This window comes from Pelodiscus sinensis, chromosome 6, assembly GCF_052426305.1.
Source record: "Pelodiscus sinensis isolate ZL-2025 chromosome 6, ASM5242630v1, whole genome shotgun sequence".
Classification (NCBI taxonomy): Eukaryota; Metazoa; Chordata; order Testudines; family Trionychidae; genus Pelodiscus; species Pelodiscus sinensis.
The window spans coordinates 32,769,991-32,914,169 of record NC_143057.1 but is presented as its reverse complement, the minus strand read 5'-3'; the positions used below and the strand labels follow the sequence as shown (position 1 = coordinate 32,914,169).

Sequence of the window (144,179 nt, the reverse complement as noted above, 5' to 3'; positions counted from 1 at the left end):
GAAGTCACTTAATCCAGTATATACCTGCCTAAAAGTCTTTTTGATACATCTAACATAGGAAGGTATTCTATAAATTCATGTGCTCCCAGAACAGCTTTAACAAGCACATGCAAAAGGTTAGGCCAAAAACTGCACATGAAAAATTATTACAGGTACAAAAGATATACATGGGGGGTGGGGAGGAGGGAGGGTAAGGAAGGCTGGTTTTTTTTTTTTGTCTCTCAAATTTCTACAGAAAAGTTTTGCATCTGTAGTAACTTCTTTTTTTCCCCTTTGAAAAGTCTCCCTTCATATGCTAAAGTAATTAGTATTCCTGTTATGAAAGGTTATTACATTTTATAACTGTTACCACCTTGGTGTGTGTAACCCTACTGTCAAAACAATCCTCAGGAGCGCAATGAGCTCACGTACCATTTTCGTTTTACTTTTCTATAGAATGAACAACAAGAAGCTGCCTGTTGTTATGCAAATGCACAATTGGTATTCCATTTTGAAACGCTGTATGTATCACCACAAAATGACAATGCATAATTTCATCACCTCTCCTTCTCTGCACAATACATGAAACCTGCATGATCTCTGGCGGGCTCTGGACTAAGGAAACAACTAGCATCATCAGTTGAATAGTTTCACCCCAAAACAGGTCTGTATTGTTATGAAAACAGTTCCATTCATTTGCCTTTTTATTCTTAATATGAGTGCTTTGGCTGTACTTTCTGGTATTAGCTGGGAAGCAGATGTACCGAAATAGCATGAAAAAAGGTCTTGCTGCCTTTCCAGTGCTTGACAGGAAGTGCTGGCAGTCTCCCAATCCTAAACTCATTTCGATTCCCTAGTCAAAACAATGTAGATAAAAAAAAACATTCAAACTTCTGGATTCGATTTGGGTTGAATGCATCCAAAGTCAGATTTCAAACACTTTTGACAGATGAAAGGAGACATGACAAAGTCAGTCCATCAGTGGTGTCTAGGACAGTATGGGAAAAGAGCCAGATGTGCGAGTGGCCGACCTTCCCGCAGTGGCTACAGATTCATTCACCAGATGGAGGCTGGAGCATGTTCTGCTTCCTGGCTTGCCTGGGGGCCTCGTGTGGGATCTCATGGCTCGCCACGGTGACTACTCCTGTCTTAACTAAACTAAGTGATTGTGGGCAGGATTTTCCCAGTTGTCAATGAGAATGCTGACTTTTTTGAGGTTTGTTTCACCTTGTTGCGGTATCAGTGACTTGGCCTTCCTCATGGGTGGTTCATAAGCTGGCCACATAACACAGTCTGCATGGAGTGGCCAGTTCTCTCAAGGATCTCATTATTGGTGATCAAGTAATTCCAAATATTTTTCTAGGATGCTACAGATGGAAACTGTTCAACCTCCACTCCTCTTGGAGTACGTGACCCAGCTTTCACGGACATAAAGGAGGGTACAAAGGACACAAGCCTGATAGATGGACACTTGTGTACAGGGTTAGCAACTTGTTGTTCCAAACACATGAGGTAAGTTTTTGCCAAAAGGGACTGAAGCGTTGTCGATTCTAGCATCAAGTTCTCTATCACTGGTAAGTGAGCTGGTAAGAATTGAGCCAAGATAGTAGCAGTGATCCACATTATGCAGAGCTTCATTCCTGACATAGACTTTAGGTGAAATGTTAGCATCTTATGGCATAACTGTTTCCTTGATACTGATTCCCATGTCAAACCAAGTGCCTGTGTCAGAGAACCTATTCCTCATGCCAAAGGCCAACTCCTCAAGGTGTAAAGAAGTTAGCCAAAGATTTAGAGCCTGTGAAAGCAACAGGCAACTATCAGATTTCTCCACAGGTCCTAACGGTGGAGAGAGAGGGAAGGAAAGAAAGCTTGCAAGGGGCATCTATGCACTTCTCTGCACCTGTTGGGAAGAAAGCCACGAAGCCCAGGCAGGATCTGAAAGAGGCCAAGATAATTCCTCTATACAAAATAAAGGATGCAGCAGACTACAACTATTGAGCGATATCTTTGCTCAGCCTAGTTGGCTAGGTACTTGCAAGGGTCCTCCAAGTCCTTGCTGAGAAAATGTACTGAGAGACCTGGTGTGGATTCAGAGCTGGATGCTCCATGACTACCTGGCCTTCACATTGCGCTCGTTGCAAGAAAACAAGCTGTGAACAACCAGGACGAGTATTAAAATGGTCAGTCATAGAATAGAATCCCTGTGAAGGAGGATTGTTTCCTAATTCACTTAAGTTAATAGTTGGTATGTCCCCTCAAGCATGAAGGAGTCTATTCATTATTTTATTTTTTATTCTAGCTGATCACATTGTTCGTATAAATGCTTTTGAAAATCCTGATAAGCTTTTAAAGTCTACAGCATGTTATGGCAATGAGCTCAACAGGTTAATTACACATTGTGCTAAAAAATACTCCTATCAGTTTGAAAGTTGTTGACTTTCGTTATCCTTGAAAGTCCCTTGGCTTTTTATTAATTATCATTCTGATTATGAGATAGAGTAAACAGGAACACCAAATTTTCCTCTTTTATTTCTGTTGGTGTTTTGTGGGAGGGCAGGTGTGTATTCTCTCTGTACTAAATCATCCCAAACTTTTCCAGCTGTTCTTAAACTGAAATCTCTCCAAGCCTCTGATCATTTCTCACTCATCTTTGACTCCTTCTACTTTTGCTACATCCTTCTGGAGATGGAGTGACCAAACTAAACCCAGTATTCCCAGTGAGGGCAAGCTGCTGATTTTAACAGTCACATTGCAACAGTTTTTGCATTATTTTCTGTTCCATTCCTTAGTCATCCTACTGTCTCCACTGGGCTGTGGTCAGAGACTGTCCTGATGTGTACAACCCGCACAGCACCCAGCCCTCTTGTTCCAAAAAGTATTAAAATAAATAGTCTGAACAAGAACCCAGAAATTTTATCAGAGAACTTGATGTATTGTATTTCTTATAGCCTATTGAATAGCTATTGCATAAGGCAGAGCAATTTCAAGAGTCCCCAAAAATCTTTCCCTTAGTGCAATGTTTTATGTAAGAACACACAATCATGTCTCAGGCCTCAAAGTAAAAAAAAAAAGAGTTCTAATTAGAAACCTTGAGGCAGGAAAACATGTTCTTGTCAATCATCCTCAAAATATTCATCCCCATCTAGCAGTCTTGCAAACACTAGAAACTATAAAAAGGATCATCTGAGGAGGAACATCTCTACTCCAAAAAAGCAAACCCCTAAAAATATCAATGTTGCATTTGAAGTCCATGAAAATACATCAGACTGGTGCTGGAAGTACAAGCTGCTTTTGAAGTTGGCTGAGTGGGAAAATGCTTGGCACTTGGCTAAAATATTGGGAATGGCTCTCATACATAGGTACAATTAGCAAGTATCAGGCACACATTTTAGTTTTTAATTGCGAATCTATCGCTATATATGTGTGTGTGTGTGTGTGTGTGTCACACATGCACATTACACACATGATATATATACACACATATACACTGAAAGGAATGTGAAGAATAGTGTTGGACTATGTTAATAGAAATGTGTGTGTGAATGGTGTGGTAATGTAGTGACCATTAGATGGTGCTATTGCCATACTCTTATTTCTCATTGTATCATTGGCCAATGAAGGTATTCCAGGCTCTTAGTGCTCCAGACTGCGGTATCCCAAAAGGAAGCGTTATGCTATGTTTACATCCTTGTGACCCTCCCCCCATCATTGTTAACTTGCTGCTTAGAGAAGTTACCAAGTTTCTCCAGAGATCCACTTGGTATTTCCTTGTGTTTTGCTCTTATTGTAATGGAGGTCTCCTCTCCATCTACCTGGATTGCAAGTGGGTGTGAAATGAAAGAGGCAGTAAAATGCCTGAGTCCACATTCACTTGCAATCCAGCTGGTGGAATAACAGCACAGGAGGAAGAAACCTGGCCCCCTCACCCTTTGGGAACATGATCCTGCCTCTGGCCCCTCTAGGAGATGCCGGAAGTGCTACTTGATGAGGTTCTATTTGCCAATGTGGTCTGTCAAGAGCTGTTCCCTACTCTGCCACTTCAAGTGCAGAAAGTGGGGGCCTGCAAGAGACCTTAAAAATACCTTGCTTCTACAGGCTTCTGCTTTAAAAAAGTCCCCCAGGATACAGATTCCCTGACTCTGGGAGAGAGACTGCCACCAACAAGTAAAAAACAAAACAAAACAAAAAACAAACTTTTATTGACCCCAGGAAGAAATCACTTGGGAACTTCTTCCAGAAGGGTATCCCAAGCTTTTTTAATCACAAGAGAGCTTGAAAAAAAGAAAACCTCTCAGTCTTAGGCACGCATACACAGACTTCCTATTACACAAGAATCAAATCCTACCCTTAAAAAAGGTGATTTTTATTAACCAAAAAAAATAAAAATAAAGATATACTTGGTAAAGCATAGTTGGTTTTGATATGTTTTAAAGCATCCGTGAAAAGAACAAATTAAAACACTGAGAATGTAATCCCTGGAACTCAGTTTAAAAGTACAGGGTCTGAGAAGGGGGCACATACATGGATTTAGCACAGAGAAGTTTAACCAAACAACAAGGCTATGTCTACACTGGCACCCTTTTCCGGAAATGCTTAAAACGGAACAGTTTTCCATTATAAGTATTTCCGGAAAAAGCGCTTCTACATTGGCAGGATGCTTTTCCGGAAAACCACATTTTCCGGAAAAGCGTCCGTGGCCAATGTAGACGCGCTTTTCCGGAAAAAAGCCCCGATCGTCATTTTCGCCATCGGGGCTTTTTTGCGGAAAAGACTACTGTGCTGTCTACACTGGCCCTTTTCCGGAACAGTTTTTCCAGAAAAGGACTTTTGCCCGAATGGGAGCAGCATAGTTTTTCCAGAAAAACACTGACAATTTTACGGTAGATCATTGCTTTTCCGGAAAAGCAAGCGTCCAGTGTAGACAGCTCGCAGCTTATTCTGGAAAAGCGGCTGCTTTTCCCGTATAAGTGGCCCAGTGTAGACACAGCCCAAAAGAAAATAACCTGATTGTGTTTAAATAGACATTCCCTATCTATTCACATGTGTGTGCTTCAAGGTCCAGTCCATTTCCATACCCAGTATACTTTGTAGACTTGCAAAAGCGACGAGGAGTCCTGTGGCACCTTATAGACTAACTGAAGTGTAGGAGCATAAGCTTTCGTGGGCAAAGACCCACTTCGTCAGATGCATGCCGACATGGAAATGTAAGGGGAAATATAAAGGAAATAGCTCAAGTATAATGGTTTATTGTGTTATTTCCCAGGCTCCCATATAAAGCTATCCCACTATAAAACCAGGAAGAGTTGTCAGATGTGGACAAGATCATAGAGTTCTCTAAATCTTCCGAGAGCTTTGAGTTCAGGTCAGGGTGAAGGCACGAATGCATTCCTCAGGAATACTCATGCAAATACTGAGTTCACATAACACTTTCTAATAAACACTCATCCAAAAACACCACGTAGGCAGCTGGATAAATATCCTCTGACTCTGGATATTGGCTGACTATGATTTGCAAAAGACAGATGTTAGCTTGATCAGGGTTCTCTCCCCCCCCCCCCTTGCTAGCTCATAGTAGGACCATAGCTCATGTTCACACTTGTCAGGGAAGCGAGATAAGATTGGGCCCAAACTCATACTCTGGATTTAAATTCTGTACCTTGGTCCCATTTTACCCAGCTGTAAGTAGAATGGTTCTAATCCCAGTGTGAATAGGGCCTTATATGTCCCTGTATAGGTATCTGTGAGGGTTCTGATTGAGTAGAAAGGCAAACATTAAGTGACTTGTCATTTTGGGTGGCTCACTTTTTGAGTGCTAAATGTGAGACAGCTTAAAGCGCCCCAACCTAGCATCCACCCTTTGAAAACCAGGCTTCTTTAAAGCATCCCTGTCACAGTTATGGGACAAACCGCACCTTAGACCCCTTTCAGTGTCTCCTGAGTGCACCCCTCAGGTGACTGGCCTGTTTTTCTGCATCTTATTCTGGGTAGAATTATGCAATCCCAACACTCTGAGGGTATGTCTACACTGGTGGGGGAAAGGGGAGGTAATTGTAGCACATGTGCAGTATTATTCGCTTTACTTTAGCTAACAATAGTAATGCCATAGCTGTGCATGCTCTATTGTGGTGTGTACGTGCCACTCTGCGTAATTACTTGGATAGCTAGCATGCACTGAAAGCCATGCTGCTATCACCACCTGAGCTAGTTAGGTTAGAGCTAGATTGGGTATGAGCTTGTTGTAAGTAGATCCCTAAGCGTGCATGGCTGTACAACAGCTCTTTGGTTCACAACCATGATAATTCAACAGGCCCTACGTGGTCTGGCCCCTGGACACCGTCTCACTCCAGGAACCTGTGACCAGTGCTAGTTAAAGCCAGTCAAAAGCCAGGTCTTCAAAATAAAGCAAACGTACATAGCACCCATAGCAAAGGGTAGAAACCATAAAAAAAATACATTTCCCATAATCTTTCTTTGCAAGCTTTTATATATTTTAGACATTTCTGCTTTGTCAGAAGCTGGCTGCCTGGGTTACAATTTCTGTCTCTCTGTCTGTGCATCTTAGCCAGTCTGACAGCTTTCACTGACAAACACTGGGGCAGCTTCTCTTAGCTCACCTAAGCTTAATTTTCCTTTTTTTAGGCCAGAGGTCCCTGAAATGGTTTATTCTCAGCCTTGGCAAAACAGCTGCGTGTTAGCTTTGGGTTGAGGAGTCTCCTCTTTGTACCTATCAATCTGTCTATTCTTATTGTATTTATTGGGATGCTCCTTATCTAGCCCCTAGTTTTACCTTCCTTGCTTGGTTCCTCTAACAAGCCTTTTTGATCCCACCATGTAGCAAGTAGCTCAACTACATGGGGACATGCCTGTCATAATAAAAATAAAACCGATCGTTCCTAGTTGCCACAGTCCAAGGTTGGGTGCCCAAATCCAAACACGTTTGCAAATTTAAGCCAACAAGTCTGGCTACACTTAGGAACTGCTGTTACCTGTGTAACACTGAGAACAACTAAATTACTTTGTAAACTGAAATCTATATTAACTAAACCAGTTACTTTGCTTGTGGAGTACGGCCAGCTTCACAGGAGTGACATCAAACCAGACACATATCAGGAAGTATGAGTTAACCAAGCTCTAATATTTAACTTTATTATTTCAAATCTATTGGGAAACAGCGTTTTAATATTAAACCTTCTCGTATAGCCAGACAATTAGTTGAGAACCTTTTAGGTTATGTCAGCATAAGATCTTCTGGCAGTTCTCAAAGGACACTTTAATTGACTTCAGATAGCATGGGCCAAATCCTGGGGCCTGATCATGCTGCCATTGTAGTCAATAGCAAAATTCTCAAATAATTCAGTGGAAGCAGGATGGGGCACTTTGTGTTCTTACTCAGCCAAAAAAACAGAACAAAACAGCTGCTGTTTTGCCCCAGTGAAAATTGGATAAGCACATAAAGTGCACGTCACCCTCATCTAAGAGTGGCTGCATGAAGCCTACACGTCACTTACATCCCATTAAAGCCCTGTTTTTGAGGACTTAATCAATGCTTTGTGCTGACCCCTGCACAGGGACAGATTTCACTCTAAAAATCTATAAATAGGAAAAGAAACCTAACATGTGGGGACAAAGATTTTCAATGGAAACTAAGTGACTGGATTTTGAAAAGACAGATTTCTTTTGTTAAGTTGACAAACAAATTTTTACAAAAAAAAAGTTATACGCACCACTTTTTCTCCCCGAGGTGTTTTATAACGTTGTTAAACAATGTAATTGCCTAACTGTACACAATAACAACACAGTCTAATAATTAGGTGATTACATATCATTACTTGATTAGATGGAAATGCACAAAATGATTTAGGTGCACAATGCTGGGCTACAAAGGTAGTTGCAAGATTCCCATTTACAAGCTGATAATATATATTTAAAAATCAGACTCAAAACAAAGTTTACTAATACTTTTCACACAATAGATGCCATAAACGTATTTATATGTGCTAAACAACAGCACATAGTTTCTTATTCAGAGTACAGGGGAAACAATTGTATTCTTTTGTGTGCCAACTATTGGCAAAGTGCCTTTTTAAAATGGCAATGACCCTAATACCCAGGTAGTTACATGAGAAGGGCTCTCTCATATCAACACTATTTCATCCATCATTAACACTTTTTGTGCCTTGGCAAAACAGTGCCTTGCATAGTACTTCTGCTGCTACCCTTTTATGTCGCACTGTCTACAAGTAATTCAGATTTCCTCTTTTTCTGCACAAGCCTCAACTGGGTGAGGTTTGGGGCAGTAAAGCTTTTGGCTCTCATTAAACAAACTTTTTTTGTTTTACTTTTTGTTCGGGGGTTTTCACCTTAATTCAATCCAGTGTCTATCAAGAGAAATGTAGTAGATGTATTTTTATAAGTCACTTCCCCTCAAGGAAGTGGAAGCACATGCAATGCAAACCATAAAGCAGGGGTGGGGAACCTCAGGCCTGGGGGCTGGATGCAGCCCCCGGCTTACCTGGATCTGAACCCCGAGAATCAGAAGCCCCCTGCATTGGGAAGCCTGTGCTGGCACCCCCCCCCCCGCTATCCCACCATGGAGCTGGAGCACATAAAATCTAGTAGCCTGGGCTCCCCTAGGCTCTGGTGTACAAGGGAAATGTGGACTGTGTCTTTCTCCTTCTCAGTTGGGGTGCCACGTCAATGGGGGGGGTATTTGTTTTCTTTTCACTTATACGTGGCCCCTGACTGATTTTTCCATGGGTCATCTGCCCCTGACCCAAAAAAGCACTTCTCCAACCCCTACCATAAAGATTCTTGTTTGAAAGTCGTTCTTGCTCTTTTTCTAAGTACTCCCAGCGCTAAAATAGCATAAATATAGGTGTGATATTAAGCAATATAGGTGTGATATTAAGAAAAAACACACAGAGAAAGAACTATAAAACCACAAGCCACAAGGCCAGATTCATCACCTTTACTCACATTGGACATGTCTACACAGCAGCATTATTTCGGAATAACGGATGTTATACCGAAATAACATAGTGTATGTCTACACTACAAGCCTTTATTTCGAAATAATGTCGAGCTGGGGGACTTCTTACTCCGATGCATGGTAACCCTCATTTCATGAGGAGTAAGGGAAGTTGAAGGAAGAGTGTTCTTCCTTCGACTTCCTGCAGCGTAGACAGAGCCAAAAGCTAAAATAAACTATTTTGACTTCAGCTATGCAACTGACGTAGCTTAAGTTGTGTCGCTTATTCCAACTTTAGCCCTGCTGTGTAGATGTACCCATTGAGTACCTTATTCTGCAACTAGTGCCACTGAGATTAATGGCACTACTCAATGAGAGCATGTATGGCAAAATATAAATTTATATTTTTAGTTTTTATATGGTAACCTAGATCTGCATTGCCAAGTCTTGTGACTCATGATATTCGGTGTTTTTAAAGTATCAGCTTCTGGAAACAGGTCACAAGAGTTGGGAACACAGGCTTAGATTAACACATAAAAACAAAAAAATATAAATCCATATATGTGGGAAGTGTAGCTTTCATTTTTTTAAGGAAGCTTCTGGCCTTCAATATTTGTGGGGAATAGCAGCTAGATCTTATAATGTCACTATGTCTTAATAGAGATGAAATATTCCAGTTTCAATATACAGCACTTACCTTACTGAACACCACACATTAACTAGGTTTCACTGAATGGTATCCAACTTACTTGTGAAATATGTACCTGGTTTTAATATTATTTGCATACACAAGAGCCCACATTTGCTGCTGCAGTTGTACAAAAGGAGCAGACATTGCTTCATGCGCTTACTTTGTTACTACTAAACCAATCCATAGAGGAGGGGGGAGGAAGCAATACACACAATGGACTTTTAAATAAGCCACAAATTGTGCAATGATTGCAACTGTCAAATTATCCAGTAGAACATTCTGTTAAACACTCCACTGCCAACTTCCTAAAGTGAAGTGCTTTTTGAGCTTTTGTCATGCTGCCATTTGACCCTGGATCCAAGCCAGTACCATTCTGCAACACAGTATTAGCTTTTCTATTTCCCACCTGAGCCTCATTAGGACTAACTTTCTTCCTGTTTTGTAGCTCAGAAAAGTAGCCTGATCATCCAGCATGTAAATGCAAGCTGCACTGTTCAGCTTGAGGCATTGCCAGTGAGATGGGTCACTGAAAAAAGGAGGGAGGAAGAAGATAGAGGGGAGGTTAGCATTAAAAAAAGAAAACCACCTCCCTCCAAACATCTGAAAGGAATTAAAAATCAGACTCATGGAAACAACTTTAAATCCCATAGCTATGCCAGCCCTTCAGTTTTTCTTCTTCTCTTCAGACCTACTTTGTAAGATGCACTACTTTTGAATCATGGGCTCCCCCCCCCCCGAGACCTCAGGTATGAAGACACAAAAACTTTCACAATTTAGCAATGTGAAAGCCTGCAAATGTGAACCAATGGAAAAAGAAGTTCACAGGAGCAATGTTTCCTTCTCAAGACCTCTTGGCTTCCTGCTGCATTGCCATGTAATTTGCTAGTCTCCTGAGGCCGACTGCTATTCTGCAGGGGTGAATCCCTGACACCACATGCCTTCTAAGGTGAACAGGAAGGGAAACCTGTTCAGGTTCACAGATGTGGACTCATCTTCTCCTTGGGAGAACAGGAGCATCTGAAGGAACTGAGGGTGCCTTCTGCTCTTTCTGGTTTTGCAAAGGAGACAAAGCAACAGGTGAGAGAGTAGAAAGAGGGTGTAATGATGTCTAGAGTGGCTCATGACCATGAACGTCAATAGCAGGGCAGACACCCCCAAACTGGTAGTATGTTCCATAATAGGCTTCACCCACACAGTTCCAAATGTGAACTCCCAAAGTTCTATGGCAGTCTTATAATGGAGTCACAGATCAGACATTTCAGTCTATCTTGCCACCCAGTCAAGCTGGACTGTGTGATAAATGGTCACTTATTTTAAAAAAATCACAATATATTCAGTTCCAAGAAACCAGTCACTCACCCAGGTCAGTTTGCATCCTAGATCTCACACCAAAGACAACACTGGTAGCCAATTCTTTAATAAACTAACTAAAGGTTTAGTAGCTAAAAAAAAGGAATAAGAGTTATTGAGAGATTCAGTCAGGTAAAAATATACATGCACAGGTGACTCCCAGTTTATAATTTCAACAGGTAGCAGAAATGTATTCATCCTCTGAGAAGCTCTGGCTTCTTGGTTGATTATTCTGTCCTATCAGAATCCAAACAGTCTAGAGATGAACATTTTTACCTCGCGTCCATCTTTATGGCTTCATCTCACAGAAAGACAGGTTGACTGCTTGTCTACTCACCTGGGCTCTTTCTTTGATGACAGAGAGAGGGGAATGCTTTCTTCTCCTTCGATTGGTCCCCGTGGGTGCTCCACTCTGGGTGCTGGTGCGTCCTCGCGCCGGTGACCGGAGACTTTTTCTAGCAGTTTCTGCCGCGCCGTGCAGGCACCGTAGCACCCTCTAGTGCCGTTGAACTGTAGGGCGCCTACGCGGCGCGGCTCCTCAGTTCCTTCTCTACCGTCCTCGGCAGCAGACGGAGTCAACGGTTCTCCTATATTCCTGTTTAAAAATAGATAAAACAACCTCGTTATCCCATAATTTCCTCATACTCCAAGTTTTTTAGCCTTCCTCTCCTTCCCTGTCAGTTAAAAAAAAAAATTTTTTCCTCGTTGCGCTTGCCACTTTTCCCCAACCCCTCATGCCCGGTTCCCCGGGCTTCAAGAGGTGTGAGTCATGTCGGGATGCCATGCTCGCCTCGGACGGGCATTCCAAATGCATTAAGTGCTTAGAAGAGGCACATCAAACTCAAAAGTGCCCCCACTGCTCAAAATTAACGGCGCGGGCACGTCGAGACCGAGCAAACAGATTGAAGACCTTGCTCTAAGAGAAGTCTCTCTGCCCATCTCTGCAGGACTCTCCTACAACCTCGACATCAGCTCATCAGAGCAAGGGTATGGAGAAAAATCCTCCCTCTACCCATTCTGGGCCCACGACCTCAAAAACGAGCCTAACCCCGAGCCCAGTATGGCCCTCGGTGCTGTTGGCTGCACGGGCTACTACTGAGTCCAGGCCGGGAACCTCAGGAAAAGCGCTGCCTAAACCATTGGCACCGTGCAAGAGAACGCACTCCGAGCCGGCACCGATATCTGCGGAACTGATGGGTCCGGCACCGGAGACTCCCTCAGTGCCGACCGCACCAACGAGTGGCCTCAAAGATCGGCCAAAACACTGTGCCAAGTCTGTACCGGGCTCGGTGCCGAAGAAGCGCCGCACCGACATGCCACCAGTGGGCACTTAGGCGCCTGACAAGCCCTCGGCACCGTCACCCTCACCATTGTCGGGGGCAACCCTGGCACCGCCTACTCCGCACCACGCGGCACCGACTGCAAGTCACAAACGGCACCATTCTCTGACCCAGAGCCGCACATCCTCGGCACCGCCTTCTCCTGCTTCTTCTGTCCATTCACAGAGATCCCGTCACTCTTCAGTCGTCTCTCGATCCCCCAGCGAGATCGGCACCGATTCAAGGAACAGATTCTCCTCCCAGCATTCTAGCCCAGAGAACAGACCCCCCCCTTCTTGGCAGCCAGTGGTGGTTCAGTATGCATACCCTCCCCCTCCACACCCATGGTATGCCCAACAATACACCTACCCACCATTACCATATGCCAACCCATGGCAACCGTGGGAGCAACGTTCAAAAAAGGGCCACCATCGAGCGCCTTCCACCATTTCTAGACCTCCACCTCCCGATACTCCTTCCACCACCGAGGTGCTTTCAGATGAAGCAGTCACACCTGAAGCTCCGCCATCTGGGGATGCCATTAGAAAATTCCAAGACCTTTTTAAAAGGGTGGCCGTAGCTCAACAACGAGATCTCCAGGAAGTGCAGGAGAAACAATATTTCCTTCTCCGCACACTACAACCCACAACTACCTCCAGATTAGCTCTCCCCATGGATAAGGCTATTATGGATCCGGCTGATAACATCTGGCAAACTCCAGCATCCATCACCCCAACAAACAAAAGGGTAGATCGCAAATATTTCAATGCTCCAAAAAATATGGACTTTCTCTTTACGCACCCACCCTCGAATTCCCTGGTGGTGGATTCGGTTCAACACAAGGGCAAACAATCCAATCTCAGGTCCACCCCACAGGATAAGGACCACAAAAAAGTGGACATTATGGGGTGCAAAGTCTATTCTTCAGCCACGTTACTCTTGAGAGTTGCAAATTACACAGCCATGCTAGCAGACTACGATCACACCAACTACTCGAAGTTACAGGATCTGCTTCAACACTTACCAGAGCATAAAAGACCAACCTTGCTTAACATCATGCAAGAGGGTCATAACATTGCTCGTACAGCCCTACAGTCCTCCATGGACGTAGCGGACACGGCAGCTCGTGTGACAGCTTCTGCGGTGGTCCTCCACAGAGCATCCTGGCTGCAGGCATCGGGCGTACCCAGAGATCTGCAGCAAAAGGTTGAGGATCTACCTTTCAATCGAGCCAACCTTTTTGCTGCAAAGACGGATGAAGTACTCCATTCAATGAAGGACTCTCACACAACTCTTAGAACGCTGGGAATGTATACTCCCCCGTTCAAGAGAACGAGATACCAACCATACCAACGCCAGAGAGACACCTTCAGGCAGCAACCCAGAACTGAATTTTGTCTGAGACAAAGACCGCAGAGGCGTAGACCCCAAAGGCAACAACAGCAACACATCACAACCCGCCCGCCAACAACCAAACAGCAGGTTTGAAGGTCAGGTCAAGAGCCGCATAGCCAATCCACCTTTATCACCAGCAGATACGGTTCAGTTCCATCAACCCCTCCGGACCTTTTTCCACCAATGGTCTCTCATCACTTTAGACAAGTGGGTTTTGGAACTAATCCAGTATGGTTATTCGATCCCATTTATCTCCATCCCTCCTAACCACCCTCCTACCCTGTCCCTTTTCAGGGACCCATCTCACGAAGCAGTTCTCCAACAGGAGGTGTCACGTCTTCTCCAACTCGGCGCAGTAGAACAAGTACCTCCTCAATTCTACGGCCGGGGCTTCTATTCGACCTACTTCTTAACCTAGAAGAAGACAGGAGGATGGCAACCCATCTTAGACCTCAGATGCCTCAACAAGCACGTGGCATACCACTGCTTCAAGATGGTAACTCTAGCAACGATCATCCCCGCTCTTGATCAAGGAGATTGGCTATCGGCTCTCGACCTCCAGGATGCCTACTTTCACATTATGATTATCCTGCCCACAGACGTTTCCTACGGTTTATAGTAGGCGACCAACACTACCAATACTGGGTACTTCCGTTCACCCTATCAACTGCCCCCAGAGCTTTTTCAAAGACCTTGGCAGTGGTAATGGCATCACTGCACCGACAAGGGACCATAATATTCCCGTACCTGGACGACTGCCTTATAAAAGGCGCGTCTTTCCACGAAACCAGAACCATGACAGACAACACAGTAGCCCTTCTACTCAGCCTCGGGTTTCACATAAACTATACAAAATCCACCTTACTCCCGACTCAGAGGCTAGAGTTTATAGGTGCTCTCATCGACACAAATATGGCGAGAGCTACCCTTCCCAACCACAGGTTTGCCACCATTCAGGAACTGATCTAATCAGTGCACTCAACTCCAACCGTGACGGTCAGACACTGTCTCAAGATCCTCGGGCACATGGCCTCCACGACCTATGTCGTCTTCTTGGCCAGGCTCCACATGAGAGCGCTCCAGTTGTGGCTCGCTACGGTCTACAAGCCCTCCAGAGACCAACTCTCCAAGCTTGTTGCTATCCCACCACGTATCCTCAGTTCCTTGCTTTGGTGGACAATCCCACACAACATGCTGCAGGGCGTTCCTTTTCAGCGTCCTCCTCCCACACTCACAGTTGTAACAGACGCCTCGCTTATGGGTTGGGGGGCCCATTTAGGAAACATCACAGGCCAAGGGAAATGGTCTTTCACGGAGCAAACCTTCCATATCAACCTCCTCGAATTACGTGCGGTCAGATACGCATGCCAACACTTCAAACAGTATATAATGCACAAGTCTATTACCATCATGACAGACAACACTACTTGCATGTACTATATAAACCGACAAGGGGGGGCCCGATCCCCGTCTCTCTGTTCCGAGGCAGTGAAGTTTTGGAATTGGTGTCTCATACACCAAGTCACTCCGTTGGCCGTTTACCTCCCGGGCATCCTCAACGTTACAGCGGACGCTCTAAGTCGCTCATTCCAAGATCAACACGAGTGGGAGCTCGACAGGCACGCCCTGATTCCACTATTCTTCTGGTGGGGCCAACCAGATGTAGACCTCTTCGCCACAAGGAACAACAGGAAATGTCATCAATACTGCTCCAGAGGAGCCCAGGGAAAACATTCCCTCGGAGACGCATTTTCTATCACATGGAACGCCCCTCTCCTCTATGCGTTTCCTCCCTTCCCGCTCCTGCACAGAGTCCTGAACAAAATCAGGTCAGACCAGTCGCGGGTCATATTAGTGGCTCCTGCATGGCCCAGACAGACATGGTACCCTTACCTTCTCAAGATGATGCTGACAGACCCGTATCCCTTTCCTCTCCACCACGATCTCCTGTCCCAGAATTACGGCTGGACTTTCCACCCGGACCTTCACAAACTTCACCTCCACATTTGGCTCCTTCATGGCTCCAGGATGCCGAGATTACCTGTTCGGAACAGGTGAAGGACATACTGATTAACAGTAGGAGGCATTCTACCAGGAGGGCTTACTCATACAAGTGGAAGCGATTTTCCCACTGGTATAGTCAACTACATGCAACCCCTCCACAGTCGGCCTCTATACCTACCTTGTTGGACTATCTGTTAACCCTTAAGCAATCTGGCCTCGCACTCAGCAATGTCAAGGTCCACGCTGCCGCTATAGCGGCTTTCCACCATCCTACGGACGGCAGGTCCTTCCTCGCTAATCCACTGACCAAGCGCTTCTTTAAAGGCTTACAGAACACATTCCCGCCGGTCCGCCTCCTGGTTCCTGTCTGGGACTTGAATCACGTTCTTAAAAAGTCTGACAAAGCCACCATTCGAGCCGATGGCTACCTGTTCCTGGTCTCTCTTATCCATGAAAGTATCCTTCCTCGTCGCAGTTACCTCCAGTAGGAGAGTGAGTGAATTGACAGCCTTGATGGCAGACCCACCATATACCGTATTCACAAAGGACAGAGTAATACTTCAACCCCACCCGAAGTACCTTCACCCTTTCATGTGAATGAACCCATTCACTTAACCACCTTCTTTCCTAAGCCTCATGCTGACCTGACCCAGGCAGCATGGCACACTTTAGATGTTCGACGCGCTCTGGCGTTTTACGTCGATCGCACAAAGCCATAGAGGGCCTCACCTAGACTTTTAATCTCCTACGCTAATAAATCGAAGGGACAAGCAATCTCATCTCAGAGAATCTCAAACTGGATTACTTCTTGCATCTGCACTTGTTATACCTTGCACAATAAACACTTACCAGACAACATCACAGCTCACTACCAGAGCCGTGGCTTCCACAACAGCTTTCCTTTGGAACATTCCACTCCAAGATATCTGTAATGCCGCCACTTGGTCATCTGACCACACTTTTGCACGACACTATGCACTCTCTTTTTCTATAGCTTCGTCCACGGCGGTGGGACATGCAGTCTTGTCCACAGTGACTACTACACAGATCCAAACCCACTTCCGCGAGCCGACAACTGCTCTGTAGTCACCCAGAGTGGAGCACCCATGGGGACCACTCGAAGGAGAAGAAAGAGTTACTCAGCTTGGTGCAGTAACGGTGCTTCTTCGAGATGGGTCCCCGTGGGTGCTCCACAACCCTCTCTCCTTTCCCTGCTTTGGAGCCTTATACTCTAGCGGGTAGAGAAGGAACGGAGGAGCCGCGCCGCGCAGGCGCCCTACAGTTCCAGTGGCACTAGAGGGCGCTATGGCGCCTGCGCAGCATGGCAGAAACTACTAGAAAAAGTCTCCGGTCGCCGGCGCGAGGACGCACCAGCACCCAGAGTGGAGCACCCACAGGACCCATCTCGAAGAAGAACCGTTACTGCACCAAGGTGAGTAACTCTTTCATCTCTGATCATCACACACAATGCCCACTTGCTTTGAAATGCATGGGAATTAGCACCTTCCTATAATGGTCCTCCATTTGCATCACACAAGGCTTCTTTCTTTTTGATGAATCTAGACTAGGAAGAGATTTCAAAATAACTCCCCTTATTTCAAAATAACAAGCAGAGCATCCACACTACCGAGTCTGTTATTTCAAATAAGGGGCTGGTTATTTTGAAATAGCAACTCTTGCATTCCATGAAGAATAACACTTTTTTCAAAATAGTTATTCAAAATAGCTTTAATGTGGACGCTTCACTGCCGTTGTTTCAAAATAACTACTCCCCAGAACTATTCAAAGTAATTATTCTCCAGTGCTTCCTGGGGTTCTAAGTCAAGGTAGTGCATACCCATTAAGGGGGCCTGCCTCAAACTAATTTTGAGGTTTCCCTGTAGTGTGCACACTCTATTTCAAAATAGTTATTTTGGGAGTTATTATTTCAAAATAAGTTATTTCAAAATAACTTCCCAGTGTAGACACGCCCTTGGATATAGGGGATATACAATCCACAGTTTGCTGCTATGTCTAACAGCATACAGGTAAATAAAAACAATGCATGCTGCCTCTCATCAGTTTTCATGATGTTTAAACACCAAACACATTGATCAGCCCCTTTGACCTATACTCATACACAAGTGAATTGGCCTGGCTCCCAGCTGTGAGTTTGTCAGTTTTTAGCAAATGCTTACAGCTTCGGCCAGACGTGGCACCAGCATCACAGATGGCTCCTGCTTTGCATTGCACTAAGGCAGTGGCCTCCAACCTTTTTAAGCACAAGATGACTTTTTGAATTTAAGTACAATCCAAAAGCTACCTCAAACCCAAACATCCTTGCCCCCCCCCTCCTTCCCGCCTCTTCTCCCTCCTTCTCCCCTTCCTCCCTCACTTCCACCAGGATGGGGCAGAGGGCTGGAGGATCTGGAGTGTGAGAGGGGCTCTGAGCCAAACTTGGGGAAGTCCATTGGGATGCCAGAGCGGGTTCTAGGGGCAGGCTCTGGAAGGGTATTTGGATGCAGGGATGCTTGGGTTGCAGGGGGGCTTCATGCCTTGCATACGGGTTTGGGATGTGGGCAGGGGCGGATGAGAGTGCTGTGGGGCCCAGGGCAGTGCCGCGGGGCCCCAGGCAGCAAAATTTCACAGGGCCCCCCTTTTGACACAGCGCATGCACCGTGGTGCCAAGGCGCATGCGCGGGGCCTCGGGAAGCTCGGGGCCCGGGGCAGCTGCCCCGCTCACCCTGCCCTAAATCTGCCACTGGATGTGGGCTCCAGCTGGCACTGCTTACCTCAGGTGGCTCCTGGGTGGTGGTGCAGTGGGGCCCTGGCCCTGCCCCACTCCCAAAAGCAGCTTACAAATTTGCTCTCTCTCTACTCCTGTTGTGCCCCCTCCCTGCTCTGTGGAGATAGGATACAGGGTGGGAGAAGGGGGCACCTTGACATCAGCAGCCTCCTCTCCTCCCCCTGCACAGCAAGCAGGAGGCTCCTGGGGGAACAGCTCCAAGTCAAAGTACAGGAGATGCTCAGCAGTGAGAGAGGAGGGGCAGCTGAAGTGCCAGCACTTGATAGAGGCCAATCCAGTCAGGATCACTTGTCAGAGGCGCCAAGATCTACCAATAGATCCCGATCTACTGGTCGGTGACCACTGCACTAAGGAGACCTAGAGGTGAGGTGCTTCCCCTCCCCACTGTCGATACTTCCCTGCGCCACCTGTCAGGGGAGCTTTTAAAAGCTCAGCAGCCTCCCAGTATGTTCTGCATGGCCGATGGGAACTTCCCAGTGTCCCCTGAACCATACTGCTGTTCCATTTGCAGCATCTAATAACATTGTATATTGGACTGTGAGCTTCCCATATTGGGGTTTGTGCATGATAGCGCAGACAGATGAATCTAATACGCCTCATTATTCTTCTCTCGTGTCGTTCCTTAGGATGTTACAACCATAAATAAATACATACGAATTAGAAGAACTTGATGGCTTTCTTTTCAGAGGGGTAGAGCACTTAACTCCTTCTTCCCCAGATTTAGACTTCGGAGAGACCTCCTGTATGTGAGCAGCAATTCTGAAAAATAAGAAATCCGGCCATTATTTTAATTGTCATTCTTAAATGGCAGATGCAATTCACCACCACTCTAATTAAGAGACCCCTTTCTGAAAGCTAAAGTGGAAAGGACACTTTCAAAGGCTTTGAGGAGACTAAGGGAAGGTAAAATCATTAAGTGAAATTCCATTCACACTGCCCTATTTTCCTGTACACAGCATCAGTCTCCTTAAGCAACGTGGGATGCTTCGAACAAACAAAATATGATCAACCTTTTTTACTGGCAGCATCAAAGAAACAACACCACTGTGTATTTATAATAATTAACTTATGTTCTATCCCCAGAGATAAACATTTCTATTTAGTCTTATCAAGCATGTCAGTAAGTTCAAGATGCTGGCACCCTTAAATTATTGCAGCAAATATTGTATGCAATTAGAAGGACAACTAGTTCGGTAGATGATCTGAATTACAGTAATTAACTTAGTGATAGATAGAGGTCATGGACTATTCAGTAGGTCTATTTATTTATGTGCATTATCTGAAAGATCAGTACACTGTGAGCAACCTGCAGGAATTATTTAGCAAAGTAAAAAGGGCATACAAATAAAAGGAGTGCAAATTGGAAACAGAAACGTTTGGGCTGAGTATCAGGAAAAGCTTGTCGGGTGTGTGGTGAGGAAGCAGGGAATTAGGGAAGCACCACTACTGGAATATTTTAAATTGGACACAACTTTTGGTAAAGGTACAAAAAAGAACAATCCTGCACTAGCATGAAACTGAACTACTCAGTGGAATAAATTTTTAGACTATGTAAAAATGTAGGTTAATAGAGCAATAGTAGCATTTTCCAGTCCTGAATGTCACATGGTTTACTGGTTCAGGGTCTCCTGTGGTCACTCAGGTTAGGACAGCTTCATCAGGGTGTTCTGAAGGTCCTGATTGCCTCACTGATCTCCACTTTCATCCTCAGGGTATTCCATCCATCCTGCTGACACTATCTGCAGCCATAATATGGGCCAGCGCATCCACTTGGTGCACAGTTCACCATGTGTCCTGTATCAGAACTGCTCTAACTATTTTACTGCATTGCCTCAGCATGCTCAACTTTTGCTCCACCCTAGCAACCAGCCCAGAAGCCACAACAAATACGCATTTACATACAGCTTAAAGTACAAAGGAGATGTGTGCAAATCTCACGTTTGCTCTTTCTTGTATTTTCCTTGAAGAATCAATTGCTCCACAGCGAGGAAATTCTCGTTGCTTTTGTTCACCAGCAATAAAAAGGTGGAAGTTTTTCAATATGAGTCTCATCAAGGAGCTACAGAGAAAGGGAAGGAGGCACATTTTATGATGCCATTGGGATCTCAACACTTGTTTCTTGGCTGTGCTGGGGTTGGAGTGAGGAGCACGATAATTAAAAAGTAGACTCTGGGGCTCAAGCGATGCCCCATGCAGCTATGGGCTAGATTCACAAGGGGGGCTCTGAGATGTGCCGCATTAAGACACTGCCGACATTCACAAAACCATCAGTCAGCTGCTACCTAACCCTATAGAGACCTTCCTTTCCACAGGTGAAGTGCCCTACAGTTCCATTGGTGTTCATACACAAAAATCTCCTAGGCCCTGACACTGCAGAGCTGCTCAATGTCGTTACACACCTAAGAGCCAGTGGGATTCATAAACAAAGTGTTTCTGCCCATCTTATCTGGAAGCTCTGAATATACTTATCCCCCTCACCACCAACCAAAGATGGCAGCAGAACTCCCCTCCCGCATCTACCAAATGCCTAGTGCTTAGCACTCCCACCCAGCACGTAGAGACCCAGGTTTAAATCCCTGTTCTGCAGAAAGGACGTGGTTATAGGGTCTCCCACCTCCCATGTGAGTGCCACTAACTACTGTGCTTGGCCATAGGGACATGCTTGTTTTGCCTTTCTGTGGCTTAATACACAGTAGAAGTTGAGATACATACAGCAACACCAAGTTCTCCCATCATTAAGGCATTCACCTAGGCATTAGGAAACCCAGTGTCCTCCCTCCTCTGAGGCAGGCAGAGTGGGGATTTGAACATGGGCCTCCCACCAGAGCGCTGCAGCTGTCCAGCTATTAGGGGAGCACCCACCACTACCACCTCCTTGGTGTTTCACAAGAAAGGAGTGACCTGCATTAAGCACCTAAATCCAGCAGAGGATTCCTGGTGAAGACTCCTCAGTGGAGAGCAGTGTCTCCCTCCAGCCCAGAATTCGGCAGCTTGCACTCTGAGAGGGAGGAGCTTATGCCTCAACCCCACTCCTCAGCATTTCCGACTGGCTCATTTTGCTAACTTCTTGGAATCCCATTTTCAGGTGCCTGGCTTCCAGTTTGGGGCAGTGCTGTGTTTGGAGTGAGGTCTAGCCATAGGTCTAGACAGAAATGAGGGGGAAAAATGGTTTCTACACCGTCAAGGCCCTACACTATTTAGCTCTGTCCTGCAACACTAATCCTCATTTTCACTCTTCTGAGGTTGGCATCATTTACCAATCATCAATCCTCACCTCCCTGAAATGCCTCTACAACATTTCCAAATGTCCCTTGAAAATTCCAGAAAAGCCACTACCATATCCACCTTAACACTCACCTCCGCCAGGATGTCAAGGAAGCCGTCAATGATGAGGCAGTGAGCTGAGGGTTCCTGCTTATTGTTTGAGAACTTGCTGGCTTTACTATTACCTCATCTTCACAGCTTTGTGTCTTCAGACTGTGAGCCTTGAGGGGGGAGGAGGAACTATTCTTTTACTAGGTATCTGTACAGTGCCAAGTACAAAGGGGTCCTCTTACTAACTGGTGCTCCTAAAGCAGAACATTTCACCGCAGTCCTCTCTTCGGTGAGGCATGGCCTCACACTAGGGTACGAAGGCCCAGATTCTGAAATGTAGTCAGGTGTTGAGGATCAGTCTTTCAAGGCCGATGTGACATAGATAGTGAAGACCCATTTTCCAAAGTGGCTTTGGCACGTAGGAGCAAAATTTTAATTGAAAATTTTAAAATCTAGGCTGTTATACCTAGGAACTACAGAAGGAGAGCGGATTGAAATCTGATGCCAGGACACAAACTTTAGAACTGATTAACACCACACTTAACCAGAGCAATGAGTTCAATGTTACTACATATGATAAATGATTCAGGAGATGACATGTTATTTTTGTGATATTTATATTACCACTTATACACACTGAAAACCTCTATCAGTGATCTCAGCTTTGCCCCACCTGCCATAAACAGAAGGTGAGGTCCCACTGAAAAAGGGACTTCTCCTCCTGCTTCATTTAATAGGCTGCATTGCTTATGTATTTGTTTTATTCTGTGTCGTCAATGTTGCTAACACGTGTGATACACTTGAATTATTTCTCTTGTGTTTCTCTACCTTGTGTAAGAGCAGCCTCATGACAGAATAATACTTGAGTTGTTTTAGTGTAGAATCTCCATCTCTGGAGATATTTAAGAGCAGGTTAGAAAGACATCTACCAAGGATGGTCTAGATCAGGGCTACTCAACATGCGGCCCGCAGGTGGGAGCCAAACCAAAAAAGTAGTCAATAGAATGGTCTTCTGTTGATATGTGTTTTAGTAGTTAAATTCCAGGACTGTCATTGCTCATTAACAGTCTTATGTGGTGGAAATTGGGTAAATGTTACATTTTATTAATATCAACAGAACTGACTTAAATGGGGCCTGTGTGTTGTATAGTCTTGCCTTAATCTTTGTATTCATGCCCATCAGTGTGAAAGAAGCTATTTACATATATTTGCATATATATTTGCATGTATATGCAACCACACTTAAGGTGCAACCCTTGGCATGTGCTGTGAATATCATCGTGGCCCCCGCGGCTTCCAAAGTTGAGTAGCCCTGGTCTAGATAGTACCAGGTCCTGCCGTGAGGGCAGGGGACTACACTCAATGACCTCTCAAGGTCCCTTCCAGTTCTGGTGTTCTTTGCATCTATGCTCTGTATCCTCAGTGCCATTGTACTAACTTGTGCGGTCTGCTGTGGATGCATCCCATCATTCTTAGCAGCGTAGTAAACTGAGCCATGCTATGAATTCTTTTGCAGTGTATCATGGGAGCATTTTTCTGTCCTTTCTGTGCACCTGGGCAAAACTGGTGTTAGCCTGGCAACTCGACAAAATCAGTTCTGGTTTGGCATCAGTTTCACAATATTTTCCCCAACTGGTAGCAGGGTGAAGAGCCAAACAGGAGGAGAAACCTACACCAAACACAGGTTCCACTGCAACTCATTCTGGCAACAGGAAACAGATACGGGGCAGGGGATGCAGTAGCAGGCATTTCAGCAGTGGCTGAACATCATGGGAGAGAGGTGGCATGCTTTGTTAAGAGCACAGAAGCTGCATGCACAGCAGGAGGAATGGTGATTACTGATGCAGTTTTTTGTGGGTGATGAAGCTCCTGTTACAAGTTCTGGAGCAGGGCCACAAGCACACAGCAGTGGAACTGGGGCGGTCAGCAGTGGAGCCAGAAATACAATTGTTACTGTTTCATCTATGGGCAAGAAAGGTGACTTCCAGTCTCAGTGGAAGGAATAAGAGGAGAGCAAAAAAACATGACAGTGGGGAATTGTGGGATGGCATTGGAGGACTGGCAGCACTTGAGTGGCTCTAGGCTGCATACATGTTCCTGGGTGATTATGTAAGCAGGCCAGTCGTGCCAACCAACTTAAGTTTGATAGTGCCACTGCACTTGTGTGGGGTTGTGGTGTGCGGATAGGAGTTGAGTTAGCAGGCAGGTTTGCGTTATAACACGAGTTCACTTTACAGTAAAGACTGGTCCAAACAGCTCTTTATGTGAGTGCTTTGCTCTGCTAAGATGGGCTTTCACCTCTTTTTGCTGTTTGGTGCAAACCAAAAGGTGACCAACCTCAAAACACAGAGGCTACGTGTACACTGGCAGCTTCTTGCGTAAGAACTGTTTTGTGGAAGAGTTCTTGCGCCAAAGTCTTCCACAAGAGCACGTCTACATTGGCATGTGCTTTTGCGCAAGAGCGTCTATGGCAGTGTGGATGCTTTCTTGCGCAAGAAAGCTTTGATGGCCATTTTAGCCATAGAGGTTTCTTGTGCAAGAAATTCATGTTGCCTGTCTACACTACCCTCTTGCACAAGAGCTCTTGCGCAAGAAGGCTTATTCCTTGTGGGGAGACGAATAACTCTTCCGGAAAAAGCCCTGTTTTCCAACGCTGTACTGTAAATTTACTTGCGCAAGAATGTGCGTGCAGTGTAGACACCCAGCAAGTTTTTGCACAAGAACAATTGTTCTTGCACAAGAAGCCGCCAGTGTAGATGTAGCCAGTGAGTGGGGTCAGAGGATGTTCTCCCCAGCCTGGCTAACATGCTTTTATGACCATTATATACTGGGTCAATGGTGCTCAGGGGCTGTAGTGTAAGAATGAATCCCTCTCAGACTCAAGGCCAGAAGAGATCCATAGGATCATCTAGTGTGACCACCTGCATAACACAAGCCCTAGTATTTCACCCAATCATTCCTGCATGGAGACCAATGGTGGCTGAAAGAAAGCCTGTCTTTTAGAATGACATTCCGTTTTGATTAAAGATGCCAACTGGGTAAGAGATTACTATAACTCTTGGTACTGCATGGTTAAATCCCCCCACTGAAAGACAAAGTGGCATAATTAAGCAAATAGAGTTCTGATTATGGAGTTTATTTTGCCATGTTAAATACTAGCTGGTAGGCTCTTTGGGACAGGGCCAATGAGCCACATTTTCAGCAGTATTGGGGGGCCTACATAGGCAGACGGGTGCCCAGTGGCATTTTCTTAAGCACCTGAGTGATTTCAATGGGAGTTAGGGGCCAGGAGCTTTTGAAAAGCCCACAAGGTGCCTATCTGCAACTTTCTGCACCTAAATACCTTTACAAAGTGGCCCCCACGTCTATAACTGGTGCTGGGAGAAAGATGACAGAGTAAAGAAAAAAAAATAGTCAACATGGAGCTGAATTTGTGAAAGGGAAGAACCACCAAACGTCCACCACATTAGATTGTTTTGTTGGATTTGTGTGATTTGTATTGATCATTGATGTTCCTGGTGCAGAAACTAGAACATGAGCTGTAAGAAATGCCACGATCCTTTAAGACACTGCTGGAAAGAGTGACAGAAAGAGTACATAATCAGTAGATGCACATTTTTTCTTAAAGCTTTTAACAGAGAATTAGGAACAACAGTTATTTTTTAAAAAAAAGATGCCTACAGAGCTGGAAAGCACTGCCCCAAGCTGGTGAGATTGGTGGTTTCTATTCAAACCCAAACCCTAATGTTTAACTCCTTGAGAAGCATAGTACGCAACAATGGGTTTTCAACGATTATACTGGCAAAGAAATGACACAGGAAGAATTTGTTTTCCTTGCGTACTATTATAATTATAAATTAATCCCTAAAGATATGGTGACTTCAATGAGTTAATGAGTATCGTATAACTGCCTGCTTCTCTTAATTGTCCAAAGGCCAGCTGATCCTGGAGTGCATAAAACCTTGACGAATGCAGACAGGAAGCACAGCTGAGAAAGTTTGAGCGTGAGAGACAACGAACTAGATGCTGTGCTTAACCATGAAGATGCCAAAAGCATTTTTCTCTCTTTTTCGTATTGTTGTGCTCTTAACTGGCTTTTCTATTATTTGCTTGGGAGCCTTTTGCATTTCTACTGGCTCCTCTTTGTGCCAGTGTGGGAATAATCTCTTCCTTGCTTATTCTCTGCTATCTTTGGGGTTCTTACTCCTTGTGACTGGGATTTTCTGGAACATGTACCATGAAGTCAGCAAAAGCAAGAACCTGTTCTACATTTTTCACAGAAATCCTAGCCCTAGAGAAACACATATCAACACCATAGACAGGTACGTATTGCGATGTGTGTGGGCAAACTGGGTGTTGCATTTTGCAAATGTATTCTCAAGGGAAATACATGGCACAGCCTTAGATCAAAGAAAAATAGCCTGCAGTGAGTATATGACTTTTTATTCTATTTGTATGGGCACATAACAGGAGCCAGAAAAGTACTGGATTGCAGTTAGGACAGTAACAGCAGCATTTTAGGGGATATAAGCAATGTACAGGATAGTCCTGAGAAACTATTCTTAATTGTTACCCATACTGGGCCACATTCCTGAGGAAAGAAGGCACAACTCCACTGGCGTCAGTGGAATTGCTCCAGAAGGACAGCTGTCTCATTTGTATCACCATAATAGACAACTCATCAGTGGCTGTGCCAGTTTTTTGGTATTGTTCCTTGGCAGAATCTTTTTCAGGGAGGCCAAGCGTTGGAATGATTCACTATTTCCCACATGGTCTATGCTGGAGCTTTCTGTGTCTATATCCCTGCTATTTCGGAGTGAAGTCTGATGATCTGCAATAGACAGCTTCTTTGTTGGCCCTCGGCCTGGCAAAGTTTGTACAGCATCTTTGGATACAAATGACTCTTGCAGTCTGTTGTGGTAACACCACCATAAACACTGACAATAGGTGCTGAAACAGCTCTATAAATACATCACATAGCAAGCCCTGGTGAGATGACCAGGACAATAGGGATAGCTCTTAAAAATTTGTGGAGAGTGGAAAATAAACACCATGTAATCAAGGTTGATAGGAAACATACTTTCTTCTCAAATCCAAGTGCTCTTTAGAGCAACTGCTGTACTATAGACAATCAGAGGGTGATATTTGATTGATAGTCAGGAAACCTTGTCAATTAAATACACTTTTGAGGCTGATATTTCAAATTATTTTAATGGCACAATTTTGGGAAAGTCACAAGATACTAGATCAGGAAATCCCTTTCATATGTTTTCAGCTGATCTGTTCCTTCATAGTCAAATGTCATGACTGCAGTTTGTATTTTAAAACTCTGATAAATTGTGACAACGTGCCAAAAGCAAACACCTCTAACCATATAGGTCTCTTCCAACCAGTTAATCTTTTCCTTGTGATTATTTTTCAGGCCTGATTTCTACCCTCCATGCTATGAAGATAGCACAGACCGGGGAAAGCAGACTTTCCCAATACCAGTCTCCCTTTCAGCAAGAGAGGAAGAGATTTATAACACCCCTCCACCTCTGTACACTGAAAGCTGTATGGAATTCATAGACGAAACTGGCCTTCAGGAAGAAAAGCCACCATCATATGAAGCATCTGTGCGGCACCAGCCAACAGCCGAGCATGATTCAAATAAAGAAGTTTCGGACACTTGCATGCACCCGTCCCAGGAGTCAACTGCTAATAATATGAACTGTGAAGAGACTTTGTCTCGGACTGACTGACATGCTTTGCTCCTTCAAAGTCAGAAGATAAGTCACTGACCGTGTGAAGAGGCATTGGAAAAGACATGGGACAGTGCTATATAATGCCACTGCATTATACTACCAGTGCAACAGTTGCCTGGGCACATTACTGACCACAATGCATTCATGTGGCACTAGAGAGGTTATTTGAAGAGGTTCTTAGTATTTTAAAACAAGAACAGCATTCTCTGTCCTTTAAAGAGTTTGCTACTGATAGTACGACCCATAACTGGTGGCTCAAGCCAACATCAGAGGAGCTTGTTTTCACATTTCAATATTTCACTATTTTATTGTTCCCGCGGAGAAAAGTCAGTACCAAAGTCATTCATTGTACTCTGTTCAATATCTCTAGATGATCGGTTTATGAAAGATTTTTCCCATACCAAGGATTTTTTCCATATATTCCTGATTTGGAATATAACCTCTTGAAATCTCTCTTTTGGTGGGAAAAGAAGGACAATAGAGAACATGACTGGGTGTGTGAGAGACTGGTTAATATCCTTTTCATAGATAGTATTTGCTCACATCAGCCCACCAAGATCTTGAGCAAAAACTTCCTAGAGATGTTAATGACTGTACTCTACCTTGATACTCTGGCTACCAGTTATAACAAAGTGATCACTTTTTACACTGGAAAGAAAATGTTAGTGTTGCTACTTAATGCGCCTCTATTTATTAATTTAAATCTCTTTCTCATCTTGTTTTCGGTGCAAGTCTCCATCTGTTTTTCTATTAATATTTGCTGATCTGGAAGACCTATTACTCCATTAGCTAATAGCTGGGGTTTTATGTGCTGTTGTTTGTAACAGTTGAGAATTTTTCTGCCATGAGTGTTTGGAGCAAACTGCTTTACTTTGTGTATTTAATAGCTGATATTTTAATATTGCATTAAATCCATCTGTTCATGTCAATACATTTTTTCAAACAGTCTGAACTAGAAATGAGGTTTCCAGGCTTTCAGATGGGCAGACAACAAACACCCTGTCTGAGCTTACTGGTTGCTGCACACTAATGAGGGGACCTCAGTTTCAAAGCACAGCTTCTGAAAGAATAACACTGATTGTTTTAATGCAGAAAGAAGCCTTCTGCAAGTCATTCCTCTAGGCATTGTCTTCGTAGCTATAAGGTTAGCCACTCCCATTGCGTTGCTCACAAACTCTATGCCAAAGAAGCTGGGCTCTATTTGAGACTGAGCCTGCACCCCTAAGTTCAACTGAAGTTTTGCGCTTTATGACAACATGAGCAGAATGAGATGCTTTATCAAACTTTCTTTACACTCACAGATCAGAGGCGGCAAGCACAGTCTGTCTGCAAATCACTGTAGGAACCCAAAACATGGAGAAAATCAACTGCAAAATCAGTTTTTCCTCCTTGAGGATTATATCCCAATTTGGAATATAACCTCTTGAAACCTCTTTCCTTTGGTGGGAAAAGAAGGATAATAGAGAATGTGAATGGGAGATGGGACATATTTTCCTTGGGGAATAGAAGCAGTAGGGAGGGATAGACGGTGTGCCCAGACAGAAGGGAGAGGGAAAAGAAAAACAAAGTTAAAAATGGAAATAATTACACAGGCAATGACAGTAAAAGAGGTGGAGTTAAAGAAGGAAAGCTATAGAGTAAGGGTATACACAAATTCAAAAGAAAACAATGACAGGATAAAAACACTATAGGCTACGTCTACATTGCCATGAATTTCCAAAAATGCTTTTAACTGAAAAGTTTTCCGTTAAAAGCATTTTCGGAAAAGCATGTCTAGATTGGCAGGATGCTTTTCCGCAAAAGCACTTTTTGTGGAAAAGCGTCCGTGGCCAATCTAGACGTGGTTTTCTGCAAAAAAGCCCCGATGGCCTTTTTCACGATCGGGGCTTTTTTGCGGAAAACAGTACTATGCTGTCTACACTGGCCCTTTTGCACAAAAGTCTTTCGGAAAAAGACTTTTGCCCGAACAGGAGCAGCATAGTTTTTCCGGAAAAGCACTGATGATTTTACATGAGCTTGTCAGTGCTTTTCCGGAAATTCAAGTGGCCAGTGTAGACAGCTGGCAAGTTTTTTCAGAAAAGCTGCTTGTAAAAGTTTTACAAGTTTTGCAAAATCACACACAGATCATCCTGTTTTCAAGTGCAACTCTATTACTAGTGTAACACAGTGCACAGTAGGCCTAGTACTTACCTCCGGAGACCTATCCAATTCTGCTTTATGTTTCTTAAACCCTGACTGCCATTTACTGTGGCTAATGTTGTCATACCTGTCTGCAAACAGAAAAGTCTGGCTGGAATATTTTCAGGATACAATCAGTGGCTGTTTAGTATGTGTCTTTTCCCTGTCTTATTCAAAGCAGGTGTCACAGTACATTATCAATCAGTAATCCCAGTCTCTAGAGGCTAAAGCAGTGGTCTCCAACCTTTTTACACCCAAGATCAGTTTTTAAGTCTCAGAACAGGCGAAGATCTACCGCCCCGCCCCTTCCTTGAAGCCCCGCCTACATTACATGAGGAAATCTAATGTAAATGCACTGTGCAGGTGCGCAGTTCAGAGAGGGCTCAAGAGCTACTCTTGGAGCCCCTGAGATCTACCGGTAGATCGCGATCATCTGGTTGGTGACCACGGGGCTAAAGCATGGGAAACCTACACTGGTATTCAAACTCACCTCTGCCAGGTGATCAGGTGATGAGAATTTTTCACATTCTTGGGTGGTCCATTTTCAGGAGGATTTGCTAAAATCGTATCAGCTGAGCGGCTTAGCATTTTGAAGGGATATTTCTCTTGCAGTCTAAGCCAAATCCACACAGGTACACAAATTTGGATGATCTAAAACAGGCATGTCAAACTCAAAGCCTACTGAGAGCTGCACAAATGAAAACGGATAGCTTTCAAGGCCACCTAGGGTTCCCCAAAAAAGCATTGCCAGGCAGAAGGCACCAATACTGAACACTTGGCAACCCTAGGGCCACCAAAGAAAATATACTTTGTCGGAAAGTCGTAGTTATTTATGATATCGTTTTAGGTATATTTTATAATATTACAATAATTTGATGTGTAAAATTATTTGCTCATATTAAATAATTTTTAAATTAATTTTACATCATGTTTAATTTAAATATAAATTTAAGATACTTTTAATTTTTGTATATCATACATAACTTGTTTTGTTGAAATAAAACAAGTATAGACCATAGTTAATCAAGTAGAACAGGCTTCTGTGAAAATTTCAGATACTTTGTAAGTTTGAGATTTTGCATAAAGATATAATTATTCATGCAATTGCAAAAAACTGACATTTATTGACATAAAATTAATATACGTGTTGTTTGTTTATTTATTTCCAAATAAAAATCACAACAAAATATTAACAAAATAACCCCTTTCTCCCCCCAGAGCCAGGCACTCCCATACCCCCGTTCTAATCGAATACCCCTCCAATTCCCCCAGAGCCTCCCCGAACCTAAAGCCTCCCTCCTCCCCCAGAGCCAGGCCTCCCCAACCTAATGCCTCCTCCTTCCCCCAGAGCCAGACTCTCCCAGCCCCCCCGAACCTAATGCCTCCTTCTCCCCCTATAGCCAGACACTCCCAACCTAATGCCTTCCCCCTCCCCCAGAGCGAAGTTCACCCAGCCCCCCCCAACCTAATACCTGGGTCTAGGAGTCGACGTTGCTGCCTGAGGCACTGGGGCAGTGTGAGTACAGCGGCCAGCTGGGAGCGCCTGCTGGAGCACCCAGCCGGCCATGAGCAAGTGTGCAGAGCAGGTTGGCCAGCCGTGAGCAGTTGCTGAGGCACAGAGTGGCCCGTCCAGCCGTGAGCAGACACTCGGCCACGTGCTCCGAGCGGCCAGTGGGCCTCACTTCATTCTTTTATAAAAATGTTCGGGCGGGCCGCAAAAAATTTCGATCGGGCCACATGTGGCCCTCCAAACGCCAGTTTGACATGCCTAATGTAAGACAACAGTGGAGGAGTCTGCCCTAGATGAAGTACTGTAGGTTAAGTCTAGAAAAACATGCTCTTTTTAAAGAAGAGTATATTTAAATTTGGACACCCAAACTGAGATGATGATGCAGGGGACCGACCTTCTGATGCTTTCCACAATCCTTTATAAAATACATTCAAGCTGTGGAATCTCTTTTGACAGATACAAACACTAAATAATACTGTAGTAAAATATTGTGTGGAAACATCAGTGTCATATTTATTTAGAATCAATTAAATAGATAATGTAATTCTACTAAAGGCAATTTTATTAGAATGGATGAAAGCGCAATGTGTTTTGTCAACAATTAGGTATTAAGACAGAAATGTGGCAATCCACTTTATTAGATACTAAATGTCATAGCACTTTTTGACAGAAGTGTCAAAAGAAACCAAAGCAATTTCCTTCACTGCAATATTAGCTAAATTGCATGGAAACATTGATGGGCTGCAATATGAATCGTACACACTGCAAAGTGTCAAACTGCACAAAGCCAACTCAACAAATGATATGTCAAGTGACCCCACTCTGTTCCCAAGGAAGCAAAACATTCAAACAAGTCACATGCACAAAGTGTTTGTGTTCCCGTTCAGTACAAAGCAATGAACCATAGCTAGAGCTGCAGTAGCATTTCACAAGCAAAAAACCACACGTGTACATATACTGCTCTGGTTCATGCCAAGTTCTTTCTACTCCCTTTCCACATTCTGGGCCTTTATATGATCTCTACTTTAAATAATCTAATAGAGTCTGAGCCACCTAGTGCATCAGCCAAGTATTTCATTAATTCATCCCTCTTACACCCATTCCTGACAAGGGGAACATAGGCATGTATCCCAAGAGACAGATTTAAAAATCTTTCCATGGTAATGCATTTATGGAAGATATGCTGAACTTGCAACAGTTACCCTCCACGCCCAGAAAGGACCAGCAGGACGTGTTTATGAACTTGAGGAATATTGCAAAAGGCAACTGTTGCCCCCATGACAATTAAATACATTTTGGTTCTGATAAAAATAATTACCCTCCTTTAAAAAAAGAAGGGTCAAATTCATTGAAACCTAGAGAGAGAGAGAGAGAGAGAGAGACACGAGTCACTACATTTTTAAAGAAGAAGAAGAAAAAAAAAGCAAGCACTGGCATCTTTCATTGGCAGTGTGAGTATGTGTGCGCACAGTTCTTCTGTGGCCGTGGGCTCAATGAGCCAAGGCTGTTGATAGGAAAGGAACAAATGGAGTATGCAAATGCAAACTTTGCAAAGACTGATATACTGCCCCTGTAACCTAGACATACAGATGCCTTTTCTCTAAACAAATAAGAAGCTGACAAGAACCACCAATTGTGTTCACCACAATCCATGGTTGCATTGTAGTCCATTTCCCGCTCCTTCCCAAGTTCAAAATTCTTACTTTGTCCTAACACTTCAAAGGTAAAAAACAAACAAACAAAGGTTGGCCTTTCTGTCACACTGGCATTTTGCAACACTCAAAGGTTGAGGGCTTTTTCTTTGGGTTTTGTTTTTAACAAAAAGATATTGTGGTTATAACACAGAAGTCCATACACTATTATCTCTGGCAATTAATGCAACAGAATATGATCAATATTATACTGAATTTTTCTTCCCACCCCCACAATCTTTTAAAGGCACAAACAGCTAACAAGTTTCAGCAAGGTCATCTCTCTTCCTTGCCCTCTCTCTCTTGGCCCTGGGTTAATGATCCTCTGTAGATTCAGGTGATGACAGTGGGTCCCTTCCGCCCTGTCTTCTCATGGATCTGAGATATTTTCAATGCAATGGCTATAAGAGGACTCAGCACAGCCTGGAAGAAAATGAATATAGTGAGCTACATTAAGAAGAAAAGTCAATGAATGTGTTATTTTTAAAATCTGTTACTGATTTTTCTCTGGTTGAACACAAATATTAAAACTAATAATATGAAATGATATCCCGGCTAAGTAGTAACTAATCTGGGCAAAAAGAGCAAACCCTAGATGTTGTACTGATAACCACACTGTGCACCAGCAGTGATGCAGAGCTCTGTGTGAAATATGCAATACAAAACCACATGAAGCTCTTAAACTTGGAATTATTTACGGAATTGAGTTGAAACTGTAAACAAATGGTGTTTTCGCTCTCTCACGTACACATACACACTACATTGTTAACCTGAGGATGAACTCAATGACACAGATTCTGAGGCAGGTATTTTAGTGGGAGTCATAAAATATTTATATGATAACTAATACAATATCATTTGCAGTTGTATTACAGAGGTGAAAGAGGTATTCCCCATGCAATTTCAATTTACAGATATCTATTTACAATCTTATCCACTTCATAAACAGAAATGTTGTTACTGATTTCAACAGAGTTTATGGCCATGGTTATGTATTTAGAAACTTGGCAAGTGCCCAGTGGGATATTACCATTCTTTTCTTATCTATGGATCCACTACTAATTGCATAAAAATTACACTACATCACACAGGGCAAAAAATTCATACATTTTATATAATACATTCATATGATGAGTATGAATGTTAACATTTGATGGAGAATGCTGCAAAATGAAAAAACAAACAAACAAACAAAAAACCCAAAATGAGACAGGTCCTAAGTCCTGCAATTACAGACAGATCACCACAAACATACATTTGCTATGGGGCACTGTCCCATCGTAGATGAAACAGAGATAACCATAGACTTCCTGGCTCTTGGAGACCTTCAGGAGGCACAGCAGGCATTTATGTCCTCTTATTGGCTCTGGTCTCCCTGTGACTGTGACCCATGCCCTGGAAGTGGCTCTCTCTTTCAGGTGAAAGATTTTTTTTTCATCTGGAGATGATTGGAAAGTAAAAATAGGCCATCCAATCCTACCCAATTTTACTAGCCCATCATCTCCATTAGCAATACAATGACACAAACAAGAAAGCAAACAAACAAAACGACTCACTCACTGCTTTGGCTGAAAGCTCTATGTTGTTGGGATTAACACATTGAAAATGTTTTTCAAATTCTATTTCTACTTTTTAAAAGTGTAAAGTTTTATTATTAGAAGCTGAACACAAACTGAGATTAAAAGTGCACCTGGGTACCCGACAAATTTAAACTACTTAATATATTCATACATCAAAAATCGGTTAACATGCATTGTTAGCCATAAAACAGGATATAACAGCAAAGCCGTGCAGTTTGTAAATCGAGCAAAAGATTCCATTAATTTTAGTGATAGTTTGGCTCAGTTAAGAACCCCTGGAGAATATATCCTCAAATCTCTGATTGCTAGGGGGAAAAAAATCATGCCTCCCACAAACTAAACATACCAACAGGTCCTGTCTTGCAGAACTCCCATCCAACTGCCTTTCTCCACCTCCACATTCTTAGTTCTGCTTTCCCCCCCAAACCACCATCCATTTGCAATGAATCAGGGCTTCACAGCATTCTAAACTGCATCTGTGGTGTCGTTAAAAAGCTCAGCAGATTCAGAGGATCGGCTCTGTGCAAATATTTTGTTTGAACTCAGTCCAGATGGATATCATGTTAACTTTGGGAAAAATCTTTGTGGCAAGTTTCACTCGGTTTATGTCAAATACTGGCAATGTCTCTTCCCTTCAAAAACAATGTGTGCACAGTTCTGATGAAAAACCACAATTAGCCCAGCTTTGCTTGAAAAGTGCACAAATCTTAGTAATTTTTTTGACCAATCTGTGTGAGCATTGTCTGTAAGGAAATCCAAATCCAGTTGAATTTTGCATGGTTTAGCAATAAACATTTTGCAAAGTTCTAAAATTCTCTCTGTAAACATCAGGAAACCAAACTAGCTAGCAAAGTAATTTTATCTTTGACAAAAAACATACTTTGATTAAGGTCACCAGAAAAGTTCTGAAAAACGTAAAGCCACATGAGCCAAAATGATCTCACATCACTGGATAAGTAGGCAACAAAATGGCAGGTAAAATTCAATGCCGATAAGTGCAAAACAGTGCACATGGAAAAACATAATCCTAACTATACATGCAAAATTAGAGGGTCTACATGAGCTGTTATCACTCAAGAAATATCTTGGAGTCACTATGGATAGGTTCTCTGAAATTATCTGCTAAATATTCAGCAACTGTTGAGAATGTTAGGAACCATGAGGAAAGGGATTGTTAACACAGTAAATATAATAATGCCATTTTATAAATCCCTGGTACACCCACACCTTGACAACTCCATGAAGTTCTAGTTGGCCCAGCTCAAAAAAAGATACATTAGAATTGGATGAGGTAGCAAGAAGGCCAACAGAAATGATTAAGGGTATGGAACAGCTCTCATGTGAGGTGTGATTAAAAAGATTGGAACGATTCATCTTGAAGGAGAGATAGTAGAGAGGGATATGACAGAGGTCTATAAAATCATGATTGGCATAGAGAAAGTGAATAAGGAAGTGCGAGTTATTTCTTTGCATAACACAAGAATTGGAGGCGAGCAAATGAAATGAACAGTCAGCAGGTTTAAAACAAACAAAAGGAAAGAACAGTACTACTTCACACAAAACACAGTCAACCAGTGGAATTTGTTGACAGGGGATGCTGTAAAGGCTAATGTAGTAAGAAGAGGGTCTAAAACATAAGCCCATCATGTATCACAGGCCTGGTGTAGGCCTGAGGCCTAGCCAAAAGCAATCAAGTCTTTGACAATATATAGTTGAACCGTGAGCAAAAGGCAGTCCCTGCTCTCAGAATCTAAGAGATACTAGGCACAAGTTGTGAACACACTCCAGAAGGGTAGTACCAGAACATCTTATTAGGAAATATCTTGGTACTAACCTGCTCCCCACAGAAAACAGGAATATACAGATGAATAGTGATATTTTCATTGAACCGATATGTATAAGGTAATAGGCAGCATCCAGGTTTGTCACAAGATGGCACCCTGGTACCTCATGAGTGATGCGTAACTTGTTTGTATTTCTGTATAAAAATGTATCAGAGGAGCTGTCCTTGTCCAGCCTAGGGCGCAGTAGAAAGACCCATCACTGACTGAGCTGCGTCCATTGTCAACGGCAGCGGCGGATTTAGGGCAGGGTGAGCGGGGTGGCTGCCCCGGGCCCTGCGCTTCCCAAGGCCCCGCGCATGCGCCTTGGCACCATGGCACATGCGCTGTGTAAAAGGGGGGCCCCTGCGACATTCTGCTGCCCGGGGCCCCGCAGCGCTGCCCTGGGCCCCGCGGCACTCTCATCCGCCCCCGGTCACCGGCACCTATTCTTAGTACAGGCAGTCCCCGAGTTACGTGGATCCGACTTATGTCGGATCCGCAGTTACGAACGGGATTTTCTCGCCCCGGAGGACTGGAGTGGCGGGACGCCTGGTCCCGCCGCCCGCCTCCTCCGGGGCGAGAAAAGCTGCTCCCCGTCTCCCTGGTCTGCTGGGGGAGCCAGCAGACCAGGGAGACGCTGAGCAAAGCGGCGGAGGACCTGGGCCGGACCCGCGGCGCTGATCTGGAAGTGCTGCGGTCCGGCCCGGGTCCTCCGCAGCTTTACTCCGCGTCTCCCTGGTCTGCTGGGGGAGGACGCAGCTAGTGCCCCCCCCCAGCAGACCAGGGAGATGTGGAGCAAAGCCCGGGGCCTGTGGTAGAGCAGGTGGGGCACTGCCGGTTGGTCCTGCAGCATCACTCCTTGGCGCTACTGGACCAACCCGGCAGCACCCGAGCTGCTCTGCCCCAGGCGTCCCCAAGTCAGCTGCTGCTGAAACTGACCAGTGGCTGACTACAGGAAGCCCGAGGCAGAGCTGCTCTGCCCCGGGCTTCCTGGAATCAGCTGCTGATCAGTTTCAGCAGCAGCTGACTTGGGGACGCCTGGGGTTCTTAAATTGAATCTGTATGTAAGTCAGAACTGGCGTCCAGATTCAGCCGCTGTTGAAACTGATCAGTTTCAGCAGCGGCTGAATCTGGATGCCAGTTCCGACTTACATACAGATTCAACTTAAGAACAAACCTACAGTCCCTATCTTGTACGTAACCCGGGGACTGCCTGTATTCTCGCAGGTGCTATAACTGTGCTTTTGTTTATAATAAACCTGGCTTGGCGCCTTTGCACCTCAACTGACTGTGTGGTCCACTGGGGACTCTCTCAGAGTCTGCTGCGCTGGCTATCTGGGCCAGGGCAGCACAGAGGGAGCATATGCACACCGCCAAGTGGTTATCATTTCACAAAGCAAGATACTTATCAGGACTCCACATCAGTGACCTCTGACCACAGCTAATTCTTTCTTGAACCCAGTTAAAGTATTAGACAAGTTCATGGGGAATGGGTCCATCAGTGGTCATTATCCAAGGTAATTAGGGACAGAACACCATGTTCCAGATATCCCTAAAGTTCTGGTGCTGGGACTGGCCCATACAGGCTGAACCAGTCAGTAAGTGCTCTGTTCCGTTCACTCCCTCTGACACTGGCCACCTTAGGAAGGCAGGATTCTGGGCTAGATGGACCACTGGTCAGACCCACTGTGGCCATTCTTATAAGAGAATGCTTCCATCTTGGGATTAAAAGCATTTTAATTCACACCAGATAATGTTTACAACTTATTTTATAGAAGTTCAAACATCTGCTTTTGTATTTGCTAGGCTTTTTTTCCCTGGTGATGGTAAGATGTATTTAGCGGCAGAGGGAAGCAGGGGGGACCTGTAAGACACTATGCCAAAACTTTTTATTTAGAGGGTCATCTCATCTTAAAATATACCCAAGTGAACATAATGGAAAAACTCCGAGACAAAGGACCAGTGTTGTTTACTCATACTGCCATCCGCACCAGCCCTTTTATTTCATCTCCTGTCAACCCACAGAAAAATAACAAAAACCCCACCCCCATCCATACTAGCCAGTTATTAAAAGAAAGTCACAGTGGGACAGAGATCCAATGTCAATCAAACAGTTATATCCCATGTATCTGTTGTACAGGATTTAGGGGCTTGACTTACTAATGGCCAAAATGACCTTTTAGTGTTTTCCATAATGTTAAGACCGTTACACAAACGCAGCTGCAGACTTCTAACCAGAGCAACATGCTGCAAGAACCAGAAGAACTCACCGTTCCGGAACAACTACTGATTCTTTTTAGGGAGAGATAGGCAAGGGTTAAAATATAAAAAGACAATCATAGGATGACTGAGGTTTGATATATGGAGCTACACGAAGATGGCCAATCTACAAGGTGCCTTTTCCCATTCCTAGCTCTGAAACTCCTCCAGAACTTTCTTCCCCACTTTGAACTCTCTTTCCCCTCAGCTGTCTGCACCCCAGATTTCCTATCTTTGAAGAGGGGTTACAGTACTTCCCTAATGAACAGAGACATTGTGAAGTTTCATTATTGCTTGGCTAATGCTTTGAAAGTGTAAAGAACTGCAAGAACTAAGTATTACCCTTATGCTACACTTGGTCTTGCAGCCCAAGCCATAGAGCAGCATCACATTCTTCTTCATGTACTTTAAAACTATTCCTAGACGAGCTCTTCTCTGCTAAATCACTGCACTACGCTAGTGCAGGAGCAAGTTCCCCTTGTGACTCACACACACACCCCCCTCGAGAAGCCACACACACCTCTAGAAGCCCCACCCCCCCACACCTCTCTAGAAGCCAAATCAACATACATATGATGTATTACTCAAATGACAGAAGAATTAAGGCATGGACTAAACAAACATATAAAAACTAACCCTAATACTAACGTTACTAGCTGTATTATACAGCTTGCCTTGTGCTATACGGATGTCTCCTGCAGTGCTTGTCTCATGGTGCTAACTGTACACAAACACACCTATACAAACAGATTCTCACTTGACCTTGCAGGGCTTGGGAGAAGTGGTGCCAAAAAAGAAGTTTTTGGCAGTTTGATTTATGGTGCACTAGAAGCTCTAAACAACCTGGCTGACCCTGGATACTCCACAGCACTGATGAGTCGTAACCTACAAGAGTTCAAGCTCTCCAAGGCCGCTGAAGGCATTGCGCTTGACTTCAACAAGCAGATGCACTCAGTGACTGAGCACAGGGAGTTGACATCTCTACTGTCTGAATGTTCTTTCAGCTGACGCAAGGACAGTGATAATAATGGTGATCTCAAAGGTCAGAAGACCAACTGTTCTTCCCTTAGCTGGAAATAAGATGTTCATGTAGGGTGGGAAGGGCAGTGCTAGAATGTAAACTGAGTACGACTTGGAACCATCTGACTTTGCAAAGCATTCCTCTTCTTTCATATTTTCAAACAAGGACTTAAGGTCTAGGATTAATGAGTCCATATCCATATTTCAGGAGCTCTTTTATAATCATTGTCAGAAGATGTATTTTTAAAATCTGAGTGCGAAAAAATAATTTGGAAATGCTTTTTTTTAGGTTTTAAACTATCCTCATTGAGGCACACTGCAAGGTAATCTATTGCTGCATCAGAAGCTGCATTATTTGAATGACACAGAAAATGCTGAATTATCAAAAAAGCATGACCAGACAGCTGAAAATGTCCGACCTCTCACTGATCCTTTTGAAAAGTCACATATTTAATAGTAAGTGAAAAACTTCAACCATTCCGTACATTTTAATATTTAATCGTATCCTTACTATATTATTTTATATGTTGCTTCAAAACGCCAATAGAAAGGAACATAATTATTTAATTTTAGTATTTCTTAGAATTATTGCTATAACTTAGTACATGGAGACTAGAGAAACCTGTTGTTTCACCCTATTAAATTCCATGGAACTTTTCTCATTAGGTTTCTTATTTGAAAGAATTCTCTTTTACAAGAAAAACAAAACACATACAAATTCTATGGTTGGGTGCTGCTGTCTGATTTTTCTGTAGCAAAGCATTTAGGTCATGTATGTCCCGGTTGTTCTATATTTGTACAGAATCTGGCACACTGTACCCCAGATCCATAACTGCGGCTCATAGGTGCAAATTCAGTACACATAATAAATGTGAATAAAAACTGGCAGATAACTGTTTTTGCTGCATTGTATAGTGTGCATGCTCTGTATTACACCACCTGGACACTGATGTTTTAAACATTTTATTAATCATCACAGCAAATAAGAGAGATTCTGCATATGAACTAAAATGTTTTCCCTTTCGATTTAAAACCTTATGCAACTTTCATACCCAAGAAGTTAGGCAAAGGACAGGTACATATTAGCCTTCTGTCATGATTTCTTCACAGGCAATAAATAGGGGCAAGTCAGAAACTGAAGCTACTTGTGAACAGAAGAGTCACTAAAACCTAATTTTAATTATATCACATACTCACTCAATTGATCTGTTATCCTTTTCACTTAAGTTAAATTTAGCATAACCAATTGCTTGGTAAACATAAGGAAAAGAATGTGCCATACATAAAAGTCCAAAGTTCTAGATAAAAGTAAGCATGCACTGCTAATGGCTATTTAATGATAAAGAATAATCTGGCAGATGCCGCCTCGTGACCGGCTAACAAAAGCCAAATAATTGGTCTTCAGGGTCCATATCCTTAAAGGCATTTAGGCACTTAACTCCCCATTCAACAGGGAGCTACCTGGTTATTAGCAAGCCAAGAAGCAATCTCAGTCATTTTATTTCACAGGGACTGCATGCTCACTTTTATCTTGAACCTTGGAATTTTAGGTCTCAGTACATTTCATTATTCTTGTTTTATCCCTTGGACTTCTGTGTATTGGCATCTTTCATTTTTCTTGCTTAGTAAACATTTAGTTAAAATACATTTAACCTTGGTGAAAAGTATAAATCGATTGAATGGGCCTGCTGTACTAAAATAAAATTTTAATGACTCAAGTTCACGGATAGCTCTGTTTATCAATCACACCTTTTTTTTTTTTAACTGGTGCAAATGAGACTTTTATTACCTGTTCTTTTGCCTAGTTACAAGGGTACAATCATTGAAGCTATAACCTTTGAAAAGGAAGCTATAGATGTAAAAGGCTAAGAGGCTGGAAAGGCAACAGACCATCCTGACTGGCAAACAGTCAGCATGTTAGGGGCATAGCTAGAGCCTTCTTCTGCTCTAGCTAGTCTGAGCTGAAGAAATGACTCCCTGAGATCACATCCAGTTTGGATAATTTAAAGAGTGCCAGAACTTGTGTAGTGATAGAAATGTAGCCGTGTTAGTCTGGGGTAGCTGAAGCAAAATGCAGGACAATGTAGCACTTTAAAGACTAACAAGAACTTGTGTAGAATGAGATATCAAAGCAGTGAGCCAGTTCACAGTGAACTCCTGCTAGCTGTACCTATATAATTCTAAGCAATTTTCTTCCAAATGTACCATTTCAATAGCATGAAACTTTGGCAGTGGAAGAGCAGAACACTTATGACTTCTGATGATCTTGAAAGTGAGAGATTGCAAATGTCATTGTCATAGTCAAACATAACTATGATGATAACGTGAGTCCAGACCTTCTGGGAACTCTTCAAGATCAGCAGTATTTATTTGTCTTCAATATTCTAAAGAATGCGAAGACCAATTGGTAATTATGTCACAAAAACATCTAAAAGGCAAAGACTGGAACTTGATAGGAAAGTTGCAATCATCTTTTATGTTGACATCGTTTTCAATGTAGCACAAAATTAGAAATTTAAAGATATGACTGAAGCACTTCACCATGGATACATTATTCCAGACAGATTTAAACACACAGTTCTTTTACCAGATGCTACTAATACATAATTAGAAGAAACACTAGAGGACGGACTCTAAAGAATCAGAACACTACAAGTTGGTTCAGACATCAGAAGCGACTCAATTACAGCTAAAAGGATTTCTTCTTATTGCTTCTGGTGCTATACCTAGAAAGAAAACTGCAGAATATCAGACTGTATCCAAGTTACTGTAATGCTATCTGAGAATTCAAGTAAAAAATACAAGAGTTATAAGCTCCTTTGTCATCTGCTCTGACGACAAAAATGAAATGGAAAATATGAGAAGTTGTCAGGTGCAGGCAAACTAAATTTCTGACAGAGTTGCTCTGTTCCTTGTTGAGACAACACCACCACCTAATGGCCCTAAAGCACACTGCAGAAATTTAAAAATCCTGCAAATATCAGCCTCCTCCTGGTTGATGGATTTTAAAAGGATCTCAACTAGAGCTAAGGCAACATAAAAAGTAAAAAGTTTCAAAGTTCAAAAATTTGTTATGAGCTCAATTCTCAATAATATGGTGCAAAACTCTCCAGATGACTCTCTCTCTTTCTCTCGGAGGATGCTGAAGTTTGCAGTGAAGTTTTTGATCAAATCTTAACACCCTTATGCATAACAAGGGAATTTACAAAGATACACTCAATTTATGAAAGCAATTAAAAAGGTTTCATTAGAACCGACAGATTACTGACTGAGGATACTACTATCCATAATTCGGAAAAAATCAGGATTGATTTAACAAAGAACTTAGAACCAAACAAGGACGAGAAAACATATACAGGCAGTCCCCGGGTTACGTACAAGATAGGGACTGTAGGTTTGTTCTTAAGCTGAATCTGTATGTAAGTCGGAACTGGCGTCCAGATTCAGCCACTGCTGAAACTGATCAGTTTCAACAGCGGCTGAATCTGGACGCCAGTTCTGACTTACATACAGATTCAACTTAAGAACCCCAGGCGTCCCCAAGTCAGCTGCTGCTGAAACTGATCAGCAGCTGATTCCAGGAAGCCTGGGGCACAGCAACTCTGCCTCGAGCTTCCTGTAGTCAGCCGCTGGTCAGTTTCAGCAGCGGCTGACTTGGGGACGCCTGGGGCAGAGCAGCTGGGGTGCTGCTGGATGTTCAGATGACCTTGAATTCTAACAAGATTTTTTTTTATAGAAATGAAACCCTTCACACAGACTTGGTGAATCTTGGTAATATGTACATAGAAATATGTAAATGGAATCTGGGATTGATAATAAATATTTTCATCTCAGTTTGAATGCTGCTTATCAAAAGAAAAGTGCACTGTCTGGGACGAGACTGTAACAGGAGAAGAGAAGCAAAAACGTGAAACTTCAGAACATTTGGAAGGTTAGGTTGGTTTGAGTGGGAACACAGACATCTGGATGTTTATGAGTCTTATTCAAACTAGCTGAACATCATGGATCTGTAAAGCTCAGCTGAAAAAAAGAGTCTCAAGATTACAATACTCCTTGCTCCTGGTAAAAAACACGAAAATTGTCTCGTGGTGTTTTGAATGTTCTATTTCTGATCTCAGCTGCAATTTGTATGTGCTGAAACATGTCCCATTGAAAATGTTCAACTTTTTTCAAAATAAATTTTTCAATATCAAAACGCACAAAAGGCTTGATGAGAGGATTGGCTGCCAATGCTAGAAGAATTGGCCCCAAAGATGCATATGAAATTCAGGCTAAGTAGGAAATGCAAATACACTAAAACAAAAATGAACATTCTCCGGTCTTGTTTGCCCTTTAAATCCCTGCTGATCACCCACACAGTAACTGAAAATAGATAGGAAATATTAAACAGCATTTACAACAAAAATGATTAAAGGTCTAGAAAACATGAGCTGTTAGGCAAGGCTGAAGGAATTAGGCTTGTTCAGTTTGGAAAAGATGACAGAGGGGATGTGATAGAGTTTTTCAGGTATCTAAAAGGGTGTAAAGGAAGAGGTGGGGAATTGTTCTACTTGGCCTCTGATGATAGAACAAGAAGCAATGGGCTTAAATTGCAGCAAGGGAGATTTAGGTTGGACATTAGGAAAAAATTCCTGTCAGGATGGCTAAACACTGGAATAAATTGCCTAGGAGGTTGTGGAATCACCATCTCCGGAGATATTTAAGAGCAAGTTAGACAGACATCTATTACGGATGACATAGACTGTGCTTGGTCCCTCAGGGTGTGTCTAGACTACATGCCTCCTTCGACGGAGGCATGTAGATTAGCCAGATCGGAAGAGGGAAATGAAGCCGCGATTAAAATAATCGCGGCTTCATTTAAATTTAAATGGCTGCCCCGATCTGCCGATCAGCTGTTTGTCGGCAGATCGGGGGAGTCTGGACGCGATGCCCCGACAAAGAAGCCTTTCTTCATCGACACAGGTAAGCCTCGTGAAACCAGGCTTACCTGTGTCGATGAAGAAAGGCTTCTTTGTCGGGGCATCGCGTCCAGACTCCCCCGATCTGCCGACAAACAGCTGATCGGCAGATCGGGGCAGCCATTTAAATTTAAATGAAGCCGCGATTATTTTAATCGCGGCTTCATTTCCCTCTTCCGATCTGGCTAATCTACATGCCTCCGTCGAAGGAGGCATGTAGTCTAGACACACCCTCAGGGGATTGTACTTGATCTCTGGAGGTTCCTTCCAGTTCTAGTATTCTATGATTCTATGAAAATACCTGTTTTTGTTTTTAAATGGACAGTCACACACTACTAATGCATCTGAAAACAAGCTCTAGATTAAATGCCTACATCTACCAGTAGACGGCACTTTAACCCATGTACGGTCACCCATATTAACATGAACTAGCTTTGTGAAGACAAGAGCAAACTACTGTGTACACAACAGGTCATTCTGCTGCAGCTGTTGCAAAATGAGATGCAACTCCTTCAAAACAGATGGCTTTTCTTTTTCTGCCCAGCACCAAACAGCATACATTAAAACTATCCATGAGTACTGTGGGAGTTGGATTACCAGGAAGATGACTATTTCTTTTATAAGAACGGCCATACTGGGTCAGGCCAAAGGTCCACCTAGCCCAGTATCCTGTCTGCTGATGCCAGATGCCCCAGAGAGGATGAACAGAACAGGTCATCATCAAGTGATCCCTCTCATGTCATCCATTCCCAGCTTCTGACAAACAGAAGGACACCGTTTCTACCCATCCTGTCTAATAGCCATTGATGGACCTATCCTCCATGAATTTATCTAGGTTTTTAACCAAATTCAAGTCTTGGTCTTCACAACACCCTCTGGCAAGGAGTTCCATAGGTTGACTGGAACTCTACAGTTCAAATTCAACCTGGATCAATAGTGAAACAAAATTGCTTCGTCTAAAAAGTTCAATAGGCTGTAGAAAGCCAGCTGGTAGTTCCAGTGGTCCATATCACTGTAAGTGGCTATGCATGGAAATGGACCTATTCCCACCTCCAGAGTTAGCTTTTAGAACAGAGATGACACACATTGGCAAGGCTTCAAGAGATGCCTGTGCTGTCCTTCCCCCATGGTGGCACAGGTCCAGTGAATTGTCATGATGATGTTCATCTCCAGTTCTCTCAATCTGGTATTTTCACAAACTCTTAACTTCACTTAGAAATTTGAGACTTTCTATTGATTAAAAAATGTTAAGTGTTAAACATTAAACATTCACTTTAGAACATTTTTTAAAAGAACACAAACTGAAATCCAGCTCAGTCCCTCTCTCCCTTCGTCTTACTTGCCTTAAAACAGCTAATATTGAACAATTCATTGTTACAGAAGTGATTCCATTATAAGGAGCACTTTTGCCTTTTGTAATGAAGAGGGTCAGATAGTTTAATTAATTCAGAATGGAAGACTGGCAGAACATTCCTTATTGTTTCCTAGTGTCCTTTACAAAGCACTAAAGAATAAATCATTTAACGTGTGTGCGTGGGTAAGCACTCTTTTTGTCAGGATGCGTTAAGACAGGAAATATGGTCAGACGTGTGTTTATTTCATAAATTACTAAATGTCCATGATAGATCTCTCAGATGTGTCCGGAGTGGAAACCAACAGTTAGCCCTGTCGCCTCCACTGACGTGTTTTCGCTTTATTTAGACTCTGCTTACAAAGGGCAACCAACCATGTTTAACACCTATGTGTGTACACAGTTTAATTACAACTGTTACCAATCTGTGCTATTACCAAGTTTGGCTGGGCAGCATGGAAGGTGTCACAATGGTGCTTGATCTTTAGTTTTTCCCTCAGTTAAAACACATGTATTAGTCCTATATACCTGGGTGGCTAAATCATGTCATATCCTGAGTTGGACACAAGCACAGAGTGATGTATTTTCAGAATAAAATTTGCAAAAACCTCTGTGGAGAGAGAAGACCATTTTGTTGATTATTTTAAAACAGAATGTTTTGCAGAAATAAAACAGCCTTAAAAGAAGCTTTAATTTTATTGTCTCAACTAGAAACTTTTATAGATTAAAAACATGATCAGATTCTGTTCTAGTGATGTGTTGCATTATACAGAACTTGTGGGTTTTTTTCCCTTGGGAATTTTGATAATGTGCTTTGAATTCCCTGTAATGATTGAGAGGAATGATAGCCATACGATAGTTAAGACTAAAGCTACTCAACTCATTATAAATCTAGTTATCAACCCCTTTTTATTCAACAAAATGAAAAATCTGTCCCAAAATGCACAAGCTTGTATCTCATCCTAAGGCAGAGTCTTCTTGGAAAGTTTGAGAACTGTAAACAAAGTATAATACTGAGCTTTTTTGGAAACAGCTGGACTACAATGAAACCCTCTCAACTTAAATTCCTCTTTAGAAAACTTTTTTGATTATAATTAAGAGATGACTCTTGGACTACTACAAATTTCTCCCTTATAAGGAATCCTGAAGTCGCTTGGACTCTGGCATCTGTGCCTCCCAACTGTACTTTTATTGTGAGGAATCACTGTGACACACAGGCTATGAGATCCCCAGTCAATCTTCTTGACAAGGAATTATTTTTTGAAATGTTGATTTATAATTCTAATCTGATTGCTAGAAAAAAATTCAGCAGAAGCTCAAAGATATCTGGAGTTGTCTTTAAACACTAAAGCTCATGCCTGCCTCTCTCACCTTGCCCTGCAATGCAATAATTAATTAATTAATTAATTATTATTACAACAAAACACTACAGGTTGAACCTCCCTGGTCCGGCACCCTCGGGATCCAATCAGTCCTGGATGAGAGATTTTGCCAGACCAGGAGAGGTCATTTCTAGCCTCTCTGCCACCGGCCCCAACAGCCCTGACCCAGCCCACGGCAGCTCCCCACCTACAGTCAGTCCCGCTGCCCTGCCGACCCTGCTGGGCACTTGCACACTGGAGCTCCTAGACCACTGAGAAGCTGTGCACCGTGGCTCTGGGCCCCATTGGGCAGCCATGTACTGTGGGTCCCAGCCTCACTGGACCACTGCTGCTACTACTCAGGCTCCCAGCCCTGCCAGGCATCCATGCACAGGGTCTCCCAACCTCTCCCCGCCCCTCCCGGGCAGCTCTGTTGCCACATGCCGGGCAGTTCTGCTGGGAGGTCGCTGAGGGCAGCCTGCTGCTCTGCCAGCCCTGCAGGGCTCCCTGCTGCTGGTCTTCCACCAGGACACTCTGGTCCTGCAACATCTGTGCTGGCCCCCAAATGTTGCCAGACCAGAGTTCTGGTTTAGAGAGTTTCAACCTGTATATTCATATTGCATTGGCACTTAGAAGTCTCAGCCAGGTTGGTGCCTCATTGTGTTAGACACTGCACAAATATATGGCAAATGACAGCCTCAAAGAGCTTATAATGATGCAAATTTAAGTTTCCAATGCTTTAGCAATAGGGCTCTGTCTGTCATGAAGGTCTCAGAAGTCACAGATTCCATGACTTTCCAAGACCTCTGTGACTTCTGCAGTGGGCAGTGTGGGTCACTCACATCTACCCAGAGGGGCCAGCTGCTCAAGTGGCTGCTAGAGCAGATCCACTGCCAGCCCCTCAAGCAGCCAGATGCATCAGTACTGCTGGAGCAGTTCAGGCAGCCCTGAGAAGCTGGCCCCAAAGACTGCCCAAGAAGCAAAAAGTGCATCTGACTTCAGGGACGTGCTTAGCAGCAATCCCGGGGGTGGTGGGAGCAGCTGGAGCACCTATCACTTGGTGCCCCTTCCAGCAGCAGAGATCCCTGGTCCCCTCCAAGCAGCAGCCATTTCCAGGGCCCCCCAAAGCAGTGCCCCTCTTGCTCCCAGCAAAGATTTAGTTAGGGGTATATAGTGCCAGACATGGACAGATCACGGGCCATGAATTTCTGTTTATTGCCTATGACCTGTCCATGACTTTTACTAAAAATACTAAGGCTAAATTGTAGCCTCATTTATAAACACAGCTAAAGGAGCATCACAAGTGTCTAATTTTGGGAAGGATAGGAAAAAAGGCAGAAGACCCCCAGCCTCAAATGTATCCCATGTTAGTCGGCATCTGCAAAAAAAACCCAAGGCGTGTGGGGCACCTTAAAGACTAACAGATTTATCAGGACATAAGCTTTCGTGGCCAAAGACCCACTTCAGATGAATTGGGATGGAGTTTACAGAGGACACGTTTGAGCAGGAGAGGCTTCTTTGGCACAGGGATATTAAAGACAAGTATCACAATGTACATGCACAAGGAAATACGAGCCATAATTCTGGCATTTCCTAACTTGCAACTGCTTGATTCTGCATCCGTAACGTTCTCTTACTGTAGATTTTGGTGTGTAATTTTCAATGGGTTGACTAATTTAAGAGTTTAATAATTCACAGAAGTATCATACTATTACTGCTACCTTTCCCTTTGCCCTCTCCGCTGGGCTGGCTGGCACTCATCTGGGGGCATCCACCTGCCTTCTATAAGTTGCTGAATGGTCTTAGTTTACATAATCACTGTGTAGCAGTGTTACTGCTGTAACTCTCCTGCTCCTATTGTTGCCTCTAGAGCTGTTTTCTTCAAAGTTGAGGAACAAGCTTTCCAAATCCAAACCCAACCTCCTTGACACTTCATGGCACAGCACCAATATAATGTATTTGCCCTGACACCATATTCGGTATGCTTTGCTTTTAAGCAAGAAAAAAACCCTGACATTTTATTTATTCGATCCCTTTTAGAGCACTGGCCATTGGCCTAGACCATGGCCTTACCACATCAAGAAATGACACTTGGCGGTTTTTCCAAAGTTTAAAGTGGTGTTCACGGACTTACCTGTGATTCCTTGCCATGTTTGTTAGGATCCTTTTCATAGCTTTCTGCATAGATCCTGAGGGTAGCTCGCACACTGCTAGAAGCACTAAGTCTGAAGACAAGCCTCGAAGCATCTGAAAAAACAATTCGCAGTCCCTGCAAAAAGAAAGAATAATATGTAAGTGGCAGCAATGACTTTACAAAATTATAATCTATTGCTTTCAAATGAAGAGGCAGCAAAAAAAGATGGATTATCTTGGTTCTGGTTTGGATCTCTCTTGTGTGACATCAGGCAATGTACTTAATCACACTGAGCCTCAGTTCCCCATCTGTAAAATGGAGATAATAATACTGCCTTTCTCCCCCCCCCTTCATACTGTCTGTTTAGACTGTAAACTCTTCAGGGCAAAGGTTCCCTCAACTAATGAATGTACTATGCTGAGCACGGAAGTATCCAGTTGCTACAGTAAGAACAGCAACAGCAGCTGTAGTGATAAAATGATACACTTTAACTGCTGGCTTTCTGCTGCTGCTGCTTTGTGGAAGCTGTTTCTCTCTTATGTGCCAACATTACGGTGATAATCCAATGGAACATCATGATGTATAATAGCAAATCTTCAGGTGACATATTAGGCAGAAGCAAAGTGAGCATGAGAAAGCTCTAGGATCCTGGAACCAAAGGAAAACAGTCAGCAGAGTAAACAACATATTTTCATACCACTCAAGGAATATGCATGAAGGTGTGGTTATGAGTGTCCCAGGGCAAGTCTACAAGGAGACACTCAGGACATTGATTCCACAGTAACTGAAGTTGTGACTGTAAAGTGTATTAGTTAAAGCTCATCAAACTTCTGTTTGGATGCTCACAGTCAGATTAGTTCACTTTAGCTGCAAATGTTCTCTCTCTCTTTCTCCGTACCATTGCTAATTTGTAGAACATGGATATCATCAGGCATTCATCAGGAATCTCAAATGCAAGGTCAACATGTTAGATATACACTAAAAATGGCAACATATTTCTTGATTTCATCCTGGTAGCTGGGTTTTGTGCTATAAGTGGGAAAGAATGGGATTGCCTCATTCCATTAGTTCTCGGAGATTTATGTGACTACCTTGTGCAACAAATCACTCCCCTGTGGAAGTAGAGATGGAAAGGGAATGCAGACACCAGAGCTCTTACTGTGGGAAACTATCACTATGCATATTGATGAAATAAAAACTGAAGCCTTTGTGCAAAAATTACATGACTGTAACAAGGAATGTTGAATTAGAGGAAACTCAGCACTTTGTCACTCAAAGCCTTCCCAGTAGGTTAATAGGGACCTAACTTGAAGATCAATTAACTAGATAGAGCTACAGCTGAGGGGCTAATTGGAGGGAGAGGCAATCTCAGCACTTGGGAGCGTACAAGTTGAGAGGAAGCAAGTGCCGAGGAGAGAGCTAAGAGCCTGAAGACAGAGGTAGGTAAGGACTGACTGCTGCTAGTTCTGTTCCCTTCCCCAGAAACAAGTGGATATACTATCTGGGGAGGCACTATGTAAATAGTCCTACAGAGGGTATCCGGGAGGAATAACAAAACGAAAGAGGGCGGTGGAGAAGGAGATCTGAAATGAAGTAGTGTGTGAGTAAGATCCAAAAGGATTCACAAGGGATCACCCCAAGACAAGGAACATTTGAAACAAGTACTTCTGCATCTGGGCAAAGAACTGGGAAAAAGAAAACACAAGGCGAACATTGCAAATTGATAGAGCAAAACAGCGTAAATAAGAAATGCCGGCCAACAGTGATAAAGGAGCTTTTCCATAACTTTTATAAGAAAATATACTATTGACCATGGTCATAATCCTCCAGCCCAAGCCATAAGACGATGCTTGTTCGTTGTCCAGATCAGAGGTTGAAAAGAAAGCAGAGGATAAAAAGTGAAAAGATCAAGGCCAGAAACCACACTTGGCCACTCATAAGATATAGTGACACTGAGGAATTAGTGACTGAGAACTTGTCTACTTGTACAGCGCTGCACCTGCTAGCTACTCGACCTCCCCGAGAGGTGGTAGCTATGTTAACAGGAGAAGCCCTCCTTGTTATCGCTGGGTGTTAGGTTGGTATAACACTGTCACTCAGGCCATTTTTCACATGCATGAGCAATGCAGTTATACCTATATAAGTTAATGTACATCAAGTCTGAGCCAATTACAGTTTCTACATTAAATGGAAATATAGGAAGTGTGCAAGTCCCTCCTCACAAGCACTCATCCCTCCAAAAGATACCTCTCTCAGTTATCAATTCTGTGGCAGCCAATTTTTAAATTATTTCCAGCTACTGCCCCTCCGTGTTTTAAGAATGATTCTTCTCTCAGCTGCTCCAGCCAAGACTTTGTGGTGTTAAGCATTAGAGTCGCCGTGTTTAAAAGCACATTTTTAATTTAACTGCTTATGGAATTCAGTTTAGGGTGCTATAGATAGTCTAACAAACAAAACACTGAGGGTTTAATCATAAATCACATGAAACTGAATATTGTAACATTAGCTTCAGGGGGTAGCCGAGTTAGTCTGTAACAAGAAAAACGTTAAAAAATGACAAATAGTCTTGTAGCACCTTAAAGACTAACAAAACATGTAAATGGTATCATGAGCTTTTGTGGGCACAACCCACTTCTTTTCCTGTCATCCAAGATTGGATCTGGACTTCTAATAATCCCGTCATCTGAGGAAGCAGGTTGTGCCCATTAAAGCTCATGATACCATCTACATGTTTTGTTAGTCTTTAAAGTGCTACCAGATGATCTTGTTTTTTATTAAGTTTTTTAGTTAAATTATGTTCTCCACTGGAATAAACCTTGCATATGATGTCAGACTGTAGGCAAGAAAGCTTTCAGATGGCTGATTTTTATTTCTGAGTCAAGATGGTTTTCTTTTCCTAGAAAATAAGTGGTTTCTTTCTTATTGCTCCTATTGCATACCACTGTGCTCTTTGAGTGAGACAGCTGGAGACCTCGCTCCCTTTTTAGGACCATTTTTACTTCAATGGAATTCCACCAGTTTTCTAGATTTACAGCAGCATGAGGGCTCGAGATGAAAATCAGGTTGAGAAACTCAGATTCCACCAATCCTTCCCCCACCCCAGTTTTCTTCTACTCATTGCACATGTTCAGATAAAATGCAGATGTAGATACATCCACGGTAAAAGCGGTCTGGACTCTCTTAGGCAGAGCTTGCAGAGCAGGCATTGGGAGGAGGCAGAAGAAAAAGAAAATACAGGCTGGACCTCTCTGGTCTGGCACCCTTGGGGCCTGACCGGTCCTGCATGAGGGTATTTGCCAGACCAGAGAAGGTTCCTAGCTACTGGTTACCCAGACCATCTTCCGCCTTCCCCCTTCCACCCGCTGCCAGCCCCAGCCACGCCCCCTCCCCACCAGACTGCCGGACTGCCCGGTCACAACCCCGCTATCGGAGCTGCCGTGTTCCTGGCCCTGCTATCAGAGCGGCCACAGCTGCCGTATCCCTGGCTCTGCTACTGGGGCTGCCCTTGCCCCAGCTGCATTACTGGGGCTCCATCGTGGGTCCCAGCCGCAGCCCCACCAGGCTCCAAGCTGTCAACCCTCTTGCCACTGGGGCTCCCAGCCAGGAATCCCTGATCCAGAAACACCAGTAGACCTAACGGACCACACATATCGCCAGATGAGGGAGTCCCAGTTTTGGGAGTTCCAACCTGTACGGAAATTTAGGACAAAAAGGCCCTGAAAACAGTACCATTTACTGAGCGGAAAGTGCGCAGGGAAAGCTACTTGTTTCATCTGACCTAGGGGGGTAAGGTTATTCAGAATTCAGAGAAGAGAAATGGCATTTGACTCTTCTACTAATTAAAGCTTGCTTTATAAGCCAGAGATACTAACAAAACAGAGCTCCAACATGATAAAATATGAGTGGAACATTTTTGTTTTTTCAGGTATGTGCTGAAGCATTTCTAGCACCATATAAAGAATTGTTTGGCTGTCACTTGCCATTAACACTAGAAAATATGTAATAGGAAAAAAATCCTACCTCAGTAAAGGGTTGGATGAGATGATCTAATAGGTATTTTCCATATCTAATGTGTGATTCTACTAATAATCATTTTGACTACTACTACAAACGTCCAATTTTTCAAGTTTCAGAGCAATGTTTATTCACCTTGTATTCTCAGTATATACAATATATGGGAAGAGAAAACAAATAGCTAATGTTAAGAAAAAAAGGTTTAAAGTGGGCTAGTCCAATAGCATGGGAATTTCAGGAAAGTGTAGCACTGTAGCCATTTGTTTTCTTTTTTGGAACCTAAATGCTTCTTGGCTGCCTTCAATTCTATTAACATGAGAAAGAGAACAGATTAAAGAAATCTTTGCATGACTGGGCCTGCGTTTTGGAAGAATGTCGGCTACAGAACAAGATGGGTAACGTTATTGTCATTTAAATGTTCTAGGATCCAAAAGCCCAAAAGTGCCCAAAATATTTTCAGAAAATGACTAAAAAGGGACCATGAGCAGCATCCAAGATAAGGTACAGGTTTAATTCCAAGAAATGTTTACAAGTATTGTTTTGCGGCATTCAACCAACTCTACTAACAGCCAGCATGACTAGGCTAGTAAGTCTGCTCAAATAATATCCGCACACACAGCATCTTTGTGTGGCAGCAACATCTTAGAGGAATGACTGTTTCATTTCACACAAGAGCCGCTGAAAACTCATTCACTCATTAAATCATGGTCTTTGTAAGAAAAAGTACTTAAACATGCATCTGAAACAAACTGCTCCCCCAACTTCCGAGCCTTCTGATAACGTAGTACTTCTCATTCTCAGATACACATCTCCCTGTATTTTACTTCCTATGCTATTTCCCAGCTCTTTTCTTCCTCATTTCGTATTTCCTGGTGATAGATGTTTGACCATACAGACACTCCCAAATGGAGGAGGAGGACAACAGCTGACACATCTCTAGAAGACTAGAATTCCTGCTGCACAGCTGAGAATACTCAAGACAGAGGTAGTACAAAGGAACACCATGGTCTACTTCTTAAAACAACAGGGTTATATGCCAGGGAGAAATCATTTAATAAGGAACAACAACAGTCCTTAGATACTGATTTTCAGCATCAAACTAGAGGTGACCTCCAAACTGAATGATTCCAAAAAACTCTGAAGTATATGTGGTTTAGATCTAGCCTTTGGCCTCATTAGTTATTGTGAAATCTTGATCCCAAACCCTGTCTCTGAACTGTGCAGGGTGGCTCTAGAGCTGACAAAACTGTCACTCAGAAAGCTCATAGAAAATAATAAAAGAAGCTGTTCAGCTTTGATCCATCCCTTTGATTTTCTAGAACCTCACTCCTATTGCATCTGGCATGCCATGAATGGAAATATTTATTAACAAATCATTGTCACTAAATGAAATGTGAAACGCGTGAACTTGAAAATGTTGAAGTTTGCAGCACATCTTTCTGTAAAAATGAACAGTGAGTTTCCCACTTCTTATAAGACAAAATTCTAAAGGGGACTGGAGTTTGTTTTTAATAGATCTGAACTTTAATTAGGAAAAAATATTAATAGGGTGGAAATAAACTGATTAAATAAAGTACAGAGTACGTACTGTGTTATTTTCCTTCCTAACATGAGGTGAATTGGCTGATATTTTGCTGTAAATCCAATTGTCTATTATTATTATTGATTATATATTATTTCCCAAATTGAATAAAAGACAAAATGGAAACATTCCTCTACAATGTAGTCTTTATAGTCTAAAAGAGAAAAAGGACAAAGAGGATAAATTGGGAAATTCAGAAGATGGAATATTTTTCTGCTATAATAAGGAACGATTTATTATTGTGATCAGTGAGAAACTTGTGAGAAACAAGATGAGTTGATCACTTATAGGAGGAAGGAGCTATACAAGACTGAATGTAGTTTTCACATTGAATATCTATGGACATTTATTATAGGCATTCTAAACAGGCTAATGGATGTATCTGAGCTGCATGGAAAGTGCCACAATGCTAAATTTCATGGCTAAAAAGCTAATAAAATATGAAAAAATTAACTTTGTAGATAGTATAACATGTTGGTTTCAATGACCTAGCAGATGGGAATCTTTCCTAATGGAGGAGATCTTTAAAGGCACTGCAATTGCCTTTCTAGCCATGCATGAATAAGGATCACCCTTTACTGTTCACAGAAGTAATGGAGGTGCAAGGGCAGCTTTGTGCTATGCTGTGCTAGAAGAGCTGGCTTTAAAAAAAATTATATATCAGAAAGCAATCTGGCCTCTGTCAGCTCCTAAAGCCACTGGAGCCAACTGTTTCCTGGCATACAGTGTAACCGACTGAATCAACAACATGACTTCCTGTAGTGCCTCTGAGTTCCTTGAAGAAGATCCCATCCAATGCAATGCATATACCAGAAGAGAATTTGATCCACTCGTTTTGGAGCAGATGTGACAAGAGGCAAGCCTTGGTGCGTAAGTGGAATTAAAACAGACTTCACAGAGATCAGCATTCTTGTATTACATTCCTGTTACATTAACCATTAATTTCTAGTATTCATAAAGCTTTCTGAAGATTGAAATGGCTACCTATGTGATAACTATTATTTGCCATATTTCGTATCATGCTTGCAGTTAAAGGACAACACAAGCAAGATTCAGGCATGCAAAGCTATGAGTATGATTCAGTTTAACATTTTGAAGCACTATTTAGAGGTACAGTAGACTTCCCAAAGGTTCCGGATTAACGGACCTAGGTGGTGCCGGATTATCAGGAGGTACAGTATATACTTTATATAAAGTGTTTTTAACCCTTTTTATTGTACATACTGTACAGTATACTGTAATGTTTTTGTTTTTTTAACCCTTTTTTACCCTTTTCGCTCAGTTCAACTGCTGCCTTGTGACTCGTTTTTTGCTGAAGTTCACTCACTAGACTCTTGCCATTTGATACCGGACTATCGGGAATGCTGTACAATTGGAGTTTTACTGTATGTAGCTATGTCAGCAAAGCAAATGGCCCGGTACCAATAAAGTACAAGTATAGTCTCTCTCTCTTTCTCTCGCTTTCTCTCTCTCTCTCACCTCCCCCTCTCCCCATAAAATGGCTGTAGTTTTACTTCCAAGTATTATGCACTAATGTGGTTTTATTTGTTCCTCAGCTGACACTTGAATGTTCCAAACGCACAGCAGATAGCACTGAATATTTTTACAGGAAAAAACCTTATCTCTGGTGCAGCACTGAAATATCATTCTGAGCAGTTTGGGCTTACATGTGGGCATGCGAATGAAAAACTTTTTCCAACTTTTCCAATGTCTGCTTCCTGACTACTGTATAAACTTGAAACTAAAAAAACACCCTAAACTGCATGGATAACCTTTTCCACTTCTGAAACAAAGACAGGAGTAGGAAAACATTCACAATCAGTTCACAGATTTCTAATGAAAAAGGATTAAGAGTCTAATCGAAATAAATCGATTAGACTCTTATCAGTGTGGATAATTTACAAATCAGTGTGGTCAAATGGTGTCTGTTTTCCTCAGCAAAGATTTAACACCAGAGCACAACTGGTTTGAGTTCTTATGCCAAAACCTCATTGTCAGGGAAAGGTCGTGCAGCACCCAGCAGAACGGGATACCATCAGAATATAAATGTTTACTACCACCAATTTTTTCTACAAAACACACTACAGTACATTTATCAGTTTATTATTGCGCCATATTATAAGATACAATTCCAAAAAGAAATTAAATTCTGCAATACATTGCCCTTGCTTTACCTGTGTTTGCTCTGTTTTGTAAAATAGCTAGTTAGTGAACAATCAGCTAATGGTTAGCTAGTTGTCCATATCAATTAGTGAGGTTCTACTGTATCTCTCTCCTTTTATATCTGGAGAATAAAACTAAGTCCCCAACTGAAAGAGCTTACGTTCTAAATAAATTAGAAAATGTTTGCCAATGGAAAAGATGTGCTTGGCCAATTTTGTGGAAACCTGTTCAGAGGCCATCTAAAAACTGGACCACTACTGTTTCTTTTGTTGTTTTATAGCAGGTCCTTTCTAAAAGAAATTGGTTAGAAAATTTATTCTTATTGCAACTGTAGGACAGAGCTTTTTGACAAAAAAATAAGGGAGGAAAAGGACACTGAAAATCACAAGTCAGTTTTTTAAAATGGCAAAGGCGACAAGTTTATCATTCCTGTGATTTTCCAGTAGGCCTGGATATGACAACAGGCATGTATCATGTTTCGCCAGCAATACACAGAAAAAGTAGGTCAGCAGCAGGTGGATTCCTTCTATCCAGAATGGCATGACAATAGTTTCAATAGACTGAAGTAGGATTTGCAAGGAACTGGTCAGATCCTGATGATTCACAAACTACAAATGTTAGGACAATCTATACTTTGGTTGATCATGTAGCTGGACTATATTTGCAATACCCCTTCAGGATTTTTTTGGTAAAATTCTATGCAAAGTCCCTAGAGGTTAATTATTTCCACAGAAGTTCTATGGAACGTGACCATAAATATAAAACTCCTAATGTGTTGTATCAGGAGACTGAAAGCACAAGACTGGTATGAGCTATAAAAATTAATGTATTTTTATAAGATCCAATGAAGATGTTCCTTCATCTTACTTTATAAAAATCTATTAACTCAATGCTGAACAGCTGGGGGAAAACAAATCTCTGCAAGATGTAGCAGTAAAAGAAGAGTTAAGTGTCAAGGTCATGTGATAGTGAGAAAGATCAAGAACCAAGCAACTGATCAGCAGGGAAGAACATTGGTTGTAAGGTCAGTATCCATGGCTGGATTGTTCCACAAGCTAGTCAAATCAAGAAAAAGTGCTGAAGGAGGTATATGCAATATAAAATGATGAGCATATTGTATGATATATACAAATATACGCTGTGGTGTGTGATGATCTGATTATATATATTAAGAGATAGTATTTTTAGACATAAGAAAACGGTTAACATTTGAAGAACAAAGAGAAAATGGCAATGAAGAGGAAAGCCCAGAATAAGAATGCTTACCGAAAATTAATCTCAAAATGGATTATTTTTAATCTAGATAAGAGAAAACCATGAAAAAATATTTAAATAGGAGTCACAGTCTGTATTCACAGTTACTCTTTAAACAAATTTTCACCAAGAAAAAATACATTTCCAGTACTGGCTATGTCATGAGTTTAATAGAGCAAAACATTTAGTCTAGACTGTAGTTTAAGGCAGTGGTGCGCAACCCATGGGGAGTCGTGGCTGTCTTCCGGGGGGAGAGGGTGGAAGAGAAGGAGAGGGTTGTAGCGCTGGGCCAGCTGCCTTTTTTTCCCCTGGCGTGGCAGGCGAGCGGAACAGCATTTAAAGAAGGGGCCGCTTCCCCCCCACAACCAATTTTCCTGGGGGCTGCACCAGGCAAAAGGTTGTGCACCACTGGTTTAAGGCAGCAGATGTCTTCAGGTTGAATTGGAGTAAGGAAGGATTTTCATTTCTTCCTGACACCATGCTTTGTTCTTTGGCAGCCTACTTTGCCAAGCTCCACAATGTTGGCAACATTTTCCCTTGCCATCCCACACTGACTCACTGCTATCAGTGCTGCACACTGAATGTAAGTTAACTGGTTGTTTCATTATCACATATTCTTAAATGGGGAAAAAGTACTGCTATGTGCCAACAAGTATGTTCCACTAACCAAAGAAAATCATGATTCTACAAGTGAAAAATGATTATTACCTCAAGGACAGGGAAAAAAAACCCTATAAAAGTAGTGTGCATCACTGTAACACGTTATGGTTCCTCTCTCCCGCCACATATCCACCCCATTATCTTTGAAAAGATTACTCTTGTTACTTTCATACCTGTCTTTTGGTCACAGTGCCATCTACGGGATCCATATATTCAAAGCTGTCTGCTTTTTCCACTTTGTAGACGTTGTTCCCAACAGCAAACTGCTGATTACTGAATGATTTATCAATGATCAAAGCCTCCAGATCTCTCATTACAAAATATGCTGTTCTGGGTTCCAAGGCTTCATAATCAAATCTTTCATGTAGGAATAAACGAAAAGTAATATGAAGAAATATGTAAGCTTCACCTGGTTTTCACAGAGTATGAGATGCTCACAATTAGTAATCTATTGCAGACATGGAAAACGAGGCATGCAACTGAAGTGCCTAGCACAAATTAAAACTATTCTTCCATTTACTTACACACTTTTATGCTCCTAAATCCTCCTTTCTATGAAATGTGCAAATCTGTCAATTAAGTTTAAAAGAAAACTGTGCGCCCTAAGTGATTAATGTACTTACATGCTTAAAAGACATGTCCACCCTCAACCCCTCTCCCCCTTGATAAGTCTGTGCTCTTTTGTTGGGCCACTAAAACAGTCTGTACACTGGGTAGTCTCAAAAATCATGTTCTGCTGGGACCCTGGCATTAGCAGCAAAGAAATTAACAATAAAAGAGAACAAAGTTATTGGGTCTTGCCTTCTGCCCACTCTTGGCTGCTCTTAGTGTTTCTCTCTCAGGATTGCTCAAACCACACACTGAATATTTCCCTTTCAGAATGCCACTCCCTCCTCCTCTCTTTTCAGTTGGGATAGCAAACCACCTGCCTCAGTGAGTAAGCAGAACCCACTTAGAAAATATATGATATACTCCTACATTTGGAGTTGTTCTTAGCAACACCAACAATTTGCTTTCAGACAACGTTGTTTACCCAGAGAAATTAGTGACATGCCATATAAATACCACTCCACTGATATGTAGCCAACTCTGGGCTGGCAGGACAGCAACTAATTGGCATACTGCATGGACAATAGGCAAGGAGGGAGAAAAGGAACTTTTCTAAGCAACAAAACATTTTATGGGTTTCTTAAACTCTGCAGGGTAAATTTCCTCCTGGACAGAGGGCCAGCACAAGACCTATACATCGCATGAGTCCCACTTAAGCCCTATTTTGAGAATGTAAGTAGGAGTCTGAAGTGCATAGACCTTGAGCAGGACCAAGGATTTCACTCCTAATAAAAAGCAGGCAGGATGTTGGTCCTGTCAAAAAGGCCCACATGCCATAGCGTGTTCAACACTCTATTTATCTATCTCTGGAAAATGAAGAGCTGAGTAAACCTTGCTGGGATTGTAACTTATGCTTCAAGTTAAAGCTGACACTTAGACCGCAAATGTCCCTAGGAACACTGTTTAGTCTACAGCAGATTTATGTTCTGTGCACACACACACCTGAAGTGCTGCAAAACACATTTCACTACTAACAGCAACAAAGTTAAACAAGCCAAATGTGCCCCAAAACTGCGCTAAGGACATTCTGTGTTTCATAATGATCCGTACCTGCAATAGTAGTGACGGCCAAATTTTGTCCAGTGATCTCTGACAATCTCTTCCACACTTTGCTTTCGAGCAGCTATGATTGAAAGCCAGACTAGCACAGCCCAGAGTCCATCCTTCTCTCGGATGTGGTCAGACCCTAAAGAGAAATGAGTAATGCGCCCTTATTAGCAGGTACACTAAGGAAGATGCAAACAACAGTTCCAGACAAGAGAATCAGAATTCATATCTGTTTGGGATTTTTTATATACAGTAAAACAACAAAACAGACAGACATTTTCCTGGCAGCCAAAGTAATTGTTTTAAAGGTAGTAAGGAGGAAGGACACGGACACGGACACGGACACGTCAGAAACTACATTACTAAATTCAACAAAATATGGGAAATTACTTGGCTACAGAGTATAAATGTCATTACATTCTTAACCATTGTGATTCCTGCTCATCAGTGTCCAGGGTGACCTACATAACTGAGACTGTTTCAAAAAAATGCGGAATCATATGTGCCAACTCCCAGTTATTAAGCAGCGTATTCCAAATTACAGAGTTCAGCTGCATCTCCTCACTTCCCCAGATGTTAAAAAATGCCCTGACATCTGCCTTGGGCCAACTTTCACCATGTTTCTTCTGAAATACATACCCACAGCAGGTAGTTTATGCAGAAATTGCAGGAGAGTAGATACTGGTGAGAATGAGCATGCGATGAAGTCTCAGAAGCATGCAGCTTATTTTTACACAGAAAATGTGACTTTATGCCATACTACAGAGACTTGAAGAGGAAGACAAAGCCAAGCAATGCCCGGGGAAGGTGGTGCTAGGACTAACTGCAGAATGGCAGCTATGTCATGTCACCACTCGTTGTGTACGCAGACCCTGCACCGAGACTGTTAATGGCGCAGCGGTGAGGTTTGCTCAGAGCAGGAACAGTCACATATGAAGTTCTGCCTCCTTTAGGATATCATTGCATAGTCTAACCTGCTTGCCCTAATTATCCAGCCATGAGGGCGGCTGTGTGGACAGTTTGCCTGAGGGAAATTCCATGTCGCTGAAACACATTCAGCAAAATCCTCCAACCCAAAAGCCAGACAGAGAAAAAGCGAACATTGCCCGTGTGAAAAGGAACACACATCCTGCAATGTCAAAATTAGTTTGCAATGTTACTGCTTCTTACAATAGTCCGTAAATTCCATGCTATCGCTTAATAAGATTTCTCTTTTTCTACATTACGAAGATATACAGCTGTCACAATGTAAACTGATGCACTGCTGCTGCTCTACTAAGGCCACGTCTATCCATGCAACGCTGCAGTGGCACAGCTGTTCTGATACAGGAGCGGGCCAGAGCCAAGCCCCAAGCCCTGTAACAGCAGGAGAGGAGTCAGCAGGAGAGAGGGGCAGTGTCCTAGGAGGCCGGTGGAAGGGGACCTCCCCTGATCCGGCAAATTCTGTCATTTGGGACTGGTCAGGTCCCGAGATTGCCAGACCAGGAAGGTCCAACCTGTATAACTTATGTCTGTTCGGGGGTGGAATATTCAGATCCAAGAGTGAAATACACTTTGCCAACACAGACTGTAGCGTGGACACTGCCACAGTTAAGGCAGATTTGCAGAAATCTGTCACTGTAAAAACAATTACAATTGGTGGCAATCCCTCTCTCTCCTGTCCCATTCAACTCAGTGCAGTGTGAATTTCAGATACTAACTGTAATCACTAAAATGCTAACACAATTAAAGAGAAACAGAAGTATTAAATACAGATACCTACATTAACGTAATGTCAAGGCTGCATAAATTAAAACTTGAACAAAGTCAAGAAAAGCAAAAGTTAATGTTTCTAGAAGATATAACAAAACCCTTGCCTTGTGCAGATTATGGTATAGTATGTGAAGGTCATTGACACAAGAGACCAGAGAGCCAAACAGCACAACTGAATTTAAAAACTCCTTCAGGCAAGGAATGTGGACACCTTTGTATACTATAGGGCTTCACACGACAGAGGTCCAATCTTGGTTGGGGCATCTAGGTGCTGCTACTACAACACAATGGTGTCCCTTAGTTAGAGTCCTTGGGTGCTCCCATAATATGGTCTAGAGATATTAGTTCTGCCTCAGCGCAGGACAACTGGACATGAAGACTTCTCGAAGTCCCTTATAGCCCTACCTCTCTGATTTTATAATATAAATGCTAAATAATAAAAATAAATAGGTCTGGATAATTCTATGACCACTTGTAGCCCCATAATTTCACATCATAAAGTCAAGTAAATCTAATTTCCTAGGTAATAATTCCATTTATGAGCAGGCCCTATGAAAGGGTGGGACCAAGAGAGTCATTTGGTCCAGGCCTCAGGAGAAAAAGGGGCTCAAATTTTGACATTTGTCTACCAAGTCATTTCCATTTATTACACATCTTTCAGTTATAACAGAGACAACGAAAGAAGCTACATATACCTGGAAAAAATGATTTAAATCATTGTGGGACCATGGGCCTTCGCCAAATTTTCGGTCACATCCAAGTTTTCATCTGCATGACAGGAGTAGCTTCTGTGATTAGTGATTCTACATTATGAAACACTCTTTACAATCTTGCATAGTTTAGAGGTTTTGAAAATCACAATTCTGTTACTGTAAAGTGATTTTGCTTGGTCTGAGGGGGAGTTTAACCTTGAAATTAGATGTTTATCTCTGCATAGGAGATTTTCATATTCCTGTTTTTTCTTACCGTATTTTCCGGCGTATAGGGCGACTGGGTGTATAAGACGACCCCCTATCTTTTTAATTAAAAGATAGGGTTTCATCTTATACCCCAGCGCCCCTCCGCCTCCTTTGCTCCCGGTGTCCCTGGTCTGCTGGAGATGGTCCCCAGCAGACCAGAGGCACCGGGAGCAAAGCCGCCAGGAGCGCCTGGGCTGCCCCCCCCCCCCCCCGCCGGAGCCCCTCCGCGGCTTTGAAAGCCTCGGGGGAAGCCGGCGGGGGGGCATCCCAGGCGCGCATGGGCTGCGCCCCCGCCGGAGCCCCTCCGCGGCTTTGAAAGCCTCGGGGGAAGCCGGCGGGGGGGGCATCCCAGGCGCGCATGGGCTGCGCCCCCGCCGGAGCCCCTCCGCGGCTTTGAAAGCCTCGGGGGAAGCCGGCGGGGGGGGGCATCCCAGGCGCGCATGGGCTGCCCCCCCGCCGGAGCCCCTCCGCGGCGGCGCGGAGGGGCTCCGGCGGGGGGGCAGCCCATGCGCGCCTGGGATGCCCCCCCGCCGGCTTCCCCCGAGGCTTTCAAAGCCGCGGAGGGGCTCCGGCGGGGGCGCAGCCCATGCGCGCCTGGGATGCCCCCCCCGCCGGCTTCCCCCGAGGCTTTCAAAGCCGCGGAGGGGCTCCGGCGGGGGCGCAGCCCATGCGCGCCTGGGATGCCCCCCCGCCGGCTTCCCCCGAGGCTTTCAAAGCCGCGGAGGGGCTCCGGCGGGGGCGCAGCCCATGCGCGCCTGGGATGCCCCGCCGCCGGCTTCCCCCCAAGGCTTTCAAAGCCGCGGAGGGGCTCCGGCGGGGGGGCAGCCCATGCGCGCCTGGGATGCCCCCCCACCGGCTTCCCCCGAGGCTTTCAAAGCCACGGAGGGGCTCCGGCGGCGGGGCATCCGGCGTACAAGACGACCCCCGATTTTTGGGGGATGTTTTTTAACATCAGAGGTCGTCTTGTACGCCGGAATATACGGTATGTGTCTTTGCATAAAATAACCATATCAAGCTCAGTTGTAAGGTATCTCTTCGTCCAGTGTTTTAGATTCACCTTTAAAAGCTTTTTTTGTGATAATAAACTTTTAATTCTAGTTGTTTAATAGACAGCATATCTAATCCGGCAATCGTCCCATGTTCATATTTATAACAACGCACCAGTTATTAGAATAATTTAATAATGGGAACATGTTAGCAGACAAAATTTCAAGACTTTAAAATAAGGCTATAAGGGACGTAGTAAATAACACCCCCAAATCATTATTACATAATATTAATTGCGAAGTACATACACTTATAATTTTGAATAACCAATAGCCTTTAGCGAATTCATTTATTGTGTGTTACCATGTTTTAAAAGAACCCTTTTATAAAAATGAAGCCAAGATTTGAAAGTAGTGCAAATAAGAGAAAGCAAAAGCAACAGAGTGAAGCAGCAGTTAAGAGTTTAAAGCCAATAACATCATTTCTGGTAGAAAAGATGCCTCAGCCATTAGACAGTGACCATGCTGACAGTGACACTTCCAGTTCTGATGATGAAAACTTTGTACCCACAAATGACATTTCAATGTCACTGCCTCACAATGAGGAGGTCGTTAATCAAAGACACAGAAATTACCAACAGCGGAATCTACACTCGACTTAGAGACTATGAGGGCAGAAAATGAGAACATTGGAGATGCTGCGCAGCAAGAGCAAGAACTCGGACTAGCACAGGACACAGTGTAATAACAGTGGCGTCAGAACCTGATATTGGACTTCTTGATAAGAACAATGTTGCTCAAATGCACTCATTTCTCAAGGTTAGTTGTTTTCAGATTCCAAATACCATACGGAAAGATGCTGAAAATCATGTTTTTCCCACTCGTTTACGGACAAAAACTCTTCCAAATGGAGAGATCTACACAAGAGACTGGCTCTGCTAGAGCATGGAAAAGCAGGCTCTCTACTGTGTACCCTGTTTCATTTTTAGCAGTAATACTTCAAATGTATCAGTACCGTCAAATCCAGCTGATTGGAGCATCAGTAGAGGTTGGAGGAAGTTGAAAGACCGAATACCTGCATATGAAACTTCAGTATCGTATAAAGATAACTGTGTTACATGTGAATCAGCTAGTAGAGCAGCACTAACTGACAGTTCAATTGAAAACTTACTCCTGAGTGAAATAAACACAGAAACTGATAACTGGAAAGTATTCCTGGAGCGCATATTGAATGTCATTCTTTTTTTTCCTGAATGGGGATTGGCTTTGCTTTGGTTCCAGTGTTTTGCTTGCAGTGGAAACTCCCAATTAAAAGTTACATTTTTAGTATACATGATAATGGTACAATGACTTAATTGTTAATAAATAAATGTGTCGCAAGTGTTCATTTTCATATATTCTTTTGGTTTTAGTATGACCCTATGGATGAGAAGTTAGATATGTGGCCTCTAAACTCAAAGTTGCCCAGGACTCTGTCATTCTCTGGGAGAGCCTGTTCATCAGAAGATCAGAAAGAAGCCTCAGCATAACTCCATCTATGACAGTATGGGCTAGACCAGCCATGGCCAACTCGTGGCTCGTGAGCTGCATGCGGCTCTTGCCCCACAAAAGTGCGGCTCGTGAAGCCGCTCCTGCACGCTCCCCAAATGACCCCTGCTGGCTCCCCCTCCACCTCCCCCCGTGCTTACCGAGTTGGAGCTGCGGGGTTTTCAAAAAATGGCACCCAAGAGGGCAGCTGTCTTAAAGGGGCAGCCTCCTTTTAAAAAAAAATTGTTTTTAATTTTTTTGTTTTTGCTTGACCATTCTGTTCTGGGGGGCCTTTTTTTTTTTTTTTTGGCTTGACAATTCTGGTGTGGCTCTTTGCATTTTTTCCGCCACTGTTTTGGCTCTCATTGTTAAATGGGTTGGCCATTCCTGGGCTAGACAAAACTGCCGGGCCCTTGCACTGAAACATCAAGTATTAGGCTTTCAGATATTACAATTACAGGGTGGGGGTGTGAACAGACCCTCCAATATCTACAGTATTAGCAACAGAGGCAGGATGAACTAACTGCACCAATGATTTGATCTGCTATGACAGATCAAACATTCCTTTGCTACATAAACTTCTACACAGCACGACCTGTTAGAGACACACAGTAAAATTTGTACATTAGTCATTCAGCAAAATGCTCTGTACAACATCCTATCTCTATGATATCTGAACTAGATACTAAAAGTGAGTTGCACTTTGATTTACCAAGTACTTCATGTGCATTTTACTGAACCAAAATGGTCCAGTGAAACATGGGCACAGGAATTTTTGGAACAGCCTCGGGATGTTCCAAGCTTTATCTTGGCATGGCCTGAGCTCATAAATCTCCATGAAGAGGGGTGAGTGTATACATGTATCATTCTTCTGATCCACTTAGCAGCTTTGGCATGCGCTGTGACCTTTGCATGTCCTTCAAGAGGACAAACAACTTGGTGTCACTATGGGAAAAGGAAAAGGAGGAAAGAAAAGTGGTAGCAAAAGCATGGACAGAAAACTGAAAGCAATGAGAATTCTCCAGAGTTGAAAGGTTACCAGTAAAAATACCAGCCTGTTCCGAGGTACAGCTATAATTGTGTGTGTATAGGTGGAGTCCTTTTCATTTAAATAAAAATGAACCCTACTGAACCACTGGCATCTCTCAAAACCTGTTGGTCATTCTCTCTCATCTCTTAATGCTTATTTCCCTTCCTCAGCATTTCTGTCAACCATAGGTTTATTTACTATTTGCATGCATGTTTGTTTTATTTATTGCCTTTATTTAAAAAAAACAACAACATTCCTTCTGCTTCTGCTAGCTGAATGTGTACTTAGCTTACTATACCTCTGGTTTTCTTCACTTTCTAACTCTTAGTTATTCCTAATTGACCTAATTGGAAAACATACTATGTTATAGATGAAGCCAGTTGCCTTTTCCCACCTCAGTTCAACTAATGGTATATTTACTTTTGTAACACCAATGTCTCTGGACAGACTATCGGCATTGATCAAAGCTGGGACCTCTAGACCCCTACTGCCTGAGCTAAAAGATCAACCCCGCTTACCCAAGGTTGTAGCACGCTGTCTCTGAGTTGACCACCACCCACCACTGAAGGGACAGAGTGCCTTACTGAGCAGACATGACTTACACTTTGGTTTATACATTTCGTATCATGCTAATCATTTGTCCGGTAGCCAGGGATCAGCAGATGGATATGGAGGAATACAAGATCTGCACTATTTTTATAACCTGGTCAAATTAAAGATGCACAACGACAACAACGTATGCCCTCTATTTCAAGGGTTTTAACACTAGTATTGCTGCTTCCATCTTGTTGAGGTCAACATACCACAACCCTAGATTTAATTCTTCCTTTGAAAAACCCTGAAACACTAGTAAATTCTGGCCTGTGTTTCAGTGAAGAGATTGGCAGGGAAAGCAGGAAGGGGAGCTTAATAGAAGAGATAACAAATTTGTCTCTGTCTGTCCTCTTACATTGAACTAACTTTTGACATGCTTAATTCAAGTAATAACAACTGTTTAGGACTTTTGTCTAAATAAAAGGCAGGTTTGCTTGGTTTTCATTGTTAGCATGTTATACATTTCTCGATACAAGAATGGTAAGGCAGAAGACGACTATGAACAGATTCAAATTAAACTATTTGAAATAAAATGATCATTGCAGATTTTCATTCTCAATCAGCTACTCAATTTAAACAGTCCAAATACCTTGCAGTTTGACACAGAAGTGTAATCCCATATATAGAATGAGCTTGCAAAGAGCATCAAATGGCACAAAAATTGTCCTAGTCTAATGGATTTGGTATTGTAAGCTGTCTGGGGCAGAGACTGTCTCTTATTATGTGTTTGTACCTTGCCTACATAAGAACATAAGAATGGCCGTACTGGGTCAGACCACAGGTCCATCTAGCCCAGTATCCTGTCTGCCGACAGTGGCCAGCACCAGGTGCCCCAGAGAGGGTGGACCGAAGACAATGATCAAGCGATTTGTCTCCTGCCATCCCTCTCCAGCCTCTGACAAACAGAGGCCAAGGACACCATTATATCCCCTGGATAATAGCCTTTTATGGACCTAACCTCCATGAATTTATCCAGCTTCTCTTTAAACTCTATTATAGTCCTAGCCTTCACAGCCTCCTCTGGCAAGGAGTTCCACAGGTTGACAACACGCTGTGTGAAGAAGAACTTCCTTTTATTAGTTTTAAACCTGCTACCCATTAATACAATAGGGCCCCAATACTGAGTAAGAGCTCAGAGTACTATCTCAATAGATAAATTAAATCATCATCTTCATCATCTGAAATCAAATAAATATTTTATAGTCAATTCTATCAGGGACATCATTTCTCTAAATATAATTTTTAAAAACAAAACCAAACTGAAAAAATATTTAGCCATAATAGAAAATTATTTTGTTTGCAAATTTGTTAAATTCTTCCTCTACCAATGGTCCACAGCTTACTGACATTTTAAGGAAACTAAGATTTTTGGGGCCACATTCTTATCTTTATGTACAAAATTCTATAATGATCTTTATTTCTCACATGTCAAATGTCAAGCATACAGCACCGAAGCAGCAGGTTATAGAAGAAGTTCCCAACAATATGTGGGAAGAAACTGAATATGCATTTTATAACATAAAATAGACAGAAGAGCCCATGAAGAAAAGGAAAGAATTGTTTAACTCGCTGTTCTGCCAACAATGATAGGCAGAGCAGAGAGCTGGTCAATGACAAAAAACAGATGAAGAAAAAATTGCTGTCACCCAGAGAACAATGGAAAGATGAAAGTGCAAGATATTCTACAATCACATACTGAATGAGGAGATCAGAAGGCATACAGAGGTGACTGATGTAGTGCAGGGAATGTATGATGCAAAGCAAAACTGGGTGGGTCATGTAGTCTGCAGACATGACAATAGTTGAGCAGCCCGCATTAGTGACTGGATCCCCAGAGACCACGAACCACAACTAGACAGATTGAAAATGCACTGGGCCAATCTCTTGACAAAACTCTTTGGCAAGAAATGGAATGGTGTGGCATTGACTTGCATTTGTGGAGGGATGGATGAGGACAAGTTGAATAAAGATGACTCTGTTACATGATTTAAGATAATGGAATTTGCAGTCCAGTCTGCATCAGGACTATTCACCAAGGCTCAAGGAGTGGACCATCCCTGTCTGAGTCAGTGAGCAGTCACTCCGCCTCACTACACCCACCTGGCTCAGTCGCACACAGGGAATCAGCTACAGTTCAGGGGCTCAGGCCTGCGGTCAGGCCAAGCACACAGTCAGAATGCCAGGTTCTCACTCGGGGCAGGCAGCAATAGTTCAGGGAGTCGGGCCCAGGTTCAGGCTGAGCCTTGAAATATACAGCCCTAGGTCAGGGTGGTGCAATCAGTCGGGTCTACTTAATATAATACACGGTTGAGAGCAGAGAGCCAACAAGTGCAGGTGTTTTTCCTAGAGAAGCGGGAGAGGGTAGAGACTTCCACTCATGGACTGGAGTGGCGGGGGGGAGAGGGCAGGACGGGACATACACGCAGGCCCACTCACTCCACTGTGTCCCGGAGCAGGGCCTTAACAGCGGCAGAGCGCTCTGCCACTGGATCAGCGGGGATCCTGACCACAACACGCTGACTCACAGGCACTGTTTTACTGCTTGATATATTAATTGCATATTAACTGTGTATTATATATTAATTAATGTTATGTAACATACAGCCAGGAGCGGCTGGAGGCCGGCTGCGGCAGCTGGAGCCCCAGGCGGAACGCACAATCAGTGCCCCGGCCTGCAGGGCCGTCAATGGACTGACGTCATCGGCGGGTGCCCCCGTGACGTCATCATCGGGCATCCCGGGCGGCGGCACCCTAGGAGGCGGCCAAGTCACAGGTCGCCCCTGCATACAGCTCTTTAGGCTTTATAGCAATAGAGCAGAGGTGGGGAACCCTGGCTTGCTTGGACCCAGCTCCTGAGGCTTAGACCCCACCCTAGCACTGGAGAGCCCACACAGACACACTTACCCTGTGGGGAAGCAGCAGTGGGGGAGAGTTGGAGCGCACAAAATCTAGTAGGCTGGGCTCCCCTAGGCTCTGGTGTGTGAGGGGAATGTGGGGAGTGTCTTTCTGATTCTCAGTTAGCGGACACATCAGTGAGAATTTGTTTTGCTTTTTTTTTTTTTTGCTTCTCAGTTGTGTGCAGCCCCCGACTGATTTTTCTGTGGGTCAGCAGCCCCTGACCCAAAAAAAGGTTCCCCACCCCTGCAACAGAGCTTCTTCTTCACCTTTCTTAGCTTTTCTTCCTATTAAGTTTGTGGCAGAAAGTCTCTGGTGTTGCTGATATACAGAATAATAGAATAGAATACTAGAACTGGAGGGGAACCTTGCGGGGTCATTGAGTCCAGTCCCCTGCCCTCACAGCAGGACCAAGCACTGTTTAGATAATCCCTGACAGGTGTCTATCTAACCTGCTCTTAAATATCTTCAGAGATGGAGATTCTACAACACCCTAGGCAATTTATTCCAGTGTTTAACCACCCTGACAGTTAGGAAGTTTTTCCTAAACCTCCCTTGTTGCAGTTAAAGCCCATTGCTTCTTGTCCTGTCCTCAGAGACCAAGGAGAACAATTTTTCACCCTCCTTCTTGTAACACCCTTTTAGATACTTCAAAACTGCTATCATGTCCCCTCTTAGTCATCTCTTTTGTAAACTAAACAAGCCCAATTCTTTCAGTCTTCCCTAATAGGTCATGTTTTCTAAACCTTTTAATCATGTTTGCTGCTCTTCTCTGGACCTTCTCCAATTTCTCCACATCTTTCTGGAAACGTGGGGCCGAGAACTGGACACAATACTTGAACTGAAGCCTAATCAGTGCAGAGTAGAGCAGAAGAATAGAGTAGAAGAATTACTTTTCATGTCTTGCTCTAGGTTTATTGATAAGAAGGACATGTGAGACCGAATCAAATGCTTTACGAAAGTCTAGGTATCTGTGAGAGTGGGTGAGTGAGAGAGAAAAATAGTGAAAATTAGATGCAGCATTTGCCAAGGTGGATATAAGCAAGATAAATTATACACACAGATTTCCTAATTCTGGTTAATAAATTGCTGATGAAACTTAGATAAGAATTGCTGCTGCTGCTGCCGCCACCTTCCTCTAAGCTGCGTCTTGGATATTACTCATAATACCAGCAAATTACTAACCTCATCTGACAAACTTCCTTCACTACTACAAAAATGGAAGAAGATTTTCATGCATTGGTTCAACTCCAAGATTAGCTGCCAGAAAACAAGGGAAACATGGCCCTATGGTATGTTTTCAAAATCTTTTGTCCTTTTATAGCAGAAAATGTGCTTTTATTTACTGACCACAGCAAAACTACTTTTTGTTACAACACCAGGGGATTGCAGTATTTAGGAACTACAGCAAGGTTATATTACCTGGACACAGAACTGTTTACTCTTAAGTGCTATTAGGTTAGTATTTCAATAAATGTGATAATTTAGATGTGGATCTGTAAAACCCATCTTGCTTTTACAGAGTGGCAAGGTCACTGTGTTGGACAACTGGATGGTAGATTCCTGTAAGTACAAAATTCTGCAAATTAAAGAACTGCCAATTTTCCTATCTCTAGAGTGAGGTAATTAAAGATAAACTCTTAACACAGACTCAAGTTCCCAGTGCTAGCAGAAATTGGTGAAGGGCAATGTAGTCTAGAACAGTGTGTGTCATCCTTTTTTATAAAGTATCCCTTTTAAAAAAAGTTATAAGTACCCCCAATACCTACAGTTTTCAGACACACAAAATTTTGTTCTACCGTTGCAACACATTTGTTTAAACAACTTAATCGTAGCTGGGCAGGCAATGACATTTTTGGATGTAAAAAGTACAAAAATAATAAAGCGCTGTGAAACTTAAAACAAAAATTCAGTTTTCTCCAAATTTCAATTGTGCTGATGTACCCCCCCAGACTTCTCTCAAGTACCCCTAAGGGTACTCATACAGTGACTGAGAAACACCGATTCCAAGCATCAAATAACTTCCTAGAATTCTTATAAAATAAAATTTATTTACAGACGAACTGTGTACCTATTTAGATGTACTTCTATGCTAAAACCCTTATAAGAAAACCAATATTTTTTAAAGAAGAACTGCAGTGAGGTGCACTCTTCAACACATTTAGGAATAAGAAAAAGATAAACACGCAGTGGAGTTTATTCCCCTCTGTTCCAATACATTTAAATGAAAGATGTATAAACTGTATAGACAGATGCTTCACATGTTTGGAGAATATGCTGGAGCTAGCAAGCCTGTGTTCCTAGCAGGCTACTCAATCTTTGGGCAAACGTGGCAACTGACTGGAGGACATTCAGGTAGTTTTATTAGAGTTCTTTCTGTCACCAGAACTATTGGAAAACTGGACTAGATCCCAAAGAGACACACCTGCAACAGGTTCAATTTAATGTACAGAGCCTGATAATTAATATATAGACCCTCACAATGACCATATACATATGCACACAATCCATCAAATTGCTAGCAAGCGACTGAAAATTGTTTTTGCAGTAAGACCAGGAGAAATTTTTCTGGGTCCTATACTGTTCTCGGATGGAATGGATGGAAGGAGTTTGGCCTACTGTTTTTGCTACTGAAACTCTTATATTTCGTTATGTAGCACCCAGAGCTTAAAGGTTACCAATCCCAACATGAACCTTTGAGAGTCCACTAGCCAGTCATGCCATGGAATTAATTTGTTAAGTCTTCCTACCTGTTAATGAAGAGATTAGTGCCCATTAGCCTACAAGAGAATATGCAGAGTTAAGGCTCAAAGGAAAATGTTGTCTCTGGATTTCTTACCAGTGCCAAAGCTTTCTTCTCCACAAAGCGAACATCGTCCAGAATCCATCAGATTTGAGAAAAACCTCCAGCCTGTTGGCGTTTCATACACAGGAACTTTCAGTGATTTTGCCACCCTAAAAAAAAAAAAAAAAAAACACAACAAAACACGAAAACAAAGAAACCCCACCATGATTAAGACTGTGCATTCATTTAGATGTGGATTTGAGATTTCAGCTGCTAAAGGGGAAAGATGTTCTGGATCTTTACCACAATGGACTTTGGCATAAACAAATGGGAATGAATGCAAGAACATCATATGCGTCAAAGCCTTGGTGATCTGCTTCACCTTGCTTTAGCTGCAGGCACAAAAACATGAGTCTCTCTGAACAGTTTAATAAAAAGTTAGACATATCCTTTTGTCGGGCTAACACCAAAGAAGAATCCACAAGGCATCTCTCTCTGATCAAAGTCCAATTCTGTGCTATCAAATCAATACTCTCCAGTTCCTGTCATGGAGTCAGCCTCTTGCAAATGCCAGGAAAGAAAAGGAACTCCAGCCCATCCAGACCCAAACTAAGGTTATAGTCTGGTAGGTCTTCCATGCTCTCAGGCAACCCTATCCCTCTTTTTAGTCCTCCAGGGCACAGTCTTTATTATTAAATATGTATAGTATAATAGCACCCACAGGTACCAATTGCGATGGGAACTCCATTGTGATACATGTAGTACAAACACCAAAACAGATAATCCTTATCCCCGAGGAAGGACCTTGGAGATCAACTTGTTTTCCACTGGCAGAGTTCCTAGAGCAGCGGTTCTTAACCTGGGAGTAATTACCCCTCTAGGGGTAATATGACACATTTCAGGGGATACTAAAGTTTAAAATACAATAGGTGTTCAGCTTTGTTCAACGTAATGTATGAGAAAACAAAATACATTCAAAATGATTAATTGTCATTTTCTTTTTGTCTATTCCCATTTAAAAACAGAGGAGGGTGTAATTCTGGTTTATTGGTTAAGCTTAAGGGTAACTGTGCCAAAGAGGTTAAGAACCACTGTCCTACATCCTCTCCAAGAAACAGAGACAAAGATCCCTTACACAGGCTGAACACAGGAAAAGTACATATAATCGTTAAATCCCCTTCTCACGCCAAAGGAAGGGTTGGCAGAATCTGTGGATGCCTCCTGCTCCAGGGAAAAGCAGAGACATACAATCAATTTTCAACTCCTGTTTTGTAGCAGAAGAGCACAAAGAGCAGTCTTTAAACTCCCTTCTTGTTGCAAAGGGTGAAGTAGAATATAAACCAGCCAGCCAGGCCTGAGCTCTGGTCAGCAGCCTGATTCTTGATCCATCCGTAGCAACTATCTTCCCGCCCTTTATAACTGCTCCAGGTGCCTTTCTGGGAGGCTAATAAGGCCTGGCTGATGCAGAGTTCTGTCTATTAACACTTGCCTCTCCACTAAGGCTTTTTATGTCTGACACAGCTCTGTTCCTGTGAGGGGTGGGCTGATCCACCAGCAGCCAGGTTATGTCATACTCCAATTCTTACAATTTAGATGTGAATCAAAGTGATACATTCATTTTAAGGAATGGTCTTTTTCAGAAGGGGATAAAATAGATTCTTTTCTTTCGTAAATCAAGCATCAAAAGGTAGAATTTTCAAAATGTGCCTAAGGGTATGTCTAGACTACATCCCTCTGTCGCCAGAGGGATGTAAATTAGACATACTGACATTGCAAATGAAGTGGGGATTTAAATCTCCCGCACTTCATTTGAATAAAATGGCCGCCGCGATTTGCCAAGTCAGCAGTTTTACTGCAAAAACCAGCTGTCAAGACGGGGATCGGGCGACAAAGAAAGCCTTTGTCGGCTGATCCCTTATGACTCATAAAATTCCTATTGAAAGTAAGAAAGGTTGATGTCTTCAGGGCTGCAGAGAGACTTGCTGGGCTCCTAAGCAAGGTGGGATGGGACTCAGCTCCATGCTGCCGGAAGGGATAGGGCCTCACAGGAAGAGAGGCAGGGGTAAGGATAACCTCCCCCAGTCAGCCCTTCAGGGGTGCCCAGAGTGCACCGTGTGGGGCTCCTTCAGTGATTTAAAGGGACCAGTGCTCTGGTAGCCAGAAACCCTGAGCCCTTTCAAAACTGCCATAAGAGCTCTATGGAGATAGAGAGTTTTGTATTTGCATCTGTATCCGCAAAAATGTCGATTTGGATGGCCACGGATATAAAATGGATATCGACAGATTTTCAGGGTTCTAGACGCAAACTTTGTATTCACATCTGTAGCCTCAATAATGAGTTGCATATATCTGCATTCACGGACGCGGATACCCACGAATTTGCAGGGCTCTAATCGCCAGGCCCCAAAGCAGCCTCCACCCCCCGGTCAGCAGTCTTGGATGCCTTTACAGTCAGGTCTACATTTAAACAGCTGCACCAGTGCAGCTGTGCCACAGTACAGTAGCACTTTAGTGAAGTTGATTTTTCACATCCCTGAGCAGCAGAGTTATATTGATGTATGTTTATACTGGCTTAGACACTTAGGCTCTTTTGAAAACCTGACCCAAAATTTCTGACCTGTTAATTGTCACCAGTTTCCTAGCAAAGAGATCCAGTTACTTTTCCAAACTCCCAGTTCAGAACACCATTTTTGTATTTATTAATTAAATCTCAAATAAAGTGTTTTTCTTAGGAGATTCTTTGATCCTTCAATACTCAAAAAACTTCATTAAAATTAAAGGGGCACTTGCAATTTGAAATCTGCACAAATTAAAGTGGTTTTGGTTATCCATATTCCCCTTAAACCGCTTGCCAGCTTTTATGATTAAATAATATTTTCTTTCAAAAAAGATATTCTGCCTCCTTGCATTATAGAAGTGTCACACTAAACAAGGAGAACTGACTATACCGAAGGAAACAGCAAAGCTTGATATACACATAGTGCTGCCAAAAGCACAAAGTAAACAAAATGAATAAAAGTATTTTGTTTCTCTCACCTAATTTATACTCATTTTTGCTGTTATTTGCCACAACAGGGCTAACAAAGCTCCCTTTAAAGTCAACATAAACATTAAAAAAAGTTTCTAATCTGCATTTTTTTTCCTCAATCAGATAAACACATAAGATCCCTTACTTTTCTTCTTCCTTCAGGAGTCAAACCAAAGATAATAAACAACAAACAAAGAAAACAGAAGGGCTACTTTCTGAGGTCTTGAATTAGAACAGGTTGGTATAATGGGAGAGAACTGACAACAGCTGTAGCAACTGCAGCCCCCTGCTCTGCCCCACCAGCTCCCAGCATTGCCCTAGTGCGGCTGGAACTTGCTAGCGCCAGACTGTCCCCATCCACTACCCTTCCTCCCAGGACCCCTCCCTTTTCTGGGACCCCCGGCAAAGAGGGCCTCCTTAAACTTAGCACTGACGCCACCCTTGACTCTCCATCATCCCTCACCCCCCAAACATCTCCTCTCCACACAAGGATTCACTTGTAAAAAAAAAATTTGATTCGGGGCCCATACACACTAATTTGTTCTGGGCCCCACATCCTCCTAGACACTACCCTGCTTACAACACTCTTTCCAATACACCCCAAAATAATGTTTGCTTATTTTTGCAACAGTGGCACACTGTTGACTTTTCTTAAGTTTGTGTTCCCCTAGGAGTATGGCACTATTTAAAATCCGACCCTGTTGTATTCATTCATTAGGATATCAAGACCTGACAGAGTCTTTGTAGCATCACGTCTGATGTCCTATATAACACTAGCCATAGAATGTTCCCAAAAGTAATTACTATGTCAATCTCTTAGAAAAAAATCCAATATTGATTTTAAAATGATCAGTGATGGAGAGCCCATCATGACTCTTGGAAAATTGTTCCAATGGTCATTTATTTTTTGTTAAATATGTATGCCTATTTCCAGTGCGACATTTATCTAGTTTCAACTTCCAACTATTGAGTTGTGTTGTATTTTTCTGTGCAAGACTGAAGAGCCCAATATTATTTTTTGTTTTTTATTTAGATATGTACAGTCTGCAATCAAGTCACCCCTTAATCTTCTTTTTGTTAAGCTACATAGATTCAAAGAGGTCAGTCACTACAAGGCATACGTTTGAATCTGTTAATCATTCTTGTGGCTCTTCTCTGAACACTCTCCAGTTTGTCAACATTTTCTTGAACTGTGGGCACCAAAACTGGACACAGTATTCCAGCAGCAGTCCCACTAGTGCCAAATACAGAAGTAATATAACCTCTTTATTCCACTTGCAATTCTTCTGTTTGTGCATCCCAGGGGCGAAAGTAACTTACATTTCTTACAGGCGCTGTCCTACTGCAACTCTCTCTATTTCCTGGGATAGAACCCTCCATCCTGTAAGCATGTCAGTTCTTAGTTGAATACTTTTACATTCAGTTATATTAAAATGCATATTGCTTGCTTGCACATAGCTTATCAAGCAAAATATAGAGCGCCCTGTATTAGTGACCTGTCCTCTTTATTATTTACCATTCCCCCCATTTTTTGTGTAATCAAGAAACTTCGTTGCTGACAATTTTATGTTTTATTTTAGCTCCTTGATAAAAGAGTTAAATAGTGTAGGTCCAAGAACCAGCCACTGCAGGACCTCACTGGAAACATACCTGCTCAGTGACTGCACATTTTGAGTCAGGCAGGGTGAATCCTTTGCCCTGTGTGCCAGTCCACCAATGCCAAGCTGCCCTAAAATCAGCCTACCTGGCCATTGGAGGAATTTCCCCACTACAAATGCCACTGGTGGCACAGAACGGCCATAATGGCTCCTATGCCATCCCCCGCTCCCTGAAGACAGACAGCATGATGCGTGTGTGTGTATATAAGGGGGGGGGGGGGGAGTAGAAAGACATCCCAGAGCAGGGATTAGGCTGATTTGGCCGATTCTCCGGAATGGGGCCCCGCACCTAAGGGGGCTCCCGCTCCCGGGTGCGCAACGCACGTGCAGTGCCACCCCAGGTACGCAATGCCCCGGGCGTGCGACGCATGTGTGGAGCCACCCGGGGCCCCGCGCATGCTCGGCCCTGCCCCCGGAATCGGGCCCCACGCTTGCTAAAGCCAGCCCCGACTGTGAATAATATAAAAATGTCTAAATCACTTTCATTCCGTTTCAGAATGCAATGAGTTTAATTTATAGGAGATTTTCACAAAAGGTTTAAATCAAATTTTTGCTTCAAAATTTTTCTTTTAAAAAAATAGTTTGGCTTCCGTTTACCGTTTTCCATTTTTTCCCACCTCCCTTTTCCACTTGCCACTGAAAAAGAAGTGAGGGGAAAGGGAAGCAGAAAACTAAAGACTTAAACTGAAAGCATGGTTATGTTTTTCATTTTTGTCAGAAAAAAATTAAAAGTTTGAAAAACATTTTTCATTAATTTTTTTAACTTTTTTAAAAAAGGCATTTTTATTAATTTTTTTTATCTGAAAAACTGCAAGCAGCTTTAGCTCTGAACTTGCAAGGGACTCCACATGGGCAGCTACAGATATCCATGGGGCTGTAGGCACTGGGGCCTACCTACTTTCAGTCATCTGCAGAATCAAGGACTAAACTGCCCCAGGCATCCTAGCACATGGCTCCTCCAAACAGGAAACAAGAAGCAACTATGCACTAAGAGAGCCATCCCTTCCCAACTCCTACTCCTCCCTCCCCCCCAGCCAAAAAAAAGCCACGCCCAAAAAAACCTTGTCTTTTCATTGTAGAACATAGAAACGATGCAAAGTACAGGCAGTCCCCGAGTTACACGGATCCGACTTATGTCGGATCCGCAGTTACGAAGGGGGCCCTCTCCCTGGTCTCCAGCAGACCAGGGAGAGGAAGCAAAGCGGCGGAACATGCGGGCAGCGGACAGCCCAGACGCGTCTGGGCTGTCCGCTGCCAGCGTGTTCCGCCGCTTTGCTCCCCGTCCCCCTGGTCTGCAGACCAGGGGGACGGGGAGCAAAGCAGAGCAAAGCCGCGGAGCCCAAGGGCAGCAGGACAGCCACGGCGCGTCTGGGCTGTCCCGCTGCCCCCGTGCTCCGTGGCTTTGCTCCGGACGCCTGTGGTACAGCAGCTGGGGCGCTGCCGGTTGGTCCCATAGCGCCGCTCTGGGCGCTACTGGACCAACCCGGCAGCACCCCAGCTGCTCTGCCCCAGGCGTCCTGATTCAGCCACTGCTGGTCAGTTTCAGCAGCGGCTGAATCAGGACGGCTGGGGCAGAGCAGCTTGGGTGCTGCTGGGTTGGTCCAGTAGCGCAGAGGAGCGGCCGCGCTACTGGACCAACCCAGCAGCACCCGAGCTGCTCTGCCCCAGGCGTCCCCAAGTCAGCCGCTGCTGAAACTGACCAGTGGCTGACTACAGGAAGCCCCTGCCCCGGGCTTCCTGGAATCAGCCGCTGATCAGTTTCAGCAGCAGCTGACTTGGGGATGCCTGGGGTTCTTAAGTTGAATCTGTATGTAAGTCAGAACTGGCGTCCAGATTCAGCCGCTGTTGAAACTGATCAGTTTCAGCAGCGGCTGAATCTGCCAGTTCCGACTTACATACAGATTCAACTTAAGAACAAACCTACAGTCCCTATCTTGTACGTAACCCGGGGACTGCCTGTACAGCATTCAAATACACCAAGCATTCTAATCAACAAGCCTTCTCTTGGCATGCTTTATATTGTGGTGATCACCGCAATCCTAAACCATTAATGGTGAATTGATTATTATAGGTGATTAATGTGAATGATCTTCTGACAGATTTCTTCCAGCAGCCACCACCAGATGTCGAGGGTGCCACAGGCAAAGACTGGATATGAAAGCCAAAAATCAAGCCTTTTGGGGACTGATCGTTTTTAGTCATAATTTCCGACATGCGTGACAAGAATCACTAAACCTCATCACCTTTAAGTAGCAAGCAAAAGAGTGGCCATGCTCTGATGTTTCTCAGGTACACAAGCAACTAACTACTGCATCTCACTGGGAAAATACATTTTATCTGAAGTAAAAATACCCACTAGAGTTCAAGTATCAGTAAGAATTATCCACCGAAGAGACTGGGGGACGTGAGTGGAAAAGGCAGCACTAGAGGCAGGGGCGGATATACGGCAGGGCGAACGGGGCGGCCGCCTCGGGCCCCATGCTTCAGAAAGCCCCGCGCATGAGCTGTGGCGCCGCTGCGCATGGCGTCACTGCGCATGCGCCGTGGCAAAGGGGGGCCCCGCGGAATTATGCTGCCCGGGGCCCCGCAAAACGGTCATCTGCCCCTGACTAGAGGAAGGAGCCTCAACTTGTTTACACTGTGTTAGGATTTAGAAATGGAGTTTCTTGGGGCAGAACTAGGTCTTCCACGGTTTATACACCACTACACGCATTGATGGTCATTAAAATGTATCATCACATGAGGCAGATTATATCATACAGAGCTGAACCAGTGGCCACTCAGGTCAGAAAAATATTAAGAAAAGTAAAATATTTAACCTCTGTTTACTGGGGCAATTTCAGGGGCTGGGAAGGACAGATGTTCTCTATTTGCTAAGAGCAGAAAAATCTCTTGAGGCTGCCCTAACATCATCCCAAAGCAGTACTGTGCTTGCAAAAGTTTCCAAGGTCTTGCATCCCCACAGCTGACAAGTGATTTGGGGACAGGAAATTCTTTCACTTATGCTATTCCAAATTCCCTGCTCATGAGATGATCACGTTAGTCCTCCAGAAAGGATGAAAAACTTCCAAACCCCTCTCAACCACCACCACAAGTTTCCATAGGTTGTTATGCTAGTCCAGAGATTTCTGTTCACCAGGCCAGCATTGCAAATAGAGATGCTGATTCTGTTGATATTGCTTTTATTTTAAATCAGGCCTCTCAAACAAAACAGTTAAGTTTACTTATGGTGCAAAATGGTAGATGTGTTTCTTAAAGCTTTTTTCCTCTCCTCGGCTTTGACCGGCTTGAAAGGTGAGAAAGAGATATAAATAAAAATATATATATTTCAAGTTTTTTTTTTTCTGTTTGACTATGCTAAAGAATGAAGACAGTTAGACAATGTTAGATAAAGGAGGCAACACAGTCCATTGTATAACAAAATAGTCTGGGAGCCAGCAGCCCTGAGCTGTTCTGTGCGATTTTAGGCAAGTCACTACACCCCTCTGTCTCTCTGTTTTCCTTCCCACTCCTTGCCTATGTAGACCTTAAACTCTTCAGAACAAAGACGGTCTCGTTATGTTAGCACAACAGGGCCTTGATTCCATATGAACACCTAGGAACTACAATACAAATAATAATAACGCTCAAAATAAATCTCCCCTTGTCTTAGAGCTCTGAAAGGAGAATAAAGAGCTCAGCTTCAGCGTTAAATATGGCTGCATTAGCTTTAAAAAACCATGACACACTCCTAATAATGCATGACTTTAGTCTCAAACGGTTGGGAATTTACACATGTAGCGCTTAACCACAGTGGGATCCCTGTTCACGGAGATGAGACTATGCCTTTTAGATAGCACAACTCTGAGAAAATGTGGAACTCGTGTGTCATTTATTTGCATTAGTGGACCTCAACACACTTTAAAAAAAAATTCAAGTTCTGATGATTCTGAAGATCTTTCAAAAACATTTCTGAATATCACTTTAGCAGAGACCAGATTCTTCCAGAAAAGCACAAAGCTAGTCAATGTTGATTTTTTATCTTTTACTGTTCACCTCTGAAGCACAAGCACATCTTTAGCACCCAATATCTATTTTCAAAGCTGCTGAATAGCTTTAAAATCTGCCATAAAATGGTCCCATTTTCTACATCCTTGCACTGAAGTTCAGAATTAGTGAAATATGAGTAGCCTCTCCTGTTTCCACTGTTCCTTCATGGAGTTAAAGGGCAGTGAAGTGAGACCCCATAAAGTTAGAAATATCTCTTTATACAACAGATAGCCAGCTGATGGAAATAACTGATCCAAAAGCCATATGTTAAGTTCCTAGAAGAAGCCTCACAAAAGTCTCTTAACTGCAATAAAGAGCGCTTCAACATCCCCATAGAAGGGGGAATTATGCATCCAATAGTTTTAGCAAACAAGAATGCAGAACAGAAAATAGAGAGGAAGGAAACAAATATTTTTTATCTGGAAAATTGTTGAACATCCAGAGCCAAAGAACATAATTAGGGGGGGGGGGGGGGAATCCATTACTTCCACTCCTGAAAATTAATCGCTTAGAGGAGACTATCAAGACATCAGAATGGCCCTAATGGATCAGACCAAAGGTCTGTCTAGCCCAGTATCCTGCTTTGTGACAGCGGCCAATGCCGGGTGCCCCCAGAGGAATGAACCTAACAGGTCATCATCCAGTGCCCCATTTCCTGTTGCCCATTCCCAGTTTCTGACAAACAGAGGGTAGGAACAACATTCCTGTCTATTCCAGCTTGTGTTGTGGGAGCAAGTAAATAACTTTTCCTTATTTTGCTACCTCATTGTTTGCCCTAGATCATTTATGAATATGTTGAACAGGACTGAATAGACAAGAAGTCAAGCTGGTTCTGCTACACGGCAGCATTAGAAAATGTATTTCAACATACCAAAAAATGTTTTTTCCTGAGTTACAAGGTATTTACATCTGCAAACCAATCAACCTGCATGTAACTCCAAAGACAGAACTACATCCATCAGTCACTGACAAGGGTGGGCATGACCTGATATACTGAAATGCTTGCCAGTTACGACAGCGTCCATAGCAAAGGATACAATCACTTATGGACTGTAACATGCTATTGATCTTAGAAGCACTAAATCAATAAACTGAATTCCTGCAGCAGAGCGTAACTTCATGAATCAATTTGGAAGAACCAAACAGGTCTTTTTATCCTAATGGACAAAGAAACACTCCAAACAAGAGAGGTTCAGAACCCTGAACCTTCAACTTAAGAGAATGGAAATGGTCACTAACTCAAGATAGCCATTCCTACTTTCTCATTAACCAATGGATATTATACAGCAGTGTGGCTCAGGGAGTCAAACAGAACTATGTAGAGAGTTTTAAAATTCCTTTTCTATGGCTGGATCACCACACTGTGATGCATCCTCCTACCAAAGGCAGTCTTCATTGCCACCTGAATGTCCAGTTTGCCAAATTGTGAGATTGTGTGAATGGATGCCCAGATGCTGTCTTACACATAGTATGTTATAGTGCACAACAGCTCTTTTCCCAGGAGGGTGCACCCACTCTCAGGGTATGTCTACACTCGCACCCTAGTTCGAACTAGGCATTCGAAATAGCAAATGCAGGCATTCGAAATTGCTAATGAAGAGGGGATTTAATTATCCTGCGCTTCATTAGCATGATCTTACCAGCGCGCTAGTTCAAATCACAGGTGATTAGAACCAGGAAGTACATGCCGGGACGTGTTAGCTCGAACCAAACCCCTTGGTTTAAACTAACGTTACTCCTCAAAAAAGGATACCTTCTTTTCTTTAAAGTTTGCATGGGGAAAGGTCACACACTTTCTCTTTCTCTCCCTCTCCCTCCCTCCCATACACTACTCTCACATGGGAATGGGGGTGATTGACCAACCTGACCCAACTCTCCAGTGCCCGGCTGGGCCCCCAGGATGGACCCACCTCTCTTGGTACCTGGTAGGTACAGTAAAACTCCATTAGTCCGGCATCCAATGCTCCGGGACTCCTGATGGTTCGGCACCATCAGGAACCCGGAAGTGCTGGGGCAGCCGGACAGGCTTCCCCCATTCAGCTGCTGCTGAAACTGACAGGCAGCTGAATCGGGGAAGCCGGGAGCAGAGCAGCTGGGGTGCTGCTGGGTTGGTCTCGTAGCGCCGCCCCTCGGCACTGCGGGACCAACCCGGCAGCACCCCAGCTGCTCTATTGCAGGCATCGCCGGACTATTGTAAGGGGGGGTTATGAGGGGTCTGGGGTGGCATCCCCTCCCACCCCACTCCAGACACCTCCCCAGCCCCCCCGATAGTCCAGCATATCTGATAATCCGGCACCCCCTGGGTCCTAAAGGTGCCGGATTATCGGAAGTTTACTGTACCATGTCTTCTCAAAGCAACAGTGGGAGACAAGCAGGGTCACAAACCCCCTCCTCAGATTTCTGTTGGGGTGCACACCAGGATATGGCAAGCAGCAGCCTTTTGGTCTGTGCAGGAGGGAAAAGGATGGGAACTGTTTCCAACCGAGGAGGGTACAGGGCTGGAGGTGGATGTAGGGATACCTGGCCCATGTTTCTCCAGAGGTCATCTCCTTCCTCTCACCCAGCCAACCCCACTACCTGTGGCTAGAAGCAGCTTGTTCCTTCCTGCTTGCACAGTATAGAAAGGCACCTAACTCCTCCAAGCTGCTGTTGGCCACCATTATAACTCAGCTACCTCCTGTCCATGGGCGTCCGGAGTGAAAGGCGGGGGAAGGCTCTGGAAGGCCTACTGTAAGCGTTCTGGGAGTGGCGTGTTGTGGCCCCCTGGGCTTCCGCAGGCTCTCATGGCCATTGGGTTTGTTCTGACTGAAGTTTGTGACATTATGACTCTTGATTTTTATGGGTAAACATCCAAGGAGAATCTGGTCCAATATTTTCTTTACACATCCATAAAAAAAGTGTAGAGAACACACATAACTCACACATCACAAATGACAGGCACTAAACTAATGTTCTTGGAGCCCCTTTAAAATCTGACAGCTTCTCAAAATAAACCACTGTCAGTTCTTATCAGTAAGCTGGGATCCCTGTCAAAGTCTCTGTATCAGTTTACTTTAAAGACAAGAGCCAAAGCATTGAGAAAACCTTTCCTTGACATAATTCTCTAAACCTGGTAAATCAGAAGGTTGTTTTTTTCCCCTCACAGTTTGTGAATGAATGAGTGAAACAAACCCAATTTTGATCCCATTCAGAAGTAATTACTTAATTTGGGGAAAGACAGACAGACAGACTAAAATAAAATAAAAAACATTTTAAAAATATTTACTGCATGTCTCTTTCCCTCTTGACTTTCCCAACCTGCAGGTGTCAGCTGCACATTAAAAATATCCTGACAAGCACATGGGAGAGAAGGCCTGAAAATGCTCCTGGCAAATATACACAAGCACCTCATCAACACATTTTTGGTGCTGTTCAACTCCAGGGAGTCATGGGGTGGAGTATACAATATGACTCATTTCATGGCTAGTGGACAGCTTCAGGCCTGATGATGTTGCAATGCCCTCAGCTCCCAGTGAAGTTAACAGTAGCTGAGGGTACTTAGCATTTTAGAGGGCAGCCTCTGCGTTAACTTTAATTTAATCTCTAGTTAATGAAACCCTCATTCAGTAAAAAAAGGTTTATGACGACAAATGCCATCTCTATGATAAACAAAAGATTGAAACAAATGTATTAATTAGTGTTTCTTTTAACTGCTTCAGTTTATCTCGTAACTAAAGATGTGCAAAACACACTTTAGATTAGAAAACGACTTCATTAGGGGAAAGGGTCTATATCATTTATGTGATGGCTAATCCCTACCTCTTTTCCTCCTCTAGACAAATCCTAAATGTGTAGCCTTCAAGATAGACTAAAGCATGTCCAAAACTATTCCCAAAGCCCTTTGCTTCAAAGAGTAATTAACTTTTGGATGGAAATCCAAAATAGGAAGAATGTGGTGGTGTGAAGTTAGACTTCTTAGTTTTCTGTCCTCCCCAATTTGCCCCCAATGTTAAAATCTATGCTCCAGTCAGATGGCATTTTTCAATCTACGCTCCAGTCAGATGGCATCTTTGCATGAGGATGACAATGTCTAGGACCCTGCATAAGACTGTAGAGCTGCTTTAATGAGTCAGCCTACTCTGCTGTCAAGATCTTAAAACCAGCATAGAGATAGATGAAGGGTTGTTTTTTTTTGCCAGTCAGGTCGGGCAAGTCCTTTCCAATTATTAAGGTTTAGACTAGAGGGTTTACATGGAGAAACACACACAAACATGGAGAAACACACACAAAATATTAATCCAAATTAACAAAAAGTGGAACTATGAATGGATTAGTTGACTTGCATTAAACTCCTGTGTACACACTCTCATTCAGAATTAAAGTGGCCTCAAATAAGTTTGCCTAAATTCACTTCTGAATTGAATTAAACTAAACCAAATTAAGGACACTTTAATGCAGAATGGTTAAACCACATTAAACCTCAATCTGACTAATTCACACTTTTAGTTAATTTGGATTAATTTTTCTGAATGTCCCCCAGTAGACAAGCTTTTAGTCTCTCTTTAATGTGGCAGGAATGGAGGACACAGACATAAGATCCCTGCAGAATAATGTCCAAGGATCAACTAAGCTCTGGACAAAGATGTGGCAGAGGCATATATTTAGTTTCTATTTAAATTAACAATAAAAGAAACATTCCAGGAAAGAGATAAGTTTGGAACATATCCAGTGTGTGCCTCCATGTGCACATGCACAAACTGTTCAAAGCAGGGTGAGAAATTTGCCTCTTTATCCAAGTGCTTAACGCGGTATAGAAAAATGTTAATTTCAGCTCAGAGAATTCCGAGTTTACTGAGTTAAATGTATATCTATTCATCCCAATAGCAAATAAAATTACATCTATTTGAAGGATTCAGTCATTTAAAATGAGAAGGAGAAGAAAAATATCCAATAATATCATAGCTATATTTGCAGTGGAATTATAAAATCATACAAATTTATGGTAGGGCAGAACCCTCAAGGAGCCATCTTGTCCATCTGCCCCCCCCCTTCCCTCCCCTTCCCCCTCCACACAGTGCCTAATCTACAGCACCCTGTACAATACTTTTAAAGAGTAAAACCTCCCGGCTCAGAATTCTGACACCGTTCCAAGAAAAATGTTAGCACAAATATTTGAAATAAAGATACAAACATCAGACTTCACACACATGCACTAACCCATGGACAGCAAAACAGTTGCAATTCACCTCCTTCTAAGCCTCTGAAAAAGTTAACAGCTGTGGCTGGATTCCAACTGGGAGACCCCACATGGCAATGCAATCCACTACAGGCAGTCCCCGGGTTAGGTACAAGATAGGGACTGTAGGCTTGTTCTTAAGTTGAATTTGTATGTAAGTCGGAACTGGTACATATTGTAGGGGAAACTCTAGCCAAACATTTCTCCAGAGCTCAGTTTTATTCTCCCACACCTCACTTCCCTCAGTCCTTTATTTTCAAGCTGAGGTGTCTGCTGAGAAAAGCCACTCTGCGTCTCCCTGGTCTGCTGGGGGGGGCGCTAGCTTCGTGTCTCCCTGGTCTGCTGGGGGGAAGCAGCTAGTGCGGGGTTGCCTCACCCTGTTTGTAAGTAGGGATCCGATGCAAGTCGGATCCATGTAACCCGGGGACTGCCTGTATTGCTAATCATGACCAACGTTCCCTCTAATTTTTCCTTTTATGTGCAGAACACATTTTGATATGTGCACTGAAATATCTGTGGATGTGCACCTCCAGTAGAAACACATGCTGCTAGCTATGGGTGCTCTGCCAATAAGCTGGGTGGCATTCAAATCTCTCCTGGGTGGCTGCCCAAATACTCAGCTTATGGAGAACACTGGTCATGACCAGGCTATCCCTTTTTGACATGCTTTCTGAACCTATGGGCAACATGACCACTTCAAACCCTCTCTCGCTCTTTCAGGAGAGCTTTACAAACCTTAGAATCCCTAGGAGGAAAGGATGAGGATTGCAAAATTGAGTCCCACAATGAAGGGTATAGTACTAAGTATAAAAATGCAGACAGTGGATCCTTTTGCAGCTCTTAAAATTCTAGCAAGTATATTCCATGAACTCTGTACTTTACTTCTTTCTTTCTTTCCTTCCTTCCTTCTGGTCTCATTTCAGAGTCTTATGCTCTGACTCTCTAATTTCATTTAACTATGTAACTCTAACAGTTTGTAAGAAATTCACAGCAGTCACAAAGCAGCAGCAGAAACAATCACATGAAATGGATGTTGTTCTTCTGCACTGTCTCACTCTAAATGCAGTATGTTCCCTTAAAAGGCCACAAGTGTATACACTGAAAGGAGGAGAACTAAACAAAGTCTTCCCCCCATATATGGTCAAGTTTTACAGTCACACACTGCTCCCTTTAATTTATTAAGCAAAAAAGTGATGGAATGCTGAGTCCTAACAGTGAGAACAGATAACCAAGACATTTCATTGCGATAAGATTCAAACTGCTATCACTGACAAAAGGACATCTAGGAGCACTGGACAGAGTGAAATATTTGGTAGACAGTGACCTCTCTTTCCTTTTATTTTCTGCCATGCTATATTTCATATACAAATATAATAGTTGCACATGACAAAAAACTATATTTTAAATAAAAATAGTAGGAGATCCTCTGTTCAGTAACAAAGAGTTTAGAAACATTTTGTCGCACATTGTCTGCACTTTTTTCTTCAAAGTTTCAATACTAAAATGTTTCCTCCAAGCAACACAAGTATACAGAAACAAGTTACGATGTTAGGATTTGTTAGTGACCTGAGAATTAGCAGCGTTGTGATTTTTTTTTAAAGGTTTCTAGAATTTCTTATGATTGCTATTTAAAAGGGATAAATCATGTCACTGTTAAATTTTTTCTTGGCCCTTCTTTTTTTCTTGGACTCTGTCAAGTCATGGAAAATGAATGTTGTGCCAAATGATCATTTGAGCATTTTCTCCTGCCTATCACTTTCAAGTTGAGCTTTTTCAATGTCATTTAAATGCTCTCAATAGCATAAACTAAAAGTGACTCTTTGGAGAAAAGCAAAGCCATATAAGCATTACCCATCTGTCTCTAACTATGCATGACCTTTTAATGCAAAGAACCCCCCCCCACAAGATGTTTATTAGAGCAGTGGTTTTCAAACTATTGGTCGCAACTATGAGGAAGTGGGGAGTTTTTGGGCATCAAAGGGGGGTGTTGTATACAGGGGGGCACTCAGTGCCCAGAAGTTACTGGTTCAATGTGACAAAAGGTGGGGAGTTTGTTGTTTCAGAGAACAGCCCAGAGTTGGAGCCACGGTGTCTGGGACACTGGCCCTGCTCAGAGGACACAGCCGGTTCTGGCCAGATGACAATGGGCTGCAGAGAGGGACCGCGGCAACCGGCTCAGCTGACCCCAGCGAGGGGAGAACATTGGATGAGGAGGGAGGCGGAGAAGAGGGGCCCAGGCGACCCTCTTACCTGGGGAGAAGACAATGGACTGGGGAGGGGCTGTTGCAGGGAATATTGGAGGCAGGCTACCTGTTTGTCCTGGCACCGCAGACTGTGCTGCACCCCAGAAGTGGCTAGCAGCAGCACCAGAGAGAGAGCACTCCATGTACTGCCCCTGCCCTGAGCACTAGCTCCACACTCCCACTGGCTGGGAACCTGCTGCTGGCTGCTTCTGGGGTACAACGTGGACTGCGTTGCCAGGAGAGGCCGGAAGCCTGCCTTAGCACCCCCATTGCTCTGCTGAGCAAGGTAAGCCCCTCCCCCCGGCACCCCCTGCTCTCATTCTCAGTCCCAAACCCAGTGCCCACAATCCAATTATGTGGGGTCGCAGGCATCAACAATTTTCTTCAACTGGGTCATGAGGGGAAAAAAAAAAAGTTTGAAAAAATGCTGTGTTAGAGCTATAAGGAGCACGTTCATTCCAAAAGGGACTAGCACTAAGCAACATTTGTGTACACTTCAAAAACATCCGCTTTTGCATGACATTTTGGCCCTTGGGCTCTAAATTTCTAAAATAATAAAATAACTTACCTTTGGGCTAGGAATGTGAAAAATGTGTTTAAAAATTCATTTACAAAGATAAAATCTTAGCCAATATAGAGTCACACACTGTGGCCTCTGCAGTATAAAGCTTAAATAAGCTTCATATGGTAGAGCCCACAGCAAAGCCACCCTGGGAAGAAGGCTGCCAGCCCAGCCTCCCCAGGAGCCAGCATGTAACCTGTGGCGGGTGTGGGGGAACTGGGTCAGGGGCTGCTTTGTTTGCAGTCTCTGCCTGTGATTGGCCCTGCGGGGCTAGAGTAGCCCCCATTGGTTAACCAGAACCAGTAACCATTACCCATTTAGGGTGAACACTTACCAGTTAAGCTTTCCCAACCCTACTTTGGGCCTTTTAAGCAGAGATGTTAAAAACCAGGGGGGATTTTATAAACGGGTAACAGCAGTCTGGGGTGGAGGGAAAGCACCTTCCCAGGCCTCCTTAAAAGCTGTCTTCCCCACAGCTACCGGCTCCTGCTTGCTCCTTCCCCATCGCACGCTGCTGACGCCACGTACACTGACACATCCTATTTTTGAGTTTATAAACTCAAAAATTTCTCGTGTTCTGCAATGGCAAGTAAGAAAAGCTTCTCACCATCATAATGATCATTTAAAAACGTTTGTGAATGCTTTCTAACACACAGATGTGGCACTAGGAGTTACTTATCGCCATTGCTGCTGTTTACAGCTTATTTTGTGACTGTATAGCTCTATATCCAGCTGTGGCCACCTCCAAATTTTCTTTCATACAAAGACTGTATAATACAAACATCTCCCGGTACAACACAAGTAAAACCGATCTAGTCCTGTAGTGTGGCTTTTGTAAAGGGACGGCAAAATAGTTTCTTTCCTGATTCCCTAGACCTGCTACCCCTCCATCTCAGTACCTCACAAAAGAAATCAATTCACCTGCATAAAGCCTAACTCAGTTCACACTACATGACTACAGAGCTGGTCAGAGTGCTAGGGACTTGATTCCACTCCACCCAAAGCCTGGGCTACACACACACACACACACACACAGAGGCATGCCTCTAACCTCTAGGTATGCCTAACCCTCCAAGAGACACACTTATGTGATCACTGATCAAGCTAGTCCACTAAAACAGAGTCTAGAAACTATGGTGCAAGTGTGAGAGGGACTAGCCACTCTGCATACAATCCAAAGATGAAAAACCCATAGTGCTTCAGCCTCAGAGGCCTCAAGGGTATGTCTCCATTGCAACTGGACAGCTGAGCCCACACCAGTTGACTTGAACTCATGTTAAAGGGATTTTTAACTGTAGTGTAAGTAGGGTTGCCAGATGGTCTCCCAAAAAATACCACACGCGGTATTTTTTGGTCGGGGGGGGGGGGGGGGAAGAGGAACGTGGGATAATAAGCACCCCCGTTCTGGGGCGCCCAGGCTGGGAGACGGGGCCACGACCGGCGCTGGGAGCCTGTGATTGTGCAGAAGCCTGGCGGGGGGGGGAGGGAATGGCTGGGATTCCCAGCCACTCCCCCCACCCCTGCCAGGCTTCTGCTCAATCACACGCTCCTAGCGCTGATTGTGGCTCCTCCTTCCAGCTGCTCCCCCCGCCCACGCCAGGCTTCCATCCAGTGCGCAGACAGAAAAGTCAGAGAATCATTGCACATGTCTGGTATTCTCAGATTTTTTTTTACCGGACAAAGACTGCAAATACCAGACACCTAGCAACCCTAAGTGTAAGCCTTCAGTTCAGATGGAGCCTGGGCTTTAGGTCTCAGGGATGGGCAGGTTCCTAAGTTTGTACTGCAGTCCAAGCCTGAATGTCTACAATGCAATTTAGCAGCTCTTGGAGCAGGAGACTGCTAGTACAGGCAGCTGCAGGCTTTTAGCTGAAGTGTAGCCATACTCTCCGTGTCCTCTTGGTGCTTTAGAAGAAGATGAAGTTGTCTCCATGATAGTTGTAACCACCCCTGTTCACGGAAAGAAAACTGTGTATCCTTTGTAAATGAATACACCCGCTGTACCTCAAACTTTGCTTTAAATAGGAAGCTGACCTTTTGGAGGCACAGCAGAGTACTCTCACTCCAAACTATATAGAAATGGTCGGGGAGTCTCAGCATAAAACTCAGACATCCCTGGGGGCATCTTTAAAGTTATCACAACCTCCATGAGCTGCCCTATAAGCTGCAGCATTGCCAGGAATCTCTGCAAGTGCTGCACATTAGGGATGTTAAAATGTGTATAATTAAGGAACCGTGTATCTGCTGAAAATTTCAGTGGTTGCATGCGGAGTGGCAATCGGCTCCCTGGGAGATGGCACTCACGGGAAACTAGCTTTTAAGCAGATACCTGCACATACTGACTCTTTCCTGCCCCCTGCACTGCTGCTGCTGTATCAGAGGCAGCAGTGCAGGGCAGCGGACGGCTCCCCGTGAATGTTAACTGATGAGTCTAGGCTCATTGATTAACCACGTACATGGTTACACTTTCACATCCCTGCTGCACACTGCATTCTTGTCCCTATGATCCTCCCACCTCTGCCATTCCCGCTAATTCCCTATGCTGGGGTTTATGAAAGGATTCTCCTGAGGTAGCCTTACACTGGTTTCTGCAGAGCCTGTACCAGGAGAAGGGGAATCCTCCCTGGTTCCACCCAAAAATGTTTAGGGCTTCTTTTTAATCACTAGAGCTTTTTTACGTAGGGCATAGGGGCTGGAGTGTCTGTGAGGATACTACCTAAAAAACTCATGCGGGGGAGGGAGGAAGGAAGGACTATTATAATGGATTTACAACTTGTAAAAAAGTTAATTTCTTCCTATATCTTACAATTTTCTAACTGAAAATAGGGCCAATGGTAAAAGCAGCAGACAGAGCCCAATTCAACAAAGTATGTAAGCACATTCAAATCAATGGAATCACTCATCTGCTTGAAGTTAGGCATACGCTTTAGCACCTTGCTGAATTGAGGCCACAATGAATAAAAAGTCACCCGTTTGCTTAAAAACACCAAATGAACACACATTTTTTTAAAAAGAAGAAAAATTATTCTGTTGTGTTAAAGACATAATTCTAAGGAATTCACCACCCAATCTGTCGTATAGACACAAACACTATTGCTTATTGAGGGAGAGAGAAAAAAACTGATGCCAAGTCAGACAGATCTGTGTAAATAAAGATAAGCTGAAAAGCTTTGCTTTTTTGAGGGTAGGGAAAACATTTTTTATGTGGAGAAATGAATTCGAAGGAAACAGGGAAAACTTGAACAATGTGCAAGTTTATATCGAAAAACAGGATGCAGTGAACAAAACCAGAAAAGAACAGTTATTGATGTTATAAGAAATGTGGTTCTTCGAGATGTCTGGCCATGTGGATTCCACTCTCAGGCGCATGCACCTCATGAACATGAGATCACAATCTTTTGACCGACTGTGTTCATTAGAGTAGTGTCTGTGCCCTGAATGTTCCTGTACCGCCCTTAGAGCTGAGCAGATATGGATTTTAATGGAGCGGGATAGAGGGCAGATGGAGGATCCAAACAGACAAAGCATCTTGGAGAACCATTACTGTAAGGTAATTAGCTGTTCTCTCCTTCAAGTCTTTGTACTGTCTAAATACTAAAAAAGGGTTCTAGAAACATCCAAAGTTGGTTTTCCCCCCACATGAGAGTATAATTTGAGGAAGAAAACTGGGAGGCTGCTGGTTTGATTTAAGCAAATGTCGGACACATCCTTGGTGATGAACTTAGAGTGGTGTCTCAGTACAACTTTACTTCTGTGGAAGACAGTATAATGGGGACATGAATCTTAACTCTCCGAGCTAAACTGATGGCTACAAGGAAGTTTGTACCATAACTCTCTCAAAACTCTCTCAAAGAACATGTTTTCCAATTTTATTCGGCCATGGAACCTTTTAAACTAGGAAGAATTTTGCAGAACCCCTAGGGAAAATTTGTCGAGAAAAATCTGCCGCCCGATCTGAGCACCCCCACGGCCCAGAAGAGAGTCTGGTATATGGAGCTGAAAAAGTAGACCACAAATAAGTACAAATGCTACATAAGGTCATGAGATTAACATTTAGTTTAATTGCACATATTTAAAAACAAAAATCACATTTAATGTGTACAAAAAAATTAAAGCTCAAACACCAATATGAATTCTATTGGCAGTTTTCAATGTGAAGAGTGATTTTTCTTTTCTTGGCAAATTCTTTTTATATTTTGTTTAATACTAAAAAGTTGGATTTGCATATCTGGTGCTGCATTCAGTTGATTTCTGTATTTTGTTGCTGCATAATTCGAGAACCCAGTTTCACACAAGTATGTGCTGGTGAAAGTTAACTGATGAACCACATGTCTTGATAAAGCTGAATATTCTTGACATAAGCTGCCCCAAAACGTAATCAGAGAAACTTCTTTACATTTTTGTATTAATAGGCCATCTGAAGTGATTTTGATTAGGTTTTCATAATCTTGCATAGAAAAACTGACTGGCTTTCCTGTTATACTTAATGGATTTCAAATCCAGTTATTGTTGTCATTTATAGTTGGAAAATACTTCATGTTGTTTATGTATAAATCACAAAGATGATCTGCAATGTGCTGGCCAGGAAGAAGAGTACAGGAAAAAGCTTGGGGCAGAGTTGTCTGGCCAGAAGGGAGGGTACAAGAGGGGACTTTGGGCAGGGTGTCAGAGCAAGCTGGGAATGTGGGTTCTTGGCAGGGGGAGGGGAGTGAGCAGGATATGGGTCCGGGGTCTGGGCTTGAGGGGGGATGCTTACCAGGCTTGGCACCTTGCTGCAGCAGGGAAAGCCTCCAGGCAGCATGCTCTTGTTCCTGGAGGGGGTGGAGGAGGGAAGGAGCTCAGTCCCTCTCCCCTCCCTGCCCATGCAGCGGGGAACCCAACACAGCTGCAGCACCAAGTCATGCTTTGTGCTGACAGGGTAGAGGGCGTAGAAACCCCGACCGTCCCTGTCAGATCAAACTCTGCCACTTCCCCAGCAGGCTGGGGAGGGGCCCAGGGGAGAGAGAGCAGCAGCACATGGGAGGGCAGCAGAGCCCGAGTGCATCCTGAGGGGGGGGCACCAGAGCCCGAGCCGGGTTCCAAGCAGGCAGCAGTATAAAAACGCCGAGGTCCAAAAGCAGCTCCTCGGCTCTGGCCACCCCTCCACCACCCCTCTCAACAGCAGCAGACGCAGCCACTGTTAAAGCTGCTGCCTGCACACGAGGAGCAGGTGGCTGCAAGGCACCGAGATAGGGCAGTCCTGCATGGTGAGGAGGGGCCACAGTGGGTAGTGGAGCGGCCAAAGCCGTGCACCCCCAGAAGCCCGTCCTCGCCAGCAAAGCCCCAATGGGAGCTGCCTACGGGTTCTGCAGGGGGCGGGGGAGCAGAATTTTTTCACGGAACCCCGAGTTCCACTTCACAGAACCCCAGGGTTCCGCGGAGCACCATTTGTGAAACACTGGGCTAAGGAATCAGTGAGGTTCTATAAGACCCCTAAGAACTACAATAAGTTCCCAGGACAGTGAGATTTCCAAGTTTAAGCCTAAGCCTAAACCAGACTTTTTAGAGAAATTTGGAAATAGGGGAATGAGAGAAAACTGCGTAAGTCTGGATGCAAGGGGGACACACTGAAATGGTGATTAAAAGGACCCTGGAAGAAGGTACGGTGAGGACTGAGCGCTTCACCTAGAAGATGTAGTCCAGAATCCTGGTCACAGACAAGTTTCCAATAGGTTTTTGTTGTGAAGTCCAGATGGAAACTCTCTTCCACTTTGATCTTGTAGACTGTTTCCTGCTATGTCTCAGGATTTCCAGGGCAGAAAAAGTTCCTCAACTAAACTAAATGTAGTAATTACTCATATTTATAAACCGATTTGATGAAAGGGCACGATGTGGCAATAGATGAGGAACTACCAACTTCTGTTTTGCTGCCACAGGAGGTAAAAGGGCACTGAAAGGTGGCTGGTGAAGAAGCACAAGACCGCGCAGGGAACAGGCAAAAGCCCCAGAGGACACTGTAGGTAAAAAGATTCCAGTTCCATATGCAGAAGGCAAATGCACACCATTAGTGGGATGCACATGGAAAAAGACTCACAGAAGTCTAACTCCAAAGAGCACTTTTTTCCTGCTATTCTAAGAATCTGGGAAATGGACCACTTCTACTTGGCTTCTTGGTTCCTTTCCCATTTCCACCTAAGCTCTGAAATGCATTTTCTGGGGCAAACATTGGTAACCCTTCTGTTTTGAATATGGACACTTATGCCCATGTGTTCTATAATCATATTACAAGGCTGGGCATAGAAAACCTTATTTTCTCCAGGAGAGTCACAAATAGGTCCCTAGCATTAATGGAAATTTTGTAAAGACATCAAGAGACTGGAACATAATGACTAGCTTTGGCTGGTAACGGATGACAGGAGAAGAATCAAGTGAGGATTCCCTGTTTGTGTTCCCTCCCTCTGGGGCATCTAGTATTGGCCACCATCGGCGGACAGGATCTTTGGTCTGACCCAGTATAGCCATTCCTATGTTCTAGTTCCACAAACATCACCATGCATAATTGCTGATGGCTACAATGTGACTAGCCTTTATGCAGCTGTACAGGAAGGACCGGATGGAGGCATGGGGGATCGGGGCTGCTGCCCAGAGCGCCAACCTATGGAGGGCACCTGATGGGGCGACGTCCCTTACTGCTGCTATCAGGCGCCATGCGCCCGGTTCCCACAGCGCCAGCCCCACAGCGCCGGCCAGCAGCACTCTTCCCCCCATGGCTGCGGGGCCCTGCACGGCCCGGTGCACGAGCCAGCAGCAGTGGCCGGGCTGGGCTGGGCAGTGAATGCGCCATATGCCTCAGGGGCGGGCCCCGGGCTGTGCGCTAGTAGCTGGGCCGACCTGCGCATGCGCCGTGCACCCGGGAGCGTCACCGCGTGCCCGGGGCGCCAAAAGGGCTCGGGCCGGCCCTGTGTGAAGGGAAGCAGGGAGGAGCAAGGCACGCCTGTCTGGTAATGCAGACTTGTCACAATTGCAGCCCACAGCATTCAGGGAAGCACAGGGACTGCAGTCCAGATGCTGCCCTTCTGAGGAGCAATAGGGGGAGGGGGAGAGTAGGCAGAGCCACAAATATAGTTGGCTGATCAGGCCAAGAGGGTGTGCGACTATGCTAAATCTCAAGAATGGATCCAGCCCCTCTAATTGCAATTAAGCCTCTCTTGGGCACAATATGCAAATAAACGAAAATAGCATAGAGAGGTGCTCTCTATAAAGCTGTATTTTCAGGGTAGCCAGTAATGAGTTGGAAAACTCAAAACAAAAACAATTCCATTAGCTAACAGCATTTTAGTCTGCTTTTCTGGCTTTTGAACACACTGGAAAATTTTGCACAAGGTGCAGCTTGTGCAGGATATAGCTTTTTCTGGTTAGAAGTTTATTTAGTTGCGTGTGCTGAATCGTAGAGTCATAGAATACTAGGACTGGAAGGGACCTCGAGAGGTCATCGAGTCCAGTCCCCTGCCCTCATGGCAGGACCAAGTACTGTTTGGACCATCCCGGATAGACATTTATCTAACCTACTCTTAAATATCTCCACAGATGGAGATTCCACAATCTCCCTGGGCAATTTAATCCAGTGTTTAACCACCCTGACACATAGGAACTTTTTCCTAACGTCTAACCTAAACCTCCCTTGCTGCAGTTTACGCCCATTGCTTCTTGTTCTATCCCCAGAGGCCAAGATGAACAAGTTTTCTCCCTCCTCTTTATGACACTCTTTTAGATACCTGAAAACTGCTATCATGTCCCCCCTCAATCTTCTCTTTTCCAAACTAAACAAACGCAGTTCTTTCAGCCTTCCTTCATAGGTCATGTTCTCTAGACTTTTAATCGTTCTTGTTGCTCTTCTCTGGACCCTCTCCAATTTCTCCACATCTTTCTTGAAATGCAGTGCCCAGAACTGGACACAATACTCCAGCTGAGGCCTAACCAGTGCAGAGCAGAGTGGAAGAATGACTTCTCGTGTCTTCCTCACAACACACCTGTTAATGCATCCCAGAATCATGTTTGCTTTTTTATGAATCCCAACAGGGGAGTCATAGGGATGTGTCAAACCCAGCACTGTTCTCATGTTGCAATACCCCCCGGTTCAGGATTCAATTTCAAAATGCATGATGGACTTTGTGCCTTCTTTCATAAATGTTTTTAGATGTGACTCCCCAAGGGAGTATTTCCTCTAAGCCAGATATCCTGTGCCCCTCTGCCCTGTGAAATCCTAATCATTCCCTACACAAAAGCTCTTACAGAATCACTATAAGCAACTGCTGACGTAAATGGTAATAGGCACATGGCAGTTTCAAAAGAAAGGACACAGATGGAGACAAGGTGTATGTGAATTTGGTAAAAACAGAAAATGCAAACATTGATAAGAATAGACAAAATAGTAGGGACGTTAGATATTGTGTAACTGAATAGTCATATAACCACATGAAATCTTAGCGGTTACATAACTAATGGATAGTCCCCGAGAGCAGAACCAGCAGCCAGTGCCCTCACGACCCAACTCCCAGGGAGCACCCTCCTCCTTGCACTGCTGCCTCTGTATCAAATGCAGCAGCACACGGTGGCAGGGGGAGCTGGTCCATGAGGGGAACCAGTTTAAAAACAAGCTCCCCTCACAGACTGGCTGCCTTTCGCCGCGCGCTGCTGCCTCTAATACAGAGACAGAAGCGCAGGATGGCAGCAGCATCTGTCCATGGGGGGGGGGGGGGGGTCCGAGCTCCCTATAGACAGAGACTCTGCCTGCCACCTGCACTGGCTCACCCAGCACAGCCTCCTGCCTGCTCTCCCCGCCTCTGTAGGAGGTAGCAAGATGGGGCAGGTGAGTCCATGGAGCTGGCTCCCCATGTGTATCCGCTCCAGCCAGTCCCCTCTCTCTCCCCCCCCCCCATACACTCCATGCTTTATCTTTATCCAGTGCTCATGGGGAGCTGGCGCTTCTCACGGGCACTGGCTCCCGCTCCACCCCTTGCTGCCTCTGATACAGAGGCAGCAAGGGGGGAGGGAAATGTGAGTAGTCGACAAGATTAAGTGATAAGCTTAGGCTTATTGATTAATTGTGTAGACATCCCTACAAGACAGAGAGATGTGATCTGGCAGAAACATCCTCTAATAGGAAGCGTGGCTTTCATACAATAAAACCAGAACTCATAGTTCCTATTACCCAACATTGCACGCACATGTACTGTAGATCAACAATGGCTTGGATATCTGACTGCACAGAGTTCATAACACAAATGAAGCAAAATCTGAAAGTCTGGCAGGGATGCAACTGGGGACAATAGCTGTTCAGCAGTAACTCTTAAGGCTAATCTGTGGCATTCATAGACAATTCATTTGAATCACCTTTAACAGCATTCACTAGTATTCCTGCCCTCAGTTGCAGAGTCTTTTAACTCCCCAACAACAGGGATAGAAGGAATTACAAGAAGAGATGATGGCTGTGATCCATCAATTCCATCACTGGCAATGCATTTCACATTATCACATGATAACATATATAAGCCCTTCAAAACTCTGGGCCCTTTCCAACCTCTGCAGACCACCAAGGTTGGGCAGCACAAAGGCAACTCCCTGCTCTAACAGAGAAGTGGCCCCTCATTTTAGCAGAGTAGATACTACTAGTAGATACTGTGACCAGCTAGAGTACATAGTCCTGACTGTTCCCTTTCTTTGAGCACAGTCTGTGACTCTGCCTCAGCTCTATGGCCAAAAACAGGGTCTTTTCCATAAATCTAGGAAATGCCTATCATTGCTAATCTATAGCATCCCACTCAACTACCAACCTGCATCCAGTGCACATAAGTAGGGAACAACAAAGAAGAATGTTTTTGTTAAAGGCAAGCTGGCAAGTGTCTAATTTCTATTTCAAGGCTTTCTGAAAGCACACAAGAGCCATCCATCCAAAGAAAAAAAAACTAAACAACAGTACATTAACTCAAGTGAAGGTATTTGTTCTACTGAGACCTTGCTAACTATTTGTTATTGTCTATACTGGGCTTTCCTGAAAGGTCTCAAAAGGCCACCTGAGCATCTGTACTGTACAGAAACAAAAACAAAACATCAGCTAGGAACAGTATGTGCACGCAGAATCCTCCTTCCTCTCAAAGTCAGACAGACAAATCTTATTATATTCACTGCCACAGTCACTCGCTGTAAACTTCTCAGATCCTCAACACTTTGGTGCTCTATAGATACAAAGTATTTTCTTACTATATTGACAACACTTTACTCTTTTACTTATCTGGCTAAAGTAGCCTGAAAACAGGAGGGGAGCTCTCATTGTGCTGGCAAAGGAAAACATGGAAATATGAGGTCATCCAAATGATGGAGAAGAGGGAGAGTCCCCCCCCCTTCCTTTTAGCAGGGAAGGGAGAGTTATATTCCCCCCTTTCTACCCTCCCCCGCCTTTACTCTAACCTCTGCTTTTAACTCCAGGAGATCAGTCTTTCAGACAAGCTCAACTGTGCTTTATTTAAAATGTGTATGTCTTAGCCAGGGGAAGCTATCCGAGGAAAAAAACCCACCCTGGGAATGGATATATGGCCAACAATTAATAGATAGTATAGACATACCATGACGACACCATCTAGTTCAGAAAGGAACATGCCCAGGTGTGTCCTGACAAAGACGCAGAATAAGTCTGCATGCATCCCTCTAAATGTGTAATATTTGGCCCAGAACACTGCAGAAAGAATGCTGTAAGATAAAAATATATTTTAGGGTAGAATACTTTGCAAAAAAATAAATCCATAGATTTAGATATGCACAGGGGCTGTGTCTAGATTGGCAAGTTTTTCCGCAAAAACAGCTGCTTTTGCGGAAAAACTTACCAGCTGTCTACACTGGCCGCTTGAATTTCCGCAAGAACACAGACGATCTCATGTAAGAAATCAATGCTTCTTGCGGAAATACTATGCTGCTCCCGTTCGGACAAAAGTCCTTTTAAAAGCATTTGCGGAAAATCATGCCAGTCTAGACGTAGCCATAAAGGCTGGTTGGTTCCATAGTATCTCTGCCCCACTCCCTCCGAAATTACGTGGAATCTTTGTTTGTCCATCCTGTTATTCAGAGAGAACAAGGGCTGCTCAGATAATAAACAGGCAAACACATGTCAGCTTCTCAAACCTGGGAGGTCTGTCGGACTTGGAAGCAAATACATGAGAGGAGGAAAAGAGGTAAAAAAAACAATTTGAACAAACAACATTGTACTTTTTATATAAAATAGCCTGTCATAAATCACAGTAACAACAAGAGCACTGGCAGGATCAGCGTGTCTGAGAGACCATGCCATACTACTTGACGTTGCACTTGGACTATCTGCCTTTAAATCATGCTAGTCCCTGTTTACTGCCTTACGAAAATGTCTTGAGGATTTTAAAGAGAAATGAAACAGGTGGTAGTGCTTCTCAATTTGGAAAGGAAAGGAGGAAAGTGATTCATAGTTTGTTACAGTTAGAGATGATTTTAATTGGAACTCGTTAAAAATGAAGACATCAAAACTATAGAATATTTTCAGGCTTGCATAAAAGCAGTGTAATCGGTAGCTCATACCACATATAAAAACAGAAATACCCATTCTCCACTACAAGTGGCCTCTCTCCAGCAACATCTATGTACCAAGCTTCTACTAAAATTCCCTTGACTCCTTTTATAACTCCAGCCCTGCCAGAATGGCTGTTGGGTCTTCTCAGATTTAGCCCATAAAAGACTCAGCCAGACAACATTCTTGCTCCTAAGGAATGAGCCTCAGACCTTCAGCAGAGCCTTCCTTCAGGTTTAATAGGTCAAATTTTGCTTTACGGCCCATGGACAATGTTCAAAACCTCTTCAAATGCTATTATGTATCCACAGGGGTAGACTCTCTAGGTGGCCATCTGTTCTGTTCATTGGAAAAAGCCCTAGTGCTTGTGAGAGGAGGCAATCCATAGTAAGCGTGAATAAGCCTTTGGAGGAGAAGGGCCTTTTGATTTAACCTCTATTGTATTCATAAACACAAGGTCAGCTTGAATATCAATTTGCTCTTCTGCTTCATTCCCTAATTAAGTCTTTTTTTTTTTTGGCCTTTTTAATCAGTAGATCCAGAGGAACACCTGCAGTACATTCATTGGTAGCACAAATCTATTGAGAGGTAACAAGACAGGTCCAGCATGAGGAAGATTCTAGATCTTCTATTAACTGCCTATCTCTCCACTGACGTGCAGTCTCATCACAATACATGGTGAAAGCCTGGTTTTCCCAGTTACTAAGTGCAAGGTGCAGCCCATTACAGGCAATGAAAAATGTGCGTAGGAAGGTCAAAGAGGAGTGTTTCTTAATAAACACACATTTAATAGTACAACATGCTAATGGTTGAAAAAATGCATTTAGAGAAAAAACCATGCAGCGCACGTAATTACTTTTAAAAGAAGCTTTCTTGTATTTCTTATCCTAGTGAGGGCATAGATTCACTCTCATTGCAATTTAAAATATATAAGCAAACCTTATCAAAATCCAAAACCTAACATTGAGGCAGATAAAGTCCAAGTTTTCTTGTTCATTTATCCGGTCTCAACCCTTTCCTTGCCTCTTATCTCAGGAGATTGTTTAATACAAGCCATGAGCAGATGTCTGAAGTCAGTCCTGAAATCTGAGTGTGCCAAACCATAGTAATCATCATTTTGGGATACTTTATGGCTCATCTCTGAGTAAAGGACATTGGATGGCTGCACTACACAGGTGGCAGCCCAGGAAGGAATAGTGCCTCCGAAGTTCCTCCTCCGTTCTCCTACTGGTTTGCAGGATGGCAGAGGCAAAGTACTGAGGTCCCTGGAAAGGCCCAGTTTCCTTCCCCCTCACACCAAGCCAGCTACTCTTACTAGTAAGTCAGAGCTAATCGCCTGCCCTCTGGGCTTGATGGAGTCTCTTTTTTTCACCAAATTCAGACCAAAGTAGGGAGGTTAGTGGGATGAGAGGGACTTCTTATTCCGCTGCTCTGCAATAAAATGGAAAAAACTGAGCCCTAGTAACATGTGCAATCCTGCAGCATACTCGCTTTGATCCAGCCCCTTTTTCCCTTGGAGTTGTATCTGCATAGTGTAGCCACTGAAGAACCCAAGATGCACAGCTGATCACAATCCACTCCTTGTAGAAATTTCCAAGGCATGCAGATAGAGAGTCTTTGAACATACTGCCTTTCTCAGGCATTTCTACAGCTGTCCTGGGTGATGTAATGAAAAAACCGTCATCCTCTGCACAACTTAAACTACACAGGCACAATGACACACCTTCTTACCCCACTGTGATGTTGGGGATAGTAGTGCTAGGAGCATTATTCTGAATGATTAGACGGTAACTAATATAAAGGGGGAAACTTAGCCAATTCCTCAAAAGTGAATGGCATGAAAAAATAGGCTCTCAGCCTATCTTTCTTCCTTTGTCAGAAAATAATTAAACCCAAAGATCACCATAAAACAGACATTGTGACTTCAGGCTGTTTCATTCTCTTTTAATGTGTGACAGGAGACAGAAAAAAATTACGATGAAATGTAAAAGAACTCAAACTTATCTGCCTGCTTGGATTTTTATGACACTCATGTGAGTGTGCAAAGAAATTGTTAATAGTTGTCCAGAGAATTCTTGATGTATCACAGCTGCTATGAATTAATATTCAAACCAACATTACAAAAACATCAAAGCACCTCTCTTTCAAACAGGATAGGAAGTTCTGTTTCCACGTGAAATCTTATATTGAGATATGTTTCTTCAGTTCTGCCAGACTATTAAGTTTGCAAATGAAACCTAAGGAGTGTCCTTGGCTGAAAGGATATGGTCATTAATATATTTGCCTGAAAATCATCTTTAAGAAAAGGGGGAAACCCCACAAACATCTGAAATGTGCACTGCCGTGACAATGGCATGAAGAAATGTGTTCATTAGTACAAGATAGGATAAGGAAGCTGCGGACAGCCAGCCAAAAATACAGCAGGCCTACCAAGGGAAATGTCTAACTAGATGTAACACATGGCAACAAGTCATATCAAATCCTGCATCTACGGTAACAAAGAGTAGCTGGATTTTCTCCTTTTGAGACATTTAGAATGTATACATTATTCCCAATCTACCTGCATATTTAGGAAAAAAATCACTGATGAAACAACAATTGGATCTGTTGCCAGCATATTATATAACATTAAATGGCAGATAAGTACCACCAAGCAAAACCAACATGCGCCTCCGTGCTGTTCACTAGCCAGCCCTACTGTCTAAATCACCTCTAACTTTTACCTTTGCAGGTGAATCTCAGTACTGCAAAACAGGTTAAATAAATTATCATTTTTCATTCTATTTTTGTATTGTCTTTTGCTCTGGGGCAGAACTGTCTGGGCAGAGATGAGACCAGCTAAGTTGCACCTCTTGCTGTTCATAAGCCTTAATGCACACAATCAAAAGCAGCCAGTATCGCCTCAGGAACCTTGGGGCTGCATGTACCGAGGGGGAGAGTGGATTGACAGGTAACGGTGCCAATTCACTGACACGCCCAAGCTATTTCTAAATAGTGGGTAGGAACATTATGGGATTATACTAGGAGGTTTAGCTGCACCATTGCAATGGCACATCAGCACTTCCTGTCTACAGAGGCACTACAACAGTTGCACAGACACAGTGCTTAGCCTTTGCTCAGAGCAAGTGCAATCCCAATGGTAGTGTGAACTAGGAATGTAAAGGGTTAACCAGCTAACAGGTAAGCATCATTCTACATGGGTGATGCTTACCAGTTCCGATTAACTGCAGGGGCTGAAGCAGCTCCCCACCCACCACAGGGCAACCCTTGTCCATGACAGGTCCAGCCTGGCCCCGCTGCTGCAGGTAACACACTGGCTCCTTAGAGAGTCAGCTGTAAAGCCCACAGCAAATCCTTCTTGCCAGCCCAGCTCCTGGGAAAGCGGTTTTGCTGCATCTGCGAAGCTGCCTCCTCAGAAGCAGAGCCGGCAGCGCATGTAACTGGGTAACCACTGAGATTTTCAGCAATTGCACAGTTTCCTATTTAACCATTCTGCATCCCTAGTGTAAACCCCTGCGAATCACTGCAAACACTTATGCTGTAGAGCACTGCAATAGTGCTTATAAACCAACATTCCCTGACTCTTGTACTTCTACTATAACTGCTAGACTATGCTGCCTTTCATATTGACCCAACTTTCTCTTTTAATATGGGGACCACTTTTACTTATCCTGAGGTACTCATTTCAGAGAGCAATAGCACAATGTCAGAGAAATTAGATATTACAGTACACTTTGTTAGGATAAAGGTTTGGTAGCAGGGTCTACCTTCATTTTATATACAACACACACCAACCAAGAGGACAAGTGCTGCCAGAGAAATGAAGCCCAATGTCTTTGGAGTCTCAGGAGGCAGACACTGCCACAATCCTGTTGATGCTGGATCACATTAAAGCAGATGTTTCCTGTCAACTGCTACGCTTTCCCCAGAGTATATATTAGTATATTTAAACAATCACTTAAACCAAACATATGTCAAGGGCCTCTATTTAAACATCTTAACTGAATTCTCTTGTAATCTAATGTTCCATTTGTTAGAACCATATTCCTAAGCAACATTAAGTCCTCTGTATTCCTGCATCCTTTTGTTTAAGTTTAATAACGCACAGTGAAAAACTATTAATCAACACAGCCCTGCATACAGAACACATTAATATGGCTGCATCTAACTTTCTAAATCCTTTGTAATGTTTTGCATATCATGCTGGGTCTTTATTAAACAAAAGGAATAGTTCAAGGATAATTATATATGCTAAATTGTGACTGGTCTTTGTGTGGCTGCACCATAAGGACAGCTGTGATTTTGGAGAGGAACTATGGGCTCCCCACCTGGAGTTGCTGTTGGCAGGCCTGGAAAAGAACATAATTCTAAGATCTTCCTGACAGACATAATTATACTGAAGATGTGCAGCAGCAAATACACAGGTGACCCAGTTCCCACCACAAAACAGGCCCTATATGTTTAAAAAAGAAGACCTTGCAGCAAGACATTTCTAAGTAGCACAATCTTAAAATAATGCATCTCCCACAACAGACAAGAACTACACTCTTTAAAACATTAATTTTTTAAGAAAAGCAATCTCTTCTCTATTAGCATAAATATTTATGAGACAATAAAGATTAATATTAAACACTATTGATTGACTGTTCCCATGTCGAATTGCACAACTGTGATTTTTATGTTAGAGTCTTGTGACTGTACAGAGACTATATTTTGCCTTCAAAAAGGCAACGGCTTTCCCAGTTCCATGATCATGCATAGGCCACACAAGTGAATTTCTATAGTTTTTTTCTTTCAAGTTTGCCATTTAATCCACAACAATGGAAACACAAATGCTGTAAACATATAATGCTGGATTATCTACTTTCTTCCACCCATGGCTGTAACCAGAATCTGACCCACAATGAAATCTACATTAAAAAAACCACTTCCCTAAGCAACCCCCTTCTTAAAAAAACAAAAACAAAAAAACACTTCAGACTTTGCACAAAGATTTCAGATACAAGTTTTCTAAAACACTGTAAAGATTTCCTCTTCTACACAACCACAGTTCTGCTGTAACTTGGGTAGTCACTTAAGCAAAGTTTCACCGTAAAACTTGGTAGCAGTGATGGCTTGGCTATTCTTTCAGGGAAGTCTTCTTTGGAAAAGGCATTTTGACATTGCTTGCCATGTTCTAATGCATGTTCTCACATTTGGAAAAAGTGATCTGCAGTATATAAAGTGCTGACTATTTACTACTAAACCTCAGTTCAACTCTGAAGTCTAGCTTGGAGACCTAAAGAAAAGGATTTAATCACACGTGCTCATTAAAGTAGCCTTTCAAAAAAAAAATCACACATATTAGTCAAGACTTGGGTATCAAGGCAATTGAACCACTGCATCTCATCAGAGCTCTAGTAAGTCCATATGAGAAATCAAGCAATTCAGATTGTCTTAAATCACAATGGAAAGTGGAAAACTAGAGCACTCCAGCTTCTAGCATTTGTAATCTTTCAATCTTTAAGGAAAACAAAAACAACTCTAAAGCAAAAGCAAACAAGCATACACACAAAATCACAAAGCACCATGTATATATGCAGTAACTAGACCTAATGTTAATAAACATTTATAGGAATAGCTGGGAAAACACATACACCCTTAATTACCTTCCATGAACATTAACCACTCTGGTTAATTTTATAAATAACCCTTAGTCCCATAGAAACAACAGTGGTTACAATTAAACAAATTAAGCAATAACTCGCTTGAGACTATATGAAAACCAAACAGGATTCGTTGTTGTTTTCACAGATACAGACCAATAAAGATACTCCTCTGAGACTGGAAACCAGCAAACTAAGTAAACAGTCAAGAACAGGGGTGGGCAACAATTTTTGTTCGGAGGCCACTCCAAGATTTTGGAAAGTGGTCAAGGGCTGTCCTGCTCTATGGAGAGGGTGTGGGACTTGGGATGGAGATTGGGTGTATAAGGTAGGAAATTGGGGTGCAGAAGAGAGAGTAGGATTAGAAAGGGAGTTTAGGTGAAGTAGGGTGTTTGTGACCTTGGGCAGGGGATTAGAGTGCAGGAGTGAATTTTGACCTGAGAGAGGGGTGTAAGCAGGGGATGCAGGGTCTGGGAGGGAATGGTGATCGGAGAGGTATACAAAGGATTTGGGTGGTGACCCAGGGCAGAGGGAGGTGGTGACCTGGGGCAGGAAATTAGGAAGTGGAAGGGGCGGGGGTGCCAGAGGCAGGGGCTAGGGTGTCAGATGCAGGTTCTAGCCAGGAGTCACTTACCGTAGGTGGCTCCTGGGCAGCAGCCTAACAGGATCTCTGAGGTAGGCTTCCTCCTGGAGTGGCCTCAGCCATATGGGGTCCCTCCATGTGTTGCTCAGGGCTGCGAATCCCAGGGCGTCAAGAGACTTTGTGTATACCCCTACTCTCCCAGGCCAATCAGGTCCTGGGGGCGGGGGAGCACGTCAAGTCTGTCGCCCCTCACCAGGGTCATGCGGTGCCTAGAGGGAACAGCAGGGGGCTCACTCTACATGCCCCTGGCAGGGGTGAGAGAGTTTGCATGGTTCCCTGCCCCCCGCTACGATGATACTCCTAAAGCCGTTTTGAACATCTGGCTGTTCCATCTATGCAACGTGTGCCACTGGTAGTGGAGGAGGGGACTTCCTAGACTACATCGCCAATCAGGGCACGAGAGGAGCACGCAAAGTCTCTCACCCCCATGCTTCTCTATGCCCAGGTGGCCGCAGGCCGGATCAAACGGTTTGGTGGGCCAGATGTGGTCTGCAGCCTGCATTGTGCCCACCCCTGGTCAAGAATCTCTGTCAACTGTTGAGGGTTCTACCCATCACATTCATAACCACTAATACATTTAGCTACTCGGGGGAAGGAAGGGCGGAAACAAATATGTTTGAAATGTGCCAGATGTCCTGAACGGTATATCCAACATGACTCGTCTCTATTTCCTTTATTGAAACCATAGTATCTCATGATAAAGACAGTTTCTATTTTAACAATGGGTATTATCGGGGACCTACATGGAGTATATGCTATGGAGCTGGAGAGGGGGACACTTGAAAACACTTCATAATTTCCTTAAAGCCTCAATATTTATACACAGTAGGGAAATCTCTGAAAAATCCATCACCATCAAGGGCATGTGAACTGTCAACTTCAAAATCTCTTGTCAGTTTCAGAAATCCCCTGAGCATTATTATCCGTGGCTTTTGGATAGCTGTTTTTCATGCTATAAATATTTCATTTTTAAAACAACAGTTTCTTGACTGGACACCATCTGGCATAGACAACAACTTATTAATCAGTCCTAGGGTAATATATGTTTGGATACCACCTGCTCAGATTTCAGTTGATAGCAATAATAAATGTTCTCTCTCAACTCACTATATACAGGTTGAACATTCTAAATCCAGCATTCTCCGGTCTGGCAACACCTGTGGTCCAGCACAATCATGGATTTTGCTGAACCAAAAAGCCCCAGTGCCCGGGAGTGCAAGCCAGTTGGGTGTTCAGCGGCAGGAGAGCCCCACCATGGGGACTGGTGAGCTCCATTCTGAGGAGTCCCAGGTGCGCACGGCACAGTAGGGCAGCCACAGAACCTCGACTTGGCGCAGCCGCAGAGACCCATCTATGGGAAGCCCCGACTTGGCGCGGTAGCAGCCAGGCAGCCATGGAGCGCTGACCCAGCGGGGCAGCCACAGAGCCCCGTCCCCTGGGAAGCTCCAGCCAGGTGGGTTAGAAGCAGGGTCACGGCAGCTGGGCAGCTCCATCCCTGGAGAGCCCCAGCCAGCTGGCAGAAGCCGGCCAGAGCCAAGCTCCAAGCCTTGTAGAAGCAGGGCTGGAGTGGAGCAAGCAGGAGGGAGGGGCAGAGTCCTGGGAGGCCGGTGGCCAGGAAACCTCCCCTGATCTGGCAAATTCCCTCATTTGGCACTGGTCAGGTCTCGAGGGTGCTGGACCAGGTTGGACTTCCCTATATATTTTGTTAAAACATTCACTTAGTACTGCATTAGACCTTCATCTTTCTCCAACTTTTATAAGTATTATAAGCAGAGAGGTCAGCTTTAGTCTTAACCAATATTTATTAGAAAATGGACTAAAGTAATTATGGTCAGGAATTCCTGGTAAATGTTTGTTGATCCAGAAAGAAGTCAAATGGTTATTTCCTGTTTCCTGCCAGTCTGCTGTGCCTCAAGTTTTGAGCTGTTTTCATCCCAATGAAGGACAGGAAAACTAGACTCATTTTATCCAAACTACTTGAAAGTGAAAGCAACATTCTGAGATATATAAAGGTTTTATAACTTTTTAAATAAGTTTCATTTTTGCATACTGTTGATTTTCTTAGTTTTTTTTTTTTTTTTTTAAATGGAACCACCAAATTCTACTGTCTATTTTAGGAAATTTGTATGGCTGTCTGTCCATCTGGCAATGAATTGTTTAAGAACTCCTACTAAATGGTAAGAGCTGGAACTACCAAATTTGGTATGCTACTTCCTCTTATCATAACTAAAAGCAATGTAAAGGTTTGGTCGTGCTAGCGTAATGGGATATGCCTGACTTCTATTAATTTTCATAAAATGGAAAAGGAGGGGTCTGGAAGGAGGGCAGAATGACTACAGGGGGGAAGCAAGGGTCCAAAAATGAGGACTGGGACAGCTATAACCCCATTGGATATGCACGGGATGAGAGTGGAGAAAGGGAAAGGTATCCATTATATATTTCAGAGGGTTTCTTTGTATGCCTTGTTTGTGTGTCTGTCCCCCAACGGGGCAACATGCACCCTTCTCCCAGATGTGCCCAATGCAGCTGAAGCAGCCACGGACAGGTGCTTTTCACCTGGCCCCAAGTTGCTATGGTGAAAAGGGGCAGCGGTTGTCCACTCTTCCCGGGGCAGCCTGTATACTGAACCCCTCATCCCCCACCCCATCCCAGAGCAATGATGTAAATGAAGAAAAACAAAGCTTATTTGAGTTAAGGACCTGGGCAATGCCAAGTAAATCTTCTAGTGCCACACAAAGTTACTGGTTATCATTGTATTTCCAAAAGCTTCAGGGGGTAGCCGAGTTAGTCCGTACAGGATAAATTTAAAAAACAACAAAACATGTGCCCACGAAAGCTCATGATACCATCTACATGTTTTGTTAGTCTTTAAAGTCCTACCAGACTATCTGTTGTTTTTTAAATGTATTATATTTCCAGTCCAACCAGAAGCAGGAGGTATGAGGAATATCTGAAAGTACTCTGTTATTAAAAAATTCCCAATCCAGTCTTGCAGAGGCAAGAAATTGTGTAATTCAATTATGGGATACAAATCAGAATTTTTAGTTATTTATTCAAACCAAAACTTTTTAAAGGTCCTCAATTAGCTAATATTGACCAAAACCAGGGATGAACTGAGTGTCACTGGTCACAGGGAACATGCTTAATACAAAATAAAGTGACCACAAAACTGGTTTATCCAATTAAGAAACTGTTTACCACTAAGTTCATCCTAAAAACTTCAGTCAAAAGTTATCCAAATCAGAAGCCCTGATCATAAGATTTCACAGTTTTGTATTGCTATGAACTTGATAAAATTTATTACGGGTTGCATTCAATCTTGATTCAAACTGATGGTCTTCATTTAAGATAGTTATAGAGACAGTTAAGGAGACACCCTATACTAAAGTCTAATATATTTTGCCCAGCAAGTAGCACCTTGTGGGCAAGAGGTTCCGATTGGTATTGTGAGTCAGTATGTGGGTAGATGGGGGAAAGAACACACAAAAACTGAGAGCAGACAAGAACAGTAGAGAGGCAGAAGCTAAAAAACAAGAGACAGGCAGTAACCTATGAGCACAGAGTGAGCCTGAGAAAAGCTGAGAGAGAGTGTTTTTGGCTAAGGTTTGTTGGCCAAAGAGACTGGGGGGGGCTACATACTAAAATACTGCTCCTTCTGTTATTAGGAACTTCAGAGGGTAGCCGAGTTAGTCTATTACAAGAAAAAAACAACAAATGGTCTGGAAACAACTACATGTTTTGTTAGTCTATAAAGTGCTACCAGACCATTTGTTGTTGTTTTTTCTTTTGTTATTAGTTTGTCCCATGTGCCAGGGAAGCAGAACTTAAAACAGCATCAAAGAAAATACCAGACTCCATCAATTTTTACTTCCAACTAGACAAACCCCAGGGCTCCAAAATTTGACTAGCTGTTTGTCTTGAAAAGGGGCAAAAAATATCAAAGAATTCACAACTAATGTCAAAACCATCTTGACGAAAATAAAAAGTTTGCTTCCTTACCTGTCCAGAGCTGTGCTAGTAGGCATGCTTCTTCCAAACCCTCGAACACCCATCTGACGGAAATATGGAATGCAAGAAAGATTGGCAGCAATAATTGCTAGTGAATCAGAAGGGTTCACAAAGAAACCATTTTGACCTAGGATCATATAGCGGTCCTGAAAACCCATAAAACAGAAAAAAAGTCTCAGAGAATAATCAGGTCAAGCAATTTTATCTCTGTGATTTCTACACGCTTATCATCTCCATACCAAACTGTGTCTCCTTTCAGCCCAATAAATGAAAATCCCAAGATGCTCCTTGATTCCAGGCTCTTGCATGGTATTTTGATGGCTTGTGGCTGCAAAACTATCCTAGCATAAGATAATCTTTTTTTTTTCTGATGACATGTACTAGCCACAGACAGACAGTTAACATGTAAACTGAATATTGACAACAGTAAATGGTTTCAGAAGCTCAATAGCTTCTCTCTCATACATGCACATCACATACATACATCTTGAGATGACACCAAAGTTATTGTTGTAATACAGTGGTCTTCAACCTTTTTAAACATGAGATCACTTTCTGAATTTAAATGCAATCCAGGATCTACCACAAACGCAAACACCCTTGCCCCGCCTCCTTCCTGCCCCATCCCCAAGCCCCCACCCTGCTCACTCCATCCTCCCTCACCTATCCTCACTCACTTTTATCAGGCTGGGGGCAGGAGTTTGGGGTGCAGAGGGGGTTCAGGACTGGGCCTGGGATTTGGAATGCAGGCTCCAGCTGGGCACCACTTACCACAGATGGCTTCTGGGTGGTGGTGCAGGGGGCTAAGGCAGGCTCACCCCTACCCTGGCCCTGCACTACTCCCAAAACCCAGCAAACTCTCTCCATCCTTGCCCCCCTCTGGTCTGTGCAGATAGGGTACAGGGTGAGAGGGAAGGGCATCGTGACATCAGCACCTCCCTTCCTCTTCTTCCAATGCCCTGCACAGCAAGCAGGAGACTCCCAGGGGTGGGGGGCAGCTCCAAGGCAGAGGGCAGGAGCAGCACAACAGTGCTTAGAGAGGCAGATGAAGTGCGGGCGCTTGATAGCCTCCAAGCCAAACCTCTCAGGATCACCTGTCAAAGGCTCCAAAATCTACCAGTAGATCCTGATCTACTGGTTGGTGACCACTGCTGTAATACTTTGCTGTTTATGTTGCTGGTAGCAAGTACGCAAGATTTTAAAACAAACGAAACCTGTGATTCTGTAGTGCCTGTTTTAAGTGCAGAAAAATCACTTAGCTGAGGCACAAAAGGAATCTTAGAATTTCAGCCAAAATTAACTTCAGCTGGTTACCAAGCCAATTTCCCTCATTTACATTGGCTGCATGTTTTCCCATAACTGTGAAGGCATGCTAACACTATGACAAATTCAGTCAAACATTTATACAGTCCTTAACCTAGCCTCAAAATTTGCAAGCACAATCAACTGAGGGCACAAGTAATATCATTTGGACCTATTTTGTGGGTACAGTTGCTATCGTCTCTGCCTGCAAATAACTGAATCCTCAAAAATTGGGCCGTTTATGCTTCAAAGTCTAATAGATGCACTAGCAAGAACGACACCCTTGACCCAAAACCCAGACTGGCTGAAATACTTACTCCATCAGCATCAAAAGCAGCTCCAAATCCATATTCTCCTCCTTTCATAGCCTCCAGCAGGGCAGTTGCATATGTTAAGTTTGGGTCAGGAAGCTGCCCACCAAAATCCTCCAGAGGAACACAATTTATTGCGGAATTTGCAGGAGCTCCTAACTCATCACACAGGATTCTCCTCACATAGGGTCCCATAACTGCAAAAGGAATTTGCCATCCATTTTCAATAGCACCCACACTTCAAATTCTGATGTTCACAACAGCATGGAAATCTACTAGAAGACTTAACTAGTGCACTCACATTGCACGCATATCTTTGTCATACCAACTGAAAGAAAAAACAAAAATATTTCACTGAACACTGTGTAATTCACCCTCCTCCAACCAGGGATATCAGTGAGAACTCAGAAGCAAAAGCATGGATGTCTACCATCTGAGTTAAAAGAGTAACTCTGCTAGCTGGTAATAGGAGCAGGCTCTTATCTCATATATGGGTCAACTATGTACAGTCATCATACATATTTGGGCCTTGTCTTCACTAGGAAAAAATTGTGTTAGCTAATACATAGTAACCAAGTAATAGTAAAATCTTGGACAGAACCATTGTAATTGTAACATGTATTATCAGGTCAAGGTAAATATTAAGGGAATAGACACAAATGTTTACCATGACCTGCAAACATGTATTAAAATGACAATCGCCTTGTCCACACTATTTTACCATGTGGTCACTTACCTGATTTTAAAAAAGCCATCTCTTCCTAATGTGGATTCACTTTCCTTATGTACAATTTGACCATCTATACCAGGGGTCTCCAAACTACGGCCCGCGGGCCAGATGCGGCCCGCGAGGCCCTCTCATCCGGCCCGTGGAGACTGTGACGGGGAAGAAACTCCCCGCACTAACAGCCCCTCCCCTGGAGAAGCGCCGAGCGGCGCAGCGCCGCGGAGCTGGGGTGGGGAAGAAACTCCCCACACTGACAGCCCCTCCCCCGGAGAAGCGCCGAGCGGCGCAGCGCAGCGGAGCCCAGGGGAAAGCCCACGGGGAGGGGAGCGAGGGCGCACAGCCGCAGGCGCGGCAGGCGAGGAAGGCGGCAGGACCCAGGAGGAGAAGGGGCAGGGACGCCAGGGTGAGCGGCACGCCCCGTGCGTGCCGGCTCAAAAGGGGGAGGGGCCGGAAGGACAGGGGCGGCCGGCACTCACTTTCTTTTGGGCAGGCAGCCAGGAGAGGGAAGCCGGAGGAGCCAGCGGGACGGAGGAGAGACTCTGGACCCGCGCAGCCCTTGCCCTGGGCAGCGAGACTCCCCGGCCGGGGGTGCGGGGGATCGGAGCCGCCAACGGACGGCCACACACCCTGCGGACCGACGGCCGAGCCCGGGCTCTGCGCGTCCCTCACAGCAAGAGGGGTTGGGACTTCGCGTGGACAATTGCTCCCTATTGGCCAGTGCGTTCTTATCCTATTGGCTAGCTCTCTCATGAGGTCACTAGTGGGCTGGGCTCTATTTTGGCATCCAGGAAACAATTTCACCATTCACACTAATACAGGTGTTCATGTGTAGTGTATCAATGTGTTAATAATAACTGAATAAAATAATATTAAATAAATAATTAAAAACAACATCCATGTTTTGATTGTTTTTTATTTGGACCTCAAGTGTGTAGTCGGCCCCCGAACTGCTGTTTGATAGTTAATGCGGCCCTCGGGCAGAAAAGTTTGGAGACCCCTGATCTATACCAATAACTAAAACTGTAAATATGTCATAAGTGACAGTCACATAATCCTCCATTTCTCAGCCATGGAATTTTTCTTCAAACATTTTTCTTAAGTATCATTGAATATCAATGCCAAATCTCCTACCATTAAGCCCCAGAAAATAATCTAAAATTAAAATGACACTGTTAAAAATACAAACTGCATTTATTAGCTAGTGATTGTGATGCACAGTCACTTATGAAACTGCTCTTCTTCACCATTCTCGTCTTAAAAAAAAGAACGATCTCTTAAGCACAATGCTCATTAAAGGAGTCAGATTGAACACTAGGATTTGTGTCACGCTGTCATCCTGCAGGAAAAGGTTTTTTTACTATATAGAGAGATATGCAATGATTTATAATCCACATTACAGTTTATATGCAACATATTTGTTCAGAAAATATAACAGACCGTCACTATCAAGAGATGGCATGTCCCTTTAACAAGTTCACTTTTTTAAACATGTACTGTGATATCTTTCTTCCACAAGCTGTTTGCCAAACCCTGCATTCCTTTTGCAGGGAATCTCCATCAAAACCAACAATGCAATTCCAAATAGGAATATACACGGTCAGTGAATATTAGCACTACTTCGTAATAAAATACCCTGAAATAGTTGACTGTTTTGGGCATCTTTTACCTTTTCTTTTTTTTTTTTTTTAAATAAAAACAACAGAAACTCATGGTCCTACCTCCATTCATGGCATCAATTCTTATTTTAAGCTGATTGGGTCCAGTCAGCAAGCTTCTGATCATGTTAAAGTCAAAGATAGTTCGAAGTAGATTGAGGTAGACATCCACTGAATCCACTATTTCCACTGGGGGAAACAAAACAAAAGAAGTTACTAAAGTTGACCACATAGGCAGATGGACAAATTGATCACTAACCTCTCCAAAGACACCTAAACAATCCATTGCACACTAAACAAGATCAGATCATGCAACACTTAGGAATCTTGATCCAAATTCCACTTAAGTCAATTCAAAGACTCCCATTGATTTAAGTGGGGTTTGGATCAGACCTCAAGGCCTGTGTAAATCAATAGAGTTTTGGCTGCTTAAGGATTGCAGGACCAGAGCGTATTTGAGGTTTGTATTACTGTAAATGTATTTCAATAAAATATAATACACAGAAACCTGCAGCCCACCTATAACTTTCCCACAACCCACTGGGAAATGCTGCTGCATGTGACACACCTAGACCCACCTAGGGAATGAGACGTATTTAACACATCAGGCAGAGCTGTACAGGTATCCCATATATAAGCCAAATGTCTCATTCCTTCACAACTTAAAAGAACAGTTTAACAACATGACAGTCTACCCAACTTGGCCATTGGGACTATTCTCACGCTTAAAGTTAAGTATGTGCTGAATCAATGCCTTAGATATTAATTCAGACTGATCCAGTGTGGTGCTTAACCACCTCCATACTTGGAATCTGAGAGGGGAGGGCATTTTACAGTTCCTTCTTTTCAGAGGAGAAGTGCAGTCCAACAACCCTCTAGCTGAGGCTATAAGAATATTTCTACAGTACCTAGGAATAAGGATGTAAGAGAGCCTAGGCTTATCAGGTAGTTGAGTCAACTATTCACATTCCCCTCCCTGGCCCCCACTGCCTCTGTATCAGAGGCAGCAAGGAAGGAAAGCAGGAGCCATTCCTAGGAGGGGGCAGCCAGCTTAAAAACCGGTTCCCCCCAACACCACCTCTGTGGTGCTGCCTGCCCCTCTCCTCTGTGGCAGCAGCAGGGAAGAGAGGGGGCTGCTGCCACAAATCAATGGCTGTCTGCAGCCCCTGTCTGTGTGAGCTAGGACTGAGCTGGGCTGCTTGCCCACCTGCCTCTTACTACATTTTAAATGCAGAGCTGCAGCAGGGTTTCATCCCAGACCTGGCGTGAGCTGGGACTGAGCTGGATGCCTATCAACTAATCAAGTAATCGATAAAAATTCTATCAACTACTGAATTAGTTAAATACCAGCTTCTTAACATTCCTACCTTGAAATTGCTGAACTGGGGCTTATCTAGCAAAGTGCTTTATGCACGTGTTTGACTCTAACAGAATTAAGGCTCACAGTTGAATTTAAGCATGTGTCTCCCTGTTTTGATGGGCTTGGGCTTTAATACACAAACACTTGGATTCAGTTTCCCCATCTGTAAAAGAGAGAGATGGTTTACTTACCTAGTCTGCAGGGTGTTGTGATGAACAATGCTTTTATGAAATTGTAAAAAAATAGTCTAATAATCGGTTTCAATACTTATATTATTTTCATTCTGTGGCAACTCTATTTATAAACAGAATGTATGGATTTAACATACAAAGTAGATAAAAACACAGATTGGTACCTCGGAAAGGTTTGAATTTGTTCTCCAGATCAAATTCTTGTCTTCCAAGCCGAGATAAGTCAACTATGAGATCAGGACAAATGGCATATTCCTCAAGGGTTTTGCTGATCTGATAAATTTTGTCTGAAACAGCATCTGGGGCAGGTCCTGGAAGACAAACATTAGAGAGTTTTTTTCTGACAATGGCTCACTTTTCAAAAACAAAAAGAATCTTCTCTATTATAACTTACTGTAAACACCTCTGGTGTGCTCAAAATAAACAAGCCCAGAAAAAATGGCTGGAGATTCTTTTCATAGATTTTTTTTCCCACTTAAAGCAAACACACAGAGTTTAACATGTTTCTGTAAGATAGGGCCCGGCTTGCCTGGGTCTGGCCCCTGAGGCTCAGGACTTCACTGTTCCAGTACTGGGGCACTTGCAATGGTCCTCCAACCTCGCATGGTGCTGAAGCACACAAAATTTACTAGCCTGCCTGCGCCCGCCCCCCACACAAGGCTCTGCTGTGTGAGAAGAGTGTGGGGAGTGTCTTTCTCCTTCTCAGTCAGGGACCACATCAGTGAGGTTTGTTTTGGGTTTTTTTGCTTCCACTTGCGTGTGGCCTCCGACTGATTTTTCTGTGGGTCAATGGCCCCTGACCCAAAAAAGGTTCCCCACTCCTGCTGTAAGAAATACAAAACTGAAAATGAAATGTGTGTTTCAAATTTTTTTTAAAAAATGAATACAAATCTCCATACAAATAAATCAGCAAACCACCATCATTCGGATGTATTGCTAAAGAAATGTGCTACTTATTAGTACTCTTCAGTAAATCTGAGTGTGCGTTTTGAATTAAAACTGGTATTTCACATGCTGCTTCTCTATTTTTCCAAAACTACAAAAAACGTGTTTAAAATTCAAAAGTAAATTTGGGTCCAGAATTGTCTTAAAATCCAAGAATCTATCATTTTAACAGCATAGTTCTGCTCAAAAAAAAAAAAAAAAAAAAAAAAAAAAAGACTCATTCTGCTCCCTCACAGATATTACTTTGGTACCTTCATACACTTCTTTTAGTTCTAATTCCACACCATTCCCAGTAATGTTGTTGAATTCAGGGCAGCTTTGCCATGTAAATTCAGGTACCGTTCATGCCACGTAAGTTAGATGTAATACACAATACCGAACAAGGGATAGTGGCAGTAGTACAATGATTGCTTACCTTCTTATTATAATACAATCATTTAGCTATGAAGAGACCTCTGCTCATTTCATTCCAACCCCTCCTGAGTCAGGACAGATTTCATTAGTCCTAAGTCACTACTGATAGATGGATGTCCAGTCTACTGATAATATTCCAGCTAAAGTGATGCCACAGCCTCCCCTGGCAGCTTGTCTACCGCCTAACTGTTCTCATAGTTAGCAAGTTTTTCTTAATACTTAACCTATATTTTCCCAGCAGCAACTTAAGCCTATTATTTATTATTGTGCCCTTGTTGACTAATGAGAATTAGTCTGTCTCATCTGTTTTGGCAGAGAGTTTTGTTTTTAAAGCTTAATAAGTTATATGGATTTTGCTTAAAATGCCAAAAAAGGCAAAAGAAACTCAAAATGTTATCCATCTGTCAAGCAGATTCTAGGGAGAGAAGATTTAAGTTTGCTGCAACAGTGCATCTAGTGATTAAGGCATGGGACTTTTATGCTTTAGTCCTAACTGTCCCACTGACTTGATGTTTGATATTAGGCAAGCCACTTAACCTCTCTGGGATTCAGGTATTGGTTATGCACAAAGCTGCACTGATTTAGCATCACACCTTGTGATGCAACTGATGCAATTACTGTGCTTCAACAAACCTGGAAGTTTCCCCACCTTCATCATGAAGATAATAAAGAGAGCTTGTAAATAACTGATATTTTGCTTTGCTGACAGTCCAAGCAAATAAATCTACTGTATATTTGAGAGAGTTTGTCTGTTTGTTCAAGAATTCCTCCTAAATGGTAAAAGCTAGAACCAATAAATTCAGCATAGAGCTTCCTCTTATCATAATTTAACGTAACGTAAGGGTTTGGTTGTGCCAGGAAAATGGGATGGGATTGCTTCTCATAAAACTATACAGAAAAGAGACAGAATTACTAAGCAGGTGAAAGGGGTTGGCTGGTGTCTCTCCCTGCCCGAGCCCTGAGCCTCCCATATCCCAGGTGCCATTTAAGGAGCATGGGGGGCGCTGAAGCTTCATGCCCTCCCAGATGCGTACAGGAACATTGCTGGCTGTTTCCCTTCATCAGGGAGCAAGAGGAAAGTGCACAGTTTGCTGCATTTCTCACTCTGGCTGGAGAGCACAGGGGATAGACAAACCTGAAGCTGCCTCAGCCAGGGGACATGCACCTCTCCCCGTGCTGTGCCCACTGGAACTGCAGTGGCCATGGACAGGAGCTTCTCATCTGGCCGCCAGCTGCTGCAGTGAGAGAAGCCTAAGGTAGCCTTTTCTCTGCAGGGCAGCCTACATACTGAACCCCTCATCCCCATCCCAGAGCACTGATTTAAATGAAGTATATACATTTTCATTTTATTTTCCAAAAGCAAAAATTACTGGAATTAAGGACCTGAGCAATTATGGGTAAAACTTCTAGTTAATTAATTAGGGTGCGTCTACACAGCACCCTAAACTCGAAATAAGATACGCAATTTGTGCTATGCAAATTGTGTATCTTATTTTGAAACAGCTTATTTTGAAATTTGGTGCATCTACACAGTGCCAAATTTCAAAATAACACTCTATTTCTAGCCATCCCATAACTGTTCTGCAACGAGGTTTACCGGGATGGCAAAATAGCACACCTGTTATTTCGAAAAATATTTTGAAGTAACGGGCAGCTTGTAGCTATTTCAGGGAACGTAACCTGAAATAGCCATGCAGTGTAGACATATCCCTAGTTAGTTAGTTAGTATGAATAAAATAAAAAAAAAAAACATGTTTTGGGCCAAATTAAATGTTAAATTTTGATCTTGAACAATTTTTTTAAAGTTGTGTGGGACTTTATAATAAAAGTGAAAGGCATTTCTAAACAAAAAGTTGCCTCAAATGAAAAAGTCAAAATGCTAACCTTTGCAAATTTTGAATCTAAATAGGTTTACTTTCAGAACTTCTCTCTCTTTTTTTGGACACCAACATAAATTTATTAATCAGTAGGGTGTCACCAAATTGGAATGTTTTGCCAACAAATTTCAGGTGAAAAATGTTGTCCATTTCTATTAAGTACCCTCACTTTTGTAAAGGACCTGAGAGTTTCAGATGAAAAAGCACTATAAAGTGCCAAGTATTATTAATCATGATTATGATGTATGATGGAAGCAGAAAACCAAGTAAAATTATCATCTTTACAGGTGAATTTCCATGCTTAAGGAAATGAGGAACTAGACTAACAGTACAAGCTAAAGTCTCATCTTTTGTCTATACACATGATACCACTTTAAATGTACCATTGTATTTAAAACAGTTCAATCCCCTTCCGTGGGTGCAGTTATACTGGTTTAAATGTGCTTATACCAATATAACTTTATTCCAATATAGGAAGACCAGGGCACGGTCCTTTAGGTGCTTTTGAAACTCCCAACCTTAAAGCAAATGCCAAGATATGTATGATGGATATGTGTGCAGGACAGGACTCCATTACATTTCAGTTCCATAAAGTGGGTGACAGCTTGCCTGGAGCAAGGCGTTCCAGGCTGCAAGTTTTCACTTGTCTTTCTAATAAGAAATTAAAGTTAAATCAAAAATTGGTCACTTGACCCTTTATATTTCAAAACAAATCACCCAGTCTGCTGCACCACTTAAGCAAAGATGCAGTCTGATAGTTAGGCCCTGGTCCAGACCTAGGGCTGGGGCTCTGGGTTCAAACTGAGATTTTTACTCTCGTGCCCCAGCTTTACCCAGCACTTCCCCTTTGACAATGCAGGCAAACCTTCTTAATTCACCTGGTGGATTCTGATTGGCTGTGTCCTCCTCCCAGCCCTTTCAGGATTTAGTTTTGTTGGCACCTGAGACTGGCTTTTCTAAGCAGGAGGGGTGCCAGGGTGTCAACTCCACCAGCAAAGGCAGAACGGACATTGTCACACATCTACTAGCAGAGACTAAATATAATTTAAAAAACAGGATGATATTCAGCAGCTCTTCTGTACATAAAACACCTATTCAGAGATTCAGAGGGAACTGAACTAAGACGTATATAGACTCAGGGTATATTTTTTCCATATAAAATAAATATATATATAAACAAAACCTCTTCTAATATTGAAAACTATACAGCATCCATATAACAGGAAAGCAAATAGTTATAATCATCTGGCTATCTGTATCAACCTATTTCTACCTTTCTGAGTGAGAAACAATGATGTAATGTGTTATAAAAACACCTACCTCCATTGGAAACATTAAACTTGACTCCAAATTCTCCTCCAGGTCCTCCAGGACTGTGACTAGCTGTTAGAATAATTCCACCAGCTGCTTTGATCTTTCGGATAATACATGAAACAGCAGGTGTGGATAAGATGCCATTTTGGCCAATAACCAATCTTCCAATCTAAATAAACCAGAAAAAGAAGTCTAATTATATTTGGTTGATGCTGGCATTTCATCTCTAAATGATACCAACTTGCTAAATAATTATTGTACATATGTCTATCTGTATGTACAACATATAAAAATATGGCTCAATTCCCACCATGGCTGGAAGCCCAAGACCTACAATGCCAATATTTAAGCTAGCTGTGGAACAATTACAACATAACTAAGAATACTGGAAGTTAATCTGTTAGACCACCGCTGATGACAAACAATGGTTTGAATTCTATAGTGTGAAGTAGTCATATGTGGTCAAACTGACTACTCCTCTTAAATATTTCTTACAATGATGTGATTTAAATTAATACACACTACTACCCAATTTGGCCTTAACCTTAAAAAAAAAAATTAACCCTCAGTAAAAATTCATTAACTTCACCTATGCAATTTGCTGAAACATTTAATTAACTTATACTAATTGTAAAGCATTTTTGTACCAACTATTCCATAATTAAGATACCTACTTATACCTAAACATACGCAAATTAGACTTTTTAGACACTATTGGCCAAATTCTGCTTTCATTTACACAACTGGGAAGCGGGAGTAACTCCTTTGAAGAAGCAGGATTTGGTCTCAAGTAAACAGTAAAGCAGAACCACCCAGACTTTGGAGGGTCACACAGGCCATTTGCCAAGAACAATATTAAGGCCCCAGACCTGCTATTGGATCCACATAGGCAGAACTATGCACCTACACAGAGCCCCAGGGGGGAAAAATAATCAAGGGGACCTCACACAAGTGGAAACATCAACTGTGTGGATCCGATAGCAGGGCTGGGGCTTTAGTTAGCATAAACTGAGAACAGATAGCAACTGCTTTTCACAGAGTGGTCTTTCAGCTGGATCACTGAGATCATGCATGCTAGGGCCTACAGTCGGTGAGTCATACCTCTGTATCTAAGTCAAGGGTACCAGTGCCCTAGCTGTAGAACACTGTGACCTGCATTTGGCCTGCAAGGTCACTCTTTGGCTACTCCTGCTGAAAAGAGCGTGAACCTCCAAGCTATATTTGAACGCAGGAGTTCCTGTCCATTTGTAAAACAGAGCAACCTTTCAGGGGGCAACAATTAAACACAGCCTCAACGCAGTCAGAATGAAGTGCAAATCCATCCCAAGATTACAATTTCAAAAACCTTAGTCTCGTCCCCGAATCAAACACTAGTTTCAGCTCAATATAAATATAATTCAAGAATCAATCATTAATATATGGATAGACAAATATAAGAGAGTTCTAGCTAATGGGAAACAGGCAGCTTGTAAAACCAGTGAGAGAGGTTAATGCCACAGACAAGCAACAAGGCACTGCATGCAGAAAATTAAAAAAACATTTCTGGCTTGATTTTTTTTAAGCTGACTCATTTTAAAAATGCCAGAGGGCATCTCTTTAAAAGAAAAGGTATTATTGGAGAGCACAGTTTCTTCAAAGGAGCTCTCTGTCCCCTTCTCTGGCTTGGGGAAAGCAAAGCTAAGCCATCCTCATCCTCACTGTCTGCTAAATGGGGGGACTCAACTAGTGTTACCAGGTAGCTTAAAAAAAAATACCGGACATACCTGACCGGGGGGGACGGAAGGAACCAGCCGGGAGGGGAGCAGGGCTGGCTGGGAGGGGGTGGGGGGACGGGAAGCAGGTCTGGTCTGGGGGCGGGGGGGGGGAGACGTCAGGGGCAGCGGGGTTGGCCAGGGGAAATGGGGGGGCAGCTGGCAGGAAGCAGGGCTGGTTGGGGGGGGGGGGGCAGCAGGGCTGGCCAGGGGAGATCTATTTGAGACGGAAGTTTAAGGGTCTGCAGCGAGACACAAAGAACTCTGCAGTCACTCACTGGGCAGCAGGGTAATATAAAGTGGAGAAACTTGTGGGAGGCCTATAAGTGATGGAAGCCTGGGGCATGGGAGAAAGATGCAGGTTTGGAGCAAGCTCCTGTGGTTGACCCTGACATCAAGTAGGAACTAGATCTCTGAGGAGAAGCCCTGGGAAGTGTGGCTTGTTACCAGGAAATAAATTAATGGAGATTGCCTATCTCCTAGAACTGGAAGGGACCTTGGTCATTGAGTCCAGTCTCCTGCATTCACAGCAGGACCAAGGACCATCCCTGACAAATATTTGCCCCAAATCCCTAAATGGCCTCCGCAAGAATTGAATTCACAACCCCGGGCTTAGCAGGCCAATGCGCAAACGACTGAGCTATCCCTCCCCCTAAAGAAAGATTAATAGTAGGAAGAAGTCCAGAGGCAAGGTGTTCTAGGACCTTGGCTGTTTGTCCTAGAGTCCTTGGACTAGAACCAAGTGTAAGGGGTGGGCTGCTTTGACTTCCAGTCACTGGTAAAGTGGTGTGAAGCCACTTAACTTTGGGGGATAAGGACACTTGCAAACCCGGAGAGGAGGATGCAACAATGACTGGGTCCAGAGCAGCGTTCCCTCTAAACTGCACGGCAGCACAGGCCCGCCCAGTCAGAGGCTCAGAGCGCTATGCACAGAGCTGACTGACTGGGCAGGCTGAGTCATAAACTGTGCTGCCACACAGCTAAAAGGGAACATTGATCTAGAGCCACTGGACACAACGTGTAGAAATTATTTGTCAGACTTTTGTTTGTTTTGCTTTCCATTGCCCTGGAAGATGAGGACTTAAATAAGATTCAGAGGGTTCAGAGTGCCAAGTGACGAGATGAGAGACTGCCAAAGGCCTGCCGTGAGGGTTGGCAGGGGCACTAGAGAACACAGAGTTGCTAAACCAAACTCAGCCACAGAAGTGGGGTGGGGGGAAGGCAGCACTAAGCCTACTCTTCCACAGAAAATTCTGACGGAGGAAGTGGTGGAAAATTTACACAGAGAGATGAAAAATTAAAGAAGAAAAGAGAGACAGACAGAAAAGATGGGCAAAAGACTAGGGTTGAAATCCTGGAGCTAGAATATCAGCCCAGAACTTTTGAGAGACATAACCCAAAGCACTATAAAGGTTACTAGTACTAGTGAAACTTTTCCTTCCAAACAAACCCTGGTTTTAAATAAAGAGCCTCACAAGGTTGTGAGAAACGATACAAAGCAATTTCTCTATCTTGCATCTTAAATGAAAGTTCCTGATTAAATGGGAAATGAAGCTGTCACATCTTTTCAAATCAGAAGAGATATGGGCACTAACATGTCTTTGTTCTATTTCAACAGAATTAGTTAGAGCTACAATAGGGAATTGTAACTCATGGCATCAGACATCATGAAAGTGAGCAGGATGGCAAGTCACTTCTCTTACAGATACTGAATACACAGCATTCCATAGGGAACCTTGCTTCCTGAGACCACAACTACAGTTGTAGGAAGATCAGTGCTCCAGATCGATCTTCTGGCATTTGATTTAGCGGGTCTAATAAACACCTGTTAAATTGAATGCTGAGGGTGCCCCCATCGAGCCCAGAACTCTTTGCAGTTGTGAGGATTAAGGGAAGTCAATGGAAGAGTTTCTTCTGTTGACCTCCCACTGTGAGGCCACCCCAGAAAAATAGGTACAAGGTATGTGGACTCCAACTACAGTTTTCATAGCTGGAGTTCCATATTTTGCATTGACTTTCTCCACCAGTGTAGACCTGGCCTGAAATTAATTCAGAGTTCCTTGGTTATAAACCTCATTGGGAAAAAAGTTCCCCTGCTTTTCAGTGCCAAGCGCTCTGGAATTTTGTATCTTGCAGTATTTGAATGCTCTGTGGAATGTGACAGAGATAATTGGATGCTAATTCAACTTTTGCTACTGAATGCTAGGTCAGTTATTTGTAGAAGGTGGAAAAACCCTGACTCTCCATTCTCTTTGGACACAGTTCAACAGGCTGGAACCTTTCAACTCTATAAAAATCTGTGCAGCTGCACTTTGATAAGGACGAAATTCACTCACCTAATTTGTGCTTGTATGGATTATGTAAATTGGAAAGTTCAACAACTAAACTAAGCACAAAATACATTTTTCCCCAATCCTTAAAAGTGCAGACATATGGTTTTAAGCTCCTTTTTCACTATCCATCACAGCTTTGTGCTTTTAAACTGTTCAGAACATTACATTTGATTAACTGATCTTTCTATCTTGAGATTTGATTTGGATATTAACCTCGCAATTTTAAGCTGACGCTATTCAGAGAGACGACACATGTTTTTATTGGGAGGGGAAAGCAGGGGAAGAAAAAAAGATTTCAAAGCTGTGATTTTTAAGTATAAAAAGTCTTCAAGGAGTGTTTTATTCTACTGCTACCTAGAACCGACTGAGAAAAAAATTCTGCAGAAAATATTGATGAAAAAAACAAAAGTTTTTTCACCAAGCAACAAAACAAAAACACATACATTTTGGGAGCAAAGTTAAAAGTTTCTATGGAAAGCAGACATTATCCATGACAATGTTCATTTAGTTAAAATCCCAATTTTCTGTTGAAAAACAGTTTTTCACAGAAAACTGTTTTTAACAAAACCATACTGGATGCAGTATATGTGCATTTAATACAAATATCTTCTACTGAATTTTGCATCTGCTAAATAGATATTTTGGACAATGTGCCAGTCTCATGAGATCAGTCCTTCCATACATCATCCTAAAAAGGATAAAATCAGCCTCCACAATATGGAACTCAGTGCAAGCACTACATACAAAGCTAGTCATTTGTGCAATCAGCCAAAAAACATGAGGAGAACTCAATTTTATTTACTCCTAAAACTCAGACTGTGTGTCATTTGTGCATTTTGATGGAGTTGCATGATTCCATTTGTGTGATTCTGGACTTTTGGCCTTTGAATTAACTATAGTACTGCTGGAATCCAGAACTTAAAAAATCTTCCATGTGCCAACATTTGAAACGTTGTCACTTAACTGCTGATTTACAGACTACAAGGAGCAGTATTAAAAGTGCTCCCCCCAGGCTGGACTGAGTGTTTACATTTTAGTTCACAAAATGTGAAACAAAATGGGTGTTTTGCTAATTGACAACATCTACGGTACTTTATGGACATATAGTGCGTTTCAAATCTTTTAAGGCATTTGGACAATCTCAAGTGAAAGATGCTATATTATCATTTCCTTCATTCAAACTGCTTAACAAGCATTTATCACTTTCCCTATGAATAACTGCTGAAATACTATTCCTCTGGGACAAAACAAGGAAGACATTTTGCCCTGAAAAATAGCTTCCACCTATTGTGGCCTGACAAATTTTTTTCCTGGAAAATGGACAAGTTAAAAAATTTCATCCACCAAGAGACAAGAGGAAACCACCAGAATCCCAAATGAGCATTTGCTATCCAGATTGCAAGAAGAAAGGCCAGCATTTTCACTGCTACACCACATACTGCTTTATACCACCTAGTATTGTGCAACAAATAAAAGTAAATAGAAAAATATTCTGAGTTGTTTTGAATTAGATTCTGTCCTTTTATGGCTTCTTTTCTGCCTGTTAGGCTGCTTTTAGAAAGTATACCATTTCCCTCAAGATCCTTATATTGGTGTTGTCACTTAACCCCCAAATAACACTGAGAGATTTGAGAAAATACAGAATTACTTGACAGATTGCAAAACAGTTCCTGTTAGCCCACCCAACTCTTTAGACATGAATATTTCTTTAAGGAACACAGAGGCATGTGGAAAACACATATTAAAAATGTCTGTTTTGCATCACTCCCTCCCTCCTCCCACCCCCCTTTTTTTTTAAACTAATGAAGCATGTAGAAAGGCTGCCATCTATGGCAATGACTCAATCTTCAAACTACAGCTGTCAGAGATGTGTGCCAGCTTTTAAACAGAGTTGCATATATACAAGCCAAAGGGAGTTGACAGAATTATACTTCACAAAATGCATGAGAACAAGTCTGAATCTATGGAAGTGCTAAAGTATGAGTGTGCATCTATTGCAGATCAGGGTACATTACATAAACATCTGTGTCTTGTTCTGTGTCATCAAGAAGTTATATATGTATAATCTGTTCAGTTGACACTGAAGATACTAGACTCCCATTGAAGTGGATGCTTTAACTGCAATTAATGCATAGGGGCTGGCATAAAGTGTGCTGAATGCCCTGGCTTGAAGTGGTTTCCATCATATATAGGGCGTACAGTTTGATTCACTGGCTCTTGACACTCCCAACATAAAAATTGTTCCAGCGCCCTTGAATACAGAGATCTCTTCTCGACATCAATAACGTTGAGAGTAGGGATGTGAAAGTGTAACTGTGTACACGATTAGCTCATCGGTTAACCTTCACAGTTTCACACAGGATCCTGGTACACATGGGGAGCCAGCTTAAAAGCCAGCTCCCCATGTGCACTGGCTCTGGGGGAGCTACCTGCTGCCCCATGTGTAACCCTGTAACCAATGACATTTTCAACAGTTACACAGTTAAATAAATTTTAACATCCCTAGTTGAGTCAATATATAAATTTTGATAACTAAAATATTTGTGCTGTATATTAATGTTCCCGCTAATCTTTTCCATCCATTGTGCGGAATACATTTTGTGATTGCACCAAGGCAGGTGCAAATATAAAAAACACAAAACCTAGCTATGGGTACTCTGCTAATCAGTTGTGAGGCATATGAATCTCTCCTGCATGGCTGCACTAACACTTGACTTACAAGGAACACTGATTGTATATCAAAATGATCACTAGTGCACAGAACTCATCTCTTGGATCCTCGTGTGAAGCTCTGAAGTACCCCTGTGTAAAGGCCTGAAGGCTTCTTTCACTTATTAGCCATCCCCTATGGAGCCTCTTCACTCAGGAATTTTAGGCACAAACACCGACATTCTATCATGTCGCAGATTCTGCATGTTTTGTGTCAGAAGCGAACATTCAGCTGACATTTAGTTCTCTTTAAATAATGGACTCTCAGATTTATTGAGCTGACATCAACAATCTGGGTTGGAAAAGTCAAACTCGTGCTCATTTACCCATTTCTAATTAAAGCACTGATAATACATCCCTCACTTCACTTGATACTGCTATGGCATGAAAAACATACCTCTGGCACTCAAAGATTTCAACTGCTGCAAGACTATAATCATTTAATGTTCTTTATAATACTACACTCTGAGTTGTATTCCATATTCATTTCCGTCACTTTGCATTTAGCATCTGCAGCAGGAAAAAGACCAGACTTTTAGCAAACTGTTGAGGCAAAAGGATGGCTACCCTAACAAATATTTTGCCAGATTACTTTTAAGCATGGCTGCCACATGCAGCTGTGCATTTTCAGACGATACAGCAGATTAACATGGAGTCACTTAATGTTTTTTTTATTCTCCCAGTAATCTCTCACATGCTTCAGTCAATTAAACTTAAAAACACATGAAACAAGTAGATTAGGTCCTGAACACTGTGGATCTCTACTTTCATATCCTTTACCTTGGCCTCCCCTGTTTTGGTATGACTGAGCGGCATGCAGCAACGAGGGGCAGAGACAGTATTATTTATACAGGACCATCAAGGTGCTAGGTTTACACGAAAGATAACAGAAAATACAAACAATATTGTATTTAAAAAAGACAACTGGAAAACACCCAATGCAGCTGGCAAGCAAGTTACACTGCTGAACTTGAGCAATGGCAGTATGTCCCTCTCTGTGGAACACTACTATGCAATAAGGGGATAGGGAGTGCGGGATCAAGAACTTCACTGCAGGGTTCCTATATGCCCACTGAGACCTAGGGACCCCATCTGTAAAGAGTAAACTGAATCTTACCATATACTCTGAACCAGGAATCAACCAACCATAAGCTGGCTAGTCACCCATAGCAAATGGAACCATCTCATCACATTGCAATAAAAATAAGCGGGGGAAGAGGAGGGACGATCACCTTGGTTCCTTCTGACTTTAGGACACCAGTGCAAAATCATTGCAGTGCTGAACTGGAAAGTAAGATCACGCCAAAGGTGCTTCTCCTACCACAAGGTACTGCCTAGACTACTTCTTTCACATGGCTATTGAAGCAGTAGGCAGGTGCAGAAAGCAAGATGGGATTCCCTCTATTCCTGCAATTGCTTTTTTGGCCAAATCATAGCATCCTGGCTCTGCTCAGTCTCTTTCCCCCCCAGTCCAGCCCATCAGCTGGGCATCTTTGTCAGATGTGATTACTAGCTGGTCCCAAATAGGCCTTCCACATGCTGCTCAGGAGCACAATCAGAAGCTAGCCCCTCCCCTACTCTAGTGCACATCTTGGCTACAGTGTTGAGTAGGTCAGGGCAGATTATGGCTGCTATATGTAGTGGGACCCTATAGACAGACTACCATGTAACTCTCAAAACAAGAACATGTGGGCACCCAAGCCCACTGAATGACAACACATTAGAGCGGATAACAGAAAGTATCATGATTTACCATAGCACTGGCTGCATCTCCTCCAGGGTAAAGATGAAAACTGAGTTTGACAGTACAATCTTGCCATCAACCTGCTGAAACTGCTGTAGCTAAAAGCTCTGAATACAATACAATTTCTTCCAGGCTCCCCGAGTTTCCGTTAAGTATTCCTGGGACAGCTCCCTTTTCTCCCTACACTCAGTGCCTCTCCTTTGAGTGAATTCCTTCTCCCACAAGGAGAGGGCTCTTCTGCCTTCAGGTGTTCTCTCTTTGTCTCCTCTACTTCCATATTTAACAGAGATCTATCTGAGCAAACATGACAGTAAAATAGCTATTAGGGATGTAAAATCCCATTTAAATGTTAACCGGTTATGTTTAACCAGCCCACCGCATAACAATGCAGTGAGCCCAGACAGGCAAAAGCAGCCCCTCACCCACGGCAGGCAGGGCCCGCCATACCATGGCACAGGTTGCTCTGACTGGGTGGGCACCAGTTAACCACTTACCCTCATAAGGCAATGCTTACAGGTAACCAGTTAACAAATTACCCTTTTGCAGCCCTAATAGCATGTCCTCAGGAAGGTTAAGATACTTTACCAGCAGATATATTTTCACTGTAAAAGCGTACAGCATATGATTAGTATTACCTCAAAAATCTGAAATAGGAGATTTTTTAATTTACTGTGATATTGGAAGAGTTAGATGTGTAAGTTTACTGTGGAGGTGAAGAGTCACTGTGTGTGTGGAAGCAGTAGGGTATTTGAATGTCAGTGTAGGTTTATTTACTTTAAGTTGCAATGATTGTATGGTTAGGGAATGTATCAGACTAATCTAAAATCACAGGATTTTGCATGGAAATTGTGAGGAGCAATCCATTCCCTGGCAAACATGATTTTGAGCGACAGAGCTCCCTCTGTGTTTAACAAAACTTCCCAAAATTCAGCAGGGAGAGCACTGCTCCAATAAATCACAGAAAGTTTGTCAAACAGTCTGCACTGGCCTTTTTCAGGCATCTCAAAGAGTGGTGGGAAAGGGAGGGAAGAATGAGGAATGCCAGGCTGAGGGGAAGGAAAAGTAGTATGGTAGGGATGTAGGTATCTGGCCAACGGGGAAACATACCCCTAATGCGACCTGGATTATTGACGCATCAGTCCCTGATCCTCCAACTCCTCAGTTTCCTAGTGCCCACACTCCTACTGGCTCAGTCCCTTTGGCCTCATGGTTCCTCTGCAGTCCCTGGTTCCCACAAATGGAAGATGCTTACTGACCCACATTAGTATTTGTGGCGCTAGACTCAGATCCACAAAGGTGTTTAGGCTCCTAATATCCATTGACTTCCATGTAGATCAGGGTATTAGTGGCCAGCTCAGTTACACAGGAGCACAGCTCCTACTGCAGCATACTGATCCTGGCTCAGTATGCTTGGTGAGCCCTAACAGAGCTGCCCTTTTGCCTTTTCCTCCAACAGAGACCTTACATGCCTATCCATAGCCTCATTCAGCCTGAAGTCACCACCTCACACACCACCATAACTGCATTCGTGTTCATGCCCCTGAATTCTGCACCCCATGCACAAAATTCCCTGCTGCCCAAAGCCCTGTGCCCTCCTCCAGTAAGCTCCATGTGTATAATTTGTGTCTGTTTAGCAATCATGAGCTGATAGACATGAGAGATTATGAATCTGATTTTTAAAATCTGTTTTCACCAAAATAACTTTTAAATGTTAATGTCACAGCAGAGATATTGTAAAGATGAATTACTGGGTATAAATTGAAATGTGCACAATGTTTACTTTCGAAGTTAAAAGAATCCAAGGAAAGGACTGAAAATAGGGTTTTTTTAAAGGTTTTCTGACTTTTCTTTGCAAAACTTAGTAAATAATTACTAAAGATTACACAGTTAAATTGTGACTGTCTCTTCAAGAATTATTGCGACAAATTTGGAGAGTAAATTCAATCATTAAAATATAAAACAGAGATTTTAATCTTGTTTTAGGTGGAAATTTCAAGGCAACATTAACTATGGCTACATTATCAATATCTCCAGAATAAATGTATGTACCTATGTGTATGTTTGAAAGAATTAATCTGAAGAATTGATCATTTTATGCTTCTCTGAGATTTGACAGCAGAACAGAACGCATTGCGGACAACTACAGCACTAGTCAATACAAATAATTTTGTTTGCTGCACTTGTCTTTTCCCCGTACATTTAGGACTAAAAGCAATAGAGAAGGAATTATTTTCATGGCGATATACACAAGCACATGGTCAAACCATGCAAGTGCTCTCACTGTGAAAAATAACTTTACTTGAGCAGTCTTGAAAAATACTAATTCTGCCGTAAATACAAACCTTGTGAGTACATACACCTCCTAAAATTTCAGTCATTCCACAGGGCTATTTTCTCAAAAAGCATTTCTCACTTCCCTGCTTATCCCAGCCCAAAATAAGGCGTCATCGCGCATTAAATGACCAGAGCAGTCAACACCCTGGTTATACATCAAAAAATCCCTACCCCCTCTCAAGTCGAGCAATGCATCCTAAAGGGCATATCAGAGAGCATTAAGGCATACAGCTCACACATTAGATACACATATTAAAAGGTCAGATTAAAAGCAACCCTTTACATTGTTAATATCTGTTCAATACCACCCACATATTAATGCACTTCTTCCCTTCTTACATGATTTGTCTATTTCTGACTGCTCCTTTATTCCCTCATTACTACTGGCCTGTGATATTAGATTAAAAGTTCTCTTAGGCAGGAACCATCTTTTCCATCGGGTGTATTAAAGTAGCTAGCACAATGGGGCTTTGATTCCTGAGCGGGACAACTGAGTGCTACCACAATACAATAAAAACAATAATTAATCCAAACTTTTCCTGACTTTGAGGTGATGAAACTCCAAATACCACTTATATGTTTTCCTCTCAGTTTTAAGTGCCATCTGCTTCATTGCCAACACATAAAATATGAAAATACTCAACAAAACAAAACATTTTGGAAACAGACAAAGCAATACATGCTCATCAGACCATCTATGGTAAACAAGAGGAAATTACTGCCTTTGATAAGTGGGATTCTGGTCATGCATCTGCTTCTTTGTTACTGTAGTAGTAAACGACAAGTTAATGCCATCTCCAAGTCAAAATAGCACCAAGTCACTACATTTTGAGACAAAAATATAAGGAAAATAATGGGCAAATGTGGGGGGGGGGGCATTTAAACTTGGAAGAGGAGGGTGATAAACACGGCCTGGATCTATGACAAGGAGGGATATGTGGGTGCAATAAGTAGAAGAGTGTGGGAGAAGGATTATCACAGATGGGCAAAAGATGGTGTGGAAGAAACAAAATTTGTTGCAATGGGTGAAACAACTGGAAGAAGAGTATAGTGGGTGAAGGGGTGCTAAAGAGTGAGTTAAGAACAGGGAGAACATGAGTGCCAAGGCAGACAAGGGAGGGAATGGACAGATGCAGCATATGGAAAAGGAAGAAAGAATAAAGGACTGGAGTAGGAAGGTGAGGATGAAAAGCGAAAGATCATGGATGAGTGCAGACAGGGAGGGGAGAAGGAAAGAGAAACTGCAGTAAACTGATGGATGAAGATGGGGAATAAGAAGTTGTAACCTGTGCAGGAGCAAAAGAAGGTACAGAGATGCACTATGTGGATGGACATAGTGATGATAGCGAAAAGGGTACAGTTAAGGAATGCTCCTGGAGGACAGGCATGAAAAACATGAGAATGCAGCAAGTGGAGGGATTGGATAATTTGATGCAGAGTGTGTAAGGTTCAGCACACTGCCACCATAAATGCTGGAACTAAGGGTGCTGGGGGTGCTGCTGCACCGACAGCTTGAATAGATTATCATATACAGGGAGGGGGCAATGGGTGGGGATGCTGCTGAGGCCCTAGGGGTGCAGAAGGAGGGCAATGGGTAGGAGTGCAGAGGGCTCAGGGGCACTGAGGGCAGGGGAGACAATGGGTGGAGGGGCAGAGGATCCAGGAGACCCCAGAAGGTGGGGGCAATCAGTGGGGGCAAAGAGGGCCCAAGAGGCACAGAGGGGCAATGTGTGAGGGCACAGAGGTGTCAGGGGAGCAAAGGGCAGGGGGTGCAGCAGACCCAGAGGTGATGGGTGGGGATATAGTCGGCCCAGGGGCACATTTGGGAGGGGTAACGGGTGGGGGCGCAGAGGGTGGGGGCCCAAAGAGCACAGGTGATGGGTGGGGATGCAGGGAGGGAGCGCAAAGAGGGTCCAGAGGGTGGAGGCGCACGGGCGGGTGGGTCAGAGGCACCAGGGGCAAAGGGTGGGGGGCAGGGGCAATGGGAGGGGGTAGGGGGGAGCCGAGCTGGGGTGCTGCGGCGCGGGCGGGCTCACCCCGTTGGCCGCCGCCATCTGCACGACGATCTCGGTGGCCGTCCGGCTGAAGTACCTGCCGTCGCTGCCCACCACCATGGTGCAGCCCTGGCGGTCGCGCAGGTCGATGGAGGAGAGCAGGCTCTGCACGAAGTTGGGCAGGTAGTTGCGCTGGCTCTCGAAGAGCCCCGTGGGCCGCCGCAGCCCCCCGCCGCCCGTCGGCTTCTGGTCCGGGTAGGGGGCGGTCTGCACGGTCAGCACGGGGATGGGGCTCCCCTCCATGGCGGCGCCGCCGGGACCTGGGCTCCCCACCGCTCCCCGCGGCCTCTGAGCCGCGCCGGCCGCGGCGGGGGGGGCTTAATCCGGCCCCCGCCTCCCGCGCGGGGCTCGCCCGGCTCCAGCGCCCCGCCCCGAGCCCGCCGGGCGCTCGCCTCCCCAGCGCCCCGGGGGCAGGAGCAGCCCGCTCGCGCCTCTCCCGGGAGCAAGGACACGGGCGCCGCGTGCCAGCGCCGAGCCGCAGCCCCAGCCCGAAATAGCCCTGGCGCGGCTGCGAATTGTTTCCCCGGCCGGGCTGGCACGGGGGGGGGGGGGGGGGGGGTGTTTCTGAGCGTCACGCATTTGTTCCAGGGGATCACGGGCTGTCAGGCTGGGGCAGGGCAGCGCCCGAGACTTTTCGCTTGGGCGGCACCAGCTCCCCGGGCGTCCCAAGCAGGAGGGAATCCCCCCCCCCCCTCCCCTTGAGCTAGGGCGGCAGCGTCCCCATTTCACACAGCGCGAACCTGGGGGGGTCCCCCCAAGGAAACCCCCGGGAGATTCAACAATGTAACGCGCAGAGGGGAAAGGACGCGGGAGCGGGCTGAGCTGCGGCAAAAGCCAGCAGGGGGCTATTGAAAGGGCTGGCAGCACCCGGGTTGCAATAGGCCAGTGCCTCAGCCTGTAAGAAATTGTTAAGTTAGTTCCACCGCTGGTAAGGAGTAACGTGAAATCAAACCCTGCTTCTCCCCCCCCACGCTTAATTCGTGCTCAAGCAATTTTTTCCTCTCTCTCTCATGCATCCAGGCCAGAGGCTGATGCAGCAAGCAAAGGAGCCAGGGCGATGAGTTGCCAGCCTAAAGAAACAGCAAGCCTTGGCACAAATTAAGCACTGCCCTTAGCTTTTCCCAACATGGCCTGCTGGCACACAGATGTTCTCAAAGGGCAGCATGTCAGAGAGCTCTGCCCCACTGCAATTCCTCATTAAACTCATGGCCAGGTTAATGGATTTCAATTCTAATCATTCCATTGCCCAGGAATAGTTTGAACAAGAGCTCTAGCCAGGAGCTGAATGCCAACTGGTCTGGACATAGGAGTGGTAGCCGCTTGGTTTCCCTCCAAGCTTTGCCTCCTTCTGTAGATCAAGGGACAACCCCTTGATCTACCTGCCTGAGGTTTCCCAATTAGAAAATTAAAATCTTTTCCTCACTTGAGTCCTCGCAACATCTCTGTGAATTGAGAATTAACAGGTATAGAGGTACTTGTAAGTGTAAAACCCTTCAAGCTGTGTCTAGACTGGCAAGTTTTTCCGCAGCTTGCCAGCTGTCTACACTGTCCGCTTGAATTTCCACAAGAATACTGACGATGTCATGTAAGAAATCAGTGCTTCTTGCGGAAATACTATGCTGCTCCTGTTCAGGCAAAAGTCCTTTTGTGCAAAAGCTTTTGCGCAAAAGGGCCAGTGTAGACAGCTCAGATTTGTTTTGCGCAAATGGCGATCGGGGCTTTTTTGCACAAAAGTGCGTCTAGATTAGCACGGACGCTTTTCTGCAAAAAGTGCTTTTGCGGAAAAGCATCCGTGCCAATCTAGATGCTCTTTTCTGCAAATGCTTATAACGGAAAACTTTTCCGTTAAAAGCATTTGCGGAAAATCATGCCAGTCTAGATGTAGCCTTCAGTGTTTTTATTCTTATTGATTACAGGCTAGGCAGCGCTGGTAGCCTACAGTAAAATAGATGAAAGTTAAGGCAAGGAGACCCATTTCCAATTGCTTATGACCCCAGCAAACTTTAATTATTTGTGCTGAAAACTTCCATGCCAGCTGCTTGGCTTGGGCAAAAATTATATATTTACTTACTTATTTTTAAATTTCAGATTAAATGATTCAGCTATTTTTGAGAGTGAAATTGGCAAAACAACAGTTTCCCCTATGTTAAAACACGCTTACATTTGGTTAGGAAGCTCTAGCCCCTCTACTTTGGAGCAGGAACTTGCAGTTTTGTAAAATAGTCATCTTGGTGTCAGGGATGTGTCTTTTGGGGTTCCCATTAAAATCTGACCAAAGCTAAACAAGTTATAGGCCCTTGAAAAACCTTTAAAAAACCTCAGTGTGCACATGGTCAGTAGACACTTGTGAGATTTTTGCTGATTAAATTATCCAAAGAGTCCATCTATAAGGATCAAACAATAACCTGGGACTGTAGAGAATGAGCAGGATTTATTCTGTAATTACTGCTCCTGGCTGTTGAGACCTCCTCTTGCACTGGAGGCTGCCTATATCACTCCCTCTCCCCTGCAGCAGAACCGAGGCCACTGTGGGGGAACCGACGGGGTTTCACTAGTTGCATGTTTAAAGAATATAAATTAGCCTTGGATTGATATGTGAATTGGAAACCGGAAAAGATTTTTACAATTGTTTTGTGCAAAGTGTATTTTCAATGAAAACATGGACAACACTAGCCAACTAATTCTTATTGTGACATATTTTGTGGTCACAGTCTCACTTCACCACGGAACTGGGGTTACCAATTGCTTCAATGGTGGAAACAAGTAATAAGATAAAAGAATTATTGATTAGAGCTGGTCAAGAACTTTTAACAAAGTGTTTTTCATCTGAAATTAGCAATTAATCAAAGCCAAAACTATTTGTAGGAAAGGGATGGTATTAACTAATCTCTTGATTTGTTTAAAAGTTGATTTAAAAAAAATGGTTGAAACATCCTTTTCTCAAATGTTTTAAAACAGGTCAAAATTACTTTTGTTTTGAAATTTGTTAGTTTATATGTTTTTAAACATTTGAAAAAACATAAAAGATCAAAATGAAATAGTTTGTAATTGAAACAAAAACATCTTGATTCACCAGATCAGATTCCCCCACTCCCATATAATCTCAGTCTGTGAAAGTTTTTAAGGGTTCAACTTCCACTCCAGGATGGAAAAATTTTCTAAAATCTTGAAAATTCTCATGTAACAGGAAAACCATTTTCCTCCAGCTCTATTAAAGAATAGGAAAAGCAGGCTAAACATTGTTTTGTCTGAGAGTAAGGTTTAGAACATTGGCTTGGCAACAAAACTTTATCAAGAGCAAGTATTTATGATCTGCTGAGAATTGTAATCCTGAAGAGTTGTTTTCTCAAATACTTCCAAAAAAGAGCTATTTTCCACACAGCTGTGTGGGTTTCTATTATTGAAACACAGCCATTTCAGTGTATTAAGGAATACTTTCACACAGATCTGAATTCAGAATGGCTTGTAAAAGCCAAGCTACAGATTGGAACAATAATAATTCTTTAAGAATATAATTGTCATATCTACAACTGATTTATTAAAGCTGCAGCCACTGTTAATCTTATATAGTATTAAAATAGGTGATACTGATGCCTACCACTGGATGTTAAACTAACAAAAAATCCACTGAGTATTAAACAAATCAGAAAAACATGTGACAATGATATTCAGCCCTAAACATTCATATTAAACCACACAATCCTGTACATTTTTGGAAGTTTAAGATTAAATGTCTAACTCAACCCCCCTAAAAGCAATGAGGTGCAAATTAAGACTTGTATTCTGTGGGCAACTTAGAATTAAGTTTTTATTTGCAACTTTTCATTTCTGGATATACTTACTGGCTGTCTAGACTGGCATGATTTTCTGCAAATGCTTTTAATGGAAAAGTTTTCCGTTAAAAGCATTTGCGGAAAAGAGCGTCTAGATTTTTTTGCAGTAAAGTCCATGCCAATCTAGACGCGTTTTTGCGCAAAACAAATCTGAGCTGTCTACACTGGCCCTTTTGCACAAAAGCTTTGCGCAAAAGGACTTTTGCCCGAACGGGAGCAGCATAGTATTTCCACAAGAAGCACTGATTTCAGACAGTAGGAAGTCAGTGTTCTTGCAGAAATTCAAGCGGCCAGTGTAAACAGCTGGCAAGTATTTCCGCAAAAGCAATTTGCCAGTCTAGACACAACTCCTGGATGTAGTTCTGCCACTCTTATTTACATTAGATTGTTCCATAGGAAAACCTCAGGAATGCTCATGAAGTAAGAGACTACCCAGTCTGAGTAAAGGTGCTAGAATCAGGCCCTGTCTGAACAACAACATCATTGAACATCTCCTGCCAGCGTAGGGAGGTAACAGAATTGAGCGCAAGCAACTAATTTCTCTCTGACCCCACTAAGTCTTGTGGCAATTCAGCAACACACATGTTGGCTAAACTACCTTCCCAAACAGTGTGACCAACATTTCTCCTGCCTCCTTAACTGGAGCTTGAAATTTGCTCATATGAAGGTCAACAGTGGTGAGGAATCAAACTATAGTCTTATATAGCCACAGTAAGCCCTCCTGGGAAAAGAGCAGTCATTATTGCAATATTTCCATGTGCAAACAGGCTATTAAATGGACGACTGACTACTCCATCTGTTTCAAGGTTTCTTAGATCTGGTTCACCTGTTACTCATTGCTTACCTAGCAGGAAAAGGAAGTACATTGGGAATCAGAACAGATGTGTCAGGGCTCAAACCCATTTATTCCACATGCTGGATTTGCAAAATGGCTGTTTAGACAGGAGAAAGGATTAGTACCGTAAGGACTTCTGAGGGAGGTCTGAAATCAGATAATGTAATGGCTATGCCCTTATATATTACAGCTGCAGATTTGTCAGTCTGCCTACACTGGCCTTGTGGCAATAAGGGGTGGAGTGAATATTACTTGGGCTCCATTGTTTTAGCTGTTATATGATCTAGGTTTTCTTTCTGCTGTTTGGTCTATCTTTTTTTTAACCAGGTGTTAGGAATAAAAATGGCAGGTAATAGTTAAAATAACCCATAAACTGTATATAAAATCTGAGGCATTTGCAAGCTACCAGTGTCAAAGCTATAAAAGTGAAGCATGCTCTCCCTCACTGCTAGAAAAATCCTTCCACAGGTATTCAGTATTTAAACAAACAGGCTACAGCTACACTGGCATGATTTTCCGGAAATGCTTTTAACGGAAAAGTTTTCCGTGAAAAGCATTTTCGGAAAAGCGCATCTAGATTGGCAGGACGCTTTTCCGCAAAAGCACTTTTTACGGAAAAGCGTCCGTGGCCAATCTAGACGCGCTTTTCCGCAAAAAAGCCCCCATCGCCATGTTTCGCCAAATCTCTTGCTGTCTACACTGGCCCTTTTGCGCAAAAGCTTTTCGGAAAAAACTTTTGCCCGAACGGGAGCAGCATAGTATTTCCGCAAAAGCAATGACAATCTTACATGAGATCGTCAGTGCTTTTGCGGAAATTCAAGCGGCCAGTGTAGACAGCTGGCAAGTTTTTCCGCAAAAGCAGATGATTTTGCAGAAAAACTTGCCAATCTAGATACAGCCACAAAGAGTGTCCCGGTTGGGATTTACGTCTCTGTGCAAGATTTCTCCTGTGCATAGAAATTATTCCAACCATTTCTGGAAAGCGCAGGAGGAGAAATAGACCCCTCATTAATTATACTTGGTACAGCAACAAAGTAAGGGTACATCTTCACAACAGCATTATTTCAGAATAATTGACATTCCAAAATATCAAAGAGCACATCTACACTACAAGCCTTTATTGTGAAATAATGTTGATCTGGAGGACTTCGTACTCTGATTCCTGCAACTCTCATTTTATGAGGAGTAAGGGAAGTCGAAGGAAGAGTGTGCTGGGTAGACAGTGGCTAAAGCTGAGATAAGCTATTTCGACTTAAGCTATGCTATTGACATAGGAGTTGTATAGTTTAATTTGACTTTAGCCCTGCTGTGCAGACATACCCATGTGAGGAAAAGTGGACAGGCAAGGTGCTAGAATAGAGTCATGTGGCTAAGGCTTAGAGCAGATGATGTGCAGATACAGCTAAAATACAACAGAGATGTTGAAAGTGGGTCTTACACAGATCGTTCACCAGCAAGAAGGGTGCATTATAAGTATATTTAAACAATCTGTTCAAACTAATGAACTAATTAAATTCCATGGGTGAACCACAACAGTCTGAATGCACTTAGATCTTCTTGCATGTACTTTTGTTGGAACTTTCCTGCTTGTGTGACAGGGCATGATCCTAAGTGAGGTAGAACGCCCATATCTCCCATTGAAGTCAAGCAATTTACACCCAGTTTCCTGATACAGATGTACAACACATGAAATGCTATCATGTGTGAAATCTCATGTATACTCTCCACCCTCTGTCTCTGCTGTGCAGCAGAGGCACATTCTGTGTGAGAACCTGTTCAAGCTGCCAAGAATCAACATGTTGCCAAATGGAGATTTAGCGAGAGATTTCCCCATATAATCTACAAGTCATATGCTTCCAGTTATGGCTATCCTGTCTCATGGATTAAAGGAATACTGGAAAGCTTCATTCATTTGAACGGAGTTCTGACAGTATATATATTTTTTAAATCCTGTGTGGAAACAGCCACAATTAAAGGTTTAATTTTGAGAGGCGATGCAAGAGAAAGCACTGCTCTAGCTCAAGTCAGAAAGAGCAGCACATGCTCTAGAAAAAAATCAGCCCCTCAAGGCTATTATGCTCAGATAATATCATGCTCTATAACCGTGACAAACTATGCCTTATGGATGGTGCCAACTGAATGGCCTTCTCCAAATGGTCTCCTACTGGTATGCCTTAGAAGCCTGGCAGATATATTATTTCATAGTCTAAATTTCACTCCTCCAAGCTGGCATTAAATTAGCAATTCACTGCATAGCTTAAATCCTTCCAAATTTTAATTTGTTTAATCCCATATCAAATAAAACTGGAAAACCCCCCTCAACGATAGCTTGAATATAAGAACTGTACAATAGTAATACAGTAGTGGAACTTAATCCTTAAAAATGTCCTGGTTGTTTCTTTTAGCTGCCAGCTTCTGGGACGCTTGTTAATTATGGCCACCAAAGAGGGCTATATTTCTAAACATCATAACAGGTGATCGCATAAAACAAAGGCTGAGATTGTAGTACACAACTACAGCATGTCCTATAGTAGGCTCTGTATTTGATTAAATTAAAGAGAATATTAAGTTTAAAGTATGCAAATGAAAACACCATCCCCTTGAAATTAACACATTCGAAAAATCTGGCAAATATCAATGTTTAATTGTCTAGTATAGTGATTCTCACTTTTTTCCATATTAGAACCCTCGTGCCATTTACCTGGATGGAAAGGTCCAGGTCACAGACATCCAATTGTAACCTCTCCATTCCTTACACTGGGATTAATGACCTCCAGGTTTTTCCAGCCAAGGACATAACAGGAAGCAGCACTGTGCTGTGTGTAGGGCAGCAGAGTGGATCTTGAGAAGCCTGGGATCTAGCCACAGCTCTACCATCAATCTGTGCCTTGAGCAAGTACAGTAATAGTGTTTCTTTTTCCCCATCTGTAAAAATGATTATAATGGTATAGCCTGTCCTTGGCAAAACAGTTTGGGTGTGTCTATACTACAGGGCTTAACTCAAAATAAGCTACGCAAATTGAGCTTTGTCAGTTGCATAGCTTATTTTGAAATTGGGAGCGTCAACACAGCACTTATTTTGAAATAGAGCACTCTTCCTCTGACTTCCCGTACTCCTCATACAAGGATGCGGACGCATTGGAGAGGGTCCAGCGGAGGGCAACCAAAATGATTAGAGGACTAGACCATATGACTTATGAGGAGAGGCTGAGGGACTTGGGTCTGTTTAGTCTGCAGAAGTGAAGAGTGAGGGGGGATTTGATAGCAGCCTTCAACTTCCTGAAGGGAGGTTCCAAAGAGGATGGAGAGAGGCTGTTCTCAGTAGTGACAGATGGCAAAACAAGGAGCAATGGTCTCAAGTTGTGGTGGGAGAGGTCCAGGTTGGATATTAGGAAAAACTATTTCACTAGGAGGGTAGTGAAGCACTGGAATGGGTTACCTAGGGAAGCAGTGGAGTCTCCATCCCTAGAGGTGTTTAAGTCTCGGCTTGACAAAGCCCTGGCCGGGTTAATTTAGATGGGATTGGTCCTGCCTAGAGCAGGGGGCTGGACTTGATGACCTTCTGGTGTCTCTTCCAGTTCTGTTTTTCATGAGATAACATGATCTTGGTAACTAATTGACCGTTCATTATCAGTGGGAAATAGGTCAATGGAGGGATGATAGGAGTTACTATAGAGAACTTTCTGGGTGTCTGGCTGGTGAGGCTTTCCCACATGCTCAGGGTTTAGCTGATCGCCATATTTGGGGTCAGGAAGGAATTTTCCTCCAGGGTAGATTGGCAGAGGCCCTGAAGGTTTTTCGCCTTCCTCTGTAGCATGGGGCACAGATCACAGCTGGAGGATTCTCTGCAACTTGGGGCCTTCAAATTATTTGAAGGCTTCAATATCTGAGATATTGGTGAGAGGATTATTCTGGGAGGGGTGGGTGAGATTCTGTGGCCTGCACTGTGCAGGGGGTCAGACTAGATGATCATAATAGTCCCTTCTGACCTTAAAGTCTATGAGTCTATGAGAGGGTTACAGGAGTCGAAGTAAGAAGTCCTCCAGCTTGACAGTATTTCAACATTATTTCTAAATAACTGTCTGCTGGGTAGACATCGTCCAAGTTGTTTAGAAATAATGTTAGTTATTTTGAAATAACGCTGTGTAGACATACAATCTCTTTAACTTCCTGTTCCTGGCTCTGCACCTCTCCTTGCCCTTCCAACTTAGTTCTTAGTGATTCTCTTCCCCCACCCCTCTTTTTCCTCCTTGCCCCAATTCCTCATTGTTTGAGCTCTTCACCTGTCCTCACTTCTGTTTCCGCCCCTCTCCTTATTGAGGCCGCTAATTATCCGGCCATTTCTCCATTCTGCTAGTCCTCTGGCATTACAGCACGAGGCAGCTCCTGATTCTTTTCTCTACAGCCATGGTGTCCAACATGCTAGCCACAAGCCACTGGTGGCTGTTTGGCCAGTTGAGTGTGGCTAGTTGGCTTAAACAGTATGGCTAGTTCACTTCAGAACTGTATGGACACCCCAGCTCTCTGGGAGCAGTGACTACTTCAGGACCCCAAGCAATGCTAGGGTAGGATTTACAAACTGAGTCTATAAAAACAGAGGTTACGAACATTTAAT

The 144,179-nt window shown here is 43.3% G+C and overlaps 2 protein-coding genes across 2 annotated transcripts; one reads left to right on the top strand and one right to left on the bottom strand.

Annotated features, from left to right (window-relative positions):
• Nucleotides 1–25,810: 25,810 nt before the first annotated feature.
• TMEM252 (transmembrane protein 252) lies at nucleotides 25,811–28,482 on the top strand. The gene is given in 3 exon segments (XM_089779228.1): nucleotides 25,811–26,131; nucleotides 27,232–27,479; nucleotides 27,482–28,482. Coding segments are annotated over 3 exon segments (576 nt in total). The 5' UTR covers nucleotides 25,811–25,832; the 3' UTR covers nucleotides 27,511–28,482.
• Nucleotides 28,483–31,727: 3,245 nt separating this feature from the next.
• PGM5 (phosphoglucomutase 5) lies at nucleotides 31,728–135,386 on the bottom strand. Its single transcript, XM_075931677.2, has 11 exons — nucleotides 134,879–135,386; nucleotides 121,978–122,140; nucleotides 117,586–117,732; nucleotides 115,934–116,059; nucleotides 113,495–113,685; nucleotides 111,867–112,021; nucleotides 73,330–73,445; nucleotides 60,751–60,886; nucleotides 59,265–59,448; nucleotides 49,419–49,553; nucleotides 31,728–33,355 (listed from the first exon to the last, which is right to left on the bottom strand). Exons 1-11 carry the CDS (start codon nucleotides 135,137–135,139, stop codon nucleotides 33,266–33,268), a joined length of 1,704 nt encoding a protein of 567 aa, XP_075787792.1. The 5' UTR covers nucleotides 135,140–135,386; the 3' UTR covers nucleotides 31,728–33,265.
• Between the last annotated feature and the right edge of the window lie 8,793 nt (nucleotides 135,387–144,179).

Bases quoted from the DNA above. Each gene is read 5' to 3' on its own strand.
- PGM5 (XM_075931677.2), bottom strand. From the start codon at position 135,139: ATGGAGGGGAGCCCCATCCCCGTGCTGACCGTGCAGACCGCCCCCTAC. The intron at 49,554-59,264 runs GTATGAAAGTAA...TTCTTTTTGCAG, and splicing joins GCACTGTGACCAAAAGACAG to GGACTGCGAATTGTTTTTTC. The intron at 33,356-49,418 runs GTAAGTCCGTGA...ATTTTCTTCCAG, and splicing joins AACATGGCAAGGAATCACAG to GCTGTGCTGAGTCCTCTTAT.